This window comes from Medicago sativa, chromosome 2, assembly GCF_051527215.1.
Source record: "Medicago sativa cultivar Bolivia chromosome 2, Bolivia_mono, whole genome shotgun sequence".
NCBI classification, from domain to species: Eukaryota; Viridiplantae; Streptophyta; class Magnoliopsida; order Fabales; family Fabaceae; genus Medicago; species Medicago sativa.
The window spans coordinates 5932501-6063668 of NC_140750.1; the positions used below are offsets into that span (position 1 = coordinate 5932501).

General features: G+C 32.9%; 10 protein-coding genes and 1 pseudogene across 10 annotated transcripts; 6 read left to right on the plus strand and 5 right to left on the minus strand.

Annotated features, from left to right (window-relative positions):
• Positions 1 to 7987: 7987 nt before the first annotated feature.
• LOC146943940 (Dof-type zinc finger DNA-binding family protein) lies at positions 7988 to 9627 on the minus strand. The gene is made up of 2 exons (XM_085742273.1): positions 9492 to 9627; positions 7988 to 9272 (listed from the first exon to the last, which is right to left on the minus strand). Exons 1-2 carry the CDS (start codon positions 9549 to 9551, stop codon positions 8361 to 8363), a joined length of 972 nt encoding a protein of 323 aa, XP_085598399.1. The 5' UTR covers positions 9552 to 9627; the 3' UTR covers positions 7988 to 8360.
• Positions 9628 to 33154: 23527 nt separating this feature from the next.
• Positions 33155 to 35650, plus strand: LOC146943941 (squamosa promoter-binding protein 1-like). The gene is made up of 2 exons (XM_085742274.1): positions 33155 to 33557; positions 35258 to 35650. Exons 1-2 carry the CDS (start codon positions 33235 to 33237, stop codon positions 35358 to 35360), a joined length of 426 nt encoding a protein of 141 aa, XP_085598400.1. The 5' UTR covers positions 33155 to 33234; the 3' UTR covers positions 35361 to 35650.
• A 2370-nt stretch (positions 35651 to 38020) lies between these two features.
• Positions 38021 to 46373, minus strand: DEG15 (protease-like protein). The gene is made up of 13 exons (XM_085742275.1): positions 46213 to 46373; positions 46090 to 46136; positions 45822 to 45996; positions 45248 to 45358; positions 44724 to 44867; positions 42505 to 42597; positions 42261 to 42364; positions 41882 to 41970; positions 41705 to 41799; positions 40624 to 41377; positions 39501 to 39705; positions 39101 to 39192; positions 38021 to 38573 (listed from the first exon to the last, which is right to left on the minus strand). The coding sequence occupies exons 1-13, from the start codon at positions 46276 to 46278 to the stop codon at positions 38311 to 38313; spliced, it is 2238 nt and encodes a 745-aa protein (XP_085598401.1). The 5' UTR covers positions 46279 to 46373; the 3' UTR covers positions 38021 to 38310.
• Positions 46374 to 47550: 1177 nt separating this feature from the next.
• On the plus strand, positions 47551 to 48712 carry LOC146943943 (large ribosomal subunit protein eL15z). Its single transcript, XM_085742276.1, has 3 exons — positions 47551 to 47597; positions 47692 to 47858; positions 48096 to 48712. The coding sequence occupies exons 1-3, from the start codon at positions 47594 to 47596 to the stop codon at positions 48537 to 48539; spliced, it is 615 nt and encodes a 204-aa protein (XP_085598402.1). The 5' UTR covers positions 47551 to 47593; the 3' UTR covers positions 48540 to 48712.
• Positions 48713 to 52804: 4092 nt separating this feature from the next.
• On the minus strand, positions 52805 to 54079 carry DYL1 (dormancy-associated protein-like 1). Its single transcript, XM_085742277.1, has 3 exons — positions 53914 to 54079; positions 53565 to 53772; positions 52805 to 53228 (listed from the first exon to the last, which is right to left on the minus strand). The coding sequence occupies exons 1-3, from the start codon at positions 54005 to 54007 to the stop codon at positions 53192 to 53194; spliced, it is 339 nt and encodes a 112-aa protein (XP_085598403.1). The 5' UTR covers positions 54008 to 54079; the 3' UTR covers positions 52805 to 53191.
• An 8812-nt stretch (positions 54080 to 62891) lies between these two features.
• LOC146943945 (uncharacterized) lies at positions 62892 to 63844 on the plus strand. The gene has a single exon (XM_085742278.1). It carries the CDS (start codon positions 62932 to 62934, stop codon positions 63544 to 63546), a length of 615 nt encoding a protein of 204 aa, XP_085598404.1. The 5' UTR covers positions 62892 to 62931; the 3' UTR covers positions 63547 to 63844.
• A 3150-nt stretch (positions 63845 to 66994) lies between these two features.
• Positions 66995 to 73598, minus strand: FES1 (Zinc finger C-x8-C-x5-C-x3-H type family protein). Its single transcript, XM_085742279.1, has 8 exons — positions 73131 to 73598; positions 71993 to 72178; positions 70737 to 70889; positions 69105 to 69621; positions 68724 to 68929; positions 68610 to 68641; positions 67392 to 68525; positions 66995 to 67280 (listed from the first exon to the last, which is right to left on the minus strand). The coding sequence occupies exons 1-8, from the start codon at positions 73450 to 73452 to the stop codon at positions 67251 to 67253; spliced, it is 2580 nt and encodes an 859-aa protein (XP_085598405.1). The 5' UTR covers positions 73453 to 73598; the 3' UTR covers positions 66995 to 67250.
• Positions 73599 to 85299: 11701 nt separating this feature from the next.
• LOC146943947 (uncharacterized) lies at positions 85300 to 85656 on the plus strand. Its single transcript, XM_085747900.1, has one exon. It carries the CDS (start codon positions 85300 to 85302, stop codon positions 85654 to 85656), a length of 357 nt encoding a protein of 118 aa, XP_085604026.1.
• A 508-nt stretch (positions 85657 to 86164) lies between these two features.
• On the minus strand, positions 86165 to 106509 carry LOC146943948 (uncharacterized; annotated as a pseudogene).
• A 2722-nt stretch (positions 106510 to 109231) lies between these two features.
• RLP4 (receptor like protein 4) lies at positions 109232 to 115718 on the plus strand. The gene is made up of 10 exons (XM_085742280.1): positions 109232 to 109415; positions 110783 to 111838; positions 112430 to 112577; positions 113305 to 113376; positions 113613 to 113684; positions 114419 to 114490; positions 114566 to 114643; positions 114778 to 114959; positions 115162 to 115305; positions 115400 to 115718. The coding sequence occupies exons 1-9, from the start codon at positions 109343 to 109345 to the stop codon at positions 115287 to 115289; spliced, it is 1881 nt and encodes a 626-aa protein (XP_085598406.1). The 5' UTR covers positions 109232 to 109342; the 3' UTR covers positions 115290 to 115305; positions 115400 to 115718.
• Positions 115719 to 119697: 3979 nt separating this feature from the next.
• ERF12 (ERF domain protein 12) lies at positions 119698 to 120912 on the plus strand. The gene has a single exon (XM_085742281.1). The coding sequence runs from the start codon at positions 120181 to 120183 to the stop codon at positions 120697 to 120699; it is 519 nt and encodes a 172-aa protein (XP_085598407.1). The 5' UTR covers positions 119698 to 120180; the 3' UTR covers positions 120700 to 120912.
• The last annotated feature ends 10256 nt before the right edge of the window (positions 120913 to 131168 follow it).

Sequence of the window (131168 nt, forward strand, 5' to 3'; positions counted from 1 at the left end):
CTGAGATTTGAAATTAAAAAGTAAGTATTTGTTCAATTAGAAAATAAAGATTCATTATCATCATTGTTTTTCTCAATTTTGATTATCGATCAAATCTTTACATTTTGGTTCCTGATCCTAGGGTGTAACGGTTCGGTTTGGATCGGTTTTTGGTGGAAAAAATGTATGAACCAATGAAAACTTTATCGGTTCGATTTGGTTCGATTTTTACTGTTTTTCAAAAAATAATCTGAACTACAGTAGTCGATTTGGTCGGTTGATCGGTTTGTTTGTAAATACAATTAAAAGAATTAATATTTTCACAAATTTGTAGTTTATGTATACAACATACTCAAATATTTTATGGAACTTTGTTTTCCATGTTCACTGTTTTTCAAACTACTTTGTGTAACTAACATGAAAAAACTAACAAGAGATGGACGATCCCAACAGCGATGAGGAACGATAGGTTAGTTGTGGCTGACGGCTAGTGTTCCTTTTTAGTAGAATCGATATAGAGTGTGAGTCATGTGATGAGATGATGATGGGAGAAAGTGAATTTAAGGAGTATTTTATGTTGGACTTTAATATAAAGCTTAATCATGATTGTGTGTGAGGGGTGATAATATTACTAAAATAGGGAGTGAGGTTAGCATCGGTTCGGTTCATCGGTTCTTTGAATCTCAAAATTAAAAATTGAGAACCGAACCAAACTAGATCGATTTAGTTTGGTTCAGTTCGGTTTTAAACAAGGTCGGATACTTTTTCGGTTTGGTTCGGTTTGGATTTTCGGATTATCAGTTTTGTTCGAACCACTTACACCCCTACCTGATCCCTGTTTCATTTCCAATTCCTTTTACCGCAGTAGTTACACCATCATCATTATCAATGGATTGAATTGAATTTGATTTCGATTCTTTATGGATCTTGCTACATAATTCACAAATCATTGAACAAATGAGTTTTTTTTTTCAGTGATGATTTTGTACTGTAAACATGAGTTTGTGACAGTGATGAATTGGTTTGTGATAGCGGTGGTGAAACGGTGATGAGAGGAAGAGGGCGACGATGTGATTAAAGGAAATGGGCGACAATTGGATGGAGATTGAAGGTGACAGCCATGGGTACCTTTTATTTGATTTTTTTTTTGAAGGATTTTATTTGAATTGTTAAAAGTTGATTTTTGCCTTTGATTTGTCTTATTGAAAGTATTGTTCAACAAGTTCCATGTAATCAACATAGGGTATGTAATTGTTCATCTAATCGACTTCTTAATATTTGTACCAGTCAAACCAAGTTGAATATTAACCAATCAATTTGATATAGTTGCTGTTATGTTTTTGTTATCATAGCCAAAATTCAGGAATTCAAACACCAAATTGACAATAGCAAAGGCAAAGTTCACCACAAAGGTGGTAAATCTGCCACTCACCCCAAACACTATAAAATCACAAACATTACCCTCAATTAGAGGAGTTGTAGGTCCAGGGAAGGAGTTTCATGGATTAGGCACCAATAGATGCACACAAGAAGAGCTTTATATGTTCCTCTGAAAAAAGCGGTTTATACATTTTGTTTCTTTGTTTGAGGATCTAATTTAGAAGACGACGGAGGAGACTTTTGTTTTTTATCGTTCTCTAACGGCAAGCTAACAGTGTTAACAATCTATCTCAAATTGATCAAACGAAAGCAATAACCATGCGTCAAATTTACAGTGAAAAAACGTAGCACAAGCTTCAGTCGTTGTAGCGTCATTGTAGCCATTGACAATCCAAGCAGCTGCCCACATAACCCTCTCTTTCCCTCCTCTCCTAACTCTCAAACAAAGCCCGACAATTTCCTCTATTTGTCTTTAGTCAGGTTTTCATCACAATTTGCTTTGTAGTATCTACTTGGATGTTTTCTCCAATTTATGTGCTGTTGGTTTATGATGTTTTACTCATATTTATTTTGTTTTGCGAGGTTACTCATTTGTCCTAAAAAAATGTTTGTTTCTGACATACAAGATTCTATTTAAACCTTTTCGATCATGTGGATAATCCAATCCTTGAATTGAATATCTGGCCAAGGTGTAAAATATTTTTTAAGTTTATTTTCAGTCATGTTCGATCGATAAAATTAATATCCACCGTAATATATATAGTCAAGAGATGATACAACAACAATGATGATAATAAGATCATCACTTGTATATCAAGGTAGCCATGTTTGTCACACTTTATAAAAGCCTTTGAATCCAAGTCACCGTATATAAAATATCAGTGAACGTAGGAGAGAGGGGAATCTTTTCCATTTCTTCCTCCTCACACTTTATTACACCTTTGCTCCTCTGATTATGTCCATATACGACCGTCTAAATAACAGTCTTTACTTAAAGCTGTTAGTGACACATGCATGGAGGAACAATCCACTGTCTGGCTTTATCACAACATTAATTTATACGTGTTTGTGGTACTTCTGTCTTTCTCACTGCTTTTGTGAGAGAAGATATCATTAACAACATAGCATGAACAAGGAGTGGTGGACCTCGTGATATCAAGTTAGTATGACTTGGATTCGTCGTTATTAATCCATACAAGTGTGTTACTGAAGGACCATGTTGTATATTGGGTGATTCATAATCTTGCCGTTCACATTGATTAGTCCATGAGCAAGTATTGTAATCCTGGATCGATACATATAATTTGGAAGATAAATGATATTTTTACAATTATTTTTGGATAATTTTTAAATAACTCTTTCTCATATTCTCTATGTTCTTATTCTTTCTCTATTGTTTTTATCCCAAAAGAAGTAGGAAGAAAATTGTTATTTTAAAAGTTATCATAAAATGATTGTACAAATATCATTACTCAATTTAGAATAATTAGATTTTATTTTATAGGAATTTTTAAATATGAGACAAAGTATTGTAGTGTACAAGAGTAAAGTTACTCTACATTTTAAAAATAAATACAAGTATATCATGTATTTAGATAATCAAGCAATTGGATTCAGTTGGTTAATGAGTTCCACCAATGATGAATTATTCAGGAAAATTTAAGTTTAATTTTTGGGTGGATTCTTAACCAGATTTTACTTACCTTCAAACCAAACTCCAGATTATCGGACCCCTTTCCTCTGAGAACCGGAGGATTAAAAAAAAATGCATATTCATTTTAGATATTTTTTTTTTGAACAAGCCAAAATGGAATATATTATAAGACAAAGGGTGATTCATCTCGCACAAGGTGTGCAAAAGAGAACCACCCACCAAAAATCACAGATACAAGTCTAGTGCCAATAAAAGCACTACTGAAGCGAAATAAATCAAAACAAGCTACAAAATAACACTCTGATTATTTTAAGAAACGAAGAGTACTCAATAATGCAATTGTTAGATCCCTTAAAAAAACGCAATTGATAGATAACCGCGTTCCTTAAATATTTGGTAGCTAGGGGTTCGATTTCATGTACATATGCATGATCTTTCAAAAAAAAAAATGTACATACGCATGAGAAAGTATTTGTTGAGAGATATAATTTTATTGGATCTTACTCTCAGTTCACTTCAAGAAATTAATATCAGTCAAAGACACTTGCTTGCTCCCCCAAAAATATGAAATAAGTATTGATTCAAAGGATAAAATTACTTATAAATTAATTGATATGTTTTGATTTATTGATAATCTAAAATATAAGCGCAAATTTCAGGAAAAAATGAGGTTAGACCTAGAAGTTATTTTAAGATTTTAACCATTGAGTAACTATTTGTTGGAGGCAAGTGAGAGGTAATAGAATAATGTAATGTGTGTATTGCGATATTTTATGAGCTTATCTACTGCTATAAGCTAACATTTTGCAAGGAGTAATATGGTTTGGATCACGAAAAGAGTCCAATAGATCATATTACATTGGATTAATTGCAGTCAAATAAAATTTGACATCACATTTATTAAAAATCTAAAAGAATTATGTATATAGGTTCTTTCGTTTTTTTTAAGATGTCAACTTTCACTTTTCATCTAATGTATAACTTTTTTTTTTAAGGAAAATATGAAACTTTTAACTCACATTATTTTTTAAGATAAATCAAATACCTCACATTCTTCGACTTCTTACCATTAATTAAAGAAAGCCCCAGACTATACAGAAAGTTGGTAATAGGATTATTATAAATACAGGAAAAAGATTTTTGTTTTTCATCCTTTGAAGTTAGAATTATCGAGTATTTGTGTTTTCTCTCATTATAATGGAAGTATGCTACCTAAGTGGCCCACACTACGTCACTATATATCCCACACATATTTCAACCTTGTTTTGACTCGGTTGTTCCAACAAAACATTTTTAAACATTCTCATGTCTTAGTTTTATTGTTGGATGGGATCTTCCTTGTGACTAAAGTTTTGAAGTTTGACGATATCGTATCACTAACAAATTTAAGCCTTCACTCACGCATATTATGTCTTTGATGTCGTTGTCTTCCTAAGAAAAAGGTTAGTGTTTGTGAATTGTGACAAAAATATAAATGTGCACTCATCATGTTATACAACTGCCCGTGGCTGATTTGTCACTATAGTTGTCATATTTATTTGGCATCCATTGCGAATGATTTTGGTAGAGGGTCTTGCTGATCTAAAATAATATATTGTTCAATGAATTTGGTGGGAGGATTACGTTGTGGAAAATAGTATTAATTTATTTATACTATCGTATTCATGGCAATAAAATACAATATATTATCATTCTTGTATTATTATGTTAGATTATGTTGGTTGAAATTTGAAAACAACTTGAAGAAGTTATTGGTCCCATAATTTTTATATATTGAATCGAATGATGGTATTGAGGAGTGCTAAAGATATATATAAATTTCAGTCATGCTAGCTAGTTACATCAGGTAGTGCTGGACCTAAAACTTATATACTTCCACCATTTTTTTTCTCGACAAAACTTCCACATCTTATTCGGTGTGAGTGGTGGGATCGACTATTGCTCTTTAAGCATCTAACAATGGCTCCCAAACACTTAGCGAACATCAACTAACTGTCGCTCATCACTTATTAAATCAGATAAGAAACTTTTTAAATCGGCTCAACCAATTTAAAAAATATGTCGAATGATAGTTAATTATCATTCAGCCTTTACTAGATGTCTAAAGAGTAATCGTAAGTGAGATCTTCGCTTGTAATTCACATGGAGTGACTAGAGTAAGACTCATTCGTTCAATATTTGAACAACCCTATAATTAGATTGAAAATGCTACGAGTGTACCAAAGTTTTGGATCAATATGCATATTACCTAGTTTTGTAGTTGTTGCCATAATTTCTCAATTAAACAAACTAACTATAGGATTATATTAAAAAGAAAAGGTAATAAAGAGTCACCATATCCTCTTATATCTTCTTTTGGGCAACTATGACTTGCCAATGAGTTTAGACTTCAAATTTTAAAGGGATCATTTATATGATATAAAATATTATCTAACAGCCAATTTTATAACATATGTATTGGATAAAAAAAATTGAGCAGTGTAATTCTTCTTAAGCGTAAATTATGGCTTAAAACAAATAGAAAGTTTAAAAAATATATGGAAGGAACATATTAGATAAAAAATGAGAGTTAAAGTTATAACAAAAAAAATCAGGTGATTTTCTCGCCTAAAGTTAGAGGATTCATACTCATTACATTACTAAGTGTTACACGAGTATAACAATTGGATAGTGATAACAAAAAGTTTATGATTTTGTTGTTGTAGCGTTGATTATTTTATGGGAAAATTACAAAGACCTCCCCTAAGGTTTGGTTAAAAGACACACACCTCCCCTCTAGTTTCAATAATACAATTACCTCCCCTCTATTTAACTTTGTTAATCATCTGTTACAGGAAATAGCCTTAGTATTGTGAATTATCCCTCTCTGATTGAATGCATCAACCGCTGCAACTAATTGAACCCAACAATATTAATCCAAATCTGTAACTATGGCAACAAGAAATGCGGTGACACTGTATTCCTCTTCAATCTTCAATTTGTTTTCATACTTTCCCATGCACTGATCATTCCTAACTATCTCTCTAAACTTTGTTAATGAACAACAACTTTCACACAAAATAAATTAAACTTACAGTTAAGTATTTATAGGTTTACCACCGAATGCTACCAATTAAGTTAGGGATATGTTTTTTATGTGTTTTAGTCTTTTGTGTGTGTTTAAATTGGCTTGTATGCCAGCATTGTGAAGGCATGAAGCTTTGTTTCATACCCACGAAAATTCAAAGCATAATTGCCATGAATCTGTGTTTTAGTTTGTGAATGAAAGATTCAAAATAAGAAAAACACTTGAATGAAAGATTGTGAATTTCAGCTTCAAGTCTGTTTGCATTTTAACAGAAAGATAACAGTGTTAAAGAAAGAAGGGAGGTATCAATCTATTTAATGAAAACTTAAGGGAGGTTAGTGTCTATTTTAAAACTAGAGGGGGTGTCTTTGTAATTTAATGAAAACTTAAGGGAGGTGAGTGTAATTTTCCCTTATTTTAATTAAGATTTGTTTGAGATACATGAATTGAAATATTGACAAAATTTTCCTTTGCAATGTAGGCGGTCTAAGTTAGGAATTTAGGCCTCAAAATTTATTAGACCGACCCTGATGACTTCAAATCTTGCTATGTTTATGTAAGTGATACTAGTCGGATTCCATAGGCCATCTTAAAGTTCTATACATACTACCACTATTTAGTACTATTTGAACATGTGGTAAAAAAAAAAGTACTATTTGAAAATGCTCATTGATTTTGCACATGGTAGTTTGTAGAATGATTTTATGTATACTATCTTTAAGAATTATTGTTGGTAATTTATCAACTTCCAATGATAATTATGGGTAATTTATCAACTCCCAATGATAATTATACACATAAGTAAGCTTGAAATGGGCCTCTACAAGTGGACAGTGAGATTGGTCCCATCAGATTAGTCGGTTGTTAGATCAAATATCGAGTTTTTTTAAAAAAAAATTATACACATAAGTAAGTGTACAAGCAAAATAAAAATTAACTCGAATACCACTTGCGAATTCATTCATGTACCTAGTTTTTATTGAATAATGAATAAATTACTCACAATTCTTCAAAGATAACATATGCATATGCATAGTCTTCTAGAATAGAAAGGTAAATTCAGGCAGCAAAACATTCTGCACATGAACCAAGTTTCTCAAAATGAATTTCCAATATATGATGATAATATATGATGATAAGTGATGAACAACAACAACATAATAACCAAAACACCCACATACATTAATTAACTAAATAAATTTTCCTCCCTATCTTTTATACCACTATCCCCAATACATTACCATTAATTCCCCCTATCCAAAACACATACTACCTCCGTCCCAATTTAATTGACACAATTTTGTTTTTCACACATATTAAGACAAATGTATAAATAAAGGGGAAAGTAGAATATATTGTATTGGGAATGATAAAAGTAGTATTATTTAGTGTTATATTGTATTGGGAATGATGAAAGTTGTATTGAAAATTGAAATGGGTCAGTTATTTTGGGACACTTTTTTTTTAGAAAATGGGTCAGTTATTCCGGGACGGAGGGAGTATCATCTTAAAGTTAGTTCCTTTCATCAAGGACGTACATCATGTACCAAATAATTAAATTATTAAACCCCCCACCCTACCTATCTCTATCTCTAATTAATCACAATACATTAGAAAGTAAGGAATTAAGGATCATGTCATCAAATCAGATAAATACACACACCTATAAAGTACGGATACAAACACAACATGGACACTGACACGTCGATACTGTTAATAATTTAAGAAAATCATAAAATTCAGTATGATTATATTTGTCTGTATCATGTCGGTGTCGAACACGACACGTGTTTAATAATAGGACGCGTCTAATCTAAAAAATGTCTGGGATTCATAGCACACAACCGAATGAAAAACCAATTAACATGCAAATTATACTCCACATTAGTGAGAGTGAGACGATGAGATTATAGGATCCAAGGTTCCTCTCAGTGCAATATATTCATTCTCCAACCTTTGACACATTGATCATAAAACTAACAATCTAACTGAGGTTTGCTGGATGCAGCTTACATAGGATCTTTCTGATCCAAAGTACTCTCCTCTAGCTCACCTTTACCTTTCCCATTTTTCTAACAAGTATCCTTTTTTTTTCTTCCTTCTTTTTCTTTTTTCAATAAAGCTAAATTTAAGTAAACCCAACCCAAAAATACAAAACAAAACAAAAATAAAAAGTAGTAATAGTAACAAGACAGAGAAGTATAATAAGTAAAGCTAAACAAAGGTACCAAATTAAAGATAACCTTAAACTTGAACTAAGGATTGAGTTTATTATTCATTCTAGATCAAAGAAGTAACTGATGAACCAATATTAGAACCTTGATCATTCCAAACACCAATAGCTGATGATGATGCTGTATTCCAGTAAAGTGAAGAAGCTGGTGGATCATACAAACCACCCACATGTTCCATCTCTCCTTCATCTTTCTTCATTCCTTTCTCACTTCCATTCCCCAAATTGTTAAATTCCAAGCCCTGAAAAGTGTTGCTACCATCATTCATGAATTTATGTTGCAGCAGAGCAGAACTCAACAGAGAAGGCATAACTGATGCATTACTTGGTGCAGAAGAAGAGCTAAAGATTGAATCACATCTTGAGACAAGAGTGTTAATATTATTATTTGAAGTAAATCCATTTGTATAACCATTATGATCATTGGCTTCGCTGGACGTAAACCCGGATGAAAAGCCTAATCCAATGGTATTCATCTGAGGCTGAAAATCATAACCTGAACTTGTTGAGATTCTAGAGATATTGAACCTTGAGAATGGAAGATTCACATCACAAGAGTTATTACTACTTGATAAACCATAAAACATAGGACTAATATTATGATTTAAGGTTGAATTTGAAGAAGTGGTGTTTGGTGTGGAACTAGGAGTTGAAGAAGAATTAGTAGTATCAATGGTGGAGGGTCTTTTGATGAGAGTAGTATTGTTACTACGTTTGTTTGAGTTGTTTCTTCTGTAACCACCACCAACAGGAACATTCCTAAGAGTACCACCTCTTGTCCAATAACGTTTGCAAGCTTTGCAGAAATGTCTTGGTTGTGACAAACTGTAGTTGTTGTAGTAACAAAACTTTGTGTTTGATGAGTCACAACGTGGACACTTGAGAGCTTGCTGCTGCTGCTGCTGCTGCTGAAGTTCTTGACCTTGTTTTTCCATTATCTTAACATCATCTATTTGATTCTAAAATGATAATAAAAGAAAGAGTTAATATATAATTGATATAAGAAAAAGGAAATATTATCTAGTTTAATAAGTTCTAGCTAGGGTATGTAATGTATGAGAAAAATAATTATATGTTGATATTCTAATCCAAAAGCTAAGCTACAAAATTAATTGGACTGCTCATGCAATTTGTGTAAATAATTGTGCATGGAGATAGAGAGAGAGGGAGAGATGAACCTGTGGCCACTGATTAGTGGTTGGAGGGATGGCAAGCATTTTCTCATAGTTAGATAACATTTTTGCTAACCAAAATAGAATCCTTGAAGAGTATACAGACAACAAAGAGCAGTTGGTCACTAGCTTCAAGGGTTTCAAATATAGGAGAGTGAGGGGCTAAGAAATTTAAGCCAGAGATCAGATACAACATGATCAACAAAAATTATTATATTTTATATTAGTTTCATGCTGACCGATGCTCTTAGAGAAGTAAAAGATAGAAATATTTTATTGAAAACAAATTTTTTTTTATCTTATTACATGTAATGAATCCATAAATGGTAAACATATTTAAAAAAAAAACAATTTTTAACTTTGATTTTCAACACAAAACTTTCTTTATGTCTTCCTTAACAAATGCTCTAGCAATATCCTTAACAATAATAATAATCTTTATTTCTGTTCAAAAAAAATAAATAATAATCTTTACTATTTTATAAAAAGAAAAGTTTAAAGTTAACTAGCATTATTTGTTCATTTTGACTGTAATTTTCATGGATAAATTTATCTTTAATATTCTAATTCATTTCATATAAAAAATAGTTTTTTCTTCTTAACAAGTTGACCCTAGTTTTTTCTAAGTTTTTTCATCTATTTCCTTTATTGAAGGGGTGGTTTTGGGTCAAATAATCACTCTTATTCTTGCATTTTTTTCTTAATTACTCTTATTGAATCTTTTGAGAGAATTGAATCTAAATTAAATATAAAAATAAAATAACCTCAAGTACATGGTATGAATGGAGTACACTTGATCAAACTTTACTTACCTTTGATCGAAGAATAAATTATTAAAATAAAAATAAAAAAACTAAAATGTTTTATAGGCACCTATTTTCTCTATACATGCGACACTTGATTAATTATATTCAAACTTATGATTAATTATTTTTTTTGAGAGATAAACTTATGATTAATTATGTTAAACATATAATTAATTTAAATCATTTTAAAATTGTAAAATTGTTGTTAAACATGTGGCTGGGTTAGCCATAATTTTGATCGTAGATATAATTAACTATTTATTCATCTAAATTAGCTATATTTGTTAACATAACTAAAATCGCAAGTTTGTTATAGTTTTTTAAAGAAAAAAAATCACTTTTTTAAAAAAATAATCACTTTTAAGAGTTTTGCATTCGTTTGTTACAACTTTTTAAAAAATCAGAATCTAAAAAGAAATAATCTAAAAACAGCTTCAAATGTGAAGCTGTTAAGAGCAGCTTCTCAAAAAATAGATTTTTTTTAGAGGGGGGAGAAAATATAGTTTTAAAAATTGAACTAATTTTGTAACAAAAAATCTCTTTTATATAGTTGTATCCAAACAAACTAAATTATTTGTTTAAAAAAAGTGATTTTTATTACGGTAAACAAACACAAAATAAATTCTGATTTTTCATATAATCTCTAAATTATTTTATATCAAAATCACTATTATTTTAATCCGTAACAAACGGATCCATATCGGTATTACTAACAAAAAATATGGGAAGGAGACTCAACAGAGAGGTAAAGCTGCTAAATATATGGAGATGAATGTTGAGTGGTTCAAGAAAGAAAAAGCATATGTATACAGCCAGCATTACACGCCGACACTAGTTAGTTACTTATCAATTCGTAAACATTCCTTCCATCGGATGAATTATCCATCCGATTATTGTTAGAAAAATGTTTTATGTACACCATAAGTTACATTAACAATCGGTGACTGAATCATAGGTTAAAAATATATCACCATCAGTGTGTTAGAGCCAAAAAAAATGAAGGTGAATTTCTTTTTACCGTGACTACAAACATTCAAACGGGACCTTGAAGTGCAGATCCATGTGTTGGCAGCTCAGCTTCTAAGGAAAAGGAACAAAAAGAAAGATAAAGCAAAACACAACGAGGAACATATGGATTTTGTAGTATTCCAAGGGATCTTCTATTTCTTTGAACTCCCCATCATTATTCTTCTGCAGTTCAATATTCTTTTTTATAAACCTTGATTTTAGTTAGTAAAAGTATAATACTACTATGTCTTTTCTATTTTAATTATTAAGAGTTACAATCATTATAAAAAGAAACAAGTGTAGGGTACACGGTGCAATTATTTAAACAAACCACATACATTTTTCTGACCAAACAAATCACATACATACTGCACAAGTAGAACGGAAAAAAAAAATCAACAGATCATAGGGTAATTAACGCAAATGAGATTAATTAAAATATAAAATAATTAGTATAAAATAAATTTGGACAGACAATTGAGTCTATATCTTATGATGTATTGTGCTTTTTTTTTTGTTGAAGAAATGATGTATTGTGCTCGTGCAGCTAATTGATAGAGTATAAAAAATAGTTTATTATTATTTGTCTATAATTTAATATATACTATATTTTTTGAAGAAATGTCTATTATCTATTTTGTTAAACTAGCGTCAGCAAACACAATATGATTGAAATGTTTCTATAATTTTTTATTTATGATATTACAGTGTATAATCATTAAAATAGTTATATGATACTGTTTTGTTAGAGTTGAAAATATTCAAAGTTGATTAGTGTTAGTGAAAATGTTGAGGAATTACGTTTTTACTCAATCATCACACTCATTTCATACTATATACTTAAAAAAAAAATGATTATGTCAGCAACAGTAGATACATTTGAAAGTTATATAAGAAACCCATATATTCTTAGTTAATCACTCAAGTTTAGGTTTGAAATCATTATTTCACGACAGTCGGTGGCTGTAGAAAGTGATTGGATAGTTTGTTATTATGTGAAATATATATACATGGACAGACACAAGACAAAATATATTTGTCTAGGAAGAGACAATTGAGTCATTTAAGATTTTAAATTTGAATGCATAAGATGAAATGGTAAATAATCATTTTGATTCTTAAATGTATAAGACATTGTCACTATAATATTTAAATATATCAAAACTAAAAAATATTTGGGTAAAAAATTAACAAAGAATTCAGAATGCAATTACTATGCTATTTGTATCAAAAATTCAGAATGCAATACTCTGCTATTTGTATCAAAATTACAAATATATTTATTATGTATTTTTTTTATGGATTTATTATGTCTTTTTTATTAATCTTTTGATCTTTAAATATAATTTTATAGCAATCAATTTAGTAAACGAGTAATTTTTTTATAATTTAATTTATAAAATTACTACACACCGAAATTCACAGTCGATGCTTCCTGTGCTTTTCCTATCTTCTCCCTTCGACTTGTGTTAACGAGTTTCTTATGTTTCTACTCCTTTATGTCCCTTTCGGTTTCGAATAGAGCGGTTACGTACCGTATTGAGTGGCTTTGATCAAACGATTAAACCATATTCTGAGGTGTATATCTCGAGCGATTATATACCATGCAGTGTATAATCGTAACAGTGATCTGGGCTGTTTTATCCTGGAGACGGCGTGGTTGTTAGTCTGCCTTGCACAACTTGGGTAGTGCCGCGAAACGTCTTAAAGAAAGCGACCTGGTCGTGACTCAACCCGGTAATTCCTTTGGTAGTAGTTCTGATTTTTTAAACACAAAAACAACAACAATCATTTTTTTTGTACTTAAATGGGTCATACGTGTATACATCACTCACTTAATTTTTTAAAATTAGTACCTAATAAACTATCAATCTCATTTCAATTTTATAATGTTAAAAAAGTGTGGATCTCACTTAAGATTGATGGACTTAAATGAGACCCCAATCTTATTAAACTCCAAAAATATATATGCACAATAAAGCTATCTAATAGGTATCGAGTCTTAAGGGTGTGTTTGGTTTAGGAGAGAAGTTGTGAAGAGAGAAATAGGCAAGAGAGAGTGTGAAAAGAGAGAAAGAAGTGAGAAATAGAGTAGATTTGATGTGTTGTTTGGTATAAGAGATAAATAAAAGAAATAGAGAAGAGAGAAGTATTGATTATTTACAAAAGTACCAAAATACCCTTGAATCTTGAAAAATTCTATTAAGAGTAATTTAATAATTAGTTTGATTAATCTAAACTATTTGTAATTTATTCTTTTATTTTATTTAAAATGATATTGAAATTAGTTATTTTAATTTAAATTTAAACAATTAAGTTTACTATATATATTTAAAAAAATCATGCATCAGGAGTGAATTATCACACTCCCACCGTCTACACCGATTCATCATCTAATTCCGATTCATCATCTAATTCCCTAATTATTCATTTTTTTAGGGGGCCCTAATCATTCATTATGTTCCCATCTCCACATATATATGTTTTATTTGATTAAAAAGCCTTTTTTTTTTTACAGAATTTGATTTGATTAATAAAAACCTAATTATCTACATCCCATGTCTTATTTTTCTCCTATGATGATTCAAAATAGCAAGCCTAGTTGCCTTTGCGTTCAACATGTATTTTTTGTCACCGTTTCATGAATGCCTTCAGCTACAATGTTCAATTTTATTAGAACCATTCATAAACCATAATAAAATATAATATTTGGAAACAAGGGTGAAAATGGAACAACAAATAATAAGACACTTCTCTCCCATTTCATCGCTCCAGTGGAGAGAAAGTAAAAAGTAGTGGGTCCCATCATTTTGTAATCTCTCTTCCCTATTTCTCTCCATACCAAACAAGAGAAAAGTACAATCTCTTCTCAATTTCTCTCTTCTCTTCTTTCTTTCTCTTCAAACAAACAGACTGTAAATGTTTAAGACTATGTTAAAAGAGATGGTCTATGAAAGAAGAGATGGAGGTGGGACCTTCCTCGTGCCTACCCATACCCACTACTCACTCATGGACCCCACATAATAGTGGGCAAAAGCAAGAGATTCCAAATTGGCAAACATGAAAGAAACCCAACGCCCACGTTAAAGGGGGAGCCTGTAGATCATGCACCCGTAAATAGAGAGGGGGAAATAAAGCTACCTTAGGAGGGAGGGGGACCTAAGCATCAAAACCAACCCAATTCTACCCATCAAAAGCTGACAGCAATGCACCCTAAACAAATGTACAGACAAAGATCTCACATTCTCACTCTCCATTTTGAGATTGAGTTTGTGCCCGTTTGGTTCAGCTTTGAATATAATTGATTCTGAGAGAATTGATTTTGATAGAATTGATTCTGACAGAATTGATTCTGAGAGAATTGATTTATGTTTGGATACAATTATGTAGAATTGATTAAACAAAATGATTTATGTTTGGATGCAATTATGTAGAATTGCTTTTGAATGTATAATTACTAAAATAGACATAGCTAAAGGAGAATTGATAAAGAATGAGAATTGATAAAGGGCAATAAAGTAAAATAACATGTTGTAATAATAAAATATACAAACCTATACACGTTGTTCAAGGAGAATTGATTCTAGAAAAGCTAGAAGCTAGAATTTGTAGCTTCATGGAGAATTGCTTTTGGAGGATAAAAGCAATTCTGAAAAGCTGAACCAAACACGTTGTTTTTGGCTAGAATTGCTTTTGGCACTGTAGAGAATTGATTTTGGGCTAGAATTGCTTCTCAGAAGCCAAACCAAACAGGCCCTTTATATTTGATTATTAATAGACACTCACTTTTCTGTTTGGAACATTTCATGTCTCTATTTGAAAATACTTTTATGCCCTTTCTCTTGTCTTTTTCCTTGCTAGGCTTAGGGCATTAAGGAAAATACTTCCATGACATAGTTTGTGTGCCATTGGTGCCATTGGGGAAATCCTGGCCATTGATGTGTGTGGATGTGTGTGAGGATATGTGTGTGATGTGTGTGTGTGGTGGTGATGCAAGCTATGGCACCAATGGCACACAAGCTATGGCACCAAAGTGGAGTCCGGGCATTAATTAATGACTTACTATTCCCTCCTCATGGGAAATGGATCATCTACTTTGAGGCTATGAAGCCCCCGATACGGATACGGGTGCGTGTACGATACGATACGGGTACGCAGATACGTGAATTTTTTTAAATTTAGGATACGATACGGTTAGTATACGTTAACAAAAATTTATAATAAAACTTATATGTATGTAAAATACTTGAAGAAAATTAACATTGATTATTCTTCATTATTGTATTATTATAAAAGTTATAATTTTTTAAAAATAATACATGTGATCAAAATAATTTTTTTGAAAGTTTTTTTATAAACCATATTACATTTTCATATGTTGGGATATTGAGAGAAACATCATTAAAAGAACTCAACACAAATTTTATCTAATGTTGATTAACTGAATCACATCTCTCGATACGTTCATCCACAAGAAGTATAATTTTAAGTGTTTCATCGAGAAACAATTCTATTGATGCATATCTAAAATTGAGTCATATACATCTATAATGAATTTTTCAACATTGTCTTACTTTTTTACTCTTCATCTTTTTCTAGGATACGTGTCTGTGAAGTATCTTATAAGTATCCTTGTGTATCTGTGGAGTATCCCATAAGTATCCGATAAAATATTTATTAAAAATTAAAATAATCAATTCTGATACTTCGTGGATACGTATCCGCGAGTATCTGTGGAGTATCGGTATCCGGTACGGGTACGTCTCCGTTTTGGAGTATTCGGGCTTCATAGCTTTGAGGTGTCATTGTAGTTATGATCTCATTTGCTGATAAATATTGGATTATTACAATCAATTTATAACTTTTTTAAGCCAATATATAACTTTTTGATTAAAAACAAAAAATGGAATATCTATTAAAGACTATGATGCACATAATGAGTTTAAAATGTGTCTCATTCGATTTGTATCAAATGCTTTGAATTAGTTGATATGGTAGCCAGAGATTGTTGAGAGTTCTGAATCAATAGATGATAAAATTGAATTGGTTTGTTGGAATATCTCATGTACTTGTGCATGTAGCTGATGATGATTATTATAGTATCCAAAAATATTATACCATGAGAAGAAAAAGTGCACATGCTAACTGATGCTATTGTTAACGTTCATGGGGATTGAACAAGAAATTATAATGATGCATGAAGAAAAGATGAGGATTGTGATGTAAGTCTCCATAAACCATAATTCAACTATTTGACAATAGCAATGGGTGATATAAATCAAGGAAAAATAATTCATAAATCATATGATTTCTAGGCATATCTTTAAATGTCGGGACTTCCCATAAAAAATGGATGATTATATGACTTTAGGGTGATTCGCCACTAGCTCTATTGCCAAGGACGACATTAATCCAAGCCAATTCCATTGAACCATATTTTAAACAATCACTCTCTATAAACAAAGAAAATGTTAACTTGTGTCATAAAGGTACAAGATAAAAAACCAAAAAATATTCCTCCTTTAACTTTGAACGTTTTCTATTTCTATGTAATGGATACTCCTCCTAGGGAGCTTCAAAATATTCTTTTTGATGACATATCTGGCGCTTGCATGCCTCAGAATGTTCGTTTAGATTTGTAGTTTCCTTCTTTGGCTTTTGCCCCTTTTGTATCAAAAAAAAAAATCAAAAAAAAAATCTTGAAAATTGTGTATTCTTAATTTTGAAAGCTTTAAATTTTGGGAGAGGATTCCCTCCTGTAAATTTCTATGCAGTTTCTCATGCGAAAATCTACACCCTTTAATGCTTTATCTCTCATATGTTTATTATTAACCCTTTTAATTTAAATGGCCAAGATGTCACTATACCTCTCCTGTCATTGAAGAGGATCCGGTCCCTATCTTTTAAACTTGTGCATTTATTGATTAATTCCTTTTTTAATTTCTTAAGACACAAGTTAACATTACCTTTTAAAAAAAAAAAAATGTTTTAGTTTACCCATAGAATAGCAATGTTATCCATTATTATTGCGATGAATAGCAATAGAACATTGGCCCTTCTAATTTTTGGTACAAAAGGGGGAAAACTGATCCTCTACTTTAGTTTTTGTTTTATTTTTCAGAATTTAACTTGTCTTGATAGAAAGATGAAAGACCTAATTCAACTGCAAATACCGATATTGCTTAGCCAAATCTTCACTCGGGTACGAATCCAAAACCTTGCAATTGTGTTAGTTATATGTAGCATTTACGACTCTGTGACAAAAACTAAGATATTTAAGAATTTACATTTACTTTATTATTCATAAAAGAAAAATGTTAACTTATGCCTTTAAAATACAAGTTAAGAAACTAAAGACAAAATTATTTTATCGAAAATTGTGCATTCCATATTTTAGAAATTTAAAATATTATCTTTTCAAAACAAAATTTTTATTATAATTCCATTTTTAGTTTCTTAACTTATGCCTTAATAGACTCTTAGAACACAAGTTAGCATGATCCTTATTAAAAAAAACTTTGTTTGCAAGGTATCATCCAACCAAACTTTAAGATATTTAAGAATTTACATTTACTTTATTATTATTAAAAAATAGATGTGGCTGATTTATTGGGGAAATTATTTGATTGGCTTTCAATTCTCTATATTAGTGCTAACACATCTAAATCAAGATGGTAATAATATAGTCACATGACGACAAAAGTGAACAGTAATTAGCAGGCAATAGGGAATAGTCACACCTGGGAATTGGACCACACAAGGAAGCTTAGCATTATTTTTAGCATAGGAAATTCCACTACATGGTGTTTTGATACAGAATCTATCAGTAGAATAAAATCACGTTATGGATTGGACTGTTGCTCAAGAAAGTTTTAACTATCCACAATCCTAAGGTGTCTGAGAATGTTGGGTAGGTACTATTCTATTCCACTGTTAATATTATAATATTGGCATGTCCTATACTACTATTTTAATCATAATATACTCTTCAGTTAACAAAAAAATCATAACATACTTTCCCTCTTAATCAATTTGTTTGGATCTTCCGGTTGTTGAAATGTGCCTTGAAATTTTATGTTGGAGGAAAAAAGTCTACAACTTGAATGGACTGGTTCAATGTGGATGCATAGCCCATTTTCACTGATTTATTTCAAAAAGTAATTTTATGGCTTTGTATACAAAACAAAATTTTGAACTTGCAGAAGATACGTTATCACATAATATGATTAAAATATGCATGTTTGATACCAATATTTGCTCACGATCTTCCTAAAGTTTTCTGTTATTAGTTTATAGTATTTTATGATAAGCTATTTAAGGTAGATTTTGAGCTTATAATTTTTTTTTCCTGAAATTTTAACCAATGGGGATCTTACTGAAAAATATTAAATATCAATTGAAAATATCTTTTCATATTATTTCATTTTTTTTTGAAGGAATATTATTTCATATTTATCGGTTAGTTCGACAACCGACTTTACTACTACTATAACAAATTCAATCGGTTGATTTATCCTCTATCAACTACAGTATCAATTAGATAACATGCTATCATCTATAAATTTAACCTCTATCAGTTAATTTATCAACTATCAGCTATTTTTTGCCAAAGCCTATATTTTTTTTAAAGTGTTCTTATCTCATCTTATTACTTTTGTTTTTATGTAATTATTTCATTTTATTATTTTTCTGAGTAAATAAATCTTATGATTTTGTGAATCTCTCCCAACCTCACCTAATGTGTCTGCTAATAGTAATTTTTTATTGACAAACTATACCAACATATATCTATTCAATGACAATTACATCATAGCATGATAGAATAATTGTTTTATAAGCTCCTTTCACAGCTCAAAAATCTTTAAGCATGCGTTATCGAATTGTAACTCTCAATCGCACTAAATTTATCAAGAAATACAATGCGATCTTTTTTAGATTGGAACCTAACTCCCAACAAATTATTACAGATGTTAAACAATTTGAGAAGTCTATAAAACAATTGCTACATAATTGCTGGTATCTAGTTTGGGACAATTTTAGAGATTGGCTTCTCAATCATCCACCAACTTTTGTATTTAATATGCACGAATTTTGACAATTGTTCCGTCACGATAATGATAGTGAACATGTTTTTTTGTTTTCATTCGTATTCTAATGAGGAAACCTAGTTGCCTTATTGAAATCCCACTTGATAGTTAGCAGGTAGCGTCCCACAATTTGAAAAATGGGGCAAACAGCAAAATGACATTTCTACGACAAATAAAATAAGCAATGCTGAAGATCTAGGTTGGGAAGATCAAGGAACAAATTTCTTTGCTTGGCTTTTTTGAGATGTGAGAGGAGTAATTTTTTCAGCACACGTCAAACGACCTTCCAACATCTTAATGTTCTTATTTAGGTCATAAGTTTACGTTACCAAACTCGACATGTGAGAAAAGTAATGTTGGGCCAATAATATATGAGCGGATGTTCTATTAATTTTTTTTTCCAAGTAATTTAACAGGTAGAAATTCACCTTTAAGGTGAATAAGTGGGATGACCGGGGGGTCAAATCCCTTACTCTTACAAATATTATGCATTGCCCCTACCAACTTAGTTAAACTCATGAGAACGTTGCATTATTTTATTTATTGGTAGCTACTTATTGCAAACAAAAATAAAATATAGGACACACGCATATTAAACTAAAGAGACATTAATCAATTGGTTTGACCTAAATATAAAAGAACTGGAGGGTTCAAATCTTGACAAGGAGAAAAAAACTAACATAGTCAATCAGTCATTAAAAAAAGAGCTGGTATTCAATCAAACTCTGAGCTCTGTTTCATAATACTTTATGAGTGGATCATTATTATTTTTAGTCAATTGAATTACAAAATTTACATTTTAAAAAAAATGTGTCTCTCTTTAAGTCCTATATGGGGGATCCATATTAGATAAACTTTTTTTTTTTTTAAAGAAAAACTTATATATTTTATATTGTCATACTTGCAGGTAAGAAGGATCAAGATTCTCTCCATTTTTCCAAAGAAATTGAGAACTTTGTTTATGAGAGAAATATACGTTAAAGGTTAGGTGAATCCACAAAAGTATAAGTTTCACTAAACATGAAACCCTTTAATTTGGGTTTCTCTTTCATAAATTGATACCTTTGTTTTTTTTTCAAGGAATAATGGTGAAGAATTTGATCCAAGAATCCCTTGATCAAACATGTCCTACGTCGTAGAAAAGTCGGAGACTCGAGAAGGAATGAAATAAATATATATATGTCTATGGTACCACAAGAATGATGGTAGTTTTTTTTTTTTTTTTGAAAGAAAAGAATGATGGTAGTTAAAATTAAAAGTCATAAACACATCCAACATGTTACATGTCTTTCTCTATGTGCGGTCTTGACATTAACATTTTGGGGCTGGTTGATGGGGTTGTTGCTGCGACAAGTTTAAATTAAAAGAATTTGTTTCTACCCCAAGGTATTGCAGAAGCTCAAAAACTCGCCAAACCCCTCCATTATTTTAATTTTAGAATCCAAAAGTAGGGTGTGCGAAAAGGTCGGAGGGTGTGAAAAGATGCGTTGTGATTTTTCAAAATTTGCATTTAAATAAGCGAGCCAAGAGAAAGTTACCAGGCTAGGCCCAAATAAAAGAATAAGCCCAAAAAAGCAGTTTAGAGAAGAATTGTTTTTTTCTTTCTTTCTAAAAACGGTTCGGTTTGTAACTCATGAACGGCTTTTTTACGTGTTTAAAATGTCAATGTAATTGGTTAAAAATTTATTCCACATATATCAATTTTTTAAATACTCTTTTTACTTATATTTTATTTCGGAAGGAATCCAAATTACACTTGGGGAATGCAGAAAAATATACCAAATTTATTACTTAGTAGTAAATTTTTAGAAAAAGAAATGAGCTAAATTTCCTACTTAATTTGTTAATCACAATGTTTAACAGGTATATGTGTGTGTGTGTGTGTGTTAACTCCAATAAAATGCATAATTTTTCATATTGAGTCTCTACATAGATTTTTTGTTCAATTTTAATCTCAATTTTTTTAATAGGGGTTAATTACATGGACTAATAGACTTTAGGTATTAGCATTGTGTAAGAAATTAGCCTTATAAATTTAAGGTAGAGAATTCAAATCCCGCATTTTAAAAAATTATGGGTTTAGTAGAAAATAAATAAATAAATAAACTATGGATTAAAACAGTTGAGGTGTTTTTAATAAGGATAATTGTAAAGTTGTCATTAATAACACTTTAATTAATAAAAAAGTTCTTGACCAAAAAAAAAGTTTCTTCCCTGATTTTAAAAAACATGGACTAAAACCACTCATTTTTGTAATATGTTTTATAAAAATTGACTAATATCAGACAAAATTTAGAGATTAAACTTAAAAGTTTATAATTTACAAGGGCAAAAAGCATATTTATCGTAAAAACTTAGTAATAATGAATTGGTAAAAAAAATACAAAGTAGCCAAATAGTGTAAAAGAGTCGGATAAGACCAAGCACTTTATTATGTAAGGATCACTTAGTTGTTAGCTGCAAGGACGTTGATATAATCTGAAATATGCTTATACATGAACAACAATCATAAAACATGTCAAATAAAATCAAAAAATATATACAAATACCACCAAAAAATTCCAAAAATCAAACAAAACTTATGCAAAAATTTTCAAGTTTTTCTAAGAATATGAAGAAATAAAAGGGTCTATAAGATGAAATTTTGGATTATAAGGGACGGAGACTTGTAAGAAGTCTCTTCTATGAGAGTCTTGATCTTTGATTTTTTTTTTCTTTTTCTGATTTTCTGAAAATGTTTAGGAGGAATCTAATAAAGTAGTACCAAATTTTTGACGAAAACAACTAACAATGACCTGAAATTAAGTCCACTTGGGTTTGTCTGTTGGTATTGGTTTGGGACCTGAGAGTGTGTTCCTCCTCAAGGTCTCAGGTTCGATTTTCCCCGGTGCCAATATGGGTGGACTAATTTAGTTTCTTAAAAAAAAAAAAAAAAACGACGTGAAACATAAGGATAAGAGTTAAGAATATTAATATGGTCCTTAAACTGACTATCAATGTTACGAACATGCTCAAAATTTATGCTGATACAGTTCGAATTATATATTTCGAACTATTTTTCCCCTAACTAAGGATGTTTAGGGGTGTTCGGATTCTATAATCCGGAAAAGAAAAAAAAAGGAACGCGGCCTATTTTTTGGGTGTTCGGATTATAAAATTTGAATTGGTGAAAAAATCATTTCTTCACTCAAAAACTTCAATTCGAATTATAAAATCGGAAAACCATATGGGCGTTTTCATATAAAAAAAATAAGGGAGGGGGAGCGCGAGAAATAGGTAGGATAGGAGAAATAATAGTCATAAAAAAATGAGTGGTTTGATTTTATACTCATTTATTCAAACAAGCCCAACGGAAAGTTTGGGCATAACTTTTTTTTCTTTTTCCAAACAAATATTAAGGAAAGAGTATTACTTTTCCCACCTTATCTCTTATTACCGCGCCCTGTAATTTTTTTGAAAATGCCATTGAGCAATTCAGATTTCAAAATCCAAATTCAGTTTTTTCCTTTGTTATAGGGTAAAAAAAAAATGAGTTTTTGAAATTTTCGGATTTTGTAATCCGAAAACCTCAAACAATAGGGCGTGCTACTTGTTTTTTTTGGATTATGTAATCCAAACACCCCTTAAACACCATTTTTCAAAGGAAAAACAGCTCGGATTATATAATGCGAACTGTATCAGCACAAATTCTAAACATGTTTGTAACATTGATAGTCATTTTATGGACAATATTTATCTTCCTAACTCACATCCTTCTGTTTTGGGTCATTGTTAACTGTTCTTAGTCAAAAATTGAGTTTTCGGGATACTTGATCTGATTGCTCCGAAACTTCCCCAGAAAATCAGAAAAAATTCAAGGATCATAACTCCCGTAGAAGGGACTTCTTACAGGATTCCGCCCCTCAAAATCCAAAATTCCATCGTTTAGACCCATTTTTCATTTTTTTTTTAATTTTTCATATTCTCAGAAAAATCCAAAAAAATTTGCATTAGTTTTAGTTGATTTTTAGATTTTTTTTTGTTGTATTTTTATGATTTTATTTGACAGGTTTTTAGCATTTTTTTACTTTATTTTTTTGTTGTTTTTAAAATCAAAATTCAAAACTGCTGAAATGTGAGAGATTCTGATTGCTAATTATACATAACCATATTTCGGATTATAAAATCCAAATAAGAGAAACATGAATTCGGATTATAAAATTCGAATTACATAGGAGCATTTTTGGAAAATTTACAGGGTGCGCTAGTCATGCATAGGGTGGGAAAAGTAATAGTCTTAAGGAAATTGTGAAGCGTATCGAAACAATCTTTTAAGGTATCCCAACAATTTTTTTTTTGTCAAGTAATATAGTGACTGAAGTTCACGCATATTAAATGTAGAGAAGTGGGGGTGTCTGGGGTTCAAACCCCGACCCCTGCATATATTATGCAATGTCTCTATCAACTAAGATATAAATAATTCAACTATACAAAGATTTGAACACTTAAAAATTTGTGGTTATCAAATTTTACGATTATCATACTATAGATACGATGTTTCATTCTAAAAAAATATACGAAATTTTTACCATCATTTAACAATGATTAATTTTGGGTTAAATAAGTAAATGGCCCCCTTAAATATACCAACATTTGATTTTAGTTCCTCTAAAATTTTACTTAGGTTTTTGGTCCCTCCAAAATTTTCCATTCATGAAATTAGTTTCTATATTTTAGTCAACTCATGTCTAACCTTCATATTTTTAAATGAATTTTTCCAAAAATGGGTAGAAAATTATGACAATATTTTCCAAAAAAAAACTAGAATTTTTTAAAATAACATGAATTTAATATGAATTTTTTTAGCACCAAAAACATAAAAATTCATGTTTTGTTAAAAAATTCTATTTTTTTTTTGGAGAGATTGTCATAATATTCTACCATTTTTTGGAAAATTTCATTGAAAAATATGAAGGTTAGACATTAGTTGAATAAAATGCAGGGATTAATTTCATAGATGGAAAATTTTAGAGGGACCAAAAACTTAAAAAATATTTTAGAAGGATTAGAATCAAATGTTAGTATATTTAAGAGGACCATTTACTTTTTTTTTTTGTTGAAGAAGTTAAAATGAATTATATTACCACCTCAAAGAAGTCCTTCCTAGCACAAGACGTACTAAGGAAAGAACAACAGTGTCGAAAACAATATTTACAATAGTCTCCTGTACAGCGATATTTACAATAGTCTCATGTACAGAGCAAAAGAAAAAAACAGAAAAGTAACTCTTAGCCTATGCCCAATATGGTAAACGGACTAAGCCACCACCCATGGTAATTGAGGGAAAGAAAAATATACTTCGCCTTCAACCATGTAAAAGCAAACGACTTAATCTTGTCGACCATCTGATTAACCGAGCATTCTTTGACATTAAACAGCCTATTGTTTCAAAAAATCTGTTTGACTCATAAGGTAAGTTCTTCTCTATACTAAATGTAATTAATCTCATATTTGAAGTGTATTAATCATTTAAATTCTTGTCAGCAAGTTTTCAAATTTTACCATGAGGATATTATATTAACACAACTAAGTAGGTAGTGGGCAAAGTATGAAGAACTAAATGAATTAAATTTACTGCAAAACAATGTTATATTTCAACGTCCATTAATTTGCATATGGAAGTAACCTTGATCATAGATAGATCATAACAAAAGCTACTTTAGAAAGCTTTTCACAACAACGGAATTAAAAGCTGCTAAAATTTTGCATATCATATCTCTGCTTTCAGTCCAATCTATACTCCACTGTATGAACTTTGAAAATTCAAACTCATTGGCATTGAATTGAATCAAACAAAATTAACTCACTTTTCAAATAGTATTTCCCTCGTACAACTGGGGGCCAATACAAATAAAACACGATAATATTGAATAAAAGTGGTCCACTCCAATTCATCGCATAGTGCTCAGAGGAAAATACTAGGGTGACATTAATGTCACCGTGACATTAAATCTGGGCCACATAAATGTACTTATAGATGTGTTGTGTGACCCAAATACAAATGACAATGTGTGTGTGTGACCTAGATTTAATGTCACTGTGATATTATGTCACCCAAGTGCTGTCCGTGCTCAGAAGAGTCCGTGTTTTGGATCTATTCTTGTTATTTGATTCAGATATAAGTTTTGTGTAATGTGCACAAGTAATATTGCACCACGTATAAATTTGTTTCATATCATTTAATCGATAAGCGACATTTTATTTTATGAAAAATGATAGTTGCACAATTATTTTTTAATAATTTTTGTGATAATTTTTTTCTCATTCTCACACTATATTTTTACTTTCTTTATTGTTTTAGTTTTAGTATTGATACATATTTTTCTTTTAAAATGTATAGTTGTCTTATAAATTGTCATGTAAATATTGTTCAAATAACACACATCTTATCTTATATAATCTAATAATAAAATTGATTGATCCAATAATAAAAACTAACTAATATTTTTTTGACAAATAAAAATAACTAACTAATCTTTCAAAAAAATAAAAAAAAAATAACTAACTAATATAAAAGGTAAGATTTACCTCAATACTTTGCACCATAGAAGTTAGAACTAACATCAAATATAACCTTTGTCTACAACAATGTTATAATTATGACGTATGAAATAGAATGAAACAACATTGCTATTTGTCATGAAGTCATTATTTATGAACATCACCAAGTAGGAACCCACAAAATAATTGGCCTACATAACCTTGGAGACCGTATATTTGTTGAAAAGTCAAACCAATTAGATGAAAACATGTAGTTTCATGATAAGGTATATCATGACATTTAAAAGAATTCAAAATGAAATTTGGATTATCTTATACTGTAAATTAAAAGGAATATACAGGATGAATTAAAATAATGTGAGAATCATGGAATCAAAAGGAGAAAGATGTAAGAAAAATAGAAAGTATATGTGTATTTATGAGAAGAATACTCATAAAAATTCATAGTTGAATGAATAGACTGATAAAAGAACGAGGAATGATCGAGTACATGTATGGTCTTATTTATGGGTTTTGCTAGAAGACACCTTTTATGAAGGTGTTTTTTAGCAAGTTATTCTATGAACATTTGTTAAAAGACGCCAACTAATTTTTATTAAGGTGTCTTTTAACAAAGTTATAACTAAAAAGTGGAAATCAAACCTTAAGGTGTGGATTGCTAAAAGACACCTTCATGGGTGGCTTCTAGCAAAACCCCTTATTTATATACCTCAATTATACTAACTAATGTGATTAACTAATTAACTAGAATGAGTAACTAACTCTAACTCACTAACTAACTCCAACCACCTTAACTAATTTGACTTATCTTCTAACTATTTTAACAAATAACTTGTTAACAATCCACTAAAAATTATTTGAAAGAATTATATATAATCCATTTGTTGAACATAAAATTCATCCAATCTATTCACTGTTAAATAGTTAAGGGAGCTTCTACGGTGCAGTCAGGAAATTGACTTTTTTGAAAAAGTTAATTTTGATTTTAATGTTTGATTCATTTTTAAATTGTTGATTACTGATTAATGATCAATAGTAATTCATCTAGTAATGCTTGCAACATCTTGGACTTACATGTACTATTTTATCGTTGGAATATTTAACATGCAAACGGAGTTGATGATATTATGTGATAGTCTTAAGTGCTACACTTTGTGGGGTGTTACGCTTATAACAAGGTAGGATAAAATTAGATTAAGTGTAGTTTTGTTAATCTGATGAATTGATGATACTATGAGGACTGAACTTTTGATGTCATTGTACAAATAGTGGGGTGTTACTGATTACATTTTTGATGTCATTCTTATGACTTCACCAAAAAAGTCATTTTTATGACTTCACCATAGAATTTTCCACCCTTCACCTTATTTTTATTACAAGTCGAAGACTTGGTAAATTTCCCTTTATGGCCGCTCTTGCCGCAAATACTCCCTCCGTCCCGGAATAACTGACCCATTTTCTAAAAAAAAGTGTCCTAAAATAACTGACTCATTTCAATTTTCAATACAACTTTCATCATTCCCAATACAATATAACACTAAATAATACTACTTTTATCATTCCCAATACAATATATTCCACTTTCCCCTTTATTTATACATTTTTCTTAATATGTGTGAAAAACAAAAATGTGTCAATTAAATTGGGACGGAGGTAGTATTTGATTTGGAAAAACACTCAAAGAAGAAAGTATCTCCACATTAGATAGATTAATCAATCACGTTTTTTGTTTGGTAAAGGATAAACCAATCAAGTTGTGTAAGAATTTAGCAATCACGTTCAACACATAAAACACAATATAAAGAATAAAAAAAAAAGCACATATATCAAGGTATGGTTTAAGCATCTTGTCGTATTTGTCGACAATTTTGTCATATAGCTACAGAGCAATGGTAATAATTAGAAAGCAACGTACTCCCTCGGTCCCAATTTATCTGAGCCCTTAGCTCATTTCACATAGATTAAGAAAAATGTATAAATAAAGGGGAAAGTGAAATATATTGTATTGGAAATGATGAAAGTTGTATTGAAAATTGAAATGGCTAAGTTATTTTGGGATACTTTTTTTTAGAAAATGGGTCAGATATTCTGGGACGTAGGAAGTAAATCTGTGATGAAATTTTTGTCGAAAGAAAGTGGAGCCCCCTCTTGTTTCTCTCTTTCTCTTTCAACTGCAACATTAGATGCATGATGGTCCTTTTCATTATGAGGAAGAGGAGGGGTATGAGGTGTGGGGGACGATTCTTGATGTTCAACCAAAGGTCGCTAGCGTGGCTTCTCATGTTGCATTATTGATAGAAAAAGAGAAAGATACGGTGAAATGTTGATTTAACAAGTTTTGGCATATCTGTCTACGTACGATCGAATATCTACTATTGCATGTTGTTATTTTGGCCCTCTTGTTAATTCATTTGTTCCCATTATATGCATTTTGATGTAGAGCCAAATTCAGTCCAGCAAAGTCGCCAGCTAGCTCCTTCCTTCAATCCATTATTTGCTATATTGGACCACTTTCACTGTGTTTAGATCCTTTGCATCTGTTACATTGAGCAGTCTAAGCTTAATTATTATATAAAAAAAATTGTGCACTCTATTACGAGCCCTTAAATACCGTGGTTGAGAAATGTTAGATTGAGGTTATAAAGCAGTGGGAAGAAAAACTCAACGTCAAATGATGTAGAAATCCACAAAATATGGAACAGAAACTGATTCACCAACATGACTTTCTTTATTTGTTTCCTTTTTTTTAATATATCAAAAAACAAGATGAATTGTCTCGTAAGTGTAGTTTAATTGGTAACTACGGCGGACTATATATATATATAATTGTTTATTCGCTCCCATGAACTTAACTCAATTGATAAAGGACAATACATTATATATGTAATGTTCGGGGTTTGAGCCCGACACCACCAAAAATTATTATTGTTTATTTTGGTCTATATCCAAACATATTTTTTTGCCTCCGCCATTTGATAGTACCCAATAAAAGCATTAGGAATTAACGAAAAATAATTGTTTATTTAAGGGATGTTGTGCCATCTTCCATATCCTTAGAAGCGCCGCCGCCGATCAAATCTAAATTTTCAAATGTTTATGATATTTAATAGCTCGGTAATAGAAGAAAAGATAGATAAGTCATCAAAGTATTTCTAAAGAAAAAGTCATCAAAGTTGAATCAACAAATTTATTAATTCTCTAGTAGTTGCAGCAAAATGCTTCAAATGTAAAGATTCAATAATCCTGCACTGGATTATATTAATTATAATTAGATGATAATCGAGTCCATTCATCCATCCAGTTCACAATAAACTTTGTTAATGAATTGAATTCAATCCATCAATTGAATAATATGGATGAATTAAATTTTTCTAAAAAAAAAAAATTAATGGATCATTTTCTTTATGAAATCCAATAGTTTTTTAAAAATAAAATAAATTTATATATTGAAAAACAGAATTAGATATTTGTTTTGTTTTAAAAATAAATATATATTCCTTTAAATCTAAAAAAAAAATTAATGGATCATTTTCTTTATGAAATCCAATAGTTTTTTAAAAATAAAATAAATTTATATATTGAAAAACAGAATTAGATATTTTTTTGTTTTAAAAATAAATATATATTCCTTTAAAAAAATCATATAAAAACAAAGGGTTGTTACGATTTCCGTAAAAAAACGAGTTGTTTTTTTTTTTTTAAAAAAAAAAGAAAGAGATGTTATAAGTTATAACTCTGAATGTTGTGGGTTTGTTTGAGCTGTACCATGGACCATCAGTGGCGACCGCCGTGGACCACCACCTGTCGCCAGTAGCACATTTATAAATATTCAATAAAATTATTAACGTCAAATTATTTAAATAAAATTATAATATTAAATATATTTTTAACTCAAACTTTTTTAGAGACTATTTGTCAAACAAATAATATACTCTTTTTAGATGGATATGCATCCATTGACCTATTGGAAAATTCTATGGTGAAGTCATAAAAATGACTTTTTTGGTGAAGTCATAAGAATGACATAAAAAATGTAATCAGTAACACCCCACTGTTTGTACAATGACATCAAAAGTTCAGTCCTCATAGTATCATCAATTCATCAGATTAACAAAACTACACTTAATCTAATTTTATCCTACCTTGTTATAAGCGTAACACCCCACAAAGTGTAGCACTTAAGACTATCACATAATATCATCAACTCCGTTTGCATGTTAAATATTCCAACGATAAAATAGTACATGTAAGTCCAAGATGTTGCAAGCATTACTAGATGAATTACTACTATTGATCATTAATCAGTAATCAACAATTTAAAAATGAATCAAACATTAAAATCAAAATTAACTTTTTCAAAAAAGTCAGTTTCCTGACTGCACCGTAGAAGCTTCCAGGAAGTAAAGTAATCTATATAGTGGAACTCAATTTACAGATATCGAGTTTTTATGTAAGTGGTATTTTGCATATAGAAGATCATATGTTGAAATATGTTAGTCATTTATGTTTGTCTAAATATCAAATAAATTATATTATGGATACTTCAACTAGGGTCAAGTATTAGACGGTTTTGAGTGGTTTTGCGACCACTAAATCTGATCGTTTGTGTCTTTGGTTTTTTTTAGGTGATTGGTAGAATATGTGAGTTGTTGCGAGTTAGAAATTTGAAGCTTGTTGCATCCAAAATTTTAATAATCTAGACATTTTCTCATTCTAAAAAAATATAGCACCTCGTAAAATTACACATAGCACCAATGAGTTGAAGAAATAAATTAACAACAAAATTTAATTAAAAAAACTCAACAAGTGATATACCTCATGTAAGTAGTTGATAAAAATAACATTGATACACTTTTAAAAAACTCCACAATACTTTTTTTATTGGTAAATTGATATATAGATAAACGAGGAAAGGGGTATTCCAACTCAATACACAAAAGACCAATTGTGACGAAGAAAGTCTCGACAAGATGCAAAACAAAAGTCCGTATACAAAAAATGAAGGAAACAGAAAATACACCAAAGCAAGATAACATAAGAGAAACAAAAACAGTAAGTACAACAAAGAGAAGCAACCCTCCAATGAAAACATCTGGCCAAAAGAGGTGGTCTTAGGTCATTTTTTGAATTCAAATCACCATGTGTATCTTTTTTCCTCTTTTAATTTAAATAAGCAATCTTTACATAGATTATGTCCCTTTTTCATGTTTTTTCTAGGATTTCTTCATCTCATGCGGCGTTGCTACTTTTTTTTTTTTGTTTATTTTTTTTGTCTTGTTGTGGTGTTCATTTTGTTCTGACAAACCAACTTCAATCAATTACTAATAAACTCAACTAATTACTAGGTCATTCAACGTTGCATATCCAAAGACATGAAAATTTCAGTCAATTTGAATTTGTCACATACTTGTTGGTATTTTGTCATTTTATTCTAGGGGGCTGCTAATTTACACCCACCTAAAAACACTAAGGTATAAATTAGCAAACTGCACCCACTTATATTTTACCAAAACACCCTTTTGTTTCTATTCTAATTAAATTTAAATAGAAGGACAGTTTTGTAACTATCTTAAAGAAGATCCTTAAAAAAAGAAACAAAAAAGACAATGACATGCTTAAAGTACAAAACATATAATAGAGACAAACTTTTAAGGAAACAATATTTGAAATGATGAAAGTGAGTGTAAATTAGTGACGTGTGTGTAAACAATTTGATAAAATTTATAAAAAAAAAATTAGGTGGGTGTAGCTGGCTAATTTACACCTTAGTGTTTTTAGGTGGGCGTAAATTAGCAGTCATCTTTATTCTATTAACTTGGATGTTGTCGGTTTCTTCACATATATATTCACCGTTCTTCCTTTTTAGTAATGTTGAATTTGTATTTGTATCCGGTATACCATACCAATTTGAATCAATAAATATCTTTTTTTATAGAAAAAATGTCTATACTAAACAAAACTTTAATTAAAAAACTCTCTATTTTGGTTTGTTTTTTCAAGTTTTTGGTATCTTAAATTATGTTGTAATAAATTGCAAGCCTGACATGGAAAGGAAAATCTGTAAAGCAATTCCTTCCAAATTAATGCTTGGCTCGTATCCTCCGATTGTTAAGAGCCACTAAATATGGAAACATATTTTTGCCAAATTAAAAGGAATCAAGGTGATATATACTCTCTAATCTATATTATATATATATATATATATATATATATATATATATATATATATATATATATATATATTTGCAAAATCATTTTTATTAATATAAACTTGATATTTTTGGTTTAATTTTAGCTCTGAAAATACAACACCGTTAGATATGTTGAGAGTTTTATCACTTATTGTGGATGCATTAGTCTCTACAATTGCGCGTATAGAATTTCTGATTTACACCCAAAAGAAATGATACAAGCCAACTTAGGTTAGTCTACTTGCTAAGTATTCCACAAAGATGGTATGTGTTTGAATTTTGTTGTCAATATAAGAATATGTATCGTTGATGGATAATATCTAAGTGTACTTATTTGTTAATGCTCTTTGAGGGGTCTTTGCTAGGTCTTCTTGTACTGTTCATAAACATTGGCGCAATAGCTAGTGCAGGGCCGGCCTAAGGGCCAAGCCACCCAAACAAGGGTTTTAGGCCTCAAGATTTTGGGTTAAAAAAAAGGCCTCAAAATAAGTCAATTTAGCTACAAATATATAATATGACATACTAATAATCAATATTTATCTAGCTTAGTTGGTCAATATTAAGGCCTCAAATCCTTTTGGTCATAAGTTCAAATCTTGAATTCAACAAAACTTGATTTATTATGCTTTTAATAAGCATTGTGTTTTTTATTTGGAAAATGTTAACAGGTGCCCCCGGGGCACACTGGTTAAGGATGCTAAAAGAAGAAATTCTAAGTCAAAAAAGATACTTTTTAAGTTTTTAATGTATTGATTACACAACTATCAATGCAAATATTACTATATTTGCTTCCTTAACCAGTGCCCCCGGGGCACTGGTTAACATGACCCTTTTTATTTTTTTACTTCCAAAAGGCCTCATTATAAAATTTGATTTAGGTCTCTTGACATGTTGGACCGGCCCTCAGCTAATGCTCTATATAGTTTGCAACCCATCACTGTTACCCTCAAGTTGGCAACCAATAAATGAGCACCCTTTTGTGGTCCACACCCTCTTTTTCCATTCTATTTATTTACCCTTATGTTTTTTCTACTTCTATACCAAAGGGTGTTGTGGTCTTCCCCTTGACTTCACCCTCTTTTCATTCTTTAATAACTCCTCAGATTTACCTTTACTTATGGATGGAAGTTGGGGTGAGGGAAAGAGAATCTATGAGTACAGAGAAGAAGATGAGTATGAAGTAGAAGTAGAAGAAGAGGAAGATGTGAGTTATGGAGATGATGGGAAGAAGAAAAGGGTGGTGACTGATCATCTTTACAACAGGAAAGGGTCAAAAGCTGGAGGATCAGTGACACCTTCTTGTCAAGTTGATAACTGTAATGCTGATCTAAGTGTTGCTAAGCAGTACCATAAGCGCCATAAGGTTTGTGAATACCATTCTAAGGCTCATTCCGTACTCATTTCAGAGCTTCAACAAAGGTTTTGCCAGCAATGTAGCAGGTTGACAAACCCTAATTTCACCTTTTTTTTCCTTGAATATCTTAGTATTAGTATTCGTATATCCTTATATTGAACCTCAATATTTGATGTGAAGTGGCTGAGGGAAGATTAAGATCAGTTTTGATATGATTTGTCATTTTCAATTTTTTATTGATAAATACCTTGGTCTTACTAATAACTAAGCCCTAGCAAGAGACAACTCATAGGATGATCTTGATTGAAGTGTTTTTTTTTTCTATCAAATAAGGACCTCTAAAAAATGTTCAAAAGTGAACACTTACCATTTCTAGTAAATATTAATATTACATATTTTTCTCTTTGTGCATCATTATAAAATGGGTCATGCTAACAATTGTATGTTAAGGATTTAAAAAATAAAACAATTACTAAATTTTATGTAGAAAAAGTTATTTTTTAATATTCCAATAGGTTGATTACAATTTTCATGGTAAACTTTCTATTTTAAGCTTCTTAACAAATAAGGGTTATGGCACTTTTTAGTATTTCCCTTATAAAAATCTATCATTTTACTAAAAATAGTAAGGGTCCACATTTGGCTCCTTTTTTAAAAGTCCATATAAAACAAGTTTTTTTTAATATGGACTTCAAAAAAAATGTTCAAATGTGGACCATTACCTCTTTTATAGTAAAATATGGTGAATTTTGTAAAAATAAGATTAAGGGTAAAATACGGAAAATTTTGTAAAAATAAAATAAAGGGAAGTGGTATTTTCTTAAGAATAGTAGATTTCATCATTATAATTTTTTGGAGTTCATATTAGATGCACTTTTTTGGATAGGAAAATGTCTGTAAGTTACTGGTTGAAGTGCTTTTTTTTACTCATTTGATTTGAAGTGTATATATAAAAATGAGAGATGTGTCTAAATTTGTATATTGTCTACAATTTTTTTTCTTTCACCTTTGATTTTCACTCCTACAAAGGATATAGTTAGCCTAGCTATATAGTGCTAAACTTTTCTACTGATAGTGAATAATTATATTGTTTTAGTTCTTGAAAGATTTAGCAACTTGCCCAATTGGAAAAATTTGTTGGTACAGGATTCTTGACACTATATCCCCTGAATATTTATTGATGTTCATTGTGCATCAATTTATACATAGAACTCACACTCACAGGGTACTTAATTATTTTTAAAAACTGATGAAATTTATCCTTTTAATTACCCCAACATGCTGAGATAGGGACATACTCATATATGTGCCTTCAACTTCAAGATCATATATATAGCAGTGTTACTGTGATTGGTATTTATTCATACGCCAACTATAGACGAATAGCATTTCTACTTTAGTCATCACTTAATTTTGGAGTCATGTTTTTAATCCCCACGAAGTTGACAACACAAAAGGTGTTATCAGTTCCATTTTTTAAAGATACTTCATGGAGGCAAGACAGGAAAAAAAAATTAGGGCAAAATATATATTACTACGAAATTTTCATTGAAAGAAGTTAAACAAATTTGTGACTTAAACGTTGGATAAACCAAATCAGTTTTAACCTGTGTCCTTGTGCTTCTTCAAAAAAAAAAAAAAAAACCTGTGTCCTTGTGCATACTAAATTAACCAAAACATATACACAATGTTCTTCATATATAGGAGCAAAATTCAAGTGTACATTCCCATGATTTACAACTAATTAATTATTAACTTATAGCTTTGGAATATGGTTTTTCTATAGGTTTCATGAGGTATCAGAATTTGATGACTTGAAAAGGAGTTGTAGGAGGCGTTTGGCTGGACATAACGAGAGGCGCCGCAAAAGCACGTCTGAATATCACTGAGAAGGAATTCATTGATGATGATCAAACATATTGAGCAGCATATATAGTTGAAATAATCCTTGAGTCCTTCATATTCAAATTGATGTTATTTGTGGAAGCTCTCTCTCTTCTGTCATCAAACTTTATCTCCCTCTTTATTGCTGCTCAATTTTAGCTGAAAACAAAAAATAACTTGCTTGACTTCATGCCTTTACAATTGTATTGTATGTGTTTCTTTCATGTCCTTGTACCATTAATTTATTACCATGGCTTTCTCACCAATAATATATTTGAGGGATATATGCTTTGAAGAGTAGTGATCAAATGTCCCAAAACTAGTACTAAATTTTTTGTCCATAAATGATGTGGCATTCCAACTTAGAAGGTTACATCATCAACAATTCATTTTTTTAAAATATTTTTTTATTGAGACAAAGCGTCAAACACTACTATAAACTTACACACAAAATGAAAGATGTGAATATAAATACACCACAAGTTATTCAGCATAACAATGTCAATATTATTCACTATTAAGTTATTAACAAAACTTTAGGAATTGGAGAAAACATTAAATTCCTCATCATAATTAGCAATGAAAAATTAGTGATCGATTACATTTTTTATTTCTCTAAATTTAGTCGCTAATTTTTTTTTTCTATTAATGATGCAACCGTAACTATAACTTCAATTTTGAACCATGTATATTGATCTCTCCTTGTTTTACCCTCCCTCCTTGTTTTACCTTACTGTATCAAAAATGGGAAAAATTATACTGTGGCCTATATTGATTACTTGGGCATTAACTCTCATATAGCAAGTTTTTGGTGGTATCTTCCATATTCATGGCTGAAGTTCTGAATTATGCTCTCAGCTTTCACACTAGGGACCACGTTTCCATTCTAGTTTAATCCAATACTGTCTTGCTCACACACTTGTCCTTTAGGTTTGAGTATCCACCATGAGTAAAGAGCATAGTTGGAGGAATAAATTAAGCTCGTGGGTGAGTGATGCATATAAAACAAGATTGCCAATGTCACCAGAAACCTCTGTTAATTATTCCCTGATTACTTTTTTTTCCTCTCAATATCCCATGTTTGGGTCATTTTCAAGAGTAATTAGAGAATCAATTAGGGATAAGGTCTTTTTTAGTGTGAGACAAGCGGTCTTTAAAGTGGCTTCAAGCAAAGTGGCCAAACATGATAAAATGGTTCTGACAATCAACATGTTTTTTATCATTTGTGTTTGTCACTTTTTGCTTCCTAATACCAAAGTTTGTTGACTTTCTACAGAGAGTTTAAAGAATTCATGCATAACAACGTTGAGTCACCTTAATTTATAGACGTTGTATTTAAGAGGATTGATTTTGTCATCTACAGAAAGATTAACGGCACAACTCAACCCAAAATTGAATCTTGCCAATCATGAGTTTTTATGTTGTTTAGCACCAACAACTTTAATCAACATTACATTCATTTAATCAGTACTGTGGGAGTACAAGACTAATACGAATCATATTCCTTTATCAAGACTATTCCTTTAATCAGTACTATAATTGGCAAAGACTATTTCTAACATGCATTATTTTTATCAATTCTTCTCTAAACAATGATTGATGACTCATATTAGCAAACAAAAAAAATGATTGATGACAAGTGTTTTCACCATTTCACTATAAACATGCATGAGTGTAGGCTCCAGTCTGAAAAAACACGTGTCACGTTAAAAATAGAACATATATAAATGTCGTTGAGCCCGACATAAGGTGGAAAATGAAATTGCAATGTCAATATCAATGTATGTCATTGAGCCAGATATAATATATAGCCGAAGTACTTCCAATATACATTGAATTACCTTCATCTTATGACAATTGATAATGGTTATGATTTATCAAAAAATTGCTAATGGTTATGAAATTTATTTTATAGCAATTGTTTGGGTGGAGAAGTGTCCGACACATATGATCGATATTTGAAAACCTCTTGAAATTTTGACGAAGATTGATGTCACCATCTTTAATTAGAAGTTTAGGGTCTTCAATTGGCTCAAACGCTGACACGACCAATGTTGATTATAGTACAAACATGAGAAAACGACCATAAATTGAATTTTGATAAACTTTTCTTGCTTTTTGATAAACTATTATCTCAATCCCAAAGACAAGTAATTATACTAAGAGCTACTATTTACGATGAGCGACATCAATTGTTGTTAGAATTTTAAATGATTTTCAAATATTAATCCACAGTAAATCATGAGACACTTCTCTACCTAGGTGTCTCATATTTTGTACAAACTACCTAAAGTTAATTTACGTGGATAAGGCTAGACTTTAGAAAAAGTTCATTCTGTGCTTGTGGGGATTTTTTTTTTCCTTATAAAAGGATAACAGCCCCACCTTAAAAAAAGGTAAAAGGTTTTGTCATATCTTAAAAGCATCGTTCTCTTTATTCAGTTTTAATCTAGTAGTTCGAAACATGAGTTTTGATGCTGTATTATCTGCAACAAGAATTTTCAGCATACTATGCTGTGCATATATATAAATGAACTACTACAGCAAACACCATTTGATGAGAACTGATCATGATAAAATTCATCATATCGCAGTTGAAAGAAATTAGACACCAACCTCAGCCAAGCTTAATGCCTAAGATGAATTAACATATAATATAAAATAATGCAAAAATAAATAATTTCATTTATATATATCAGTTATTTATTATTTGAATGTACTCTAAAAATGCAATCAAAACTGTGTAAAATCAGTTGAGTTTTAGCAAGGTACATATAATCATTTAGAGATTTACAAAAATTTATTTCCTGGATTTTCTTTTCACTATTAATAATAATCTAGAACAGAATATTCAAGTCCAAGAAGTATATAGATCACAAGGAAATGCGTAAGTCATTATATTCTGGCCATGATTTCTCATCCAGCAGAAGTAAACTCAATGACATTCATCAGACATCATAACTTACTAGGAATAACATCTTTAGAAAGCAATCCACTCTTCCCAATATGAGAAGGGTCGTTGAAAATATCCTTTCTTTCCTTAATAAACTTAGCAAACTGAGAACCCTTCTCTTCTTTGCTTTTATAGTTTAAAGGAGATGGCGGTTGATCAGGCACTGGATTGATCTTGGGAGATGATGGCCGCATCAATGCCCAAACAGATGAAATGTATTCGTTTGGTTCGTCTAGAATCTGCAAAAGTGATAAATCCTGCATATCTGCAGTAGGAGAGGAGAACCATAGCATAACATGTCAATCTACCATGTGGGAACAAAGTAAGCAAAAAAATAAATTGTATTTAGCCTATTTGAAATGATATTGTGACACAAATTTGACAATAAAAATCAACGGCAATTTGGCGGGTTAACACAGTTCAAATATTTAGTTAATTATGTTCAGTAGATGGTTAATGAAAATTGTGATTAGTGACATTCAAAATTGGGATTAATTGTGTTCTGTAAGTGGCTAATGAGTTGTAAGTTGTAACATCGTGCAGTATTCATTACCCATCTAGTACATGTAACTAACCATGTATTTGAACTACACTGACCATCACAATTGTTGTCGAATTTTGTTATTCCATTTTGTGTCAAAATAACACAGTTCTATTGTAAGAACCAATTTTCCTAAAACATTTCAGCTCAAATAGGCCACTAATAGTTCTCATTCATAGTGTTGAGTTCTTTTTTATACTAGGTAGGAAATGAGAGGAAAGGTGGGAACTTAAGATGCTTTGAAAGTATACCTTTTGCGAAGTTGAAGATAGGTGCCAAAGCTGCAGATGGAATGCTAAAATTAAGATGAGGTATAATCGACCCACCGCCGTGCCTTGCATTGCTGTGCCAAAAACATTATCTCATTAAATATGGAAGCTTAATCCACAGATTCAGAGGAACAATCACTAAAGAAAATGAAAATCACAGGAGCTTATATTACGCAGAAAAACAATTGGACCAAGCTGACCAGCGAGTAAGTAAGCACGAAAAAATACAGACTCGTGCAGCAGAGACAATGAATCAAAGACAGAATTACATCCAAAATCATCTACCTCAAATCTTGCACTTCAGTGCATGATGGAAATAAATTTTTCTTGATGCAGAAATAGGATAAAATGCTAACATTATATTTAAAGTTGCTGGCATTACCTTGTAACCAGACCAATCATGTGACCATCTGAATTGATAACAGCACCACCACTAGCTCCGGGATGAACAGCAGCTGTTGTTTCAAGCATTGCTGGGAAATGGCCTTGGGTATGCTTGTGCTCGGATTGAATGGAGTGATAAGATTGAGGAGTCTTCGCTTCAACAACCTTCGCTACCACACCGGAGCAAACAGATGGGAAGAATCCTATTGAAAATTGATGACATGAAAGGTTTAAACAAAGGAAATAAAAAGAAAATTCACAGTGATTAAATCATTTCTGGATGAAATTGGGTATAACCCATTACATGTCTCACCAATCACCGCATCAATTAATTATCATAAATAATAACATATATATAAACAAATGTCATAACCACAAAATTCAAGAGTAGCATGGAATATATCTTTTTGAACAAATATCACTTCCATTGATACATATGCCCCTTGAAAGTTTCGAACACAATAGCTCATTTCACCTTGTTTTGAATGTGAGCATGGTATATATAACAACGAAATAGAAAAGGCATAAGCCTAAAGTTTGCAATATCTAAGCTTTTTTGTCCATTTTTCGTGCATGGGGTTGATCTTAATGTTCTATTGGACCTTATCATGTCAAAACAAAAGCTATTAAGTGCAGGCTCTAGAATGGTTTTATATCTCTAACAACGTTAAAGTTAAACGGCATGTGAGGATGTAAAGCTTCCTCTCCATTATGAAAATTAACTGAATGTTTTATTCTGCGAATAGGTTTGCTTCATGGTTGTTTGAACCTTTTTTTAGCATATTGCTCAATGATGTGAAAAAAAGAACCGGTAGCGTTAGAATAGTATAAAATTTGATTAGTCATGTCAATTCCTAAACAATTCTGAAAAACTATATTCATGTCAATCAAAGGTGGACAAATAAGTCATTCACGTAACACTTCCTTATTACTGAAGAATCAACTTAGTTATATACATCATGTCTATAAATATCATCGGAATGTGAAACTAAAACTCCAAAAATGAAGGAAATCAAATAAAACGTGAGAATTAGAGAAATAGGTTGTTGGAACTTAAAATTCATTCATGGCATCAGACGTAGAAAAAAAAAAAGGAATTAATTAGGTTAGCAAGGACATACCACACTTAGGGCCAAATAATCCATGGCCAATAACATATGCTTTTGATCCTGTGGATGGCCTGGAAAAATTTGTTACAATAGGCAAAAGATTATCTGGAACTGGTTCAAGCTGCAGTAATGCAACATCCCAAGGTCCTTTACAAACATACACTACTTTAGCATCATACCAAACCCAAGGCTTGATATGATCAAGGCGTATACGTATATTTCTATGGTTGCCATAAGGTTTGTTCAATTTACATCTCCCCTGCTCACCAGCCACAAAAGGGTAAAGATTTGTCATCTTTGAAGGTAGTGTTTGCCTAGTTTGAATGCTTTCACCTCTATTATGAAGAGATGCAGTTCCCTCCAACATGGAAGGAAATTTTTCTGGGTTGGTTCCATTTCCATATCCTCTGCCAGTTATATGAGTTTTCCCAAATCTCCACGGTTCTAACAGATGAGCATTCGTAAGTATGAGGCCTTGACTGTTTAACAAAATCCCAGATGCCCATACTCCATCACCAATAGTAACAAGACAAACAGAAGTCATTGCCTTCTCAATTGGTAACGGTGAAGAGTTACCAAAATTTAAATGCTCGTGTTTATTACTAGAGTGTGCATAAGCTTCTGATTTATTGTAGTCAATAAAAGGTCCCTTTCCTGGACCACAAGAGTTTCCCTCCTGATAGCATGACCCTTCTACTGTATTCAGAGGCCACTTCCGCAGCAAGCCACTAGCAGCATTCACAATGGCTTCCCATGGAATCACCAGCTGTTACCAAAGACTACAGTCTTGCATGATGAGTTAAATTTGAGAAGATTTATATAATGTAAACATAGGCCCTGTTTGGAGTAACAGTTCAATTAAGTGTTTATAGCATAGGTGCTTATAGATATGCTATTTATCTTACAATATAAATATTTTCATATAGGCTATCCTGGGGAGTTTATGGAAATAAGCTGAAAACAGGCTATGGACGCGTCATAAGTTGTTTCCATATGCTGTCTCAAACAGTCTTATAAGTGCTTATATCAGTGGATAAGCTCAAATAAGCGAATCCAAACAGGGCCAAAGAGGAGAACGCATTCAAGGAACTACCTGAATTTCCGCTCCACTTGTCTGCTGCCTCAGTGGTCTGATCAGGACACCAGTAAGACATGCATGCTCACTGAAAACTGGACTGCCTTCCATTCCTGGCAGATAAAGTGTCAAAATAGAGCCAAAACCAATTACATGAATGACCAACAAATTATGCAACAAAGAAACAGTTCGCACCAGGAAGACTGCGTATGTCAGCCATCATCAGCAATGATTCATCGGATGAATTCGGAGGATAACAATTTGCAATGCATCCAACTGATAAACTGATTCAAGCAAGCAACCAAATCAAAGGACTGAATGATACAAAAGTTTCAAGCATTGATATCCACTTCTTCACCACAGCATTATATTAGATAAAATATAAGTCTGTACAACTCAGCTCAACACATAGGTGATGCCAACAGCTCACCGAAAAAGTTTACATATAATGACGAGGAGCATGTTACATCAAGGTGATTATGAAAAGTTACCAAGGGAAGTTACCGTTTTGTGAGTAACAACCAGATTAGGTTATTCTAATTTATTTTCTTTTAGCCAAACTAGAAAATAATACCTGTTAAAGAAGTGTGTAGGTGAGAGGATTCCAAAAGGAGATCCAACTGCCAGAAGAAAATCACCCCTTTTATTCATGGAAGATTTATCATAGTTCAGTAAGTCCTGTGTTACAAGCATCAACTGTTACTCTCATGAGTCTAGATAGTAGACTATCAAAGAAAGACCACAAGTAGAAAAAAAATTCCATGTGCATATGTTATAATTGTTTGCATAAGAAGTCTGAATGGAAGAAATATTAATACCTTGAAAGATGAAGAAATACTAAGAATGGCCATTCTAGTCAGTGATTTGCACATAAGACTTGCCCTGCCAGATTCTCCCAATGCCAACCTCCGCTACATTTCAAAGAAGATTTATCATTCTCCATCCAAAATAATGAGTCACTTTTATGCTTTTCTTAGAAATCGTGGTTGGGTCTTACACAAACCCACAAAACCGGTGAGTTGGGGATTGCCCCCCACTTATAAACACATTGTCAGGCCATCACTTATCCGATGTGGGACTCTTCAACATCATTCTCCAAATATCAAAAAGAAGAGTCCATATATACAAATGAACAAATTGATACTTGTGGTTACCCCAATAAATTTCAATTACTAAAGATATACAAACAACTTCGATAACAACCAAGATCGCCAAGAACCAATTATTCCAAAAGCTTAGCTTTTTGGTGAAGATTTGTGGTGGTTTTGTGCCTAACATATCTGCCTGCTCAAAAAGACCCCTTTCCCATTGAAGAATAGACAATGTATAAGTTCAATTTTACCTTGTGCTTTTAATCAAACTTTTATTTGGAAGAATGGCGCCGGCATGATCGAACTATAGACTGCTTGGTAATGTAGGATATGATACCATGTTCGTTCAAATTTTCTCACCAAAAATTAAAATTTCGGAACCCAAAATTCCAATACGCTTTAGATATAATGAAAAAACATACCTTTAACAATCTCTCAATCAGTATTTATGGAGCAAACGGAGACTCTGCTATGGTTGATAAATAGTGTAGTAGTATGGTGGTGTACTTTATATAGTTTGTGAAAATTTAAAATTATTTCACACCGCAACAATGCATTGTGCGTCACAACAGCCACAATGACCGCAATCACAATGACCGCAACTGCACCCGTGCCCGCAACCGCAATTTAAAACCATGCTCGAGAGTTAAAAGGAATAATAAATGCACTCATCACACTACAAGTGATCACCCACTCATTTAGGGATGCTTCAACTCTTCACAAGTCCTCATATTTATTGAAGATGACATTACTTTCATTCATGAATATTTCACTAATATTTTTCATTCATTTCTTTTGTAGTTAACTTTGGACCTATCAAGAGATGTTGAATCTATTGTTGAGAAGGAATTTGTTTGATTACTATGTAGTATATTTTTTTTTTTTTTGAAGGATATCTATGTAGTATATGTTTTTGTGACTTTTAACTAATGTGGTTATTTGATTATTATTATTAGCCAATGTTGTGTAATGGAACTAAAGTAGACTAAATAGTATGTCGTTGGTTGACATTTTGATTTGTAACAAGATACTCATATTTAAATTATATACACATTACATTATATAGAATTTTGCATTGTGTTGAGAGTCAACATTTGCAATATTACAAAAACAACAACTCATTTCGCCCATGTGTTGCATGGGTCTAAGACTAGTACTGGACATTCATTATTCCATTCCACCTATCCAAGTATCAAGTTACATTCATCCACCTGTGATACTAGACACTAACATTTCAATACAAGTTTCTAACAAAGGTGAGTCTAGAATTTGGATGTGATACAAAAACTACATGATAAGTTTAACTTAATATTCAGCAAAAAAGAAAAAAAAACATTATGTCTGTTAAACATATTTGCCATGGCATCATAACTCACTAACCCTTTCTTGATTCATAATAATCCATATGGAAAGTAATATTAAATTCATTAAGCACTTCATATGAAGGAGAAAAATAAAGAGAAATAAGTGCAGGTGAGCAAGAACTGCAACAAGTAAGGGCCCAAGCTGCACTTGAGTTCGTAAGTACATGCCTTACACCTTTTTTCCCAGTTTCATCTTTTGAAAAATATATCGAAACTATTTCACTAAACCAAATAGCTAAATTTATGGAAGGATTGTCATCGATATCATAGCCTAACCAACAAACAAAACTTAGCGGGAGTTTAAACTGAGTGTTTTCTTCCTTAAGCAATATTGTACACATGCTATAATCTAGTTTCAGAGTTCAACTACTTCATTTAGGCTTGGCCAAACATAATATAATTATAAAGTGACACATAAGTCATACCATCACATTTATAAATGCACTTTTCTGACAGTATTGGTATCATGTTTCCGGTGTTTTTATTGAACAGGGATAACTCTCATCCGTGTATAAATTTATAAAGTAAACTAATTCATGGCGAAAAAAGAAAGTACACTGATGAAGAAGAAAGAGGGGTAACCTGAGTTTGAAAGTTATCTTTAGAGGGTTGAGAATCGTTATTGTGAGATGCCAAAGACCAACCAACATCCCATTCATGCTCTGACAAGCCTAGAGATGCTTCAACAAGTGACCGGACACAAAGGGCTGAAGCAGGAATATCAACCTGCATAGTAAATAATCAAAGTTTAGTTCAGATGTAAATTATATGAGCCATAAGCATGTAATACTAAATCCTTGTCCGAAAACATGACCTAATGGAATGAAAATGCATTCTTATCTTTCTAAGAAAATGAAATCCCACACACTTCAGAAATCATGAACAATATCCGTATACAGATCCATAACCTATTGAATGACAACAAAATAAGCTATGCATTTACCTAAATGAGTCTCACCAACTAAACAGATGCCATTCAAAGGGATGAGATTTTATAAAACTGAATAAGTCACAATTAAAACTATAAACTATCAGGTGCACCACGTTATTAATTTGCAGCAAAACCACATAGTAAGGAAGAACATAAAGAGATTCAAAATGCCTACTAATGACAAAAGTTGCCCCTCAAGCCAACAAGGAGTTCCTTGATCAGATTCTCCATTGGTTTTCTCAGTCATAATATCAATCCGAACACCAGAAATCAAATCAGGCCTACCCTGAAAATAATAAAATAGAAATTCAAAACACATATAACAAAATAAATATAATAACCGTGAAAGTAAATTAAGGCCCTGTTTGACTCAACAGCTTATTTGCGGCTCATAACACAAGCGGAATATAACCTATTTCTATAGCAAAAGATAACATGAATTTAAATTGTTTTAGTTTAACAACAATCATGCCTTAACACTATACGTATTTGATCCATGTCATGTCATATAGATTCGACAAAGTTTTCGTTTAAGTTGTATGTTTTTTTCATAAATTATCTTGGACAACATATGAAAATAAGCTGAAAATTGCTTATAAACAATATCTTAAAACTGTTTTCATATGTTCTCTCAAGTCTCAAACAGTCTCATAAAACTTATATCATTACATAAACTGACAAAAATTCAATCCAAAAAGGATCAAAATTCGCATTTTTCATCTATAATAACTGAATCAATAAGCACCAACCTGAGGAATATTCTCTCTATGTCGAGGAGATAAAAAAGGCTCAACAACCGAAGCAACAGTCACAACCAATACCCTACCCTCAAAGTTATCACCATATAGACCCTTAGCTACTTGAGCATCACAAAAAGCTTCAGGTACAAGCAACCCAGAAGCTGAAAGAGTTGTTTCACCAGAACTACACATACCCAGAAAAAGAAAAGAAAACCCACATAACTAAAAATGCTAAAAAACGAAACTTTGATTGAAAAAAAAAAGGGGAAATTATTACCGGTAATGATGAAAAGCGTGTTTTCTCATCTTCATTCCTTTTGGGTCCTGAAAATGGAAATTGTAAGGTGAGTGAGTGATGGTGATTATGCATAATTGGGATTGTTCGTAGAGAGAGACTTACAGGACCACGAATCTTGACCATAACAGAGAAGTTTCGAGCAAAATTGAAGATTTTTGAGTGATCCATTTTGTGACGAATGAATCAGGATTTGATTTGATTAGATGTTGGGGTGAGTTTCAATTTGAAGTAGGAGAAGCTATGCAACTTGCAACAGTTGCAAACACCGGGAAAATAGTCTTCTTTTTTTTTTATCAAGGGGAAAATACCGACGACATTAACGAATCATTTTAATATAATGAATTATTTTGATTAATAACAAATACTATTTTCTTTCAAAAAAAATACTATTTTAAAATTTTAATACATTAAAATATTGTTTTAATTATTATTGTCTTGGTAAACAATATACAATTGAGATTCTAACCGTCCCCATTGTGTACTAATCAAACGATATTTTTTTCTTTTTTCACAAAGAATGAAACTATATTTTTTTTTGACAAATAATGAAACTATATTTATTCAACCAAATTATAGAGGTTTTATTATTTATTAGAAAAAAAAATATATAGAAGTTTTATCATTTTATTTATGGGTTAATTGTTTAAATTGACATTGTAATATAGAGAGAATTTGAAAAATTTCATTGATATCTCCTATGAGAACAGATGGTGGCAATGGTGACGACACGGTGCTTCAATGTGGTGGCGATGCAATCTTACGATGAAGCGAAAGGTGTCTGCAGGCACGTTATCACTCTGACGATCAAGTCGTATGAGAAATGAAAGGAGTGTGCAAAAAAGTGTGGGGAAAACGAATCATACCTTGGGGGTACAATTAAGTCACTCTTATGTAGGTGTATGTGAAAATAACTTTCTCTCTCGAATGCGGCTCCTCATCAAGAGACCGTTAAAAATCACGTGTATGGCGTGGGATGAATGGGGGCATGCTTAAGTAAAGTAAGGTGCATCACTGCAGGTGTGTTCCTGTAGGCGACGCGCCTTGGTCCGGTGGACATTTGGTCCACATGTCTTCGCGAGATTAGCCTCATGGCCGGTCTGAAACAGTCACTAAAAAAAACACATATTTTAATCCTATAATTTGAGATTATTTTTATCTTTGACCTCTTAGTTTTTTTCTAGAGATATAAAGTTCATAAAAGCCATTTATTGGTTAATTTTTTTCCGACATATTTAAGACGTTAAAATATGGTTTTCACAAGAAAAAAATTTGAATTTTCAATCTAGATAAATATTTGTTTTTTTTTTTTTGACAAGATAAATATTTGTTGATTATTGAATGTTAAGAGGAGTTATATAGAAAATGGGTCGACCCGAAATGAAAGCCCAATGGGCCAAAACCAAGCTATATATAAACTTCTTCGTTCCATTCCGAAACCCTAAACCTTGTTTGGGTTCCTGCCAGCGTGAGACAAACCGAGAAAATGGGTATGCATCCATCTATTGCAGCTGCTGTTTCTATTCATTTTCTCTGGATCGAAATGTGATGTAATTGTTGTTGTTATTTGTGAATTTTGAATAGGTGCATACAAGTATGTTTCTGAGTTATGGCGGAAGAAGCAATCGGATGTGATGAGATTCATGCAGCGTGTGAGGTGTTGGGAGTATCGTCAACAATCTTCCATTGTTCGTCTCACCAGACCCACTCGTCCTGACAAAGCTCGCCGTTTGGGTTACAAGGCCAAGCAGGTATCATCTATTCTTCATTCATTATTACAACACCTTATCAATAATAAGCTTGTTTATTTGCATAAGTTGTTTTGCATAAGCTTAAATATAAGCCAATCCAAACATGCTTTAATTCTTTCTTGATATATGCTATGTAGATTGTTTGTTTATTTACTTGTGCTTTTGTTCCTTAATAGAACTTATATTGATGATGATACACTGCATTATTTGTTAAGATTTGAACTTCATTGATTTTAGGGTTATGTTGTGTACCGAGTGAGGGTACGTAGAGGTGGGAGAAAGAGGCCGGTTTCCAAGGGTATTGTATACGGGAAGCCCACTAACCAGGGAGTTACTCAACTTAAGTTTCAAAGGAGTAAGAGATCTGTTGCCGAGGAGCGTGCTGGGAGGAAGCTTGGTGGCCTTAGGGTTCTCAATTCCTACTGGGTCAATGAGGATTCTACCTTCAAGTATTTCGAGGTCATTTTGGTTGATGTTGCTCATAGTGCTATAAGAAATGATCCAAGAATCAACTGGCTTACCAATCCTGTCCACAAGCATAGGGAACTTCGTGGTCTCACTTCTGCTGGTAAAGAAAACAGAGGTTTGAGTGGCAAGGGCCATCGTTACCACAAAGCCCGTCCTTCCCGCAGGGCAAACTGGAAGAGAAACAACACCTTGTCTCTCCGTCGTTATCGTTGATTTTACTGCAGTTATTTTGCGTTGCTTCGTTTTCTGGCTATCGAGTGCATTATATCTAGACTTTGGATAATTTAATTATCAAGTTATTGTGTTTCCGATCTGTGTCTTTGCCTAGAAACTCATTTTTGTTGTTAATGAAGAATGATTAATCACAATTTTCCTTTGTTTGATCATTTGTTCTTTAATTTGATCAAATTTTTAATATCATGTTTTAGTTTATCTATGTTTTGCTTTGTTGTTTGGATTGACACGGTATCATCCACTGGTACTGCAAGTTTTTGGGTTTTCAAGTGAAGGTTTTATGCATACAACAATACTGCAGTAACACCTGCTCTCATTTGGCTGTCAAAACAAAATTCTGATCTTAATTGGCTGTTTTGTTAATTGTATCGTCTATTACAATGTCAAAGATATTATAATTTTGCTGTCATGTAGCTATCAAGTGATGGTTCTTTTGTAGCTTCAAAACGGTAAACTATGCTCAAGGCACATTGATGGATGATGAGGTTCTTATCTCTGGTGTCTGGTTTTCATTTCTTTCATGCTTCTACTGTTTAGAGTTGACTAGTTTTATTTTTGTTATTAGTAGAGGTGGATGGATAGTTTGAGAATTCTTTAGGGATGTAAGTTGAATCTTTGATCACTATAATGAAGCCAATGGTGGCTAATGCAAAATTTGCCTAGCATAGTTTGGAATTACTCCCTCCGGTCCTTTTTACAAGAGACAAATGGGTCAACTAAAGTTGATGTATTTGGTCTACATTTTGAACCAAATACATCAACTTTAGTTGACTCATTTGTCTCTTATAAAAAGGACCGGAGGGAGTATTAATTTTTCCTTTCTTTCCCTCTTCTAATGAAAGAGGGGTTGGGGGAGCATATCAACAATATCTAAACTTTGTTTTACAAGTATCTATTTTAGGGAATGCTTGCATGAAAAAAGAAAAAGAGTAATATGCATTTACAACTCCATCTACTCAAATTTGTATTCTTAGAACTACGGATTAGATCAAACAAATAGAACCTCAATTGTTGTTGTTGTGATGAATCTTCTGCAAAAAAGTCTCATATTTGAAGCAATTTTTGTTAAAACTAGTCTTCAAATATTCAGGTTACTATTCCACATTTGTGTTGTGCCCATTTTTTTAATTGATGCCTATGTGAATACATGATGTCGTTGCTGCGGTATCATTTCATCTCCAGACATGTATCGCCGAGGCAAATAACTGTTTCACGGCAAGTAAATTGCTGCTTTTTCATTGTACAATTCCTAAGAATACATTTGGAATGCTAATGGGTATAGTTTTTGTAGTAAGTAATGGGTATAGTTGATAATCAACTTTAAGAATAGTTAGTGTATTTAAGTGATCTTTATTATTTGTTTTAACTTAAAAACCAAGTGGATTTAAGGGATGCAAATTTCCTATAGTCAAGGGAATCCAGCAGTCACATAGGCAGATCCTTGACTGCAAGTAATCTGCATTCGTGATTCCTATGGCTGTAGGGAATCCATATCTGGTAATATCAAGTTATGGTTTTCTTGTAGCTTCAAAACTGTAAACTATGCGCAAGGCACATTGATGGATGATGAGGTTCTTATCTCGGGTGTCTGGTTTTCATTTTAATGTTTCTACTGTTATAAGTTGAGTTTTCCTTGATTTTGTTATGATATTATTTTTTATTATTAGAAAAGATGGATGAATGTTTGAGAATTCTTTAGGGAACACGTAAGTTGAATCTTTGATTACTAGAAATGAAGCCAATGGGGGTTAATGCAAAAATTGCGTAGCACAGTTTGGAATTATTGTTGTGACAAATCTTCTACAAATATGTCTCATTTGAAGCAAATTTTTATTAAAACTAGTTTTCAGATATTCAGAATGATATTCCACACTGTGCTAGGCAATTTTTGCGTTAGCCTCCATTGGCTTCATTTCTAGTAATGTGCTGTGTCCATTTTTTGAATTGATGTCATGTGAATATTTTTAACAATATGCTTTTGCTGTGGTATCATTCCATCTCCAGACATGTATCGGTGAGGCAAATAAATCAACTTGAAGAATAGTTAGTATATATAAGTGATCCCCATAATTTGTTTTAGCGAGCCTTCTTTTCTTCAATATGTGGAAACAACATGATGAGATCAAACTAACAATCACGATGATTGGTAGAACTTACATACACTTACTGTACGTGATAAGTGCTTAGTCTAAAATATTCACCTTGTTTGTTTTTTATACTTGAATTTCACTTTCCTTCTGTTGTTGGCATCATCGTCATGGACAATAATAATGTTCATAACAAGATTAAACAACATTATTATCGACAATCACGATGATTAGTAGAACTTATACGTACTTGATGAGATCAAACTACAGTCACGATGACTAGTTGAACTGATATATACTTACCGTACATGATAAGTGCTTAGTGTGAAATATTGACGATGTCTCATCACCTACACGTACTTGATAACAGAATAGACTAAAATACCGGAAAGGGAAACGACTAGAAAGGGAAGAGGATAAGACACACAAAATAGTTAAAACAGAACTAAAATCTCTTTTATCTAAAATTTAAGCCCTTAGTATTACTCCCTCCATCTCATTATAATTGTCTTTTAATGTCTGTGTGAGTTCTTAAGGAAATAATTAGTCGTATTGATTTTAATGGTAAAATTAATATCGTTTACTAAAACGCTCATATTAATTGTAGTTAGTGGAGTTGTTAAGTAGAATGAAATTCAATAAATAAAGATATACTTCAATATATATGTATTTTTCTTCAAATAAAACTTCTGGAGAAAAAAAGTGTAGAACATCTTGTCTAGAAGTCCTAGCTCAACTGGCAAATGCCGAAATTGTAAGACCGGATGTCGTGATCCGGGTTCGAACCCGGGACCTCACAGTTGTATGTGAGTTTAATTTCAGTGGATTACCACTTCATCTAAGACCAAAAAAAAAAAAAATTTAGAACATCTCCAATGAAGAGTCACTTAATAAAGAACTCAATATATTAAAGCCCTTGTTGGAGAAAGAAAAAAATAGGTGCCAATTAGTTACCGTGCCAATTAGTTACCGACAAATATATAAAGACTCTCTATTAAAATAAGCAAGTAAATAAAAGTTGGTACCACCTTCTCAAGTTTATGTGGCTCTTTCTCTTATTAATTTCTTTTCATCAAGGTCATGTTGTACACATTAAAGTACATATTAGTGAACTTATTTAAAGATTATTTTTAGTTTAGCATCATTAGAGTCACTAAATCCTTTTTTCTAGAGCAAGAGTCATTAAATCCTTAATAGTATTGTTATTTAAAAATTATAAATAAATGACGTATACAAATCAACACTCTTTTTAATTTACTATCATGATGGATGTTGTTATGATTCAAAATAACACACGAGGAAATTACACTTGACATAACATAATGGGTTGAGGAAAATAGACACATGGCTAGCGATCCTAAATCAAGGAACCTTGAGTTGTGCATAAATAGTGAAATGAGGATGAATAGTGGGCGTGAAGAATATTGATGAAGTCTCTCCTCTTTTCATTTGGTACTCTCTAGTAGAGCAATGACTTAATCTTAAGACAAGTCTTCTTCTATTTTTCTACACTTTTCTTAGTTGTCGATTTGCATTGTATTTCATCAATTTTTCTTTTATTGTGTAATTTATTGAACTCAATACAAAGTTATTTCACTATTTTTGTTATATTTCATTGCATTCATCAATTACAAAAGGCCAAACACTTACGGATGTTCTTACAAATCCTACCTAATTTATCTAGTTAACCCTTTTACCAAACTTCAGCGATTCATGACAGGGGGTTTCTATTTATAAATTATCATTCCTAAACAATTTTCATATCTATCCACGAAAATGAAGTGATATATTAAAAAAATTACAGGTAAAAAAATTGAAGTAGCAAAACATAATAAAAGTCAAGGATCCGATAATATCAGTGACAGGTCTTTTATTGTCGATATTCAAACAATGGATAAGATGAATCCCTTGATTTCTCTTATTACATTACATCATATCTTATTTTATTTGTCACTTATAAGAGGACTTGGTGTTGGTGGTCCTCTAAACTTATTCAATTATTTGCAAGTATTATTATTATAAATCAGGACGATTAAGACTTCCGTTAATTTAGTGTAGGATGTAAGCATCTCAGCTGAATTATTATGATACTGTGCCAATCTATAGAGGTGAAATTTGTATCACACCTCATTATGAAATTAATCAATTATAAGTCACTTTGTAATATGAAATTCTTAACATTACCAAGATGGAATTGCACAGTTACATGGTTAACTTAATTATCACACTATCTCACCATTTGTTACAATATTTAGAAGAAAATAGGCTAACACACTCTTATTTTAATACTAGTAGATTAATTAACACTTACAGAAGGAGAAAAAAACAAATTAGCTAGATAAACCTATTAAGGCAAAGCTAGATAACAAAACTCAAATTAATACAAGGAAATTAAAGCATACGAAGCATTTTACATTCAGATTCAGATTAGATGCTACACCCGATCAGATCACGACACGTAACGGTGATACAGACACGTGGCAGACGATCAACAAAACAGGAAAATATTTACATGCAATCAACCCAGAAAGTTTTGGTGGCACATCAGCGGTGCTTGCTCCTTGTGTCCCCGCTGTACATCCTGCGATCACATACAACCCAATTCATTTTTATATGTTTGTGATGAGATAAATTAATATAAAAAAAAAATTACAAACATATAATTTATCATATATATGATATGAGTGACAAGTAACAGTTAGATCTACCACATGTATAGTTCTTCTAACAAAAGGAATGTATAATAAAGTAAATTTTGTACGAAAAAATTAATAAGTCCACAAATAAAATATAGAATCAAAGAAACACTAGCTAAGCTAAGTAGCATAATTTTACAAGACTTATAAATTTCATAATAATTAATTATATGCATGCAAATTATAAGAGTGGTTGGTTTTGTGAATATATAATAACATACCAATCATAGACAGTGGGGGTGTTGGGGAGTGGTTTGTCAAACATATGAGCACCAATTGTCTTAGTAGCAGAGTTGCTCCCAGGATTGAACACGCTCCTCCAAACGTTGTCAACTTTACGTGCCGATTGAGGTGTCGTTGGAGTCGCCGGTGTTGTCGGTGTCGAAGGCAACGACGTGTTTCTCATTAACTGAGCACTTCCTCCTTCATCTACACCCAAAATCAAATTAAAATCAACAACGTCAAGACATAGATCTAATTAATCATCTAACTTATGATTAGTTGTGTGCATATATTCATTATATTATAGTTGGAAAAAATTATTATGAATTAATGTTTTTATGTTTATACCTTTGATGATGCTGGTGGTTAGCTTCCTAAGCTTCTCAAGGCCACGCTCAGGTTGAGGGCCAGCAACGGTATCATCCCAAAGTTTGTCTAACATTTTGGAACTAAGATGGAACTAAGACTTAGATGAAATAATATTGATAATTGATAGTATAGTATGAGGGTTCTTATACTAAGCTTTTGTATACACTATATATAGAGAGTGATGCTTAAAATATCTACGGCTAAAATTGGATCAAGTGTTTTCATGCTTCCAAGTGTAACGAGATATTTGTGAGTGGCAATGTAGTAAAAACACAAAGGGGTTGAAATAGTGAGACGAAAATGGATAAGAATGAAGACTAGGTGAATGTGGGGCCCTATATAATATCTTGATTAGAATGTGGGGCAGAGGTTGTAGTGGGTCGTGGGTCACCTCACAAGTGTACAAATTAAAATTTACACCTGGCCTGCCCTTTGTCCTATTCTTTAGAGTAATGTGGGGACCCCACCAAGATTCGAGTATCAGCCAGTGGATATGAATCTACTCCTTGTTGGTATGTTTTCTTTTAGGGGAGATGTATGCATTAGACGGGCATTGTGAACTCAATGAAAATCGTTGGAGGTCGATGTGTTAAGAGTAAGGCTCTGTTTGGTAAAAATAGCGGATAGCTTATAAGCTAGCTGATAAGCTAGCTGATAACTTTTAGCTGATGAGCTAGCTGATAGCTTTTAGCTGATAGCTTATAGCTGATAAGCTAATTAAAATGTTTGGTAAAATTAGCGGTTCAACTAGCTGATAGTTGTAAATTGACATAAAAGGACATGTTTTATTCATAATAATGTTTTTAAGAGTTTATAATACAATCTATACCAATTAATATTTAAGATGTTTAGTCATTTAAATTTATTAATATAATCAACATATATTTTTCATTAAGAAATTATTTTAAGTTTATTTCATTCAATTTTTATACTTTATGAATGATTAAAGTATAAAATTTTATCCTATAAACAAAGTTAAAAATAATCATCGATAAGATTAGAAGAAAAAAGTGTTAAAAGAATAACACAAAAAAAAAAAAAATTGGTAGTCAGTATATACCCAGGAAAATTAAACTTTTTTTTATTAGTTGGGAAATATAAAAAATTGCATGTGTCATTACATGAAACGAAATGGTGTCATTTGCATTGTAATACATTGAAGGGTTAATAGGCTTTTACCCCCCTGTAATATAGGTGACTTTTGGTTTTGCCCCCTAGGAAATTTTTTTTTTAGATTCCGTCCTCGTAAAATGAAGATTTTTTGGTTTTGCCCCCTGACCCCAATGAGTCAGCAGAATCTCCTATGTGGCACGTGACGTCAGCAGATTCTGCTGACGTGGCGCGCTGACTGTATAATTATTTTTATTTTTTTTATTGGGGTACACGTGGCATTTTTATTTTTTTTAAAAAATAAATAAAAAATTCTGGAAAATTGAAAAATTAATAAAAAAAATTTAAAAAAATTCTGGAAAAATTAAAAATTAATAAAAAAATTGAAAAAAAATATTAAAAAATTCTGGAAAATCGAAAAATTAATTAAAAAATTCTGGAAAAATGAAAAATTAATAAAAAAATTGAAAAAAAATAATAAAAAATTCTGGAAAATTGAAAAATTAATAAAAAAATATTAAAAAATTCTGGAAAATTGAAAAATTAATAAAAAAATTAAAAAAATTAAAAATTCTTGAAAATCGAAAAATTAATAAAAAATCTGGAAAAATGAAAAATTAATAAAAAAACTGTAAAAAATATTAAAAAATTCTGGAATTTTTTTTTAAAGAAATTAAAGAAATCTGGAAAAATTAATCAAAATAAAAAGTATCTGAAAAAATTTAAAATTTCTGGAAAATATTTAAAAAAATTCGAAATTTTCAAAAAAAATTAAAAAGATTAATCATTTTTAAAAAAATGAAATTTTTTAAATTTTCATTCGTATTTTTCGAAATTTTGATTAGTATATATGCATGCATCACTTTAAAATTTAGTTTTGTATGGTTGTATTAGGTCCAGTTTAAATTTGAAGACATGCAATTGAAATAAAACGAACCAACATGTCATAACATTAGTGAATGAGAAAGCTAGATTAATAGAGTTCGATATTGCACCCGATAGAAGAACAACCGGCAAAATTCCAGGAAATACTAATAAGTTGTAATTTTTAAATGGTCGAGAAAAGGGGAAATAATGGGCGATAATAGAACACATGAATCAACGAATGTAGTAGACATTGTTGAAAACAAAATTTCGAAAAATACGAATGAAAAATTCAAAAATTTCATTTTTTTAAAAATGATTAATCTTTTTAATTTTTTTTGAAAATTTCGAATTTTTTTAAATATTTTCAAGAATTTTTTCCAGAAATTTTTTATTTTCCAGAATTTTTTCATTATTTTTCATTTTATTAGATTATTTTTCATTTTTTAATATTTTTTACAGTTTTTTTTATTAATTTTTCATTTTTTCCAGATTTTTTATTAATTTTTCGATTTTCAAGAATTTTTAATTTTTTTATTAATTTTTCAATTTTCCAGAATTTTTTAATATTTTTTTCAATTTTTTTATTAATTTTTCAATTTTCCAAAATTTTTTAATATTTTTTATTAATTTTTCATTTTTCCAGAATTTTTTAATTTTTTTTTCAATTTTTTATTAATTTTTCATTTTTCCAGAATTTTTAAATTTTTTTATTAATTTTTCAATTTTTTTATATTTTTTAAAAATTTTTTTATTAATTTTTCAATTTTTTAAATTTTTTTTTAAAAAAATAAAAAATGCCACGTGTACACTAATAAAAAATAAAAATAATTATACAGTCAGCGCGCCACGTCAGCAGAATCTGCTGACGCAGCGTGCCACATAGGAGATTCTGCTGACTCATTGGGGTCAGGGGGCAAAACCAAAGAATCTTCATTTTACAAGGACGGAATCTAAAAAAAAAAATTCCTAGGGGGCAAAACCAAAAGTCACCTATATTACAGGGGGGTAAAAGCCTATTAACCCTACATTGAAAGAGTGCTAAATAAAAGCATGCATACTTTGTAGTATAAAAAATACGTCGCACAATAACGTTATATTATTAGTTTTCAAGTATAATAAATTATAAAGGGTAAATATGGATTTTAGTTAAAATAATAAGGTTAAAAATGGAATAAATGATAATAAGCTATAAGCTATAAGCTCAAACGCTACTTGGAATAGCTTCTGAAAAATAGCTTATAAGCTCGTGGAAATTCGTGAAATAAGCTATAAGCTCGTTGTAAAAAAATGTTACCAAACAGAGCTTATTTTGGCTCTGTTTGGTAAGCCCACCAAATGAGCTTATAGCTTATAGCTTATAAGCTCGTTTGACAAAAAAAGCTCTGTTTGGTAACAATCTTTTACCACGAGCTTATAGCTTATTTCACGAATTTCCACGAGCTTATAAGCTATTTTTCAGAAGCTACTTCAAGTAGCGTTTGAGCTTATAGCTTATTGTATTTTATTCCACTTTTGCCCTTGCTATTTTATCTAAAATCCCTTTTTACCCTTTATAATTTATTACAATCTGAAATATTTTTACGTTAATGCTGAAACAATTTTCAATCCCATTTTTTTGTCACATGATTTTTTTTTTTCATTTAGCAATATAAGTAACTTTTTTTACGACACTTTGCAATGAATGAGTTTTACGTAATATGAATTAAACTTCTTAAACAAAAAACAGTACACGAATATAATAATTATCCAATTGATTTTTTTTTTTTGTTGTTTTTTTTTTGAGGAAATTTTTTGTTGTTGTTCTTCCTCTTCACTTTTAATATTTTTGTTTTTTAACATATGGATTCGATTTTTCTTTTTGTTTTTAAAATAAAAAGAAATTAAGTATTTTGACCAAAAAATTAAATATTAATTTATTAATATATAAAATATATATTAAATTGATTAATTTAAATTATTAATTATCTTAAATATTAATTTATAGTAGTATAAATTTTATATGAATTAATAATGTCCTTTTATGTAATTTTACATTTATCAGCTAGTTCAACCGCTATTTTTACCAAACACTTTAATTAGCTTATCAGCTATAAGCTATCAGCTAAAAGCTATCAGCTAGCTTATCAGCTAAAAGCTATCAGCTAGCTTATCAGCTAGCTTATAAGCTATCCGCTATTTTTACCAAACAGAGCCTTTGTCAAACGAGCTTATAAGCTATAAGCTATAAGCTCATTTGGTGGGCTTACCAAACAGAGCCTAATACTCCCTCCGTTTCAAAATGAATGTCGGTTTAGCAAAAAAAAATGTTTTAAAATGAATGTCACTTTCAGTTTCCAATGCAATAATAATTTTTTATTTTCAATTGTACCTTTCAATTAATACTATGTTACACTACTTCTAAAGTATTATTCTTTCTTTAATGAAAAACAAACCAATAGTTGATTAGGATAATTTGGTAAAATTGTTATGACATTTGACTATTTTATTCCATTCCTTAATATGTGTGCAATTGACTAAAGCGACACTCATTTTGAAAGGGAGGGAGTATATTTGTACAACTATTTGATAATACTTTTACTCCCTCTGTTTTCAAAATGAGTGTCGCTTTAGCTAATTGCACACATATTAAGGAGTGGAATGAAATAATCATTAGACATAACACTTTTACTAAACTGCCCTTGTTTTATATGAAAAAGACAAACTTAAAGTTACATTGAAAATTGTGTGAGAAAAAAGTTGGAGTATTTATTGAAGGTAAAGTTTGAAGAAAAAAATTAAAGTTGTATTGGAAATGTAAAGTGACATTCATTTTGAAACAATTTTTTTTTGCTAAAACGAACTCATTTTAAAACAGAGGGAGTATAATATATTTTTTTTATAAGTTAATTTGATTTGTTTGTTGTATTTTTTTTTTTTTTGGGGGGGAGGGGTGTGGAGGGGTTTACAGCCCAAATTTGTTGTGTTTAATTACTAAGTGCCCGTTTGGTTCAGCTTTGAATATAATTGATTCTGAGAGAATTGATTCTGATAGAATTGATTCTGACAGAATTGATTCTGATAGAATTGATTTATGTTTGGATACAATTATGTAGAATTGATTAAACAAAATGATTTATGTTTGGATGCAATTATGTAGAATTGCTTTTGAATGTATAATTACTAAAATAGACATAGCTAAAGGAGAATTGATAAAGAATGAGAATTTATAAAGGGCAATAAAGTAAAATAACGTATTGTAATAATAAAATATACAAACCTATACACGTTGTTCAAGGAGAATTGATTCTAGAAAAGCTAGAAGCTAGGATTTGTAGCTTCATGGAGAATTGCTTTTGGAGGACAAAAGCAATTCTGAAAAGCTGAACCAAACACGTTGTTTTTGGCTAGAATTGCTTTTGGCACTGTAGAGAATTGATTTTGGGCTAGAATTGCTTCTCAGAAGCCAAACCAAACAGGCCCTAAGCAGCAAAAATGTTTAGTAGTAATTTACATCTTTGTGGGAGAGATAAAAATGAGCATTTTGAAGTGATACAACAGTGCATTTGTTCATTGACATATGTAGAAAGAAATAAAAAGACTACAAAACGTGGTAGTGTAACATCTGTTATCATTTGTGGATAAAAAAAAACATTTGTTATCATTTATTTATCTCTTAATATTAATGGTACAAGTGGTTTGGATAAAATCATCAATCCAAAAAGTCAAGTAAACTCCGACCACCAAAATAAAATCCGAAAAATCAAGTGAAATCAAAGATTATCCTATTTGGCGGAGTAGATCGAAGCCAAACTGAAAGAAATTAAACCGAATTAGTTCGGTTCTAGTTTTTAATTTTAAAATCAAATAAAACAATGAACCGTACTTAAAAGTTTTTTTTTTTAACTTAAAGGTTTATTAAACTTATTAAATCCACTTAACTTAGTTGAGGCACAACATTTTACTAACATCATCATCCAAAAGAAAGAAATACATAGAAATGAAAGAAAAATTAAAATTTCTCTTCACTTACTTGAATGAGTGAAAAAAAAATCAAGTTCATTCTTCAGTGCAATTTAAATATTTAAGTAGATGATAATTGACACATATTACTTAAGCTGCTAAAAACAATTTACTATTTTTATGTTTGAGACATTCATATCTTTTTTTATTGAAACTTCATATATTATACTTTTACTGTTTATATAAATACAAGTATTTTAAAAACTAACTCATATAATCAATTTAATTTATTTCGGTTCAACTTCTGAATAACTGAAAAACCAAACCAAACTAATCTATGCAACTTTGATTAGTTTGGACTTTGATTAGTTTACACCCATACTAAAATTATGTCCAATGAAATTTACTTTAGAAACAATCAATGAAAATTTTAAAGTTTTTAAATATCACAAGACTTTTTATAGACGGAGAAAAATCTTGATTGAGTATATATCGTGTTCAAAAAAAAAAAACTTAATTGTCCTAACTGAATCATCCACAAAACTTATTTAGAGTACATGAAAGTCGTGATTAATATCATTTTAAAATCTTTTGAAGTCAACATCGATACACTCCACTTAGTAGTAATGCAACAGTAATCATGCAATTGTGTGGATTATCATAAATAATCACCCTCGAAGGAAGGATCTAAGAGTGGAGAAAAGTGATCATTGTAAATCTTGCACCACCATCAACTTGATTAGAATGTGATAAATGAATTATTGCTTTTTTTCTTCTTCTTACTAACGAATCTTATGTTGAATCAGCAAACTGAGTTTGATTCAAATTGATAAGTTTTGATAAGTTAGTTTCAATCCATGACAAATTCAGTTAATGATTTTGACATGACATCGATATAACGAATTCAAAAGCAGTGATATTTTTAATCACTTTGATTCTGTAGCTGTTGTAAGTATTTTACATGTTATCAACTTAAACGCTGTAAGTTTGCTTGTACATTCATGTTCAGTTTTAAGGGCATTGAATTTGTGTTGTTATCGATCTATTCTACCAATTTGAATGGATAAATATGTTTTTTTGTTGAAAAACCAAACTATGTGTATTTTTTTTAACAAAGCAAACTGCAAATTTAACTGCATGAATCGTATATATTAAAGTATGGTGAAGGGATAAGGCCACCACTCACCAAAACCAGTCTGTGTGTTGTGTGTTCTAGCAGAGGAGTCAGCTCCTTACTAGTTTTATAACTAGTACTAGTAGTTTTCACTTCAGGTTTGCTATAAGGTTTGAATTGTCTCCCAAGTTAATCACTGCTTTGATTTGGTTTGACATGTTGTGGTGTGGTTGATCTAAAAGTCGTGAAATTCTCACCCACCTCATTGCTTCAATTTAATTTGTAAATGTACTTCAGTTAATGTTTCACCAAATGGTTTGTGCTCAGTTTTGTATTTTTGGGACAAAGTTTTATTTACTACTCATTAGGAAATGGCCATGTTAGATTAGATCAGCCTCCTAGGTTCATTTATGTCTAGACAATGAGCAATGATATTTACCGGTTTTGGCCCCCTAAAAAAAAAACTATTTCCAAGCCCCCTAAGTTTACTTTTTGTTGCAATTTTAGCCCCTCATGATAAAGAGTAACAAGTGACCGCAAATTTTAAGGGTGTTATGATTTATGATGATTAATTATCATCAAGAAACTGCATCTCAAAGGCAAAAGATAAAATTCTTAATTAAAAATGCTAGTGCTAGCAAAGTTGATGGAAGGTAGAAAGTCACCTCTCTTGTTCATGAAGCCAACTGTCAGTGTTGGCTTACATGTGTTAAAAATGTAAAAATTCCTACGTAGCACTCAAGAATCAACACCTCTTAAATATTTGACCAATAATAATCATCTCTATTTCTAAAAAAAAAAAAATCAAAATTGTCTCAGATGATTTTTGTAGAATGATCGTTGTAAATACTGGTAGTATTATGCAAGAAACGAATATCGAGCTCTCAATTTCTTTATCACTTCACTTCTTAACTATCTCACCCTAGCAACAAAACCAACATTCAATTTCCTAATTGACTCGGATGATTGATTGGACATTCCACGTATACAAGTTTTGGCTTACGTTTGAATGATATTCTTCCATTGATAAGTTATACACAAATTCGCTTAGAAGAAACATAGAATAGTTAAGCAGAAACTATACACAAATTCAATAGTAAGTTCTCAATGAGATTTATCACATTTTCATTAATCTTACATAGAGATGAGCCTCCTTAATCTTAATTATTTTTTGTTATTTATATATAAAAAAAAAAATTGTGTAATTGCAAATTTTTGGTTATTTCTAAATTCTAGGATGGGTCACAGTTGGACTTGTCTCTTCATTAAAGCAATTAGATAATGGAAATCAACCAACTTGTATCTCTTCATGAAAGCAGTATACACTTCTTAACAAATGGAAATCAACTTACCCTTAAATGACTGCCAGGGCCTGTTCCCAGCCACAACCGTCGCCGGACGGTGATGTAACAATGATAATAAAAAACCTTAATAGAAGAAGACAGTGAAACGAGCAACAATAATAGTTAAACAACAAAGAGAAATAAATAAAACACACTGCACTCTTCAGCTAGCTAGACTAGTCATCCTCGTAGGATCAGCCATTTGAGTAAGCTATGGGTGGGAATGCCTCAAGTAAGCCCAAAAGACACTTGCAATAAAGACAAAAATTTACTATATAAACTCTGTCATATAGGCTTGTTAAGATTTGACAATGACCTTAAGAAAGTGATAACTATACTATAATATACCACTCTACTTTGGTAATATCCACCAACATGTAGACACCTCTATGTATATATATGGACCAAATCTTTGATGTGACAACCACAATGATAGATGACAAACTTCATTCACAAACTCAGTTCAATTGGCTCCTTAAAATTATAGGCCGGAAAGTCCTCAATTTGTCAGCATCAAAGAGAATTAGCAATGTAAATTGTATAAATGATGGCCATAAGCTTACCCCTCCTCTTTCTCAAAAGGGCCAATATAAATAAAACAATTTGAAAGAGGCAAATTTCAGCATGTATAAGTTTTCAACCCACATAGACATTTTGGATCATGAATCAATGGATACCAAGAAAGGAAACAAGCCTCCCTCAAAAGTTGTGACTGATAGCCTTTCAATGGACTCACTCTCTTTTAGTGGCTATGTTTCTATTCAAGACCAACAACAAAACTTCCCTTCTCCTCCTAACCAAGCTAAACACTTCCAGGTAAGCAAACTTGACCTAGATTTCGAATTTACGAACCCTAAAGCAAACTTGAATTCAGCTGTCAATCCAATCAAGATCACACCTGCTGATCAGCTTATTTCCAATGGTCAACTTCAACCAAAAGCATTTGCATTTCAAACAACTCCTCAGTCTTTGACCATAAATCCAACCAGTTCATCAAGATCATTGCTAGCAACTCATATCAGTAGTGAAATGTCAAGTGGGAAAAAGGGCAGCACTATGAAATATCATGAACTTGGCAAAGCAAGCAAACATGCAACAAACAAGCAAAGCACTGTGACAAGGAAAGGATTTGGCCAGAGAGTGAAATCTTTTCTGTCACCGTGCCGTGAATGCAAAATCGTTAAGCCATGTGCTGTTAAAGCACAGACTGTTCAAAGAGAAAACTTCAAAATATATTGATACAAGACTTATCCTTTATGCAAATATTTCTTGCAAGACCAGAAAATGTCATCAGGAATCTGCCTTTTTCTAGTTTACTGTCTGAAAAAAGTATAGGTGATGTGCTTCATTTCAGCATCAGTTACTGCAGTACTAGGTTATATTAGCATCAACTGATCAAAATAATAAACCTTTATGCTATGGATAGTTTCGCTCATTTTGATTTTATTTGGTTTAGTCGAAGCGATAAACTTTCTATTTGATATAAACTTGCTGATCACTAGTTATATGGTTTGATATAGATTTTTTGTCAGCTTCATATCTACAGAGTTATAAGCGCATATAACCTAGAGGCCTAATTATTTTACATGCTAGATAATAGTTATTACTGAGTAAAGCTCTAGCGCTTGTGAAAGAAAGAAAAAAATTGCATGCTTTTTCTTCCTTGTGTTTCTTGAAAATATGCAGAACCACACTCAGTTTGCGTGTTTCGCATCTGCTATTAGGGGTTGCGACTGAAATCCCTGGATTATCCTTTATTGCGACGCTCTGTTTCTTTTTTACAGGTATATTGGTCTTTTCGATCTATTTTAAGTGAAGCAAACAACGGTTCCTCACATTTCTTCTTCTTTTTGCTCTGTTTCTTTTTCTTCTGCGAACATTTTTGTGTTGTCAATCATGGATCGCGAAAAATAGTGGTTTGTTCAAATTCCACTACTTTATAGTGCTAAAGCAGCGTAATTTGGCAACACTTCGCACTAAATAGCACAAATAGCGGTGTGGTCAAAATCCATACACTATAGCGCTGCTATTTGACAATACTGATTTCTCACCAGTTAGCGTGTTTTCCTCTGTTCGTCTCCTTCTGCACGAACCCAGGCCTTCTGTTGTTCTCCTTCTGTGCGAACCAAGAAGAACTCAGCCCTCTTTCTTCCGCGTAAACCCAAAAGAATTATGTTCTTACACCAGTGTAACTAATTATTGTAACTAATTATTACATCTAATATTTTTCTCCTTGCAAACCCGGACCCTTGGTTCTTTTCCCGATTCTCCTTCTGTGAAACTCTTTGCCCTCTGCAAAGTACTCTACAATGACATCGTCATATTAAACACCAACCCTTTTTATGTATTCTGCTAGAATTTTTTTTACAACAACCAAGCCTTATCCCATTAAGTAGGGTCGGCTATATGGAAATTTTTTAGTTTTTATATTTTTTTTTTTTTAAGTGTTTGCAATAGCAGTTTTGGGGTCTGGTGCTTTGCGCAGTTATCGAAGATTAACATAGCTTGCCAGTAGTACACAAACTCTGTCCTCCTTTCTCTCCCTAGTTTTCTTTGGTCGTGTTCAGAACTACTCAACAGTTTAGTTTTCGCCGGCCGTGTTCAGAACTTCTCTACGATTTCATCCTGCCAATGAGTTCAACATCCCTCCTTAGCTGTGCCATCTTCCCCATGCGTTCTAATTCTTTACACCATCTTCATGTCTTTCTATCGTATTCAAAATCTAAACTATACTATTTCATATTTCCAGTCTATTCAAATTATCTTGTGGGATTGTTTTCATAGTATCTTAGATTACATCTTCAGATCAGTTTCTATATTTCTTATATATTATAATATATTCTCTATTTAATTATGATTGGAGTCTTTTGTTAGAATGAGTAAGGACTAATGCATAGTTTACATTAAACCATAATTCCTAATCATATCAAACTATAGTCATTAATCAAAGTATTTATTCTTCCTTTCCTATAAAACTCTAACTTCATCATGTTTTGATCTAATGGAATCAAGTCATTTCCTACATACTAACATGAAATGATCACATTCCAAGAACGTTTAATGGAATTGATCATTTAAATTCACCCTAAATTAATTTAAGGCTTAATTGCATGTTTGGTCCCTTATGTTTATTTTAGTTTTCAAGTTGGTCCCTTATGTTTTGAAAGTTTCAAGTTGGTCCCATACGTTTATTTTAGTTTTCAAGTTGGTCCCTTACGTTTTGAAAGTTTCAAGTTAGTCCCTTATGTTTATTTTAGTTTTCAAGTTGGTTCCTTATGTTTATTTTAGTTTTCAAGTTGGTCCCTTATGTTTTGAAAGTTTCAAGTTGGTCCCATACGTTTATTTTAGTTTTCAAGTTGGTCCCTTACGTTTTGAAAGTTTCAAGTTAGTCCCTTATGTTTATTTTAGTTTTCAAGTTGGTTCCTTATGTTTATTTTAGTTTTCAAGTTGGTCCCTTATGTTTATTTTAGTTTTCAAGTTGGTCCCTTATGTTTTGGACCGACTTGAAAACTAAAATAAACATAAGGGACCAACTTGAAAACTAAAATAAACATAAGGGACCAACTTGAAACTTTCAAAACGTAAGGGACCAACTTGAAAACTAAAATAAACATAAGGGACCAAACATGCAATTAAGCCTTAATTTAAATAAAAGATAGCATGGGATGGCCAAATATTAAAACAATATTGGGTAAAGTAAAAGATGCAAAAAAAAATGTATGGCTGAATTGTACCTTGATTAATAATTAAAGACAAAGCCATTTCATTGGAACTACTTGTTATCAAATTTTTCTCAGGATAAATTCCATAAATTATGCAATAGCGGATAAGATTTTTCTGTGTCTTAACCGTGCTATGTAGTTTCAAATATGAACAACGTAACTGTTCTACATTGGGACAAAATGAATCTTCTTTTAGAAATTCACAAATTGGAAGCAATTTTTTGAACATAATGCATCACACAAACTAGCAAGAAATTGTGCAGTTGTATATATACTAGAAGACTAGATACTTTTAACAGAAAATGGCATTGCCAATGACAAAAACCTTGATGCATGCCAATGCCATATACCAAATAAAAAATTACCAAACTATGTTTTAAGAGAAAAATGATATCTACATGGGCATGTTTGTAAACGATGAAGCAAATTAGTAATTATGAATAAGCGCAATGAAAGAAGTACCTTGGTGCATAAAGTTGAGTTTTATATTATTAGGCATTTAGCATAGTGCAGGGTTGAAAAATAACAGAAATATGTCCTCCATAAATATAGGAAGCCGAATTCCACAGCTATAAATTATGATTAGAGAAGAACGGGACTACAATTTATATTTTCAGATGATAAATACTATGAGAGTTTAGTAGCTTGCTGCAACTTGACAAAATTTACTCCGACCAACAAGAGGCATAACAAGAAACTTAGATGAAACAGGGAAAAACATAAATGCAAGATTGACAATTGGGACATTGGAAACCTGTCCAACATATTGCAACTTCTGAAACCCTAGTCTCTAGCTATGTCAGATAATTGCTAAACTCTACAGCACGGTCCACCTACCGTATTTACAAAAAAAAAAAAAAAAATCCAGATTTTTCATATGCATGAAACTAATGAACAACATGAGCCCTACCAGTCTTTCCAAGTTGCTGCCCAATACTAGCAGGGGTTGAAAGTTACACCAAATATTGCTAAACAAGTAACATAATTATGCAAATTAATGAAATAAGATATCCTTATAAACCATGCAATTCAAGCCAGTTTACTTCAGAATGGAACAAGAGAAAATGCGGAAAAAAAAAATGAAGCAGACATCTTGAAAGAGAATTCAAAATATTCCAAATCAACCTTGACTTTGAAACAGATAGCCTCAGACGGAAGTTGTCATGAATTGGAATCAACCAAACAGAAACTGTACAAAAAAGAGGTATTTGGGCTGGCATATCAAGATTTGCCATGTTTATTGACATATCCCTGCACACAAAAATATATATCTATTCTGTCAAATCAAACGAAGGACAAACAAGAAAGTCCACGTACTTCCATTGACAAATAACAAAAACTGTGCAAAAAAAGGACACTTACATGGACTAACTTTGCAATTTTTGGCCGACATAAAGAAACATATTGCTTAGCAGTATCTTCAGTGGTCGGAATTTGGCGTGGCTCTAAAGTGCTAATAACCTTGTCAACTGATTTTTTAACTATCAATATATGTGCATCCTTGCTGAGACGACCCTCATGCCAAAATGGTTTTAGCAACTCTTTCACAAGATCAACAAGGACTGCATGGAAAATTTTCAGCGTCTTTGTTTCTTTGAGTACACTGCCATCTGTCTGAAAGTCAACCTCCATTTCATGAAATTTATTATCCTTTGCTACTCTATTTTTTTTGTGCTCTGATTCATCACTATGATGCCTAGCATCATGCTCAGTCCGTTTTTTCAGTGTTTCTATCCTATCTTCAACACCAAAGGCATATTGTCCCACACCTATGTCACCATTTTGGTAGTTTGCACAACTTCCTGATGTTATCTCTGCTTTGGTTGCAAGACAATCTTTTCCGCGAGGAACAGAACTTCTGTTTGGCTCATTTTCATAAAACTTATGATGGGAAGATACAGAACTTTTATCATCATTAACATCAGACATGTGTTTCCCAACTGCGGCAGAATCATCATATGTTCGAACTTGTGATGAAGCCTGAACGGATGACCCTCTAATTAGAAGGGAAGCTTTCAGAGACCCATCTCCAATATTTGGTATCTCAATGCTATCACGAAGAGGGTCATAAAGATCTCTGGGGGATGATACATTCATCGAAGTGATAAAAAAGGATGGTCGAAATGGAACAGAAGGTTCCCAATTAGAACGGGTTTTCAGTGTATATCCATTAGCATGTGGTGCAACCCTAGATGAACCAACTAGATGAAAATCTTCCCGATCTGAAGAGAAAGAGGATTTATGGGCGTGAGAGTCCAAAGCACTTGCACCTAAAGGTGAACTAAAATCTTTTGTCGATGTATATCCTCTGTACATATGTTGGTTTCGAATAGCAATCATTTCCTCTGCACGGGATGAATATGAGGAAAGATTTGAGCTGAAATAATTGTTTGATGAATTAAATGCAGATTTATTCTCTGGAAACAAGCTGTCCCTCATCGGAAACTTCTCTTTTTCATGAGATGGATGCCAACTTGGACTTGCTTCTTCCACATTCTGCATGCTCATTTGCAAAGGAAATTCAGAAGAGTGTTAAGTTATACTTCTATGAAAAGCAGTAAATGGAACTGGAGTACTAACCGTTCTTGACCTGTCAACATTTTCCTTAACACCTGTTACAGGGAAATGCCTTTATTAGAAATATGCGCAAAGGGGATACCTGAAGAGGTTGACCAAACAAATTATTTGATATACCTTTTTCCAATTCCAATTCTCTCTTCTGATGTGTAGTAACTACGTCTCCTTCATCCCCCCGGTCAGTATTATTCACACTATCTTTTACATGAAGGAAGCTACAAGAACTACCTCGGATGCACCAACCTTTAGCAAAAAAAGCACATATAATTGCAGGTCTTTTGTTTCCATCTTTAATCTCAGCACTGGGAGACAGACTTCTAGTCCTGCTATCAGGAGGAGTTAATCAGAAAAACATAATGATAGAGACTATGTGTGGACTAATTTATGTTGTTAGAGGACAAGAAGCTACTTCTGAAAGAGAAAGCATGCAGTGTAAATTAAATTTTGGTCATCTTGTAAATAAACTTAAAAGAACATACTGAACTACCATGACCAGACCTTGATGGCTTTTGTTTCACATCAACCCTTGACTCCATCTCTGATTGCATAACTTTCTCCTTGGAGTTCTGACCACCATCAGCATCCTCAACAAAATTATCTCTCGGTATGATTCCAGTAACCACATCTTTTCCCGTATCACTAGATGACTTGGTGGCATCCTTGACATCAGATAAAGAAGCTTTGCTATTGCAATCTGGTTCACTGCATCCTTCAGTGGTTTTCCTCTGAAGATGTCCAGAATTTTCAACATCAACGTTTAGGCCTTGATTTTTCCCATCTTCAGCAGAAATCAAGTTTTCACTTGGTTTTGGAGGACTAGAAACTTTTTGTTTCAGGGGATAATCTTCATTTTTCAATGTCAATTCCTCATGCAACGGAACAGATGCTTTACTCATGCTCATGGTATCATTCTCTTCCATATAATGCGATGGCCGTACTTCAGGGTTCTCGGGCACATAAGAAACTGACCCCAAGTTCTCCTCTTTCACATCAAGCTCCATATGTTGGCTTGAATCTACAATAGAAGATAAGAGATAAATTATGAATTTAGAAAAAGAATCCTCTTCTTTAAATCATTTCATACAGACAATAGACGGAAGTGGATTACCTCTCACAAGATAAACTATAAAAATATTGGTTTCAAAGAAACAAAGTTGTCAAACTCAAAAGTCCAAGTAAACTCGTAAAATCTCCATAGACTTCACTCATAAATTTTTGGGTTTACAAGTTTACTCAATACAAAAAGTGATGTGTAAAACACATATCACAGTATGTAAACACGATTTATGATGTTAGCAGCAAGTATTCAACATTCGAACTTCGTAATAAAGTAAATCACGGTGATAAAATTCAGACCAGACCAACATCACAATTAAAAAATGATGGAAAAAATCATAAAGCACAAGATAGGTTCACAACTAAGCATGTAAAAAGAGTATGACAAGTTTAGTACTGATGAACAATTGACAATCACAACATTCAAAATTACTAAACATTGAGGGATTGGATTCCACTCATTGGAGCTGGATTCAACTGAATAAAGCTAGGTTTCAACTCGTCAGAGTTGGGTTCTTTCACCGCATTGACCTATCAGGTTCATTTCAAACTTGCAACGATGAACTTATACGTGTCTTATGATCTATGATTTCATTTATTATGAGAACTATGTGGTTGAGCTTCAATGCAGGGTTGTTCCACCTCCTTTACAAAGTTGAATGCTAGATACATCTATGGAGTCAGACGATACAGAAGTTTGGCATTGGCAGCCTCTTAGACTCTTTGGGTTCAATCCCTTCTATAAGAGCTGCAAAAGAGTTACATTCCCTTTCTGTGAGCCACTACAAGGTTGAATTTTCCTGGTTCAAGGGTTGAGTTGCAGCAATTGGGAGAAACTACACATGCTGATCCAAAGGCATAACCAGGATATATTCAATACCTATCAATATTCAATACTATGAACAAATAAAGGGGTTTGAAGGGAAACCATGGTGCAACTGTTGCAGCTGTTGCGACTCTCAATACAGAGTCAAAACCAGGTCACGTAATTTATTAAGGAAAACAAATGTGCCAGTAAAGGATCAAATCAAGAATAAAAAGCATAACTAATAATTCATTAATGAATTGGAAAACCTTTGCTACGTTTATCTGCATCGGGCAGAGAATCTGGAACCTCATTTTTCTCTTTATCTTTCTCCTCTACAACTGTTTCTTGTTCTTCCTCCACTTCCATGTCTATTGCTTCTTCGTTTTCTTCTGCCTCCTCCTTTTCCACCTCTACTGTCTCTACAAAAATAAAATTTAAAAATTCAGACCAGACCAACATCATAATTCAAAAAAGATGGAAAAGTTAGAACTAATGGACAACTGACAATCAGAACATTCAAAATTAGTACAGATCGAGGGATTGGATTCAACTCATTGGAGCTGGATTCAAATGAATAATGCTAGGTTTCAACTCATCCCAGTTGGGTTCTTTCACCACATTGACCTGTCGGGTTCATTTCAAACTTGCAACGATGAATTTATTTTTGTTTTCTAGTCAATAATTTCGTCAATGATGAGAACTACGCAGTTGAGCCTCGATGCAGCGTTGTTCACCTCCTTTACAGATGGGTTCGAGTTGACTATTAGATACACCTATGGAGTCAGAAGCTACATAAGTTTGGCATTGGCAGCCTCTTAGGCTTTGTTTGCGAGTTTGGAGGGGAAGGGAGGGGAGGGCTTTGGAAAAAAGGAATGAGCAAGTGGAAGAAATAGAGGAAAATGGGAGGGGAGGGCTTTGGGGGGTTAATTTTTCTTCATAATACAAAACTCTCCTCATTTTGAGGAAGTCAAAATTGTATTGGAGAATTTATATGAATTCTTCAAATTTAATTTATGTTGTAATAATATTCTTAAAATAAAAAATATAGTAATCAAAAGCATTAATTTATCCTTCTCTAAAAAACTACTCTTTTAAAAATGTGAAATATTTCTCCATTTTCTCCCATATTTCCCAACCCCCAAAGCCCTCCCTTCCCCTCCCCTCCCCTCCAAACTCCCAAACAAAGCCTTAGACTATCTGGGTTCAATCCCCTCTATATGAGCTGTCAAAGAGTTGTATCACCTTTTTTGAGCCACTACAATGTTGAATTTGCCTAATTTAAAGGGTTGAGTTGTTGCAATTAGCGAGAAACTGCACATGCTGATCCTGAGGCAAAACCAGGATATATTCAATGCCTATCAATATTTGAGGAAAGCACAGTGCAGCTGTTGCAGTTATTACGACTCAAAAAACAGTATCAAAACTAGGTCACGAAATTTATTTAGGAAAACAAATGTGCAAGTAGTGGATTAAGTCAAGAATAAAAAGCATGACTGATGATTAATTAGTGAATAAAAAAAACCTTTGCTATGTTTATCCGCATCGGGAAGAGAATTTGAAACCTCATCATTGTATTTATCTTTCTCCTCTACTACTATTTTTTCTTGTTTTTCCTCATCCTCCATCTCTTCTTCGTCTTCCTCTTCCTCTTCCTCTTCTTCTTCTTCCTCCTCCTCCTCCTCTTCTTCCTCTTCCACCTTTATTGTTTCTACAAAAATAAAATTAAAAAAATCAGACCTGACCAACATCACAATTGAAAAATGATGAAAAATTCATAAAGCACGAGATAGGTTCATAGATAAACATGTAAAAAGAGCATGACAAGTTTAGAGCGGACAGATTGACAATAATAACATTCAAAATTACTAACGATTGAAGGATTGGTTCCACTCATTGGGAGCTGGATTCAACTGAATAAAGTTGTGTTTCTTCTCATCAGAGTTGGGTTCTTGCACCACATTGACCTATTAGGTTCACTGCAAACTTGCAACGATGAATTTATCCGTGTTTTCTAGTCTATAACTTTGTTAATAATGAGAACTACGCGGTTGAGTTGAGCCTCGATGCAGCGTTGTTCATCTCTTCTACAGATGGATTGAAGTTGGACGTTAGATGCACATACGAAGTCGGACACTACAGAAGTTTGGCATTTACAGCCTCTGAGGTTCTTCGAATTCAGTCCCTACTGTATGAGCTGCAAAAGAATTGTATCACCTTATTTCGAGCTACTACAGGATTGGCTTTACCTAGTTAAAGGATGAAGTATAGCGATTAGCAACACCTAGAGTTGGTGCAATTAGGAGAAACTAAACAAGCTGATCCTTACAAAAAACCAGGATATAGGGTCTGTTTGGATGGGCTTATTTTTGAGCTTATGCAACACGGCTATTTCCTATCCTATAAGGGATACCTAATCATTTCGCAAAGTTAATCAGTAGTTTTCATTTCATCAAGTTGCTATATAATGATACCTATCAATATTCAATACCATTAACTAATACAAGTGCTTGAATGGAAACCTTGTGCAACGGTTGCAGAGACTAATCCCTCAAGTCAGTGTCAAACAAAACCAGATTACGAAATTTATTAAGGAAAACAAGTGTGCAAGAATTGGATTAAATCAATATGGAAAACATAATTAATTAATGATTATATAAAACCTTTGATATGTTCACTCTCTATTGCCTCCTCCTCCTCCTCCTCCTCCTCCTCTTCCTCCTCCTCCTCTTCTTCTTCTTCTTCTTCCTCCTCCTCCTCCTCCTCCTCCTCCTCCACTGCTACTACTGTTTCTACTTCCTCCTCTTCCTCTTCCTCTTCCTCTTCCTCTTCATCTTCAACTTCTTCCTCCTCCTCATCTTCTTGTTCAACTTCTTCCATTTCCTCTTCTTCTTCCTCTTCTACTTCTACTTCTTCAAATTCTTCTTCTTCATCATCATCTTGAAGTGATGGATCATCTTCTACCGAAGAATCTGAATTTGGCATTGCAATTGCAGAAATCAAAAGAGAGGATTGCGGAAAACAAGCCCCAAATCGAAGAAATGCAATAACCCCAAATCGAAAGAGAGGGTTGAAGAAGTTATAAACAGAACAGAACCCTGTTATGTTTCGCCCCAAATCCAACACAACACAATGAATCAAATCAAATCAATCAATTCGAGGACATTTCAGAATCCTTGTTGGACATGTGGACCCCACCCATAACTACGTGTTTCTCCAACCTGTCACTTCCAAGCCCATTTCACCTTTCTATCTTTCAATTTTGAGGCAATTGTTATTCTCACCGTATTTAATATCAATTTTGCACCTCCCTTCATAAATCTTGACCAAACTACCCTTCTAACTTTTTGTTTTTTAGATACCATATTACATTATACTCCCTCCGTTTCAAAATGAGTGTTGCTTTAGGCTTTGGCACACAGATTAAGAAATGGAATGAAATAATTGTAATGCCCTCTTTGTTATTTAATTATTTTTCTTGAAATAGAGTCGAATTATATGATTTATTTATTTATGCTGGTATTTTATTGGGTGGTTTTATTATTTATTAGACTATATTTAGTAGAGAATTGTAATTATTAGAATAAGTAGATTTGGGGGTTGAAATAGAAATGAGAGAGTTATTAGGCCTAATTAGATTTAAGAAGAGAAGTTAGTATTATAAATAGATGAGATATTAGGTTGAAAGAGGAACAGATGCAAAAACAAGGATTTGGAGAAAACAGGGTTTAGAGAGAAGAGAACAAGAGGAGAGAAGAACCAAGAGAGGAGGCTGCCAATCGGTAATTCTAAGGTAAGGGTGACACTAACATTCAGTATTATTAAGTCTGTAATTCTGATAATTAGATTTAACATGTTGTAGGTTGAGTTTGTGAGAATTTGAGAATTAGGGTTTGAAGTCGTTATAGGTTGTTAGTTGAATAGGAGTTTATCAAATTCTTGTCCATTTGGTGTTCAGTTCATAGAATAATCATAGGTAGAGTGTCCTATCAATTTTGAAATTTGGGCTGATGAAAATTGGGATTTAAGAGTGATTCCTAAGTGAAAAACGCATTGTTAAACTGATTTTTGAACTGCTGAGAAGGCCAAAATCGGCCACCGAATTGTCAAAATCGGCCACCAGTTTCTGATCTGAATTTCCAGTTCTAGTTCTGCAAAAATCGGCCCCCGATTTGTCAAAATCGGCCATCGATTTTCTGTCGGGCCAATCTAGAAAACATTCACATTTTTCACCCTTTTCCGTTTTGAATTTGCCTTCGGTGTAAACATGAAAGGTTTAGATAATTTTGTTAGCTTTCTAATGGTCTTGGTTTGGCTCAAAAATGATTTTTAGATTTTGAGTTATGATGAAAATACTCCAAGTGGGTCTTAGTAAAACTTTATGAAAATTCAGCATATCTATTTCTAAGTTAAACCAAAACTTATGGATTGTCTCCAAACTTCAAAGCTTGTGTACTATGAGTTCAATTAAGGTGTTTAAGAGTATTTAACCTATGTTGTGATGAGTCTAACTAGTGATAGGCTGCCTTGAATTGTTGCCTTGCGATCCTTTTCGCACGTGTAGTCTTGAGATGACCTTGGGGTAGGAAATGAAAGTTATTGATGGTGTTAGAAGCTGTCCAGAAGACCTGAATTAAGATGATTAATATTAATAGTAATGTGATGTTGTTAAATATGCACCTTAAGTATTACTTATGATGATTATGTTGATGCGATTCATTCTTTAATGATTATATGATGTATAAGAGCTGTTATTTGCTGCATATGTTGCTGTTTTGCTGTTGTTGACCATTAATGTCATAAAGTTGTAAATGTCGGTCTAAGTTGTAAAGTTGTAAGATGTCATCCAAATTATTGGAGTCATATAAGATGTTCATGATGTTCAAGATGTTTAAGATGTAAGATGTTGAGTCCATGCATACTCATTCAAAGTTGAAGGCTTGATGCCCTGGAGCTTTTGCTCAAATACATGGGGGCTTGATGCCCTGAAGCTTTTGCTCAATTATGTTGGGGGTTTGATGCCCTGGAGCCTTTTACGCTCAATTATGTTGGGGGCTTGATGCCCTGAAGCCTTTTTACGCTCAAATATGTTGGGGGCTTGATGCCCTAATTGGTACCACATGCATTTGCATTGTCAAGATGATTTAAGATGTTAAGAGTTGCATAGTCGAGTGTAAGTTGCATAGTCGAGTCAAAGTCGTCAAGTCGTTAAAGATTAATTTATGAGGTTGATTATGAAGTTGATGTTGATGATTGATTATGAAGTTGATGTCGATGATTAATATGAAGTTGTTTATGATGATGCTATGATTGTACATGATTATTATTATGATATGTTGATGATGTTTATGTTGTTAAATATAATTGATGAATTATATGCTTAATATTGTTGTTTGTGAAATCTCATCCCTTCTGCTTGAAAATGTTGCTCTTCGTATGGGTAACTTGCAGGTAACCAAGATTAGTCGTGGTCGTGAGTGGACTCCTCACAAGTGTGTCCTAGGTGCTCTGATACGTAACGGGATGGGAATTTTGTTGTTGCTTTCTGTTCCTTACATATTACTTTAAGAAGATTTTCATGAATTATTATTGAACTAAGTATTTATGAGATTTTATGTTGAGACCCTTGTGCCAAAGATTATTTAAGATATTGAAATAATTCCGCTGCGAAGTTTTAAATATTACGTTGTTGGACTTCGAAGGATAAATGCTTATTTATTCCGTTTATGATTTTATGAAAAGAATGTGACATTCCGTTTATGTTGAATTACTCTGATTTTTATTATGAAATTTTTATGTTGGGAAAACGGGGTGTTACAATAATCATTGAGATATAACACTTTAACTAAACTGCTCTTACTTTATAAGAAAAATACATAATTAAAGTTGCATTGAAAATTGTGTGAGAGAAAAGTTGGAGTATTTATTGAGGGTAAAGTTGGAAGAAAAAAAATTAAAGTTGTATTAGAAATGTAAAGTGACATTCATTTTTCAAACAAATTTTTTTTACTAAAGTGACACTCATTTTGAAACGGATGGAGTAGTTATGAAGTTTCCCCTGTTGTTAGTCATGGTTAATCTTTGTCAGAAAATTGTGAAACAAGTAAGATGAATTCTCCCTTTCACATGAATTTTATTTATACGTAAAAGTCAAACACCAAACGCTTTGTGACTTGTTTAAGGAGTTTAAATATCTTACTACTTGAACAAATGCATTGTTGGTAATATCATAGACTCAATGTATGTTTGGTTCAGCTTTTACTATAATTGATTTTGAGCGAATTAATTTTGTAAAATTGATTTGGGATAAAAGTGGGTTGAATGAAAAGTAATTTATGTTTGGATGTATTTATGTATAAGTGGATTTATCAATGAATTTAAGGCTAAAATCAATTGTAGAAGGTAAAAGCTACAAGTTGTAGCTTCAAGTAGAATCAATTTTACAAGCAAAATCAATTATACTTTAAATCATCCAAACAACATAAAATCAATTCTACGACATCTAGAATCACTTTTTGCCCTCTAGCATTGAAACCAAACACACGCTAAGCCTGGTACTAAAACTTCATATTTCGGTCAACGGATATGATGGGGGAAGAAGAAAAGAAAAGTAGTATATGGGTGGGTGAGGATAAGATGTATAAAATGTGGTACGTTTGTTATTTAAAAAAATTACAAACATTTAGGTCTTTTTGTTATGCAAGTGATGATGATACTAAAATCAATAAAAAAAATACAGGGGTTAATGGTGTTTTACCCCCTGTAATATATGTCATTTTCGGTTTTACACCCTGTAAAATATTTTTTTTGATTTACCCCCCTATATAATATTTTTGTTTTGATTTACCCCCTAATAGGTCATTCAAAAACCAGAATTTCTGAAGAAAAAAATAAAAAATTGGTTTTTAAATGACCTATTAGGGGGTAAATCAAAACAAAAATATTTTACAGGGGGTAAATCAAAAAATATATTTTACATGGTGTAAGACCAGAAATGACCTATATTACAGGGGGTAAAGCACTCTTAACCCAAAAAATATATAATCTTAAATCGTAACATGAACCTATAATAATTATGAATGCAAATATTTGAATATAAAATCACCTGCACATGCATTCGACAATAAGTCTATGAACAATTGCATTTCTTCTGATGCGTGTGTGAGAGAAAAAAAAACTATCTCTATTATACTAGTGATTAAAATGTATGTAGTCCATATGAGAAAACTACATACATATATATATATATATATATATATATATATATATATATATATATATATATATATATATAATGTAAAGCGATACGGGTTTCTTCTTTAATCATGTTATATGAAGGGACTGACTCACCCATCGTATCAAGCTCCATAAATATTAAAAATAAAAAAACTCCACATACACCCAGTAGCATAGGTGCTTCATAATCATAATAGTCTCAAATATCCAGTAGTCACATAATTGAGGCTAATAAATAGATATCATTTATATAAAATATATAGTTGCCAATTATATTTTAACGTATGGCAACATTATATTTTGTTGGTATATTTTTCTTCGAATCACATGAATGAAAGACAAAGGTGAAAATAAAAAATGATGTAAAATGAAGTTACATGCACCTCCACATTTTATATGTCGGTGTTAGATTAGAGAAATGAGCATAAGTCGTCTTCTAATCCGATTTCTACGATTTAGGTCATTTTGACCTGGTTTCGGACCCAAATTTCAAGCGGCCATCAAAATGCAATGTTTGCACAATTTTTTTTGGATTATCATCGAAGAAAAACTCTATGGGCAACAACTTTGTGAGTATCATATAAAATAAAAGAAGCAAACAAAACAATAATGTAAATCTCATTATGCTTTAGGAAAAAATTGATTTTGTTTAAAGAAAATAAAGGAAAGAAATTTGAGAAATCAAAATTGAAAACACAATTCATCATTGAACCAATTCAATTCTTAATCAACGATCTCAATATTAAAACATAACATGCACATAATCACCGTATAATCAGAAGCGTAACCAGAAAATAACAATACAAGCAAAATCAAATTAATATTTACATTAATCAAATGTGTGTATGAATATGTTAACAATTACAAATAGGAAAAAAAATAATCACAATAGGATTATAATCTCGATTTGATACTAATTGATAATATAAAAATCAATAAAATAAGATATAATATTAAATTGTAACATAAACTTGTAATAATTATGATTATCCAAACATCATAGTTTAGAATTACCTGAATACGTAGATGACGACGAGTCCACTATCAGAACTATGTGGCTCTTTCAATGTGTGCACACGAGAGGAGATAAACTGTCAATGTACACTTCAATTGATGATGGTAAAATGTATAGTCTTAATCGAACAATTATATTATATATAATGAAAAGATAAACGGGCCTCTCCTCCAATTGGGCCAGATAGAGATACTCTCTCATCCATCATAGCAAGATAACTGTCAACTTATATAGGCTTGAAAGGCCCCAACTCAGATGCCCGGGAGTCAAAACACACCCGTCAAATAATCTCACTACACTATAAAGGTCCAAAAGTTCAAAGAGCTCAAGATGACTCAAACACTAACTTTATTATTCATTAATTTGAAGAAAAAAAAATCACAGCAAAAAAAACTAATTTATTATTTTTTCCAAAAAAATCAAACAAAATTAATTTATTTTTAAAAAAAATATTTACAAATTTATTTCAAAATTTATCGACTAATAAAAATGGGGCCGTAAAATCTCATGAATTTAGTCCATAAAAAATTAACAACAATGGGTTAGGACATAAAAAAAAACATCTCGACAGAGAATCATAATTAAGGGGATTAGTAACTGGAGTTTATTGATTTGATATTTATTTGACATCTCTAAATATGTGAGTCCCATAAAAAAAAACTTTGTCATTAGTGCTTCATAACAAAAATAATCTTAATTCAATCCATTAATGGTGATCACGTATTAACGCTAACACTAGATATATATTTCAATATTTTGACAACTAATTAATTTCATCATTAGACAAAATTAAACTGATTACGCTAGTCTAAAATTAAAATAATCCAGTAAATGGAAGGTGCCAAAGTTAAATGAAAAAGGTGTGTGACAATGAGAGACTGGATAGACTTGAATATGATTTCATTTAATTAAAATTTACAATCGGCACAAGTTATTTATATAGCTATAACAATTAAAATTCTATTATAATTGTATTACATAAGTAACTAATATTTTGAATTTAATTAATTTTTGTATACCCAATTAATTCAAGTTCCCAGCAAGGTAAAATTCCAAATTGTTCTCCCATCACTGCAAACATATCGTTCTTCATAGGTTTTATAAGAATATCAACGACTTGCTCTTCAGTTGGATGATATATTACTAGAATCATTCAATTGTTAACTTTGTTTCTAAGAAAATGGAATATGGTCTCAATGTGCATGGATATGCCATGAAACATATGATTCTCTGCAAGATTTATATTGACTCTATTACTTATCAAAAAATTCACAGACTTCTGTACTTTAAACTTCAATTTCTCTAGAATTCATATAAATTGTTAGTCAAGCTGCATAACTTCGAGCAACATATTATAATTCACGAAAGAATAATGAAATAACATGTTATTTTTATAACACAAAGATATTGGTGCACCTAGACATGTGAGCCCATAACCTGTAAAATTTTTCCATCTGCCTTATCTTTCCACCAATTATCATCAGACTATTAATTAAGTCATTGTTATTCTGATCTATTGTAGCTGAAGATATAATGTCAAACTTCAACATCCCTTTCACACATCTCAATATTTCTTTGACAACAAGCATGTGCAACTTTATTTGATCACAAATAAACATACTTATTAATCATATTACATGGTTGTTGTTGAGCCTTTTGTTGCACGAGTGCCTTTAAGATCTCACCATTTGCTTGAGCAACGTTGGATCTATTGTATATTCTTATTCATATTTGTTTAGCTTTAAACTTGTCTCAGACTGAGTAACTGATAAATTATAGTCTTGCATTCTAAATTTACTAAACCATCTTTCGAAATCTTGTGTTGATGTAGAAACATTTCTTTATGTGAACTTATAACCATCATTCCTAATAAATAAGACAATTCACCTAAATTTGTCATAAAAATTATGCTTACATTTGATCTTTGAAAATATCCACCTCTTTCAAATCACTTCCGGCCATGAGTAGACCATCAATATAAATCCATATCAAAAGCATATTTGATTCTCTACATCTCTTAACATAAACACCATATTCAGTAATTCATTTTTTGAAAATTTTTTATGCTAAGAAAAAACCTATCATTTTGTTCCAACCTTGTGATGCTTGATTAAGGCCATGAAATGCCTTCTTAAGTCTACATACCAAGATTTTCGTTCCTTTTATTTCAAATCTTGGAGGTTGTGTAACATATACTTCTTCCTTAACCAATCTATTTAATATTGTAGACTTAACATCTAGATGAAACAAGGACCATTGTCTTAAACAAGTTATGACAATCATTATTCCCACTGTCTCTAGTCTTGCTACTAGAGCATAAAATTCATAGAAATCCAAACCATTCTTCTACATGAAATTTTCAGCTACCAATTTTTCTTTATACTTGGCAACTTCTCCATTTTACTTCAATTTGGTTTGCAACATCCATATTAAATTTATGGCATCTTGATAGCTAAGTGGCTTAATATCACCCATGAGTGCAAATTATACCAATTCACGATATAAATCAATGCCATTATCATGTATAGTTTCATAGTCATTCAATTTTATTGACGATCGCCTTTGTTTTTATGATGTTGTATCACTTTGAACTAGTTCAACATCTATAGGTATCCTCGAAACTCCTCAATCAGCACATTGTTGATCTTCCCATATCCATTCTTCTTGCCTCCTTACTACAACATTTATGTTGATGTCGCTTCATTTTACTAGATCATAAATTATACACGCACTTGTATCATGATATCTAATAAACATCATATGTTAACACTTATCCTGCAACTTCTTTCATCTGGCACATGTTTAAAACATAGAGGCAAATATTTTTAGATGTTTTACTAATGCTTTAGATCCAAACCAATTTTTTTCATGAACCACTTGCTTCACTATTTTAGTAAGAGCCATATTAAGTACATATATGACATTTGTCATCACTTCACTCCTTAAATGTGGTTCACTGAACCTCTGCAAGATTTTCATCAAGTTCTTCACAACCTCCTTACACAACCTCAAATACTTCTTGAGCACCAAAGAAGGCTTTCACAGGAGCACACCATTTTTCTTAGTTCATCCCCTTAAAAACTGATATATTTGAAGGAAGGCTACCATTCTCGTTCATGATTTATGAATATCTCTACCACACCCACACTTGTGTTTCTTAAGAGTAGAATTTGTCACAATCACTAATGTTTTGCAAAAATCGAACATTGCTTACAATTTTTTTTTTATAATAACCTTGCTCACACCTTGTTAGCGAAACAAAATAAAATTGAAAGTAACAGAGAAAAAGAAAATGAATAAAATTTATTACGATTTTATTGAGTTGAAGTTTACAATTGAAAAAAACTATTTATCATGGTCGTGTTTAGCAAATATGAGGCATAAAATACGATCCATAAGATACCTTTTTGAAAAATTATAAGAGAATTAATACATATTAAAAATCATTTTTATTTCAATTATCTAGCATTATGAGCTAAAAAATAGTTTATAAAATAATTAAAGAATGCAAAAATGAGGAGAAAAGTGGGGGTGTTAGGAAAAAAAGAAGATAGACTGAAAATGTTAAAAATGTAGATTTTATACAGATAATACAAATAGAAGATAAGGTCAAAAAAAGAATATTAGACAATGGTAATTTTGAATTTAGGGCTCATTCTCATTAGAACCACAGAGTTAACCAAAAAAAGAGAGGATATTTTGCTAAAATTTAGCTTGTTGTGTTAAATTTGTATTTTATTCTATTTTTGTAAAAGAGGGCAAAGTCCGGAAGGAAAAAAGTAAACAACCAAACGAACATTCTTAGACATACAAGCCCTAAAAATATCATCAAAGAAGAGACCATTAAGCTTGGTAGGAGGGGTCTTCACAACAATAAAAATTCAAGAATCCATGGTAAGACTAAAAGTAGCAAGTCAATCAACATTTATGTTGACTTTTCGCGAAGTATGATGAACCAGAATGTGCCAACTACGATCTAATGAAAGGGTTGTCCCATGTCAATAAGCCTTCTTGCAAATGTAACCATGTCAATAAGCAATTTAAAATTAATTTTTACACAAAGATGTGAAATTTCATTATGTCAAGTTAGCTCTAAACCTAAATACAAACATCATATTTCTTCATGAAGAACATTACAATCTCCAATCTCGCACACAAATTCTTTAAACCATCTGTCATTAATATCCCGAATAAGACTGCCACAACTCGTATGTTGATATTAAGTTTGTATTTAATATTGAGCTTTTATCTTTTGATGCAAAAATACTAGCACTAACCTCTGATTTTGTTTTTCTTTGAGACGCATCCATACACTTCAATAATATAAAGCAACTCCTGTGTGTGTGTATATATAGAGAGAGTTAGTTTTAGTGGTCAAACAAAGTTTTAAAAAAACTGGGGTCTATAAGGCTCATGGCTTATTCAACCTTTGCATTAAACATGGACCTACGATTTATTTGTATAGCTATAACAATTATAAGCCGGTTATAGATGTATTTTACAAGTAGCTGACTTTTTGAACCAACATTCTAAACCTAACTAACATTTTGAATATGAATAACTACAATACCACCAACCGAAATTAGAGGTTGGTTCCTTGAAATATTACGAGGGGGTCTTGATCTAGGTGTAGCCTTTTATCGTAGTAAACAATTTTGGTGGAATCGCGGGGATTCAACTTATGAGAGGAGACGTATAAATTAGTCCTTGTTTTTTTAAAATCTATTGTGGAGGACGAAAATGGAGTGAATAGTCTGTTGCATATAATGCATAGGGTGTCTCTTGTGCTGGATCTTTTGTTTTGGTGATGGCTTCCATGATTATGGTTAATGAGACATATTCCGGTGTTTATTATCTATAATGCAGATTAACTTTTTTTATCTATTTATGTTTTTTTTAAGAAACTAAATTAGTCCACTTTTTTTTTTACGATAAATAAAATTTCATTAGCAAAACTCTGGCAATGAATCAAAAGCCAAGACCGCGGAAATACAAGGTGGGGTCTCTTCAATCCATATATAGTCGGGATTGTGAAGAGAGTATTGAGCTAGATAATGGGCAGCTTGTTTAGCCTCACGTCTAACATGCAAGAATCTTAAACTACGAAAAAAGACATTAAAATTAATGCAATCTCCAATGATAGATTCAACATAGTTTGGATGTTGTTGATGAGTGTTCAGCGCCTGAACCACATTAGAAGCATCTGATTCCGCTATAAGATTCAGAAAAAACATGTCTTTTGCAAATTTCAGCCCATTCCGCATAGCTAAAGCTTCTGCTACCTCTGAATCTGGTAATTAAAGGACTTGACAACAACTAGCAGCAACCACAACACCTTCATAATTTCGTACAACAACACCAACACCTCACTTACCCCCCCTCTATTGGACCTACTGCATCAACATTTAACTTATAGCAACCATTATCGGGGGGGGTGTCCAGTGAACATCAGATATGGGTAAGTTTGGACCTCCACTTAACGTCTCTAACAACACCGTATTAGTACTGTTAAAATTAGCAATAGATCTTTGTGCCTTATATGCAAACTTAACTAAATTAGTCCAGTTAAATTGGCATCAGAGAGAATCAAACTTAGACCTTGTGGAGGAGCACATTCACATATCCCAAAAACCCAAACCATTACCATCATTCCAACTCAAGTGGGTTTGCTTTTATCTACTTCTGCTAGTATGTGTTTGTTGTCTCGTTGATATCTTATTACATTGAAAATAAAATAAAAATTCAAAAGGGTTGCATTACATATAGATCACATTAATTTTACAAGTTAGATGAAAAACTCAATCTTGTATAATACTCCCTCCGGTCTCATTTATAAGCAAATTTTCACTTTTTAGGTACATTAAATAAATGATGTATGTGGTATATGATATAGACCACATACATTATTTATTCAATGAATTTAAAAAGTCAAAATTTGCTTATAAATGAGACCGGAGGAAGTATAAGATAAACTCATATGATTAGTATTTTTTTTCCTTGAAATAATTTAAAAACGAGATCCATTGGAGAAAAATAAAAGTGTTCGCAAGATCAGATAATTTATTTTAGGCTAAAGTGCAACTTTGGCCCCTTATCTTTCAAAAAGTTGCGATTTTGGCCCCCTAAGTATGAAAACTACAATTTTGGTCCCCTATCTTTTAGCCCCTTTGCAATTTTCGTCCTTTTGCTCAATTTTGACTTTGTCAATGCTGATGTGTCACCTCATTAAATGCGCTGGCATGCCACATGTGTATATATTGATTTTTTATTTATTTTAAAAGCCAGGCAGGAATTTGGTTGAATTAAAAAAAAATGAAAATATAAAGCTTGGCACGTGAGAGAGGTATAACAGTCATGATTTAGGGTTTAAAAAGCCCCAAATCTGACCCCAATCTCCATTGTTCTTCTCATTCTTCCATTCCTTCATCCATTCTCACAGAATTGTTCTTCTTCTTATTCCATCCTGTTCCATCGTTCTTGCTTCTATTGTGAGAGTTTTGTCTTCTTCCTCCCATCCTTCCATTTTTCGTTCTTCACACTGTTGTGTGTTCATCATCCTGTTCGATTTGCATACACAGAAAATGGCTGGGCAATCTTCATCTTCAACCGCGAGTGGTTCATCATGGATGGGGAAAACAAAGTTAGCATGTTACTGTGGCGTTGACTCCCCTCTAGTTACATCCTGGACAGATGAAAATCCAGGTAGGAGGTTTCATGGATGTGGAAGGTATTGGCAGAGAAGAAAATGTAGTTTTTTCCGATGGTTCGATCCAGAAGTTCCTGAAAGGCAGAAGAAAGTAATTAGAGGCCTGTTAAAGAAGAATGATGCATTGAAGAATAAAGAGAGAAAGCTTATGTTGATCATTGTAACTTTAGGAATACTGTTGTTTGCAAGTTTGTTTGCAAGTTTGTTGGTGATTTTCATTAAGTTTGGATAAGTTATGTAGGATTGCTTTTATGTAATGTAAACCTATGAAATGATTTCTTTTATGTAATGTAAACTGATGAAATGTTCTTATGATGGAAGAAATGAAATGAATTGAGTTTGATGTTTTCAATGAAAACTGATGTTTATTGAACACCAACTTGTAATGGTTAATGTTAATGTAATATAATTTTGCTATGATGTAAACTTATGCATTAAGAAAGGATATAACCAAGGCTTAAGAAGAGTACTTGACATTTAGATAGCAAATTACTTATATCATTACAGTACTTAACATTATCAGTACTTAAACACAAAAGATACTCTTTAGAGTACTTAAATTCAGAGTACATTTCCAAAAGCTAATTATGTGTACTTTAGAGTACTTAAACACAACTTCTTAAACACAACTTAAGCAAAAAATAATCAAGGCTAAAGAGTACTTGACATTACATTACATAACCAAAATATCAATAAGTTTCATCACCAAAACAATAGACTAATCATTCTCCTATCATAGCCTAACTCTTGTTCACTGACTGTTGAGTCCCAACATTTCCAACCTCTTCAAGTGACCTATTCACCCCTGTGGTTCTACTTTTTCTTGGCACAAACAAAGCTACCTCACCAACAACATGGTTGCCACCTCTCATTGTTCCAGAAGTGTTTATTGTAGCATTTGATACAGCAGGGGCAGAAGGTACATGATTTTTGTTGACAGAACCTGTAGCAAGTCCAGAAGTGTTGGTAGCTGTAGTTTTAGCAGGCACAAAAATGTTGGCAGCAGTTGTACCAGAAGCTGCAGCACCAGCTTGTGCAGAAGTATTACCAGAAGCTGCAGTTGTACCAGAAGCAGCTACACCAGTTGTACCAGCATCAGTCTTAGACTTTTTCTTCATTGGTTTTTTTCCTCTTGCAACACCAGAAGTTGCAGCACCAGCTTGTGCAGGTGCAGGTGCACCAGAAGCTGCAGCACCAGCTTGTGCAGAAGTATTCTGTTGTGAAGATCGTGCAGCAGTGTTATCCTACAAATGTTAAATACGTAATTATTAATATTTTATGAAGGAAATTACAGTTGATATAAGGAAGATATTTAAAACATTACCTTGTTCCCTCCAGGTGCAATACTTATGTCAGCACCTGTCTTTCCACCACATGTCCTGGTATTATGTCCAAGCTCTTTACACCTTCTGCATCTAACAGTTTCCTGGTTTCACTTGCCTTTCTTGCTTCCTGATTTGGGCTCATCATTCTCTTTCCTTCTAGCCTTTTTAGGCCTCCCAGGCGCCCTTCTGGCAGGAGGTGGGAGTATTGGTTCTGTAGCAACTTCTGGCCATAGTCTTGGGCCATTTGAAGGAAGGATCAAATGGTCACAGGTCTCCAAAAATGTTTGTTTCCTATCATATTTATACAAACAGGTTTTTATACAAACAGAGCAATCATCAATCATATAAACTAATTTTAACACTACAAAATAAATAACAAGTTAATATTCACTCACCTATACCAGTGTGCCACATAATCATCAGGATTAGCTTCATTGTAATAGATACAAGCAACTGCATGAGCACAGGGGATACCACTTAAATCCCATTTTCTGCATGCACATGTTTTGTCTTGGAGATTGACAACATATGTGTCAGTTCCATCAGCAACTGAAAACCTAGAGGAGTCTCTATCACCACACCAGATTGGGGTCCAACCATTAGCATCCTTTTTAGACTTTTCCACAATCTTCCTTATCATTGGACATATGTCCCCTTGAAACCTTAACATGTAGTCCCTTAACTTAACCATCCTATTTGTTATATAAAACTTCAACCCCTCAACAAGTGAAATAATTGGTAAATCCCTTAGATCAATTATTGCAGAGTTAAATGCCTCGCACATATTATTGACTTGCAAATCACAATTTGTGTGAGTACTATATCCTGCCCTAGACCACATACCTGGTGCATACTGCATCATTTCCTCCCAAGCTGGCACACTTAACATTTTCAGATGATCCATGGCTTTGTTGAACTCAGTCATTGTATTGGCCCTGGCTGCTCTCAATAAAGCTTATTTCAACTGCTCCCCAGCATGCCTTTTCCTCCAGTTTCCATACAAATGTCTGACACATAATCTGTGCTCAACATGTTCACCAATAGCAGCTATGGTATTCACCAATCCCTTAAAAAAAACCAATTACAGTATACAATTAAGCAATGTAAATAAAACTTCAACAGAAAACTATTGTAAAATTCAAATTAAATGAATTAAATATGAAAAAATAAAAATTATTGAATTAAATATTACCTTTTGTTGGTCTGATATGAAAGATCATCTCTTAAATTCTATTCCATTCAAATATGATAGCAGCAGATCCATAAACCAATCCCATGAGTCTTTTGTTTCAGCTTCCATAACAGCAAAAGCTATGGGGATCATTTGATTGTTAGCATCTTTACCAATAGCTGATAACAAATGTCCACCATACCTCCCTTTCAGAAAACAACCATCAAGTCCTATCAATGGCCTACAACTACTCACAAAAGCCATCTTACAAGCTTTGAAACAAACATACATTCTCTGAAAAAACATTCCACCTAGACCAGGCTTACATTGAATCTTAACACTGCTTCCAGGATTACTTCTGAGCAACTCCTCAGCATAGTTTCTTAGATGACCATATTGTTCATCACTAGCACCATGAATGATTTCCAAAGCACTTATTTTTGCTCTGTATACCTGATAAGAACTCATCACCACATTCCACCTACTCTTGCACTCTTCTTTCAGAGCCTTAAGGGTCATAGAAGGTGTATGCTTAAGTATAGGAACTAATTTTTTTGCCAACAATTTTGTGGTTAACACTCTAATCTTACCAGTTGGATGGCAACTATGATCAGGCTTCAAAGTAGAAATAACATAATGAGTTTGAGGAGGAACCCTACTAAATCTAATATAATATGGGCAACCTTTTGAGCACTTCACCACAATTCTTTTTGTCTCATTCTTCTCTAGGTAGACATTCTTCTTGTTCTGCAGACCATACTCCTTCACAACATCTTTAACTAACAAACCATTTGCAAATATTTGACCAACCTCAAATACAATAGGTTCATTGTTACTTCCTAACTTAAACGTATTCATTTTCCTCTTTCTTAATCTGTCACTCTCTTCAGATGAATCATGACTTTCTAACACATCAGAGTCTTCATTCTCATCTTCAAAGTCTTCCACACCAGTCACTTCAGGGTTCCTAGAGACTTCAACACCAACTATAGATTGATTAGGGTTGACTGACTGACTAACAGCAGTTGGGTTCAAAGTTTGGCTAGGCAAAACAGTAGTCCAATCCCACTCTTCATCATAATCACTATTGTTTTATCTTGGTTTTCGGGTGTCAAACATTGATTACGTTTGAACCTTTTAAACCGGTGATATCTTATTTTTTCTTGGGAAGGGAAAAAGTAAGCAAAACCCTTGAGAATCGAGGTCCGGGAGTTGTTTTCGCTACGGGAAGGTGTTAGGCACCCATAACGACTATAGTAACCTATAGGAACCGTCTTTAATTTCTACGCGCGCGCTTTATTTTTAAATGCTATTTTGAAAGAAAATATTAAGCCTAAGAGTTTCTAAGTGAAGAATTGGAGGGAGAAGAATGTTTTTGGATTTTTTATTTTATTTGAATTGAAGGAATTTTGTTCCTTGCCTACGTACCCGATTAAGGGATCAAATCCACCGTAGTTCTCTCTCAAAAATGTTTTTGTTTTTGTTGGTTGATTTTAAGTTTGAAAATGGAGTTTGAAGAATAGAAGGAGGCCTCAAGGGCATAAGATTGGAAAATAGTGAGGTTGAATTAGTGAATTGCGAAAGAAGTCAAAGTATGATTATTTTCATTGAAATTTGATTAAGAAAATGGAAAAGAAAATACAATGGGATATTGGATCCCAAGGTTTATTTGGAAAAGGTTTGAGTGAAGTTGTTCACATTTGTTTGGAAAATTGGGTTTTTTCTAAGTGTAAGTCCTAGGCATTCATCTAAACATACAATCCTAAACATACATCTAAACATGCATATTCTAGCTACTTATCTAAAGTGGTGTGTGTGCATGTGTCGGTGCTTGTGTCGGTGTACATCATTAGAGTCCATTGTCCTTTACATCATACCCTAGATACATTCTATGGCCTCTTTGCCAAGAAATTAAAAGCATGAAAGAATATTACAAAATTTCCTAAGTGTTTACATTCTAACTTTTGGTACAAATTAAATTGCAAGAAAGAAAATAGAGATGAAAATGGGATGTAATGATGATGCTTATGGTGAATATGAAATATGAAAGGAAAAGATTAGTAGCATAAGGCAATATCAAAGAAATGAAGTAAGAGAAATATTAGAATGTAAAAAGGTAGAAAATAAGTGCAGACATGGCCAAAATTTGTTCATAAAATGCAAGAACCAAGTGACCTATAATCCTCACATTCCAATTACATTTTTAAAGTTTAGAAACAAGCTTGGAATGGGAATTAAGGCTACTTGATCTACTTGACATTTTAAAACAAGTTTTGAAACATATTTACATTATTTAACTACTTAATGACTTGTAAGCTAAGCAACCTACCAAAATTCACAATTATGTAACAAAATTAAACACAAACAGTAGCTAAAAATCCTATGAACTCAAGTAGCTAAAACACCAACATTTATCAAGCAATTTGGACTAAAATCAAGCAACTTTTCAATCATTTCTAACACAAAATACCTCAAAATAGTAAGGGAAACACCACACCATTTTTTACCAATTTTTATCATGTAAAATTAACACTAAAAAGTCACAAAATTATCGAGAAATACCCATGAAATTTTTTAGGAAGCTTAATAAAGTTTTCAAATGAGCCAGGGGTGTAAAAATTAAAGCAAAGTGGTAAAATAGCAAGAAACCCTAAGGAACCAAAGGAGATTACCAGACCTAAGGTCCAGGCCCAAACACCAAACGGATTTGGGTCTCAGGAAGCCATGTGAGCCACACGATGGATCCAGAGACCCAAACCCTTGGATCAAACGGCACAAACGCTCCCAGCGAAGTGAGGATTAGCAGTAGCCGTTAGATCAAAGATCTAACGGCTCACAAGGAGGGCGTACGATGAGCTTCAGAGACGCGCACGCATTGGATTGGGGAGGGGTATATAAACAAACTAACACACAGACACTCATTTCTAACCCTAGCTTTCTAATCTCTCCGCCGTTCTCCTCCCTCGTCCTCGCATCCTCCATTCGTTTTCCTCCTACCACACTCATGGATTCAAACCACACATCACAAATAAACCACATATCAATACAGTTTGGGCAAAACGTTTTGGATCTTGGTACTTTTCGCAAAGAATCTGTTCGAAATGTTTTGTTATTGCGGCTTTTTGAAGGAAACCGTTTGAGGTGATTCGATCTGAACATTTCTCCATGGAATCAGTCGAAACGTTTCAATTTTAACTACTTTTTGACGAAAGTTGTTTGAAATGATTCGATCTGGATACTTTTTGTTTGAAACGCTTCGATTTGGATACTTTTTGAAGAAAATTTATTCGAAGTGTTTCAAACTTGATGTTTTTTGAAGAACACCGTTTAAAAACGTTTTAATCCAGATTTTCGAAGAAAAGTAGTTTGAATCCCTTTAAACTTGATATTTTTTGAGGAAGATCGAATTGAAATGTTTCAAGCCACACCAAAACGAACGGATTCTAGCCTAATCCTTCACAAGTTCAAAACGTTTTGGATTTTGAGGTTTTCTTGAATGTGAACCCTAATCTGATTCGTTTCTTATGCTAATGATGAGTTTACACTCTGAATTAAAAAGTAAACGGTGAATCTTCATGATTTTTGTGTTCTAGGGTTTCGTTTTTTCAATTCGTTCGAATTTTCAAGTTTTTCAATCGGATTCACCATTTATTTTTAATACGAAGCTTCAATGATGACTTATGAGAAGATTTTTCGTATGTTTACCTGAATGTACTTGGAGATTCGAACAAATGGATCCTTGCGAGCCTTGGACCTTTCTGGTAAGCTTCAAAACCGAAAATAAATCGGTATTCAATCTTCTTCTTCTTCGAACTGGCTTGAACTGGCTTCGATTTCTCTTCTTCTCTCTCTCGAACTTTCTTGTGATCGTCCTTAGACTTGAATTGCAAGAACACAAAGGGAAATAGTTCGATGATGAAGATTTTCGTGGAAAATCTCTGAGAACAATTCTAATCCAAAAAGATTTTATTGAATTGGATGTTTTCAGTTCTGATTCTCTCGAAATTCCTGTTGATTTTGAATGTTTGATGGTAAATTTGCGAAAACTGGTACGAATTTGAGTTTGTTGCGGTGGTTTCTGAGTTTGTTGTGGTGGTTTCTGAGTTTGTTGTGGTGGTGGCCGAATTGGTTACGGTGGTGACTTGGGAGAGAGAAAAGATTCTGTTAGACCTTTTTGGTGATGTGTCACTGAGTGATTGATTCTTCTTCTGAGCATTTCTGAGTTGGCAATGCTTTATAGGCCAGCTTGTGACCTCTGATCCAATGAGCGATTGACACCTGTGCTGGACTGAAAAAAGGCTCGGCCTTGGGCCAGTTTGGGCCTGAGGGCCTTCTTGCAAATTTTAAAACCTTGGGGACCTTCCTGCAATATAAGAGAATTGGACAAATATGCAATTTTGGACTCTAAGTGGACTGAAATGTACTTTGGCCAAAAAAGACTTAAAATTTTTTTGACTAAAAACGAACCAAAAAGAAGCAAAGGACTTAAAATAAAATGACTCAAAGGACTAACATGTAATTTTTGGAACCTTAGGACTAAAGTAAGAAAAATTAATAAAATTGAGTAAAAAATGTAATTTGAAATAAACGTAAAGTGAGACCAATAAAAAACACAAAACGGACTAAAACGAACCAATGGCTTAAATGAGGTACTTTAAAGTAACCTCTCTGCCGAGATTTCGTGTGAAATGACCAAAATGCCCCTGGGGCTGAAAACGACTAAAAATGACTCAGATGCAAATTTAAAATGGGTTTTTAACAGAGAAATGAAACAAAGACTTATACAAGCAAAATTAAAAGACTCAGAGACAATTTTTGAGATTTAAACAGTGACTTGACACTTGAAATGACCAAAATGCCCCTAGGGGCAAAACTGACTCAAAATGACTTCAAATGTAGTTTTTGAAATGGATTTTGACATAGAATTGAAATGAAGACTTATTCAAACTATTTGAAAGGACTCAAACAAAATTTTGAAAGACGGAGAGAAATTTGACACAGGAAATGACTAAAATACCCTTGTATGTGAATTTTGCAAATAATGTTGAAATAAAATGCAGGGAAAGATGCAATTGATCAGAGACATATCAAATGACTTGAAATGCAAGAAAAGGGGAAATTGATTAGTATTTTTAGGTCCAAAATTAGGGTATAACAGCTGCCCCTATTTAAGTTTCTTTGTCCGGAGAGTCAAGAGACGAAGTCTTAGAGTTGACGGGACGAAGATACTTAAATATTAACATTTGCACTGTTTTTGGACGTAAAAATACGCTTTCAGATTTTCAAAATTATGAATGCTATGCAATATTTGATTATGAATGCAAGACAAACAACTGGAGTTTATGGAACCTGTCATGTCACTGGGGATTCAGATAGACATTGACAGGGTAGACAAACCAGGGAGTAGAAGGTAAGGTGCAAGTTGTTCTTTGGGTCGAACTAGTCACTTGACCAGGGGATACAATACAAGAGATAGGTGCAAGCTGTTCTTGGGATTGAACTTGGCACTTGACCGGAAACATAGACATATAGGCAGATGCAAGTGGTTCTTTGGATCGAACTTGACACTTGATTGGAGATACAAACAGATAGGCAGACACAAACTGTTCTTTTGGATTGAACTGGCTGTTTGGCTGGAGACATAGACAAAAGGGTTGATACAAGCTGTTTCTTCGGATCGAACTTGCTTGTTGGATTATCAACACATCATGTGGGAGAGTGCAGACTGTTCTCTTAGATCGAACTTGTCGTTTGACCGATAACAAAGCATAAGCTGGGTACAAACTGTTCTTCAGATTGAACTTGCCGTCTGACTGGTAACAAAGCATAAGCTGGGTACAAACTGTTCTTATCGAACTTGCCGTTTGACCGATAACAAAGCATAAGCTGGGTACAAACTGTTCTATCGAACTTGCCGTTTGTCCGGAAGCATAGGTATATAAGCAGGTACAAGTGGTTCTTTTTTGGATTGAACCTGGCACTTGACCAGCAATGAGATACCAATTGAAAGTCTGGCTTAACAAGATACCAATTGAGGGTAAATTGTTATTGACTTGATTTGAAAATAGACATGACCATTTTTGTTGGCCCAAGAGTAAATTGAGAGTAAATTGACATTGATTTGAGTTGAAAAATTGACATGACCATTTTTGTTGGCCCAAGAGTAAATTGACATTGATTTGAATTGAAAATTGACATTGGCAGAGACATAGACATAGACGTTGAAATTGGAATTGAAATTGACATTGACATGGAAATTGGAATTGAATTTGACATTGGATATTGGAAAGTTGCAATTGACATTGAGATTGGATTGAAATTGGAATTTGACATTGAAATTGGATTGAAAATTGACATTGACGTTGTCATTGGATGTCAACATTGGAATTGAAAGATTGACATTGACATTGTCATTGGATGTCAATACTGGAATTGAAAGATTGACATTGACATTGTCATTGGATGTCAATACTGGAATATGAGATTGACATTGACATAGTCATTGGAATTGAAATTGGAAATTGACATTGGAATTGGATTGAAATTGGAATTGAAGATTGACATTGACATTGTCATTGGATGTCAACATTGGAATTGGAGATTGACATTGACATTGTCATTGTATGTCAACACTGGAATTGTTATTGAAGTTGAGATTGCTTTGAATTTTGACAATTGAAATTGAATTGGATTTGACAGTTGAATTTAAAATTGGAATTGACAGTTGGAATTGAGTTTGACAGTTGAAACTTTGATTGAATTTGGCAGTTGAAAGTTGGATATGCAACATGTATGTATGATATAGCAAGATTATTGGATGCATGAGCACGTAAAATGCATGATTATGCATGTATGAATGCTTGAAATGCATGATTGGTTGGCAACTTGGCAGAGAAATTTCACAAAGGCAGACAAGACATTGGAAGATTGGGCACGTAGTGGCTCGTGCTGCAACATATTCACAGGGAAAAAACCTCTTTGGAGATACCGTCGTTGGGAGACGTATCGAAACCATGGCTGAGGGCAATAAAACTTGTAGAAGAGGGACCTTCGGAAAGTCCGTGGATACAGGTCGCCGTTGCTAGGCGTGTCAGTGCTGGGTAAACATTGGATGTTCGCATCTGTGGTCAATGCTTTTTCATTCTTTTCATTTTTCATTTTCAAACCCCACTTTTGCCTGAACCGCCCTTTCGGGTTTTCGATTCACCGGGGAATTAGATTCTTTTCATTGCCCCATTTTTGCCTGAATTGCCTTCATAGGTTGTCAATCAGCGGGGTGCTCATTCTTGCCTAAGCCACCCTTTCGGGTTTTCAACTTAGCGAGCTTTTCATTTTCATTTTTCACTTTTTTCATTTTCATTCTGTTTTTTCATTCTTGCCATTGACCACAGATCATCCTGGGGAGTAACCTGCTTGTAACATGTATTGAAATAGACATTGATGCTCATTCATTCATGCATGTTCCATTGAAATGTACCCTGTTGCTCAGGTTTGCTTTCAAAATAGACGGAAAAACGATTGTTTAGTTTTCAAAAGATGTTTGTTTCAGACATTGACATTATCAAATAGAAGGAAAATATTTTGTATATAGCATTGAAAGTAGAAAGAAAAATAGAATTTCAAACAACAGAAAGGCTCAAATTGACGTAGAAGAGTGAAAGTCAGCCAAGGGCACGACTCCACGGATTTACAAAGCTTGGAAAATGGTAATTTTATTGGTTGGTGATACATTGAACACGATGACCGCTATATCTCATAGAAATTTTGAATTCACAAGTACAGAAGCTTCTGATGAAGACGACCATTGACAGTTGCAGATGCCCCAAGGGGTGATGGTGATTTGCCAGATATAGTTACTTGTCTTTTATTGTCAACCTCATTTTTGCATGAACCGCCCTTTCGGGTTTTCGGCTCATCGAGGCGCTCATTCTTGCCTGAGTTGCGTACAATCTCAGCGAGCTTTTTCATATTCATTTTTTGTCCCTAACTTTTGCCTGGATCGCCCTTTCGGGTTTTCGATCCACCGGGAAGCGCATTTTTGCCTAGGCCGCCCTTTCGGGTTTTCGACCTACCACGCTGTTCTTTTCTTTCTAGACAAAGTATTTCTTGACTATATCGGCATTAACTGGATTTGGAAGCTCAACACCATCCATGTGTGTAAGAATCAAAGCACCACCAGAGAAAGCCTTCTTGACAACATAAGGACCTTCATAGTTAGGTGTCCACTTGCCCCTTTGGTCGGGTTGCTGGCTTATCCTTCTTTTCAGTACAAGCTCGCCTTCTTTGAATTCTCGAGGTCGGACTTTCTTGTCAAAAGCATTCTTCATTCGCACTTGATACAACTGTCCATGAGCCATAGCATTCATACGTTTCTCTTCAATCAGATTCAATTGATCGTACCGACTTTGACACCATTCAGCCTCAGTTAATTTGGCTTCCATGATTACTCGAAGAGATGGAATCTCCACTTCCAGAGGGAGACCTGCTTCCATGCCATATACCAGAGAGAAGGGAGTTGCCCCGGTTGAACAGCGCACTGTAGTACGGTAACCATGCAAGGCAAAAGGTAGCATTTCATGCCAGTCTTTGTAAGTAGTGACCATCTTCTGAACAATCTTCTTGATGTTCTTGTTAGCGGCCTCAACTGCACCATTCATCTGAGGTCTGTAAGGAGAAGAGTTGTGATGTTCAATTTTGAATTCTTCACATAAAGCTTGCATCATGCTATTGTTCAGATTGGAACCATTGTCAGTGATAATTTTGTTGGGAACACCATATCGACAGATGATGTTATTCTTGATAAACTTGACAACCACTTGCTTAGTCACATTGGCATAGGAGGCAGCTTCAACCCACTTGGTGAAATAATCAATTGCCACTAGGATGAAACGATGTCCATTGGAAGCTTTCGGTTCAATTCTCCCGATCATGTCAATGCCCCACATAGAGAAAGGCCATGGGGAAGATATAACATTGAGGGCATGTGGAGGCACGTGAATCTTGTCAGCATAAATTTGACATTTGTGGCATCTTTTAGCATGTTTGTGGCAGTCACGCTCCATGGTTATCCAGTAATAGCCGGCTCTTAACAGTTTTCTTGACATAGTGTGGCCCGAAGCATGGGTCCCGAAGGTACCGTCATGTACATCATGCATTAATTTCTCAGCTTCTTGTTTATTAACACATCTCAACAAGACCATGTCATAGTTCCTCTTGTATAGGATTTCTCCGTCCAGAAAGAATCTGCTAGCCCATCGTCTCAAGGTCTTTTTATCTCTGTTGGAAGCACCAGGTGGATATTCACGATTCTGCAAGAATTGCTTGATGTTGTAATACCAAGGTTTTTTATCATTCACATCTTTGTCAGCTTGGTCTGGCACATTTTCAATGGTAAACACATGAGCGGGTCTATCAAGACGCTGCACTTTGATCACTGGCACATCATTCCAGTGATTGACACGAAACATGGAAGACAAGGTAGCAAGAGCGTCGGCCATCTGATTTTCATCCCGAGGGATATGGTGCAGCTCCACCTTTGTAAAGTATGTCAACAGACGTCTTGCATAGTCACGGTATGGGATCAGCCTCTCATGATGAGTCTCCCATTCACCCTTTATCTGATTAATGACAAGTGCAGAATCTCCATAGATGTCAAGGTGTTTAATTCTCAGATCAAGGGCTTCTTCAATACCCAAGATGCATGCTTCATACTCAGCTATGTTGTTTGTGCATTCAAAAGTTATTCGAGCGGTGAAAGGAATGTGGTGCCCCTGTGGAGTTACAATGATGGCTCCAATCCCTTTACCATAAGCATTAACAGCACCATCAAACACCAATCCCCATTTGCTATTGGGGTCCGGCCCTTCATTGATCAGTGGCTCTTCACAGTCTTTTGCTTTCAGATACATAATCTCTTCATCAGGGAAATCAAACTTAATCGGCTGGTAATCATCAAGAGGTTGACAAGCAAGATGCTCAGCAAGGACGCTTCCTTTGATTGCTTTCTGAGCTTTGTACACAATATCATATTCAGACAACAACATTTGCCAACGTGCAATCTTTCCAGTAACAGCAGGTTTTTCAAAGATGTACTTGATTGGATCCATTCGGGATATCAACCAGGTTGTATGATTCACCATATAATGACGCAGGCGTTTGGCAGCCCAAGCTAAAGCACAACATGTCTTTTCAAGCATTATATACCGAGTCTCGCAGTCGGTGAACTTCTTGCTCAGATAGTAGATAGCATGCTCTTTCTTACCAGTCTCATCTTGTTGACCGAGAACACAACCCACTGAATCATCTAACACTGACAGATACATAATCAGAGGCCTTCCTTCCACTGGCGGGACAAGGATAGGTGGCTCCAACAGGTACTCTTTGATGCTATCAAAAGCTTCCTGACATTCATCATTCCATACAACAGGCTGATTCTTTCTGAGCAATTTGAAAATTGGACCACAAGTAGTAGTCATGTGAGATATGAATCTTGAAATATAGTTCAAACGTCCGAGGAAACCTCTGACTTGCTTCTCAGTTTGAGGGGCTGGCATTTCTCTGATGGCTCGGACTTTGTCAGGATCAACTTCAATGCCTCTCTGGCTGACAATGAAGCCTAGCAACTTTCCAGATCTTACACCGAAGGTGCACTTATTCGGATTCAACCGCAGCTTGTACTTTCTCAATCTTTCAAACATCTTTTTCAAATACACAACATGCTGCTCTTCATCACTTGATTTCACAATCATGTCATCAACATATACTTCAATTTCTTTGTGAATCATATCATGAAACAGAGTTGTCATACCTCTTTGATAGGTAGCACCAGCATTTATTAAGCCGAACGGCATCACTTTATAACAAAACGTTCCCCACGGAGTGATGAAGGACGTCTTTTCTCTATCTTCAGGAGACATTCGTATCTGGTTATAACCGGAGAAACCATCCATAAAAGAGAACACTTTGGATTGAGCAGTACTGTCAACAAGCACATCAATATGGGGCAATGGGAAGTTATCTTTTGGACTGGCTTTATTCAGATCTCTGTAATCAACACACATTCGAACTTTCCCATCTTTCTTTGGTACTGGTACGATGTTGGCAATCCACTCAGGGTATTCAGCTGTCATGAGGAAACCCGCATCGATTTGCTTCTGTACCTCAGCCTTGATCTTAAGAGCCATGTCTGGACGAGACCTTCTCAATTTCTGTTTGACAGGAGGACATTCAGGCCTTGTCGGTATCCGATGTTCCACAATCTTGGGATCTAGACCCGGCATATCTTCATAGGACCATACAAAGACATCTGGATAGTCCTGGAGAAGCTGAATGATCTTCCTTTTCACTTCTGGCTCGAGTGCAGCACCGATCTTGATCTCTCGCTTGTTCTCTTCAGTACCCAGGTTGATAAGCTCAATTTCTTCCTGGTGAGGCTGAATGGCTCTTCTTTCTTGCTCAAGCAGTCGAGTGATCTCATACGGTACCTCTTCATAATCATCATCCTCATCTTCAGCTTCATATACAGGGAATTCAAAATTTGGAGGAACCATAGGGTCACTGTGTTCAACGGGTTTATTATGGTTCAATCTGCATAATATGATTGGGATGATTTTAGAAAAAGTTTTTCATGCAGATTTTTGAAATTAATAAGAAAAATACAGATGTTTTGGTTTTTTCTGGCATTACCATTATTTCCAAGAAAAAGGCACTAAAAAGTAAAAAACAAAGAGTCGTGAGAAAGACGACAACTTTTTATTGATTAACGGCAATGCCGAAACAAACACGTCCTTACAAAGATATCACTTTCGCCTTGGGCAGGGCGAAAGGATTGTTATTTTGAAAACAAGAAACATGAGCAACAAAACACATTACATGGAAGCATGCATGACTAAAGGAACATCAATGGCTTCCCAATTTCTCACAGTGCCTCCTGGTATAACAAATGCAGGCACGTGACCACTTTCAGCAGTATCTTCAGTAATAGCATTGATGAACCCAGCACTGTAGAAGGTTCCCTTTGAAACAGCAGATGTCGGGGAGAATCCAAGGCCCTCTTTACGCTTGTTTTCCAAGATCCGAATCACCTTGCCCCAGCCAGCAGCTTGCCCTGCTTGAACAGCCTTCTGGGCATCTTTTAGTGAGGCCATGCTAGCACCAGCCCTCCGGGGCTCTGCACCCTCGACAGTCAAGCCTTGAAACGACGTTCCTTCTGCGGATCTTGCTTCAACACAAGAGAAAGATGATACTTGGCTAACCAGACATGCTTCTTCACCATGCAGATCAACATAAGCTTGTTCCAGTACTTTCATCAACACTTTCATGTGAGCCTCTGAGCTCATGAGCAGAGACAAGATGGATATCTTTGACGGAGTTTGCAGCAGCTGGTCAACAATTTTATAGTCACTCTTTTTGATAAGCCTCAGAACCTCATCCAGATTAGACTCTTTAATGGGCTGGCCCGAGGGGCTGGCATTCTCTTCCTCAAGGTTAGCCATGTTCCTTCTCTTGTACAATCTTATTTGATGAACTCTATCTAGTTGGTAAACTTTACGAGCACGAGCCACTTTTCAGACTGCGGCGGACAAAACCAGGAGGCAATGAGCACGAGAAGCCATTTGTGACCGATGAATGATGCATATGATGCATGATATGCAAATGCGAAAAGACTCTTTTTTTTTTGTCGGAAGACTTGTCAAAGTGGTTGTGAACATCACGGAGAAACACGGTTTTATTTGAAGATCTTGAGTAAAACTAGAAGTTTAGTTGAGATAGTATCACTTGGTGTTCACATCCGTGATGTTCAAAAGATGACTTGTCTAAATCCTCCGATAAATGCATGGAAAAAAGTTTATGCATGTATGCATGTATGCATGAATGCATGATTATGTTCAAGTTCGGAGAAAACATGGTGGGTTTGAAGTTCAAAGTCGAGGAGTCATGGGTGGACACGGTGTCCGGTGAAACTAGGGTTTTAGGATAATAGTAACCGGGTTCTAAAAAGGTTCCCAAGTTGCAACCTCTCCGACGTATCTCATGGTGTCACGAGACAACTCTCGCTCCATGATTATACGTGGAAGGTCTAACTTGAGTGTAGTATCGCGTGACGACTAAAACTCGAGACGACACTCGGTTTAGCCTCCGCACTACGTCCTAGAAAATGGCCATGGATGGGTTTGGTTATCTACGGTTCATAGCGTCATAGAACAATTAGAAGTAAAGTGCCTAAACGCGACAACCCGCGCCGACAACATCACCTCCAAAATGCCTCAGCTATGTGGGATTGATCGCATAATCCAAAACACGAGGCAACCCCCGGAATGAATTGTCGATTATATCCCCCCTAAATCCTAAGTTCACTCAGCCCGGGTGCAGGACTTTTGATATTCTCACCCCACACGTTTGCAAGAAATTAAACATTTATTCACATAAGAAAGCAAGTAAAAGAAGCAAGTAAAAATACAAGCGCAAACGTGGAAATAAAAACTAGGCGTAACTCTCGAATCTCCCCAGTGAAGTCGCCAGCTGTTTTATCTTGGTTTTCGGGTGTCAAACATTGATTACGTTTGAACCTTTTAAACCGGTGATATCTTATTTTTTCTTGGGAAGGGAAAAAGTAAGCAAAACCCTTGAGAATCGAGGTCCGGGAGTTGTTTTCGCTACGGGAAGGTGTTAGGCACCCATAACGACTATAGTAACCTATAGGAACCGTCTTTAATTTCTACGCGCGCGCTTTATTTTTAAATGCTATTTTGAAAGAAAATATTAAGCCTAAGAGTTTCTAAGTGAAGAATTGGAGGGAGAAGAATGTTTTTGGATTTTTTATTTTATTTGAATTGAAGGAATTTTGTTCCTTGCCTACGTACCCGATTAAGGGATCAAATCCACCGTAGTTCTCTCTCAAAAATGTTTTTGTTTTTGTTGGTTGATTTTAAGTTTGAAAATGGAGTTTGAAGAATAGAAGGAGGCCTCAAGGGCATAAGATTGGAAAATAGTGAGGTTGAATTAGTGAATTGCGAAAGAAGTCAAAGTATGATTATTTTCATTGAAATTTGATTAAGAAAATGGAAAAGAAAATACAATGGGATATTGGATCCCAAGGTTTATTTGGAAAAGGTTTGAGTGAAGTTGTTCACATTTGTTTGGAAAATTGGGTTTTTTCTAAGTGTAAGTCCTAGGCATTCATCTAAACATACAATCCTAAACATACATCTAAACATGCATATTCTAGCTACTTATCTAAAGTGGTGTGTGTGCATGTGTCGGTGCTTGTGTCGGTGTACATCATTAGAGTCCATTGTCCTTTACATCATACCCTAGATACATTCTATGGCCTCTTTGCCAAGAAATTAAAAGCATGAAAGAATATTACAAAATTTCCTAAGTGTTTACATTCTAACTTTTGGTACAAATTAAATTGCAAGAAAGAAAATAGAGATGAAAATGGGATGTAATGATGATGCTTATGGTGAATATGAAATATGAAAGGAAAAGATTAGTAGCATAAGGCAATATCAAAGAAATGAAGTAAGAGAAATATTAGAATGTAAAAAGGTAGAAAATAAGTGCAGACATGGCCAAAATTTGTTCATAAAATGCAAGAACCAAGTGACCTATAATCCTCACATTCCAATTACATTTTTAAAGTTTAGAAACAAGCTTGGAATGGGAATTAAGGCTACTTGATCTACTTGACATTTTAAAACAAGTTTTGAAACATATTTACATTATTTAACTACTTAATGACTTGTAAGCTAAGCAACCTACCAAAATTCACAATTATGTAACAAAATTAAACACAAACAGTAGCTAAAAATCCTATGAACTCAAGTAGCTAAAACACCAACATTTATCAAGCAATTTGGACTAAAATCAAGCAACTTTTCAATCATTTCTAACACAAAATACCTCAAAATAGTAAGGGAAACACCACACCATTTTTTACCAATTTTTATCATGTAAAATTAACACTAAAAAGTCACAAAATTATCGAGAAATACCCATGAAATTTTTTAGGAAGCTTAATAAAGTTTTCAAATGAGCCAGGGGTGTAAAAATTAAAGCAAAGTGGTAAAATAGCAAGAAACCCTAAGGAACCAAAGGAGATTACCAGACCTAAGGTCCAGGCCCAAACACCAAACGGATTTGGGTCTCAGGAAGCCATGTGAGCCACACGATGGATCCAGAGACCCAAACCCTTGGATCAAACGGCACAAACGCTCCCAGCGAAGTGAGGATTAGCAGTAGCCGTTAGATCAAAGATCTAACGGCTCACAAGGAGGGCGTACGATGAGCTTCAGAGACGCGCACGCATTGGATTGGGGAGGGGTATATAAACAAACTAACACACAGACACTCATTTCTAACCCTAGCTTTCTAATCTCTCCGCCGTTCTCCTCCCTCGTCCTCGCATCCTCCATTCGTTTTCCTCCTACCACACTCATGGATTCAAACCACACATCACAAATAAACCACATATCAATACAGTTTGGGCAAAACGTTTTGGATCTTGGTACTTTTCGCAAAGAATCTGTTCGAAATGTTTTGTTATTGCGGCTTTTTGAAGGAAACCGTTTGAGGTGATTCGATCTGAACATTTCTCCATGGAATCAGTCGAAACGTTTCAATTTTAACTACTTTTTGACGAAAGTTGTTTGAAATGATTCGATCTGGATACTTTTTGTTTGAAACGCTTCGATTTGGATACTTTTTGAAGAAAATTTATTCGAAGTGTTTCAAACTTGATGTTTTTTGAAGAACACCGTTTAAAAACGTTTTAATCCAGATTTTCGAAGAAAAGTAGTTTGAATCCCTTTAAACTTGATATTTTTTGAGGAAGATCGAATTGAAATGTTTCAAGCCACACCAAAACGAACGGATTCTAGCCTAATCCTTCACAAGTTCAAAACGTTTTGGATTTTGAGGTTTTCTTGAATGTGAACCCTAATCTGATTCGTTTCTTATGCTAATGATGAGTTTACACTCTGAATTAAAAAGTAAACGGTGAATCTTCATGATTTTTGTGTTCTAGGGTTTCGTTTTTTCAATTCGTTCGAATTTTCAAGTTTTTCAATCGGATTCACCATTTATTTTTAATACGAAGCTTCAATGATGACTTATGAGAAGATTTTTCGTATGTTTACCTGAATGTACTTGGAGATTCGAACAAATGGATCCTTGCGAGCCTTGGACCTTTCTGGTAAGCTTCAAAACCGAAAATAAATCGGTATTCAATCTTCTTCTTCTTCGAACTGGCTTGAACTGGCTTCGATTTCTCTTCTTCTCTCTCTCGAACTTTCTTGTGATCGTCCTTAGACTTGAATTGCAAGAACACAAAGGGAAATAGTTCGATGATGAAGATTTTCGTGGAAAATCTCTGAGAACAATTCTAATCCAAAAAGATTTTATTGAATTGGATGTTTTCAGTTCTGATTCTCTCGAAATTCCTGTTGATTTTGAATGTTTGATGGTAAATTTGCGAAAACTGGTACGAATTTGAGTTTGTTGCGGTGGTTTCTGAGTTTGTTGTGGTGGTTTCTGAGTTTGTTGTGGTGGTGGCCGAATTGGTTACGGTGGTGACTTGGGAGAGAGAAAAGATTCTGTTAGACCTTTTTGGTGATGTGTCACTGAGTGATTGATTCTTCTTCTGAGCATTTCTGAGTTGGCAATGCTTTATAGGCCAGCTTGTGACCTCTGATCCAATGAGCGATTGACACCTGTGCTGGACTGAAAAAAGGCTCGGCCTTGGGCCAGTTTGGGCCTGAGGGCCTTCTTGCAAATTTTAAAACCTTGGGGACCTTCCTGCAATATAAGAGAATTGGACAAATATGCAATTTTGGACTCTAAGTGGACTGAAATGTACTTTGGCCAAAAAAGACTTAAAATTTTTTTGACTAAAAACGAACCAAAAAGAAGCAAAGGACTTAAAATAAAATGACTCAAAGGACTAACATGTAATTTTTGGAACCTTAGGACTAAAGTAAGAAAAATTAATAAAATTGAGTAAAAAATGTAATTTGAAATAAACGTAAAGTGAGACCAATAAAAAACACAAAACGGACTAAAACGAACCAATGGCTTAAATGAGGTACTTTAAAGTAACCTCTCTGCCGAGATTTCGTGTGAAATGACCAAAATGCCCCTGGGGCTGAAAACGACTAAAAATGACTCAGATGCAAATTTAAAATGGGTTTTTAACAGAGAAATGAAACAAAGACTTATACAAGCAAAATTAAAAGACTCAGAGACAATTTTTGAGATTTAAACAGTGACTTGACACTTGAAATGACCAAAATGCCCCTAGGGGCAAAACTGACTCAAAATGACTTCAAATGTAGTTTTTGAAATGGATTTTGACATAGAATTGAAATGAAGACTTATTCAAACTATTTGAAAGGACTCAAACAAAATTTTGAAAGACGGAGAGAAATTTGACACAGGAAATGACTAAAATACCCTTGTATGTGAATTTTGCAAATAATGTTGAAATAAAATGCAGGGAAAGATGCAATTGATCAGAGACATATCAAATGACTTGAAATGCAAGAAAAGGGGAAATTGATTAGTATTTTTAGGTCCAAAATTAGGGTATAACAACTATCATCAACAGATATGCCATCAACACTTCCATCCTCATCTTCTAATTCACATTCAGGAACATCTCCCTCATCACCACTGTAATCAGGATCACTATCATCACACTCATCAGCTGGTTGTTTCCCTTTGTCAACTACAAGAACCTCTTCAACCTCACTTTCATACCTGCTATCTTCAATTTCAACATCTTTGGCTTCAACATAAAACTCAACACCTATTGAATTCTTATGCTCATTAATGAACCTAACAACATCCCTATCAGTTTTCAACAACCTTAGACCATCAACTATGTCAAAACCTGGACAGATATACCACAACTTGTAGTCTCCTACCACCCCAATCTCTCTGATCACTTTGTCCAGATCTATTAATTTGACCTTATCAAAGTCCCACTCACCCCCATATTCATGTATTTCACCCTTCTTGTAAGCCACAACAGGGTCACAAATGAAGTAACCCTTGTAGTGAAACCTTATCTTTAAATTGTGGTCCTCAACAACCCTAAAAGGAAAGAATAAATTAAGTACAACTATTGCATTATACAGTATTCAGATGTATACATTAAGTATAATTATACAGTATACATATAGTATATTTATACTCTATACATACTGACTTTTTCATAAAGCTTACACATACGTACATTTCTGATACGATTTTACACATACAAAGGAATCTACACTTGGCATTTTCCATTTTAGGGTTAGGTTTCATATTTAACACATTGTTCAATACATCCACCCACCCTATTTTATTCAGTAATAAACAACATAAATGTGCTTTCCAGGTATAAAACAAAAGAAAAAAGACAAAAGGTCACTTACTTTGATACATTGATGTCACCTACATTAAGCATGTTTCCTTCATTTGTTGTTGAACTCGTCTTCGCTGCTACTGTGACCTCCGTAACCTTCTTCGCCGTCCCTGCTACTTTCTTCGCTGAACTCGTCTTCTCCGAACTCGTCACCTTCGACTTTCCATTTTCGATCCACTTCATTTCGTTTGGATTTCGTTTTAATGTCGTTTTTGGTAAGAACAATCAACTTTGGTAACGATTTAGTTATGATTAAGAGTTGGATTTGGCAGAAATTTTGATTTACAAAGATTGATTGAAAGTAGAGGGCCAAAATTGCACACCCAAAGTTAACCCTAGAAGTTGAAAGAAATGAGAAAGCTCTCACGTGCCAAGCCATTTATATTTTCATTTTTTTTTTTTTAATTCAACCAAATTCCTGCTGGCTTTTAAAATAAATAAAAAATCAATATATACACATGTGGCATGCCAGCGCGTTTAATGAGGTGACACATCAGCGTTGACAAAGTCAAAATTGAGCAAAAGGACGAAAATTGCAAAGGGGCTAAAAGATAGGGGACCAAAATTGTAGTTTTCATACTTAGGGGGCCAAAATCGCAACTTTTTGAAAGATAAGGGGCCAAAGTTGCACTTTAACCTTTATTTTACTTTCGTTCAAAAAAATAATCGGATCTATCCTTTATTCTCCAATCAAATACTAACAACGTTTTAATTATACTTGGAGATAATAAATGTTGAAAAATCCCCTAAAAAAAATGTTGAAAAAGGTGACTAAAAAATTCCTTAGAATTTTGACCTTACTACTCCATATGTGCTGCTTATGCGGGTGACGCCCTCCGATGATTGCGGCGCACTAAACCAAATCCGTCTCGTAGTCAAAAACACACACCAGCTGACTGACGACCATTCTCCACCATCAGATCAATAAATAACATGACACAATCCCATTTATCATTATTTTCTAAAGGTTAATTTTGTAATTAACTCAATTTTGGAGCATAGAAAAATTTCATATTCTCCCATCCCCGTGAACTTATATCCTTTTCACATTGCTTTTGTCGTCTCACACCCCCAAAAGCAAATCCACCTCGACTAGCAATTTACCTCCTTGGAACTACAAATTCAAGCATATTTAATTAGTAGTAACCTTTTTCGTAAGAGAAATAAAGTGGGGTTCACATGCCCCAAGTTTAGATTAACTAGGCACGAAACTATGATACTTTTGCTACACTCATCACCAACCTCAAATCCTAGCCGTTAAAATGCACAACATTAATAAAGCCATTTTAGTCAAATTGTGTAATTTTATCTCATGTTTTATATTTTAAGACCAATGCAATGTCATTAAAAAAAATCATTGAAATCACAATAAATTTAATATTGTTGTATCGTTAGAGATAGATACAAATTCAAATAGTCCAATTAAGCTTCAAAAGACCTTTATCATCTCATATAAATTAGGGGTGTGCGAAACCCAACCTTGTCTTACAACCTGTTAGGATTCGAACGTAATGGGTCGGGTCTGATCCGACCAAAAGAAAAAAAGACAAAATATAGGACATAGACATAATTGAAACAAAGTCGAGGGTCGGGTGTACCATTGGGTTATCTGTCTACCAATTTAATCTAATGATAAAAGGTGTTTTTTAAATATTATTTTACATATTCTCTCAGACTCGGTCTCCCACACACGACTATTTTACTTTCATATTTCTCACTTTTTATTTTGAACCTCAACCCAGGGTTAACTTTGCATGTTGCCGCTCCTCAGCTCCTCTAGCTCAGTCTCATGTCGTCGCTTCTCTAACTCGACCTCACCATTTATTTTGGTCATCTAAAATGCAATTTGTTCATTAGCTTGTAACACAATGTTGCTATTACTTTTATGTTGTTGTTTCATGTGCTACTTTTGAGTTGTTGTTTCTTATGATTTAAAAAAATTGTTAATTTTTTTTCAAAATGTATGTAATAGCGACTCGTCTTAGGACAAACCCGATTTTATCTTTGCATTTCTCGTCTTTGTTGGACCCAAACCTCATCGGATTTGATCGATTCAATGACGAGATTGAGTCTAAAAATTGGTCAATTCTAATACAAGGACTGAGTTTGGGCACATACAACCCAATCTAACTCGTCCTTTATACACCTTTAATATGAATATTATTGGGTTAACTTTTATGCGATCTTTATGAAAATCGTAATTTACATATCTAGTTTTTTTTTTAAACCTTGCCAACTTTTGTTGCAAGACACATGTTAAAGTAACTCAAAAGAGCAAATATACATTAAAAAATATATAATATTTTTGAGTTTTAAAAAGTTAAATGCAAGACTTTTACGAGATATTATCTTGCAATGAGTTTCTTACCAAGTATTTTAATGGTAGATATTGACATTTTTTCACCACAAAAAAAAAAAAAAAGGAAATTAACATTTTTTTAAATAAAGCTTAAGCTTTATTTTTAATATCAATAAAACCGGATTTCTCATTCCAGTAGTAGTTTTTTTTAGATAGATAGATCTCTATCCACCTCAATTAATGGATAGTGTTGACACACTCACGTGAATTGGAAGATAAAATATAGAAGGATTTTTTTAGAAGGGATAAATCATAAATATATTCTCTCAAAAAAAGAAGCATAAATATATATATAAAAAGAACATTGAAGAAAAAGGAATTTTAACTAGGATATAAATATGACAAAAATGCGCAGCTGCATCCGTTGTAATGAAGGTGCGTACTAGTACAGAGACAGCTCTACTGCATTCACGAGTCAACTAAACAAAGAAAGAAAAAGAAAAAAATACTAATTAATAACCGTTAGTTAACTAATTAATACTATAATTAAATAATGTAATAAATTCTTCAACTGTGAAATCAGTGTTACTTACTTACCAGTGCTGCAAACACGTTCAAGCAATTATCTTTCTCTCTCTAGAAAAAGCAATGATGTGAGAGAAAGAAGAAGAAGAAGAAGCAATTATCTCTCTCTTTCTTTCTCTCTCTCTCTCTACAATGCTTCGATTTCTTCTACTTCGAATGTTCTTCCTCTGTTTTGCTTCTTCTGTTGCAACTGCAGCTCAACGAGGTTAGCATCTTCATCTTCATCTGCATTGAATTCCAAAAACTGATTAATTCATTCATAAGAATTTTGGATTTGAATTTTTACTTTGTTAGCTTTCAATTCTGTTATCATCTGAAAATGTAATTGATACTTTAATTAATCTGTGTAATTTGGGGTACATTAATTTGATTCCTGATATAGTAATTGATTATCCATGAATTACCGAAAAAGTAAATTAATGCAGCTTTTTTTCCTTTTTGGCTATTTTGCTTTAGTTTATGTCCATTATAGTTATAGTAAGAAGAAATTGAAAATTTGATGATATCATGATTCATGAAGTTAATTTCTAAAACTTGTTGTTTTGCTTATAGTTCTTTGAAGCTTCATCACTGAAATTATTGAATTTATATACTATAGTCTATAGGAACTACTTATTGGTCATATAGTTTATAAACTAGATTAAAGAGGAAATTTTTCGATTCTCTATAGTGTAATGTTTTGTTCTCAAGAATAATAGAAGTGCTTAGCTTATCCAAATCCTGGATTAGACTAATTTGGTTCCTTTTTTTTGTTATGCATCGGTCTCACTAGGTATTGAAATTTGTTGAATTAGTAACGTGCTGGTTTATCTTGATTCATAGAACTTACTTTTTTGGCCAAATGTTGCACTAAATGTTGGACTTAGGCACTGTTTGGATAAACAGTTTAATTTGCAGCTTATCATGATAAGCGCTTATCTATAAGCTATTTTTATAACAAAAGATAAAATAAAGTTAAATTATTTTTGCATAAATTATAAGCTGTTTTCATAATTTATCTCGGAGAGCTTATGAAAATAAGCTGAAAACTACTTAGGAACATTATGTCCCAGTTTGGATTGGCTTATTTTTTAGCTTATGCAAATAAATAAGCTTTTATGTATTATCATAAGCTTGTCAAGGTCGTTTATGAAAAAACAGCTTATGAAGATACAATTTTTGTTCGTGAGAACTTATGAATTAACATAATAGCTTATTTATTTGCATAAGCTATTTTTCATAAGCTTAAAAATTAGCCAACCAAAAAGTTTCACAAGTGCTTAGGCCAGTAGATAAGCTCAAATGAGCCAATCCAAACAGGCCTTTAATCTGGTATGATGTCAAGGATGTGACCAAATTATGCTAAGTCTGTGTGTGATATATCTGCCCACAATTTACAAATGTTTGAGATTCACAGCAAGAGGTAGTTCATTCCCACATTATTTTTTTCTTTGGGTGGATTTTAGTGTTAGTGAAACCAGCATTTCTCCTTTGTGCATGCCAGTAATAGTATTAGGATTTTCGTTATTTGCAGATTTATTTTTATTCTTCTTTGACTTGGTTCAAACGTATGAAACTTCGTGACCATTGCAGGACCATTTGCTATGCGCATAAGCTGTGGGGCTCGTCAAAATGTTCAAACGAAACCAACCACTACTCTATGGTATAAAGACTTTGGTTCTACAGGAGGCATACCGGCTAATGCATCTAAAACAAGTTACATTACACCTCCTCTTAAAACTCTTCGCTATTTCCCCTTGTCTGAAGGTCCTACAAACTGCTACAAGATTAATGGAGTGCCAAAGGGGCATTACTCAGTCAGGATCTTTTTTGGACTTGTTGCACAAGCTAGAGCTACCAACGAACCTCTATTTGACATATCCATACAAGGCACTCAAATATATACTTTGAAACCAGGTTGGACCACTCAGGATGATCAAGCATTTACTGAAGCCCAAGTGTTTCTTATGGACCGTACTGTCTCAATCTGTTTCCATAGCACTGGTCATGGGGATCCAGCTATTCTTTCAATTGAGATTCTTCAAATTGATAGTAAAGCTTATTATTTTGGGTCAAACTGGAGTCAAGAGATAATACTTAGAACAGTTAAAAGACTGAGTTGTGGCTTTGGGCAGTCAAAATTTGGTGTTGATTATGGCGCAGATCCTCTAGGAGGGGACAGATTTTGGCAGCATACTAAAACGTTCGGTCAGGATTCTGACCGACCAAGATCCGTTGAAACTAGAATTAAAAAAACTTCACTTGCACCAAACTTTTATCCAGAAACTCTTTATCGATCAGCACTTGTTAGTACTAGTAGCCAGCCTGATTTATCATATACATTGGATGTGGATCCCAACAAAAACTATTCTATTTGGTTACATTTTGCTGAGATTGATAATTCGGTGCATTCCATAGGTCAAAGGGTCTTTGACATTATGATTAATGGTGATGTTGCCTTTAGAGATGTTGACATTGTGAAATTGAGTGGGGATCGTTTTACTGCCCTTGTGCTTAATAAAACTGTTCCTGTTAATGGGAGGTCTTTAGCAATAACTTTGAGGCCAAAAGAAGGTAGTCTGGCCACAATCACTGCCATTGAGATATTGGAGGTTATAGTGCCCGAGTCAAAAACTTTATCAGATGAAGGTTTGAATGCCAACTCCTACTTTTGTTAATTTTTTCCAACTTAAATTTCTTTTGTTCAACATGAATTTTCATCCTAACGTGATATTTATTATATTATTATTATTTCAATTGTGGGTTGTTGTATGATTTGTAGTACCTGCATGCAATCTAGGTTTTGTTTAGGTCTTTGCCAAGTGGGCAATAAATAACATAGTATTTGCATTCTTGGCAACTTATTAGTGATGAAAAATCATACAGTTTCTGCCGCATTTTCTATTATTAATTAACACATATCAAGATACTCTAATTTCGGTACTCGTCTCATTGTTCATTATGTAACATAAATTTGGTTTAAACCAAATTTTGTGCTGGTACTTGTCTGTTTTAGATTCATTATCATACTTCTTAAGTCTCTTTGTCTTGTCACATTTTTCCTTAACCGGTTGCGGTTGTTCTTCCCTTTCTATCAAAGATGACGTTCAAGCTTTGTATTGATTGGTTACATTTACTTGTTCTCTGATTTTATGCACTATTAATGTTAGCAAATGTGATTTCCTGTAATCCAAATGGATGTAAAATTTTATCTAGTTGATCACTGTTCTTTTACTCTAGTTATGGCTTTACAAAGATTGAAGAAGGATTTGGGGCTTCCTCCCAGGTTTGGGTGGAATGGTGATCCATGTGTTCCTCAACAACATCCATGGACCGGAGTGGATTGCCAATTAGACAAAAGTAGCGGCAATTGGGTCATTGATGGACTGTAATTTCCTATCATCCTTATTCTTAGACTTTTATTGTATATTTGATTTTGTGGTAACATTTAATTCCATCTTCCTGTTAATTCTTTTAATTACTTTTACCTTTCTCGATATTTTCTCTGTTTTTCCAAAACCAATTTTTTTTCCCGGTGTGAGAACTTTTAAATCAACAAAGTTGATTGTCACACGAAAAAAGTGAAATTAGAAGACTTAAGCTATAATTTGATCCAAATATGGTTTATGATGGAACACTATGGCGTAATTTGATCCATGTAGCCGACCCCACTTAGTGGGATAAGGCTTGGTTGTTGTTGTAGAACACTTACGCTATAAATTTGTCTTGCACAATAATGCTGTTTAAAAAATTTCAGTTTACGGAAATAATTTAATCACTCATTGGTTGGTTAAGTTTTGCATGCTTTCTGAAATCAACCATTTTACGTTCATTATTTGATTAACCCTTACCCATGTAGCCGATCCCACTTAGTGAGATAAGGCTTGGTTATTGTTGTTGTATTTGATTAACCCTTACATTGGCCTTTCCCCTTTTCTAGATTTCCGTGGGCTCTGGTTGTATTCAAAACAAACTCAGAACTGAAAACTCTACCCTGCACTTAGCAAAGAAATTGATAATTACCTCTAGGGTAGAAAGCCATTATGTTGTGTTGAAATCTGTGTTCAATATTTAATAACAATATCTCATTTGATGTTGTGTCTGTTGATGAACAGTGGTCTTGACAATCAAGGCCTGAAAGGTTTCTTGCCGAAAGACATTTCAAGACTGCATAATCTACAAATCATGTAAGTTTTAAATATTTTCCTCTCAGACAAACATTAAAATTTGTCATTGAATGGGTGGTTGATTTATGCTTATGTAGATCTCAATCAAATAACAAGTGGCATGACAAGTACTGATATTTGAATAGTTTGACATTTTTCTTTCAATTTTTTAATTCATAATTTATCCCCTAAGAAATAGAAACAACATGTATTTTCATTGGCCGATTTCTCATGCTCAATTTACCTGTACATCACAGAAACTTGAGTGGAAACAGCATTGGTGGAGCTATTCCATCTTCACTTGGAACAGTAACTACCTTGCAAGTGCTGTAAGTGAATTCTTGTTCTTACTCTTCTTAATTCATATGGCAAATTGATTTAGTTGTTTTTTATATTCTTGGTTCATAAAGTATATGCTACAATGCCAATATGTGATTCTTATCTTCCGTGCTGGTGTGTTTGGAAATTTATATGAGCTCCATTCCTGATACTAGTTCTTCCATGAATTAAAAAAGATTGAAGCGGCAAGACATAATGAGATTGACACAAGAACTTTTAAATGTAGTTTTTTTCATTCACAACATGTATTTGTTACTCCCTATCCCACTCTTATTTTCTACTTATTCTTGGCTATTACCTGCTTGAATGGAAGCATGTTTTGTTCTTGAACTATGCATCATATTGAAGGCTCAAGCATAAAGATTACTGGTTAAGTAAAATTTATAAAATAGCAGTATAGTGAATATTCCATGCTATAAAGTTATTCTAATTAGTAAAATCTAACAGGTAAGTTTACATAACTAGCCTGCTAAGAAGTAAATCAAATATCTAAATAAAATATTAATGTTTTGGGTTGTAGCTTTAGTTCTAAATACTGAAAAGTCAACGAGGCATAAGATACTGAATTTGTTTGTCAATGGCTTGTAGAACTTAAGTGAATCAGTTTCTTCATACTTTGATTTAAACCGCTTGAAATTAGATAACTGTTAGATTACTTGAGGTTGGAATCTTAATTTTGCTATCATGGTAAATATCATTTGCGAATTTTTTTGTACACATGCAGTGACCTGTCCTATAACGTTTTCAATGGATCGATTCCTGATAGCCTTGGACAATTGACGTCATTAAAGAGATTGTAAGACTCTTTTTTAACTTGCCCATATGACGGATAAGAAAACTGTAAGTCCATATTAAAATAATTACCATGCAGGAACCTTAATGGCAACTTTCTGTCCGGAATGGTACCGGCAACTCTAGGAGGAAGGCTTCTGCACAGAGCTAGCTTCAAGTATGTTGTGATAAAAATCTAGAATAAACTTGAGTTCTATTTATATGCAAAGAGAAAAGAACCATATCTACATGCTATTTCTCCCCTTTCTTTATGATTAAGGCTGCTAAATCAAAACATGTGGATTGCTGCAGTTTTACGGACAATTCAGGTCTGTGTGGTATACCTGGATTACCTACATGCGGACCTCATCTTTCTGCCGGTGCTAAAGTTGGTATTGGCTTAGGTGCTTTTTTTACTTTTCTACTTCTCATTATCTGTTCAGTTTGCTGGTGTAAAAGGCGAAAGAATATCATCCGGGCTCAGCAAATTGCAGGTAAGGATGTTAATATCTAAATATGCTGTTACTGCATTGAGCTTTTTCTAGATGTATATAGATCTTGTAGTTGTACTTTACTTAAATTATTAATAGGGGCACAGGCCAGCATTTATATGGAACCATCATGAGTAATTATAGCAATACATGGATAGTGTCTTACTTTGAAATCACAATAGTATATCTCTTTTTTCTTTTATAGCGAGGGCAGCACCATATGCACAAAAGAGGACCCATTTTTCACGCGACATACAGATGACGAGGCATGGTAATAATTATGGCAATTCTCATACAGCTGCGGAGAATGGACCTATCTTGCTTGGAGGATAGCATTCCATTTATTCTGGTATTTTTGGAAAACTATCCTAGCATTCTTCACTTTCAAATCCTCAATTGATTTTTTTCATTCAATAATCGTATTTTTGTGGCATGTATGGCAGGGTATTCTGATGGTTGTACTTCACTACCTGCTTCCCCAAATATTAACAGTTTCTTGAGCCCATTGAGTCACCTTCTAACAGGCTGAGAATCCTACTAATTTGTAAATCACAATTTTGTACATTACATGTTTACGTTTTTTTATTACTCATTCTACGTTTGAACTTCAATATTTTTTTTAGTTTGTTGATAGAATATTTGTAACAGTTCAAAAATTGAAATGTAAACAGAAATCATAATATTCTGTGGAGGATAAATGAGGGCTACTTTACATAACAGCTGCCCTGGTTCATTCATTTATATAAATTTGTTTAATTTGAATGTGTGGATCACTGTAATGGGCAGTGCGGTTGTCTATGCGTCGATAAAGGGCAAAAACAACCAAGTTGCAAATAGGCATCGGATGAAATTTGGTTTCTGACTTTTTTTTGTTTTGTTTTGAACAATGAACAGACAGAGAATTTTTATGAGTGAACGAAGATGAACAAAGACTCTTAAACTGTAGTATGGAAGTGGGTGGTCTAGGAAAATTATACAAAACAAAGACGAGAATTTATTTTCCCACCCTATCTCCCTATCTTGCACTCTTCAATTTAACCATTTTATCCCGTTCAAATTTTATAATACACAAGCGTCAAAGTCATCATGCTCAAGCAGAAAAAGTGCTTGTAAAAGTAATGTCTCCTGACCCTCCTCCAGTTCAAAAAAAGTGTGTGTAAAAGTAATGTCTCCTAACCCTCCTCCAGTTCAACTCGGCTTCCCACACAAGATGGAATTCCTGTCATTCATGCATCAATTTATTGTAAATGTGGTGGATGTCATAAGTGATGGTCATTGTGGATTCCGTGTTGTGTTGTTGCAGACCTACTTGGTTTGTCTATTGATGATCATCATATTATCCGTCTTGATCTTAAACGAGATCTAAATGGTGATAATGAGTCTTATTGTTTGTGATATGATTTTATACGATATTGTTTGATGTTTCGCGTATTTTCTCATTTGTTTCACATTATTATGTGTTTTTGAAAGTCATCCTTCCGTTTTTTGTGTTTGTCTGATTTAATCCTACATTTCGCAAAGTAAATACATGCTGCCTTAAAGTTTAAGTTTGGGAAAAAACTCTGCTCTGATAGTGACAGTGAGAAAATGATAGTACTTATTTATTTAGTTGTTGTATAAGAGAATCTTATTTTAATGCAATATATTCTTTTTATTTTTATATTATAAAAACTAATGAGTACAGAAACATGGCCAATGACCAAAAACGAAATTGGATCTATTTATAAGGATTAAAAACTAATTTAATCTTATAAACAAATTACACTTATAACAAATACACGTGTGCATAAATGTTTTCCAAAATTATTTCATCCCTAAAAAATGGCATTTTCATTATTTTTTCTGTGAAATTATACGTGATTTATTATATGCTTAGTAAAATGTTAACCAATGTTTTAAGGATACTTTGAAAAAAAATTGAACAGTAAGTTTTTATGAATATTTATTTACTCAATGCACTGAAAAATTTGAATTACTTAACTTTTTTATTTAAAATCTTTGAAATAGTATGTCATTTTGGAAGAACATCTTTTTAATTTAGCATCTTTAAAGAGCTAGTATTGAGGCACATGAGTGATTTGTAGTGTTGTGATATTGATGAATTTGTCTCTGTCTTTTTTTATAACCAATTATTCTTATCATCGAAACTCGAGTGGTCAAAAATTCGTCAGGACCCTTAAGGTGTGTTTGTTTTAAGTTATATTTGTTGATATCCGAAAATAAAATGATAAAAATATATATGCTTTATGTTTGTTACAAGTTTACTAAATTTTATTCCCGGGTATAAAGTGTTCCTGGGAATATAAAAAAATTCTCAAGGAAAATTGTGAGAATAAAGTTCCCATAGAGATAAGAATAAATTCATATATAGTTTCATATTATAATCCCTATTTTTATGGTTCTTAGGAATATTATAACGTTAACCAAACATATTTTACCTAAATACCTTGGAATAAATTTCTCATCTTTATATTCCAAAGAATATTATTTCTAGGAATAAATTTAATAAACTTGAAACAAACACACCCTTATAAATAAATATAATTAAACTAGTGACACAAATAATAATAAATGAATAATAAAAATGAAGATTATGTTAACTAGCGTCCCAAAAATATTAGTTAAAAAAATTAAAAATCAATAAGTTTCAATAAAAAAAATTGTTTTAACTTTCATAAAATTAAACATGCAATTTTTTACCAATTTACAATGTAAAATTTCTATATTTTTTTTCTCAAATAATAGCCCGGACATTTTCCTTAAAAACTAAATAAGAATGACGTAAACAAACAAAAACCGAGGAATTTTTAAGCAAAGAAGAATTCACGTGACGATTATTATTACTACTACACACATCCGTATCTGTAGGCATACACAGTGTGGCCATCTGCTAGCTGCAGTCACTCACTCTGAACCTGATTCATCACCCACCCACCCTCCCTGACTTTCACCACTCACTGATCTCACTTTTCAATTTTCGTCCTTTTTCTTTTCTTTACTCTACAAAAAATAATACTCCTCCGTAGCAGACTTATTAAAGCTAGTACCAAAACAGAACAGAGCCCAAGCAACAACAACGTAGTCAAACACGCCAACAAGACCATAAAGCCCATTTTCTCAAGGTGGCCCAATTTCACCTGTTCCCTGCTACTCAGACACCATTCCACGTGGGAGTCTCTCTCACTGCACCAACCTAACCCCACATATTACCCTATCCAATCATATTTATCCACCTCATCTCACCTTTCTCTTTCATTACTCAACTCAAATTCCCATAAAACCTCTTTATTTATTACAAACTCCCCCTCCAATCCAATAAACCACTGTTCATCTCCAATGACACATCTCAATCCCAAAAAAACACAAACATTAAATAGAATATTGTTTTGAAATAAAAAAAATTTAAAAAAAAAAACAAGAAAAGAAGAACATGTTCTCTCAAGGCAATGTAAAGTTGAAGGGAAATGAAATTTGATGTTTATTTTGTGACAACTTTTGATCAATTTTATTTCTTATATTTATATTTGAGTCTAACTTTCTCTCTTCCTTTTTTTTCTTTATATTGTGTTTCGACTAATAAGAAGAGAAAAAATAAAGCTGACACAAATGGTTTTACAAATATCACTACTAAAAGTAGAAATAAAATCTTAAAATTTATATATTTAAATAAAACATAGATTTTTTTTTAAAATACAAAACAATTCTTTTAATTGTTTTCTTAACTCTCTAACGTGTGCCCTAACAAGTTAACATGACAAAGCAAATCTTAAATCTTAGTGAGGTTTTTTATTAGTTAATTAATCTACTATTTAAAATTCACTTTTTAAGATGAATAAATAGAATTTTCAAAGTTCAAAACGCTGCATGTTACAATAGACCATTTCAGCCAAATTAAATATGCTCCCAAAAACTAAACTTTTTTTTGGTGTTGGAGTGGGTTTGAACCTCAAATCTTGCATATTTTATGCATTGTTCATACCAATTGATCTAAGCTCACGAGGACAAAAATATTATTAATAGAGTAGTGTTATTTGAACGACCAAATGAGACAACTTATGTGGCAACTTCTTTTTTCTCTCTTTTCATTAGTTAAAATCAATGGAGAGAGAAACAAGAAGAGAGAGAATAAGAATATAATGTGAGTATGAGAGATAAAATTGTAAAAAAGTTATAAGAAAATGGTTGTACAAATATCATTTCTCTTATTAATAATTCGGCAATGAAATTTAACATTAGCAATGAAAGTGGAATATGATTATAGTATAGGAGTATTAGGTAAATCAAATACTCCCTCCGTTTCAAAACGAGTGTCGCTTTAGCTAAAAAAATTTGTTTCAAAATGAATGTGACTTTCAGTTTCCAATGCAATAAAAACTTTTTCTTTTCAATTGTACCCTCCAATTAATACTATGAACACTACTTTCAAAGCATTACTTTTAAAACTAACCAATAGTTAATAAGGATAATTTGGTAAAATAACCATTCTCTTTCTTTTAATCATTGCATTTCTTAATATGTGTGTAAACATGTAAAACGACATTCATTTTGAAACGGAGGGAGTAGTAAAATTACGAATCAGTATAAAAGAGTAAGGAAAATGTTAACTTGTGCCCTTAAGGCATAAGTTAATGAATCAAATGTTGAAATTTTTTGTTGGAACTCGCACAATGAAATTAATTTTTTAACTTTTAATTAATTGAATGCACAAATATTAATGGAATATTTCTATTTTTAGGTTGTTTAACATGTGTCCTTAGGGCACAAGTTAACATGACCCAAAAGATAAAAAAATGATAGTTTGAAAAAAAGTGTCAGGCGCCGCTGAGCAAACACCGTACAACAACAGTAGGGCATACGTCACACACCTACAGCCCCCACTTCCTTCCACCCCACACGTCTTTTCAGCCGGCGGCTATCCCAATAGGGTCCCACCACTTTCTTTCATCTTCACATCATAGCCGTCCATCAATATCAACGGCTCTCCTCTATTTTATACAAATTTACTTCCCACCTCGTGTGGTTTTTTGTGTCTATATATACAAACATAATCACACAGCAAAAATCAAAACCAAAGGGTGGTAGTAGGAGTAGTATTGTAGTGGTGCCGGCCAGCCGACAATTACGGGAGCCAATGTGGGTCCCTCCACTTTTATAAACTCAAATCACTCCCTCACTTCACTTCACAAACCCTTTCTTTTCTCTCTTCTTCTATAGTTTTGTTTTCATGGCTTCTTCTTCAACTTCTTCGGCGAATCGTGAAGGACACTACAGAGGTGTTAGAAAGCGACCATGGGGACGCTACGCCGCTGAGATTCGTGATCCATGGAAGAAGACACGAGTTTGGTTGGGTACATTTGACACTCCAGAAGAAGCTGCTCTTGCTTACGACGGCGCTGCTCGTTCTCTCCGAGGAGCAAAAGCAAAAACCAACTTTCCACCGGCGCCGATCGCCGGAGGACTTTGCTTGGATCTCAACGCTCCTTCTTCTGATCTCCGATGGCCTTCTGTCCCTTCACGTGGCCGTGTGCTCACTGAGTTTCTTCAAACTGGTGTTCTCAAGGATTTCAACCCTCCTCCACCTCCACCCATCGGCGGGGTGGTTGGACAGAGGCATTATGAAGTTACACTCGCTGTCGCCGGCAGAACTATGGTTGCTGAGAACTCTCCGACGGCGGCTTACTTGGGACTAGTTCGACGTGGGATTCCGATTGACTTGAATGAACCTCCACCGTTGTGGCTTTGAAAAACCCTAGAAAAATAAGTAGCGTAAAATGAGATGCTTTATTGTAGTTTTTTAACGGCGTCGTTTTAGGATCTTATCTAATTAATCTTGTCTTGTTTCTCCCTTATTAGCGGCATAGTTATCATGAGGGAGTATCTACCTATCTTATCTTTGTAATGTATGTATGGCCATCTAACATTTTAAAAAAAAAATGAAGTAAATTATGTTATCTTATTTTATGTGTATGTATGTATGTATTTATTTTTTATTCATTACCGTATTTATTGATGTCTATGACTAGTATGAGTGTTATTGAGCTAGATTCTCACGTTGAAATAAATGCTATGGGTTCATATCAACTATTCTTTTTCCTATGACACTTTGCTTGGCAAATTATAGTTTTAATAATGGGTATGATATGATGGACACATTATGTAATCTTTGTCCAAAATCTTCAACTAGTACTAGTAATAGTAGAATCTAAAATGTTTTACGGTTTGAAGCATTTGGAATGTTGGGCGGCAACCGACGAGGGAGTGACACCAGTAAATTTGATGCTGTTGATTTTGGACCACGTTAGAAAACAACGGCGTTGTGTAAAGGAGGTTTGGTTTCACGCGCGAGTGGGTCTGGTTTATGCTAAGAGCGGGAACTGCGATGCGAGCGTGTGGGTATCAGCATGATGGCATTCCTTTTCTAGTCAGAGATCTGGTTCTTACCATTTTGGCAGCGTATATTTTCCTCCACTTCTAGACCCACTCGCTTTCCTTGCGCGTCTCAATTATTCTTCATTTTTTTCCCATCCTCATCTTATATTGTTTGTAATTTTTTTTTTCGATAAATCGATTTGTTAGCTTACTGATTGAAAAATATAGGAGGAGGGTGTCGTGGTTTAAAGTAGAGAAAAACTTACAAGTATAAATTTGAAATATTTAAAAATAACTGAATCCTACAAGGTTAAATGCGAAAAATACTTGTTTACTTAGATAAGATTTACGGCACAACTCTTGTTTTCAGTTGGGAGTAATAAAACAGAGAGAACTTTTACAATATATATTGTGTAATTTATCAAGGTTTGGTAGTGAAATGACGGAAGTAGGTGCTTCAACCTTTGATGGCGATGCTCCTAGGATGCGTTGGCTGTAACCCTGTTGAGGAGAAAGGGAATGTTGTATCTGCAGATGTTCCGACGCCCAAGTTAGTGTTTGAGCAAGAGTGGGGTGAAGCATAGAGAAATACATCCCTTGCGAGTTTGTCAAGAGCTCATTATATAGAGTCTAGGAGACCGTTGTGTGGTCATGGTGGAAAACCGTTATAAATGGCTCCATGAATGCCTTCAATGATAGCCATTATGAGCCGTTGGATCATTGTGTATCTTCATTGAGGCGGAGAGGATCCGATACATGATGGTAGGTTTTTGCATGTTGGGCCTCTAAATAATTAGGCCTGATTTGTAACAGGCTAAACATTTGGCTAATCCGTAATAGATATAAAATGCATAAGTTATAATATAAATTTGCGATTTTGATTTTCTTAATATGTATAAATTTACTCGTGATAGAAAAATTTATATATAGCTGGATAACAGTATGATTAAATTTCCTTAGGAAAAAGTATGATTAAAAATTATGTATTATTCTATGCTATTTAAAATGGATAGTGGCGTAAGAAGACTAATACTCCTGTATTATAATCAATAAAATATGTGTAGAAGGTGTGTCCACCTTTGTTGCTCTCTTTGGATAAAAAAGGTATGTCCACTTTGTATATACATGGAACTTAACCATTTATAAAGGGCGTATTCGAAACTAATTTTTTATGAGGTTAAAATGATTATGTCAAAAAAATTGTCTAATAAAACAAAATAACAATTTTAATATTTTTTAACTCAGATTCGTTTATAACTTCAACAGTTTTTATTTACATACATCTAACAATTGTTGATTGAAACAAAATGAACTGCTAGCCGATCTGAAATTTCATTATTCCAATTGCTATGAAAAAAATGTACTTCCTTCATTTTTATTTTGTTTTGTTGTAATAGGCATCTTTTTTATATAAATTTTTTTTTGGCAAAAATCAGTATGGCTATCATCACACATATCTAACGGTGGATCCGTCCATGCAATACATGTTGTGCTTTTGCTTTTTGAATACAAAAAAAATATTTGAATATTAAAAAAAACACTTTTACAACACCTCATTTACTCTTAAACAATCTTTTTTTTAATCAAATCATAAAAATTATATCTAACATATCATTGTTTTTATTTTATCTATATCAAAATGTATATATCTATGGAGTTCTTGCAAATATTTTCCATTTAGTTAAAGCAGAAGTGAAATAATCCTTTAAAAAAAACTATTGAAAAAATTATTTAATTATTATATATTTCAATTCAACCGAATAAGACTACTAGTACATATTGTAGGGTCAAGACGTAACGTATGAAAAGTGGGTGGAGTACATATTTAAGGAATCACGCGTGTTGTTAATCTGCCGGATTTAAAAAGCTGCTTTTTCGTCCCCATCTACAATGATAGTTCCCTAATAAGGACTCTTTAAACGGACCCCACATGACACATCACTTATTTATAATTTTTTAATAAAAGTACATATTAAAGACTCAATGACTCAAATGAAAAGTATTTAAATATGTCCCAATATCCTTACATATTAAACAAAAATAGTTTATCTATTACTCATTTATACTAGTGGCACCAAGTAGTACACATTTTATTACTCTTTTATGCAAGTGGAACTAAGTAGTACACATTTTATTACTTTTTTAAACGTGGGACCCGTTAGTTACCTAGGAGAGAGAAGGTCCTTATATAGTTGTTCGTTCCTTAACGAGAATTCATTTTTTCTTCCTACAATGGAAGGTCTTTAACGGGGAGTGATCCTTGTTAAGTAAAGACCCCCATTGGAGATGCTCTTAGCTCATTTGCTAAGAAACATGTAGTAATAGTATAGTACTTCATCCGTCATATTTATAAAAAATAAAAAAAATATTAAATATTTAATGTATTTAGTTTATATAGATATATCAGATACATTAATTATTTAAAAAATATAAAAATTGTTTTTTGCATGTAAATGTAATCGGAGAGAGTACAGTGATAGAGTTCGAAAAACGGACACATCATTTATTCATTTTAAAAATTTAAAGTGAATTTCTTGTCACTAAACTACTTAAAAAAAATTGTTTTTCCTCCATATCCATTTTTTAAAAAAACTTTTTGTGATGTCTTTGGCTCATTTTATGTGATTTCAAATCACGCAACGTTTTAATTTTAGAGATGTTTGATTTCTTTTTGGTACATATACTTAAACAAAGAAAAAAAAACGTAGCTTTGAGGATAACGAACCCACGATGATCACTTAAAAGAAACTAATTCAAGTCTTTCGGTGAGGAGTTCTAAATCTTGAGCTTGTCATAGTTGGCAACATTCAATTTTTTTTTTAAAAAAAAAATATGCACTAACATTTCCTTCTTTAGGAGAGTGACACGGCACCTCCCATTCCATTCTCAGTAACCATTGAACGTAAGTAATGACAGAAGCATACCAATGGTGCTTGTTAACTGGTTTAGTAACAATATTAATCGTACCTGATCAGAGGGTGACAACCAGTGCAGTTTTGTACGGTGGTTAAATATTGGTGGAATGTGTTAGTTGATAACTGGAATGGCAGGGAGGGGGTGTATCTGCAGACACTATGACACTCAAGTCAGTATGAAGGTTTAGAGAGAGAGTAGATTCTAACCTTGGGGACTACTAAGAGTCCCCTTTACATAGAGGTGGGTGTTTGCAGAGCCGTTGTCATGCACACGTGTACTCGGCGGTTACGAATTCGTAAGAAGTGTAACTGCCGAGGAGAGATTCGCGGGAGCCATGATGGTGACAGTTGCTGTTCGTTTGAACAGGTTTCCTTTGCTCCGGGCACCCCCTTCGCGGGGAGAGGGTGTGTTGCGAGTAATTTGCCAAATACAGGATTTGGGCTTTGTTTTGTATTGGGTCTAAGTAACGGGGCCTAAATGATTTGCTCAGTCCAGAACAAATATCAATAATAATTTTTGAGTCTGAATAGCAACAAATCTGATTGCAACCCACAGATCCATAAATTTTAATAGTGTGATCAATATCATATCATAAAGATTTATATAAAAATATATAAAAGTGTAAAGGATAAATATTCATATAAGTTCTATTTTATAATTGCTCTCGAATGTAGATTATTTTTTTTTAGCATATCTTATATATAAAAGTTCTTAAATTTCTTAAGCAAATTTTTAGAGTCAAAAAATTTGTTGGGAATTTCCTTTTTTTTTTTTTTGCCTTATTATCTGTTTTAGAAAAAGTGATTTTACACATCTTATATATAAAAGTTCCTAATTTGCATTATTTGGAATTTCCTAATTTTTTGCCTTATTTGGAATTTCCTAATTTTTTGCATTTATTTTTTAAAATTAAAATGGTCCTACACATCTTATATATAAGAGTTTTAAAGTTTCTAAAACAAATTCTTGAATACAAAAAAGTTTTTAACAATTTTCAAATTATATACATTTTTCTCTCTTTTCAAAAAATTATCTTACATGTCTTGTATATTTATATATATTTATATAAAAGTTTTTAAGTCTCTTAAGCAAATACAGGAAAACTACCTGGATCGCCTGTAACTCTATTACTTTACGTCAGGAGTATGGAGGTTTGGGGGTGAGACAGATGAAGAAATTTAATAATGCTTTATTAGGTAAATGGTGCTGGCGGAATTTAGTGGATAGAGGAGGTTTGTGGTATAGGGTACTGGTTGCGAGATATGGTGAGGAGGCAGGTAGGTTGGAGGTTGGGGGCCGGAGTGTTTCTTCTTAGTGGAGGGAGATAGCAAAGCTTAGGGACGGGATTGTTGGGGGAGAGGAGGGTTGGTTTGCTGAGAGGGTGTCGAGAAAAAGCAGGGGATAGTTTACATACTTATTTTTGGTATGATAGGTGGGTTGGAGAAGTTTCCTAATGTAAGCGCTTTCCTCGCCTATTTGATTTGTCATCTAACAAATTTTCAACGGTGGAGGAAATGTTTACGTTAGGATGGTCGGATGGAGGTGAGGCCTGGAAGTGGAAGCGTAGACTGTGGGCGTGGGAGGAGGACATGGTAGTGGAGTGTAGGGTCTTACTTGATGGTATTGTTTTATCCTCTGATATTTCTGACAAGTGGCAGTAGGACCCTGACATCTCAAAGGGTTACGCTGTGAACAGAGCGTACCAGATCCTGACTAGCCAGGCCGCTCATTCTCATGATGCTTTGGGAGATATTGTTTGGCATAAGCAGGTTCCGCTGAAGGTGTCGATTTTGGCATGGAGATTGTTGCAAGATAGGTTACCAACTAAAAACAACTTTTTAAGGAGCAAGATCATTCATCAGAACGCGGCCAGGTGTGTCGCAGGATGTGGGCACGACGAAACAGCATCTCATTTGTTCATTCACTGTGGTTTATTTAGTTCATTATGGCAATATATTAGGTCCTGGTTAGGTGTAACGGGTGCTGATCCTCATTCCATAAGCGACCATTTTCACCAGTTTATTCATTGCACAGGTATCTCAAGGCGCCGCAAATCATTTCTCCAACTCATTTGGCTGTTGGGAGTTTGGTTAATATGGGTTGAGCGAAATAACAGGCTCTTTAATAACATTCAAACTCCAATGGATCAGATTCTAGACAAAGTTAAATTTCATTCATATTGGTGGCTAAAAGCTAAAAACACCATGTTTGTGAACGGTTCCGAGAGATAGTGGTCAGACCCTTTGGTTTGTCTGGGTCTTGACTGAACTATATTTTTGTAACTATGTTTTGACTCTTGGTTTGGTGGAGTGGTCCCGTTAGTACACCTTGTGCTGGGGATATTACACTCCAGTGTTATTATATTTCATTTTTTCTTCTTCAAAAAAAAAAAGTCTCTTAAGCAAATTTTTCTTAAATATCTAACAATATTTATATTTTTGTGGTTAAAGTTTGGATTATGAAGGAAAGAGACGAGCAAAAGGGTTTCTCTCTCTAAATTTCCTCACTTATTTTTCTTCCAAAACAAAGTAGATCAATATGTTAATGTCTTTGACACTAATTTTAATCCTATGAGATAGTCAATCTTATTGAGAGATATTTATTAGTATTTAATAAATTATATACAAATATTTTTCGTGAACTTAACTTAGTTGGTAAATATATTGCATGTTATATGTAGGGATCGGGGTTTGAACATCAGATAGTCTATTTCTCCACATTTAAAATGTGTGAGCTATAACGACTAAGCTACTTGACAAAAAAAACTTATATACAAACAATATTTTATAATATACACAACCAGAACAAATATTAGGATATTAGTTTACATTCATATTTTTTTTTTTGGATTAACATGATACTCCTTAGTATATAAATTAAGGAGCTGAAGTCCTTAGGATATGAATTTAACGTTTTTATTTAACCGTCGTTTTAATTTTTTAAAAGTACGATTTGTCATTTATTTCATATTTCTGTCAATGATTAAAAATATTATTGACAATATAATAATTAATATTAACTTAAACTTTAAAACAACAAATAAACATGAACAATTCTTTTTATAAGATTTTTTTATAAGAATATATAATTAAAATTAACGAAACTTCATTTAAGTTTTTACAATATCACTTTATGTCATGTTAATTTTTTTCCTCTAAAAAAAAATGTACATTTTAAAAAAATAAATAAATATTTTTATGTGGTGAAAATTTGTTTGAAAATTATTCTTTTATTTTAAATTCTTTAACCGATTCATATGTATTATATTTTTTCTGATAGAACGTGTTGGGGTTCGAACCTCAATTATAAAGACTCGTTTAACAACTTCTACATTTTTTACCGTTAAGTTATGATTTGTGGACATTTGTATGTACCATATTATCAAGTTTTTTTTCAAACATTTTTCATAATTTTGTTTAACATATATTTGGGATTTGTGAATCCGTTTCTAAATTTTAAGAATAATTTTCACCGATAGTTTACGTCATCAACACATATGAAGGGAAACGTACTTGAGGAATTACGAAATGGTTTGCATTTGCATTTGCATTTGCATTTGCATTTATAGGGTCAGTCAAAGTATGGTTGTTCTTCTTTATGACCATGTGAGTGTGACGGAAGAAATAGGAAATATGCTGAATTGCTGATGCTTGTTTCATGCGGAGCTGCGGGTGAAAAAGATGCAAAACAAATATTTCTCACGTGTTCACATTTCATTGGCAGCAGTAGAACCATACATCAATAAGAGTAAAAAATGCAATATAACAAGAGCCATATTTATTAGTACTTTATATATGTCTCAATAATTTGTTTAAAAAATAAGCCTAAAACAATGATGTGTGCGGCCTGTATATAGACTACATACATAATTTATTGAATAAAGTTAAAAGGTCAACTTTTGCTTATAATAGTGATCGGATGGAGTATCACTTAAGTTTAATTTGTATACGCGGTCAATGTATAATTATCTTAAGTGTCATGTTAACTTGTGCCCTTAATGCACAAGTTAAAGAGTTTAAAATGGAAATTAAAAATAAACTTTATATTAAAAGTATAACTTTTGCAACTTTTAAGACATTAAATGCACAAGTTTCAAGACAAACTTTCTACATTTGTCTTCCTAACTTATGCCCAAGGGCACAAGTTAACATTTCCCTTATCTTAATCATACATTCAATGATGTTTTGCTATATCAATTAATGAATATGACAACTCATGTGTTTTCGCATTCATTAATAGACATGACAACACATTAAATACATGTGTAAAATAGTTATACTCTCTCCGTCCCGGATTAACTGAATTATTTGCTCATTTCAAACGTACTAGTATGGATACCCGTGCCAAGCACGGGCTAGAATTCAACCATACTTAAGTGAAAAAAATGTTGTATGTATCAAGTGTAAGTTACATTTCAACATTGAATAAAAGAGTGGAGGTTGGACAACATATAAGTTGGAAGACTCGTATACTTAATGCCTTAAATATTCGGTGAAAATGTAATATCGTTCTCACTTGGATGATTGCTCTAGGTCCAATGGATCAATCTACACCACCGTGAGCTCCCCCATAAATTCCAATGGTCGTAACAAAACCCGGTTCGACTTTGTAGCTGAAGCGCGAGTGGGAGAGTTGTTATTGTGTCAAATGTGAGTAAAAGTTCGACATTGAATGCAAGAGTAGACGTTGAGCAACATAATATACCTAATCTCTTAAGATTTAGGGTGAAGATGTGGTGTCAATATCACTTATGTGGTTTCTTTTATTCTAAAATGATGATTAAACTAAATGTATAATCCCCGGTAGTAAGAAAATTATGATGAACTATTTTTTTTTAGTTTTTAGATGTCATCTATTTAATTGTTTGATCTTAAAATTTAGTTTTTGATTGTCATTATGTTTTTTGAGAATTTTTTCATTCAATGAATTAGAATTATTCGAAATCATGTAAGCATTTTATGAAATCATGTAGCATTATGTCATCATGTAAGCATTTTATGAAATTAGAATTATTTGAAATATTTTTACTAAAAGACATTGATTGTAATGTGATTGAACTCAAGTGGTTAGTGAGTTCCAAATTAATCAGGAAATTCGAGTTTGATTTTTCGGTAGAACAATCTTTCAATCAAACTCCGGTAGACAAAGAGTCCTTTACAACAAAAATATTTTTTTCCACATAGAAAAAAATTTCCTATTTTGAGATGTAAAAAATTAATTACTTCACAAATATTTACAATTTAAATTTAATTTCACTTTTTTTTGAGAGGAAATTTAATTTCAATTGAATACCGGTATTAATCATATTTATGTCATTAAAGGTCATTGCATGAAATATATTAACAATATAAATTTTGTTTTTTTGAAGTAATATTAACAATATAAATATAAATTCCATATTAATAAAAATGGGAATACACTCTTGGTTTAATGTATATAGTAAAGTATTTAAGGCCTTAGTAAAAAAATTAAGGCATTTTTTTTGGCTCTTTTTTTGGCTTCGATTTATGTCCCCAATTTTTTATCGGGTTAGATTTACATCCCCTACCTTTTTTTTTCATAAATTTTTATCTTAAAAAAACTTGTTAGCGTAGATCCTTAAAATGTCAATTATTTTCTAGTTTTAATTTTCAAAATGTCTTTTTTTTTAGGGAATTTGCAAGATGTCTTGAATCTTTATTTATTAATTTTGTTACGTCCGCAACAACTTAACCTAATTTTTTTCTGCTCATTTGCTTTATTATGTTTACAATTATTTAACCTAACAAATTCTATCTAAAAAAATGCATTGCACACCAATTTCATTCCTATCCGCTTGCCTTTTTTTTTTGAAGAAATATTTTCTACCATTTCAATGATGTTACGGGTTAAAGATTATTTATTGGTCTCTATTATAGTCGAGAAAACCCGTGCGACGCACGGGTTAAAAGTCTAGTGTTAGGTTAAATTGGTGCGTTGCATTTTAGATGAAATTTGTTTGGTTAAATTGCTGCTAACCTAATGCAACATTTTAGAGGAAAATTATTAGGTTAAGTTGTTGCAAACCTAATAAAATTAATAAATAAGGATTTAAAAAAAAATTAGTAATACTAATATTTGTATTATAATAGTTGTAATTACTCGTACTATTTAAAATGAAAGACATAAGGTTTTATTGATTATCATAGTTTAAAAGTTATATATTTAATTAAGAAAAAAATATCCTATAAAACAAAAGCTTTTTTTAATGTCAAATGTTAGTAATTAGTTGTTAGATTATTTTTTTCTTTCCCGAAACAAAATCAATAGTTTTCTTCTTCATCCAATTTTGTACCAAGAACCTATAACATCATGAAAAAAGCACAATCAAAGGAAACCAATAAATACATTTAATTAGACAATTGATATATCATTAATGCTTACATGATTTTGCATCTTTTGTATAAAAAAAAAAAAGAAAAAAAAAAGTCATGTCAACATGCTATGTTATGGTTGAAAGTTGAGCGGAAAAACATACATTTGCTTGCTATAGGAATTATATTTGTTGAGAAATCAAACAATGATAATAATTTGATGGTTGTCATTGAAATATGCTTTTGTTTTTGAGGGGGCAAAGTGCCTTTGAAACATGATTAATAATTAATCAAAAATTCATTTAGTTTTTTTTTGAGCAAACATTTAGTTTTGTTATTATAAAACTTTTACAACTTTCCGTTTATAAATAAGGTAATTAATAAAAATATTAATGCAGTTTTAAAGCATATGTGATTATTAATTTTAATAATAGAATGGATGATGGATAGAAAAATATGACGTTGAATAAAACATTAATATTTTTTCACTTAAAAAACAAAATAATTTAATAATCTTTAATTAGGATATTAATTTTAATATTAGTATAAACTCATTTAAATATTTAATTAGGATGAAGAAAATAAAATATAAATG

Excerpts from the sequence above, each read along its gene's own strand:
- RLP4 (XM_085742280.1), top strand. The coding sequence starts at position 109,343 with ATGCTTCGATTTCTTCTACTTCGAATGTTCTTCCTCTGTTTTGCTTCT. Across the intron at positions 113,377-113,612 it reads CTGCATAATCTACAAATCAT|AAACTTGAGTGGAAACAGCA; the intron begins GTAAGTTTTAAA and ends TGTACATCACAG. Across the intron at positions 114,960-115,161 it reads CCGGGCTCAGCAAATTGCAG|CGAGGGCAGCACCATATGCA; the intron begins GTAAGGATGTTA and ends TTTCTTTTATAG.
- DEG15 (XM_085742275.1), bottom strand. The coding sequence starts at position 46,278 with ATGGATCACTCAAAAATCTTCAATTTTGCTCGAAACTTCTCTGTTATG. Across the intron at positions 45,997-46,089 it reads CACGCTTTTCATCATTACCG|TTCTGGTGAAACAACTCTTT; the intron begins GTAATAATTTCC and ends GGGTATGTGTAG. Across the intron at positions 41,971-42,260 it reads CCTACACACTTCTTTAACAG|TTTATCAGTTGGATGCATTG; the intron begins GTATTATTTTCT and ends TGCTTGAATCAG.
- ERF12 (XM_085742281.1), top strand. The coding sequence starts at position 120,181 with ATGGCTTCTTCTTCAACTTCTTCGGCGAATCGTGAAGGACACTACAGA.
- LOC146943940 (XM_085742273.1), bottom strand. The coding sequence starts at position 9,551 with ATGTTATCTAACTATGAGAAAATGCTTGCCATCCCTCCAACCACTAAT. Across the intron at positions 9,273-9,491 it reads CCACTAATCAGTGGCCACAG|AATCAAATAGATGATGTTAA; the intron begins GTTCATCTCTCC and ends TTATCATTTTAG.
- LOC146943941 (XM_085742274.1), top strand. The coding sequence starts at position 33,235 with ATGGATGGAAGTTGGGGTGAGGGAAAGAGAATCTATGAGTACAGAGAA. Across the intron at positions 33,558-35,257 it reads TTTTGCCAGCAATGTAGCAG|GTTTCATGAGGTATCAGAAT; the intron begins GTTGACAAACCC and ends GTTTTTCTATAG.
- FES1 (XM_085742279.1), bottom strand. The coding sequence starts at position 73,452 with ATGCCAAATTCAGATTCTTCGGTAGAAGATGATCCATCACTTCAAGAT. Across the intron at positions 70,890-71,992 it reads TGCGGATAAACATAGCAAAG|AGACAGTAGAGGTGGAAAAG; the intron begins GTTTTTTTTATT and ends TTATTTTTGTAG. Across the intron at positions 67,281-67,391 it reads AAATTGCAAAGTTAGTCCAT|GGATATGTCAATAAACATGG; the intron begins GTAAGTGTCCTT and ends TTTTGTGTGCAG.
- LOC146943945 (XM_085742278.1), top strand. The coding sequence starts at position 62,932 with ATGTATAAGTTTTCAACCCACATAGACATTTTGGATCATGAATCAATG.
- LOC146943947 (XM_085747900.1), top strand. The coding sequence starts at position 85,300 with ATGGCTGGGCAATCTTCATCTTCAACCGCGAGTGGTTCATCATGGATG.
- DYL1 (XM_085742277.1), bottom strand. The coding sequence starts at position 54,007 with ATGTTAGACAAACTTTGGGATGATACCGTTGCTGGCCCTCAACCTGAG. Across the intron at positions 53,773-53,913 it reads AACCACCAGCATCATCAAAG|ATGAAGGAGGAAGTGCTCAG; the intron begins GTATAAACATAA and ends TTTTGGGTGTAG. Across the intron at positions 53,229-53,564 it reads ACCCCCACTGTCTATGATTG|GATGTACAGCGGGGACACAA; the intron begins GTATGTTATTAT and ends ATGTGATCGCAG.
- LOC146943943 (XM_085742276.1), top strand. Across the intron at positions 47,859-48,095 it reads TGGGTTACAAGGCCAAGCAG|GGTTATGTTGTGTACCGAGT; the intron begins GTATCATCTATT and ends CATTGATTTTAG.